Below are 107234 nucleotides of genomic sequence, written 5' to 3'. Positions count from 1 at the left end.
TGCAAAATGTGCTTTCTTCATTATGCTGGCCCCTTTGGTGTGCATTTCTTTTTTGTTAGAACAAATGAGAACAGAGGATCTTTTTCTGCTCACTGTCTCAGGACATTCATATGGATAGCAAGAGTACTGCTGTTTTCTAAAAAACATCTCTTTTCAAATGTCATGTGTTATAGTTCCCCTTTAAGAGATTGTATAGAGCAGATAATTGTACAAAACCCTGGTACTTATACTTCATAAAAGCTAACAAGCATTTATGCATATGCAAGTTAAAAAGTAGTGGGTTGAGATGGTTTTACAAATATACATGATTGAATGTCATCCCCATTAGCAACCAAACTGCCTTCTCCTTTATTGAAATGTCTTTATTTTCATAAATATGATCTGGGTATTTGAAGAGCATCTTGTGTTAAGTGAGAGTGTGAATCGTGTGTGTGTGGCTAATAGGAAGTCATATTTACTCAAGGCTTGCATCGGGAGCTACTTTGGGGAAAAGTGCTGGATTTCTGAAATTCCGTCTTTTTGTTGTCTCTTCTGGTTACTGTTTTTCTTTGTATCTGCCCTTTCTGATACCAGCTTTGCAGCACTGATGATTAAGCCATGAAATGGAGAAAACGTTATCACATACACAGGAGCCAGCTAGGCAGCCTTTACACCAGTGCAAGCTGCCGAGAAAGCAGACCAGAAGGCACCACTTCCTACACACTGTTGTAGCCACAAATCTGAAACGTGGGATAGTACTGCCAACAGCCCCACAACACTGCCACAGCATGCAGGGAAAGGGCCAGAACAGCCACTGTGGACAGCTGGAACACCCTCTAACACAAGAACACCACAACCTTGGCAGGTTTGTTCCCCTCTGTGAGCAAAAAGCCTGCAGGACCCAGGGAGGAAGCTCGACCCTGGCCCAAGTACTCACAGTGAGGAGTTTGCTGTAGACAACAGCCAGCTCTTCCCCCTTTCAGCCCTGAGGGACTCCTTCCACACCTTCTCTCCTTCAACCACAGCACCTCCTACCATGCAGATTCAATGCCTTTGTACCCCCCACCAGTCTCACCTTGCAGGCCTTCCTTTGTATTGCTTTGCTCAAAGCGAGCGACTTACCAAGATTCAGGCATCCCAGGGGAGCTGAGAGGAGATTGCTCCTGTTTTAAAAACCACTGTGCCCACAGACACACCATGACAGAACACAAACATGGAGCAGATGAGTTGCCTTCAGTCTCACACTGCAACAGGAGAAAGAAGCAAGACAGGTAAGTTGCTCCTACTAATGTGTGTCCCTCAGCATTGGTCCTTCAAAAACTCTGCCCAGTGTGTAACCCACTACTGAGCCAGTTGAGTTTATCCTAACAGGTTGACAGCATTTCACTGAAAGTCAGCAGTTACAGGTGCTTGCTTTTACAGGAAAAACATGTTTATAGTGGTAATCCTGAGTCCCCACAGGAAGGGCTGTGGCATGAGTCTGCAGGGGCCAGCACCTGAGGGCTGCAAGGGGCCCCAGACCTGTCTCTGGTTGCAGCATGGGCAGGAGGTGGAGCTGGGCACACTACCAGCCATCTGTTCTCTGCAGCCAGCCAGTCTGCCTGAGCCAGAGCAGGGAGTGAATGTCTGCAAGAACCACCCAACTTAATGTGTTTGCTCCAGATTGCATTCAGACCTGAACACCAGTGCCAAGTCCAGGTGCCCCATGAGTGTGAAGGCCATCCAGCCGTGCTGAAGAGCAGTGCTAGACAGGCAGGCAGAGGTAAGTGACTTTCCCTGGCAATCGAGTTACTGGCATTCACTTTGTTGACAGTGGCATGGGGCCAAAATGTATATCCAGTTGTGCATTAGGAATCTCTGGTGTAAGAAGTGGCCAAGTGCCTAGCAAATTTACATTCCACTGATTTTGGAGTCTATATTTTACAGCGGGGACTGGAATTCATGTGTGAGGGATTTGCTTAAACGCCCAAGAGGAGCATTTAATTTTGAAGCCAATGCACAGAGTAATTACAGAACAAACAGCCTACATGGTGAAAGGCTGTGTATTTTAAAACAAGGTATAAAGAAACATTTGAAGTTTACAGACAAACTGGTTTAATAACTAGACACATGAGCTTATGATACAACTTACCAGAGTCTCTGTCTCTGTGTACAAACCATTTTGTGTTTATGGTGTAGGTGCTGATTATAAATTGGCATGAAACTGGTTCATATAAAATAAACATTAGAACATTCAAACTTGAATTAACTGTTAGAAAAATACTGGGGAGGAGTCCCAAAGGGACTGCACATCGTGGTGACAGGGTTATCAAACAATTAAAAAGGGAGTGAGAGAAGGCTTTCAGTTGACTGCCACCTTGGGTGGTTTTTCATGACTACCACTCATAAATGTGTTTGTGCATGTTGCCATAGTCAATGCTGGACCTGCAGCAGGGCATGTTTGTAGTCATGATAGTAATGTATTGGATGAAACAAGTGCAATTTGAAATTCAACAGCTGCAAAGAGGGGAGACTGGCTAGCTTGTTCTGCTTTAAACCATGGGGATGAGTTTGCCACCAAGAAAAAATTCAGCCTTCAGTAGGTGGCAGCTCAGCAGGCAGTGAGAGGGACAGGCCATGCTAGACCCTGATATGGCAGAGAAGTGCTGTGTCACAAGAGGGATATTCAGGAGAGAGAGGAGTCCTGCAGCTGGGTTTGGTTTTGACACCCTCCATCCAAACAAGCAGTAGCTGCCTGTGTGTGACAGAAGGCTTCCTAAGCAGAAAGTAAGCAGAGCCATTGTGGTTTTGGAATCTGACAGAAAAGAACGTAACAGCTGAGGGAAGAAAAGCAACTGCTGCAGTAAGCAGAGGCAGTTCCAGCCTCAAATAAAGACCTGGAAAGTCTGTGCAAAGTGATAAAAGATAGATAAAAAAGAATCTTTGAAGAGTTAGACATTAAATTGCGTAGACAGATCTCCAGGGTCCCAAGGCTCTCAGACCATCTCGCCAAGGGATATAGGAGAATATGATTATGGGGATTATGCATCACTGCTTTGTTTCCATACCTGTGCTTGTATTGAGGGAATTTTTGTCTGCTAGTGGGATGGTCTGTCTGTCTTGCTGCCCCCAGTCCTGAATTATTACTTCAGTGACACCAGCTTTTAGGTGAGTGGCCAGGTCATACAATTGTGAGAGAAGTGCAGATGGCAACTTATTTGAGCTAGGGGTGATTTTTTGTTATTAGTGACTTTGGAGGTGCTGAAGAGAAGGGATGCTGCAGACTGGGCCTTGGGAGATGATTCACTCCTTTTGCTGCTTTCACCACAGTGGCCATCTCTGAACCACTGGACCATCTACCACTGACCAAAGATGTGACTCATCCCCAGAGAGAATGGCAGAAGCTGCGAGTAAACCTTCCCTGTTGTGGCAGCAAACTATTTTCTCCCCAAAGGCAAAATTTGCTTCTGTGAGGAAGGTTTGTTGTTATCTTCATGCAGGTGATGCCTACTTTTCACTTTCAAGTTCTGAGTGTTAAGATTTCTAAGTAAACACCTGAGCATTGGGCACACAATGCCCGTGAGTGAATGGAGCCTGTGCAATCCAATAATTTATTAAACTTTCATCTTGTAAAGCCAGTTACAAATTAAAAAAGACAGAAGAAGGAATTCTGTAATAGAAATGAACAAAGTTACAACAAATAGTAGTGGGAGTTATGTTTCAAGTGGGTTCAAGCTGCCTGCAGCAACCCAAGAGCCAGAACACAAAGCCAGTGCAGTTAGAACAGGGATAATCAAGGCTAGTCTGATACATCAGAGATCAAGATAGTGTACAGTCCAAGACAGTGCTGCTTTTCAGGTTGCCTCTGCATTCCTGTTCTTTCACTTGTGACCTGGTCATCTCTTTATTCCTTGTGTTTATAGGATCTTTCAGTAAAGCTATTTAAGGCAAAACTCCAGTTGAAGTATGATGTACAGCAGTGGCTATCCTCTCAGGCTGTGTGGCAAGTGCATGGAGTGTTTGCACATGCTGCAGTGTAGTGGAAATGAGAGAAAAGCATGGATTATGTACAGTGTTTCTTCTTGTACTGTCAACCTCAAAACTACAGTATTCTGTGACACAGCGTTAGTGATGTGGCACAATTTGATGATGAATTGAAATGGAACCTGTTGCATACTGATCCTTGCTTTTATTTTCTATGAAATTTCTATTTCATGGCTAATAGGCTTCAGCTGCTGCTACTTCTGTAATGGAGACAGCCAATTTTAAATGTGAACAAGGCCCACATCACATACAGATCTGTAGTTTCATTAAGAAACAGGATGGGCCTTTGCATTTTGGGATCTCAGGACTGGACAAGAGTCACAGAAAATGGCTCACCACCAGGTTTGTTGTTTGCTAATGCAACTAATTTATGACGTGACTGATACTGAATATTGTTTTAGACACTGAAGTCAGGTTTCTGAGGTCAAGAGACTGAAGATGACTGTCATTTTCACGGAGAGGAAAGAAATTCTGCTTCTTCAAATTGCAGGTGGCTATAAATACCTGCAAGAAGCAGTTGTTTTGGCAAAACAGCATTGTTTTCAAGTTCTGATGAGGACAAGGGATCTAGAGGACTCTGGAAGGGAATTTGGGGTTCTGTGATGCGAGCAATTCCTGTTAGAAGTTGGAGGTGGATGACAGGTTTGGTATCTGCTTACAGTAGTACAGAGGAAGGGAAAATCTTGCCTTTAACAATTTATCCATGCACCTATTCACTCAGGAGGAAACAGATCAGTTTAAACTAAAGTTCAGGGACCCTAGTAATCCTGAAATTCCATCTGGAGAAAGAAGAATCTAAACACAAATGGGCTGGTCAACATAAACCTCCAACCTCCATCTAATACCTGGGGTTTGTGAAGAGCAGCTCTTCTGGAATTGCTCCTAAAACAATCTCACCTCCTGGGTTGTACATGGGAAAGGCAATCATTATTTTTTAGGCAATAGGTGCTGCTTGTAATGTACCCAAAATGGCACCTAATGACCTATTTCAGTGGTGCTAGTCTCAAAGATTTTCTCCTATGCTGGAGTATTTAGTAGTTTAGCTGAAAGTGCCACTTTTATAGTCATGTACCTTTGAACTTTTATTGGAAGGTAAAGAATCACCTTGGGTGGTTTTATTTGTTTCTTTGTTTAATGCTATCTCATGTAGGATTTGACCTCTCAGTTGGACCACTTGGCTTCAATTACACAAAGGCATTTTCTTTTAAGACCAGATCAGATAATTATATAGCCTGAATAAAAAAAAAATCCACAGTGACTTATATTTTAGATTTGCTTGCAAAATAAATATTCTTTTAGCAGACCATGCTATGATCACATGATCCCAGATGTTCAAAATTCAGAAGGAAGCTTAAGTCTGTCCTCTGTCGTGCAGAAATGATTCTTGCAAATTCTTCTGCCAGTATGACAGGTAATGGTGAAAGCAGCAGAGAGGACATGGAGAAGAAGGAGGATGCTTCTGACTTTGCTTTCTTTAAGGTACATTGTTCATCAAACAAGCAAGAGGAAAACAAGTTTTGGGTCATTAGTATTTAACAACAGTTGTTACTGTTAAATGTCTTTGGACAGAGGTGCAAATCCTATAGTACTGTAGGTGTCACTTCAGATTTTAAATACAGTAGTCAGTTGAATTCTTGAAAAACATCTTTGCTACACTTGTGCTGACAAGTTGCAAATACTAATCACTAAACTGCTGCCAGTTCATTCATATCACCTAGTCCAGGTGCTTGCGTGACTGTCCACGCTGGTGGCTGATTTGACACTGCAGCGTTTCTTCACAATCATGTTGATGTATGCTTTCATGATCTTTATTATCTCGCCCACCTGGAGAGAGAATACAGTAAAAGAGGATAAGCACATCAAAAACCTCAGTCTGTTGAGGCATACAGGACATTTTGGCGAAAAAGATTCCCCTTGTCCAAAGCTATGGCACAATAAATTTTGCATGCAATACTAAATGTGAACATGACAGTAAGAAAAGAAATGCTTGGCTAGTTTGTGTTCTGTTGTAGCAACACGTAAAAAGATTTTTAGCTCAAAGAAAAGCAACTTCAGTGCTACTTTTTTTTTTCTTTTTTGAGTTCGTAAATTCCCCATTCATCTACTGGAAGGGAATGAAAAAACCAGGCACACTGACAAGCACCCAAAACTGGAAATGCTCAATGCACTAGAAGACCATTCAACCTCCTTTGCTTTCTAACCAGCATAATTTTTTTCTGTTTATCCCTGTATTCAAGAAGAGGTATCATGCCCTTTAGGTTTAGGCTCCCTTCATCTTTTCCTTTGGCTGCCTAGTCCATTAGTCAAGAGTTCTTGCACAGAAACCTATCTATTCCTGGGAGCTTAACTGAAGTGGCAGTAAAACTGCACATACAGTAAATCTTGCGCTTTCTCATACCTGGGATGTTTCAAAGAACATTTCTCTCTCATCCACTGTAATTTTGAAGGTGTTAGGCTGTGGTGCTCCAAAGAAAACAATGTGCTCATACTGGAAAGTTTCTAGTGGTTTAGAATCCCCTCGTTTGTAGACAGACACATTCTCTGTGCTGACTCCAAGCCAGAGATCATTGGGGAATCCACCCTCCTTGCACTGCAGAAAGAGAAACATGACATCTTGCATAAATGAAGTGGAGGATCAAATAATTTTGAAATCAAGGAAAAGCCCTCTGTTCCTGGTTCCTGTAGGACATTTCAACTCTTCACTCAATACAAAAAATATGATGTCTGCATAAGGTATGTTGGAGCACTTCTGCTGCAAAGATTCATAAATTACATGACTACAACTAAAATACTAGTTGAGCAGTAAATAATTGTTCTCATCACATTTTGAAGTGATGCAGCAAGTCAATATTCCCCTTCTTATTTTACAGATAATATAATGAGTGCAAGCAACATCCCACGGTGATCCACCTAGGCAGGAACAAAACTGATAAAACTGTGGATTCATACTCTAGCAGTTTGAGCAAAATGCTTTAAGTGACCCAGTCTGTGCAGTTTCTGTTGTACACTGCTGCAGAACAGGACTGCACTTTTTGCTGGTAAGGATGACAGATCTTCATTTTACTTTTGCTTTCACTAGCCACTACTTTCTTAACCCCTCCCCTTCCCCAAATCCATTGTTATTCTAATGAAGCAGAAACCCATTGTCTCCCTTCACTTACCAGAATGCCCCAGCTTGCTTGCTCTGTGCTCTTTGCTCACAACTCTTGGTATGTGGTATTGCATGCTTACCCTGAGTTTGCTAAGGGAAAATGCACCCAGTTCCCAAAATTCCCTTCGCTGCTGAGCAATGTGATACACACAGCTCTATCTGTTCTCCAGACTGATGCCTTTCCTTGGCTGTAGCTACAGTTTATACATTGCTCACCTCAACATCAAAGAGTGTTGAACCGTAACCTGGCCACTCCTTTACAATGGACATGTATTTCACCATGGCCTGATGCTGAGAGAGTCCCTGCAGCTTGGTCCATTTCTGTGCTATGCTTGCCCGAGCAGCTGAAAGCTCTTCCTTCACCCACATCTCCATCATCTGCTCCTCCTCTACCTTCTGCTTCTTTACAGACCCTGTCTTGAAGCTACGTTTCAATGTCCCTTCAAGGAAGCTGGTCCGTCTCCTCTCCAGAGTATGACTGGTAGTACCACTGCTCTTTGTTGAGTGCAGTATTTTGGATTTCAGTCTGTTAACTGGGTAGATTCCATCAAGGGTCCAACTTATTTTGGAATAATCTCCATGAAGATACTGCAGCCGTAGAGCTGCTAGGCGCTGCAGAGTGTCCTCTGGTGCAGGAAAATGACCATCTATGAGGCTTTCATGAGCCTACAAACAAACAGAAAGTCCCCCAAACTCATTAGAAAGCAGAAGCACATTTATTCTCAGCTGGGTTCATGTACGGATTCCTATGGTGTCCGCCAATCCTAGCAGGAAAGACGTAATTCAGGAGGTCAGAGCAGACATTGTAATAAATAAGTTAAAGTCTGCAACTCGTTAGTGCGGGGGGGGGAACACCCCTTTCTGCAAGCCTAGACAGGACAAAGATCTCTGAAGGGCTCCTACCCCATACAGAGAGTCCTACAATAAAGATGTTTAACATCTGGAACAGATAGGAGAGACTGGAATTGAGGCAACTTGATTTTGTGCTATACCAGCTACAGCTCCTCTGTGGAGATTATATTCAACATCAGACTTAGATTAATAAATTCAAGAGTCTCAATCTCAGTTTCATTACACAAAAGCACCTCCCACCTCCTCCTCTTTCACCCAATGTCCCCCCCTTGTTTTCTTGCTTCCCATTGTCTTTTTCTGTTAAATCTATTTAAGAGGGGTTTGCAACATCCATCTAATGTCTTGATAACATTTACTCTCCTACTGCTACTTCTTTTTGTCAACTGAAGCCTTGTAGACTGAAACCCTTGTCAACAGGGAGTCTGGTACAACGGAGTTTCCACAGAGCCCTGGGATGTCTTGTTCCCAACTGTTTTCTACACATTCTGTAGTTGACAATAATTAATGTTAATTTCAAGAAGGGAACCACTGTCTGTGTGATGAATATGACATCCATTTGACTATCGGTGAGTTTCAGTCTTCATGATTCTGACATTAACACATCTTTAATAATTTCACCAGCTCTAATTTTATGAGGCAAGGTCAGTGTTCATTAGAAGTCATACAGATGAGACAAATCACACAGCTGGGTGCTCCAGTCAGTTTAGTTTTATATCCCTAACTGCAAGGCTCTTCCATAACAGTGTGAGTGTGATCTCTGATCCAAGCAACAAGATTTGCTGTGGAGTACAGTAACTTAAAAACCAAAAGACTACTCTAAAGATAAACACTGTCAATTACATTCTCTTTTCCTTTGTCTGTAGTACTTTTCTACTGCCTGTTAATCAAAAGAAATTGCCAAAAAGAAAGGTTTCATAGTTAATTCTGGTAACATCCCAAGATGTGCTGCTCTTGTAAGCTGATTTGCAGATAGTTATATTTTCCAGTTTACATTTATGTTCTGTGTAGCAAGCAGCTTTTAATGATTCTTCTGGAATCATTATCCAAATTCCTATGTGTTTTAAAATTAAAGTATAAAAACATTTCATTATCATTGGTCTTGCGGTTTTGTTGAAGCCTTTGCTAATATTTCTTGCTTTTGTTCTAATACTTCTCTTTCCTAGAGAACTCTGCAATGCATCTGCTAAGGTAGAGTCCAGGCAAAAATCCAAAATACTGATTCTTCTGTTCCAAACAACATTCCCACTTCTAATGAAAAGTAGGCCCGTTTTCTGTATACTGCTGTGCTTCTGCCACCCTGGAAACCAAATAATTCTCCTAAAGTGAGCTTACCTGCTCAAACATGAAGGCAAATTCCACCCCATCTTTGGGAACATTCTCAATATCTAAGAAGCAATAAAGCTTAAAATACAGTTGCCACTGTCCCTCCTCTTCTTCTTCAGAGCCAGCAAGTCTGTAGTGTATGAAAGAAAATGAGAAGGGAAAAAGAAGAATAAAAGGAATAATAAAACAGGAAGGGAGAAGCACCACGATACTGGGGTGTCCACAGTGCAACTCACAATCTGAAGGCAACTTTGGATTCTGAAATCCAGAATTACATCCAACTAAGAGTTAAAGGTTTTATGAAACATTCTTCTACCTCTCAAACTTGGCCAAGATATCAGCCACAATCACCCGACTTTCCACAGCATGATCAACCTGCTGATTATGTTCAAAGAGTGCAAACATATTTCGGCTGTCCTCCATTGCTAAACCTCGGATCAGCTTTTCAACCACCTGAAAAATAGGAGAGAGACAGATCACACAGTAGGGTATTACGCACACTTTCACAAGGAAGAATCAGTAGCTGTTCAGGACAGTCATTATTTCACACATCTCCATCGCATTTCTCCCTTAATTACGTCATTTTCAGATTAAAGAATACTAAACCTGAAAGGTCATTCCCTGTAAGGAAGTCATTACTTATATTTGATCATCCTTACTTTTCTTCTCTCAGCCTTTTCAATCTCCCCTTTTAAAAAATTTACCGTTTTTAAGAAGGGGGAATTAGAACTCTGCATTAGTATAGGCACATAGTGGATTCAGATGTCATGATGACATTCTGAGCTCCTCTAATAATAATTCCACTTTTTCCTGTTTAGCCCTTATGTTGTCACAGACATGACTACTGCAACTTGGAATCTAGCTACTGACTTGCCAATGCGTAAGTCACTGGTAGAATATCCCTTTCAGAAGGTTTCCATTAGGAGTGGGAATTTCTACTTGTCCAGAAAACTGAGCTGAGCAAGTCTTCAGAATTAATACCTTTCCAATGGGCAGAACACCACAAGCGTTTAGATTTTGCAATGCAATTGTCAGAGGGTATTTTACAACCTGAGTACTGACATTGTAGAATAACCTGAACTTTCCTCAGAGATACAAGAAAAAAGTTATAATTAAAAAATAAAAAGAGAAACTGGAGATGAATGGGAAAAAAGTGTCTCTGCAACTGACCCACCGTCCAGACACAGATGTGCTCACATCTGGTTAATGCTACTAATGCATTACCTCTCCAGCGCTGGTGTGGGAGTTGATGGTTATTTTACAGGAGCCGCCGCCATGACAGTACACTGTTGTGGTCATTTCTTCACGGGCGAGAAGAGCCTGTATTTCCTCCTGGGAGGGCACAAACTCCCTTGTTTTTGTTCTCTTCAGGGAGTCACTTATGAATTGTGCATACCTGTCTATTTCTGAGTCTGGAAAGAGGTCTTTCACCCTAATTGTAAAGAGAAGCAAAAAAACCCCATTACACAGTGAACCACACATTACCGTAAAACTTGTAAGAGTTCGGTAGAGATATTGATGTCAAGTGCAACCACAGGAAATACAAGCTTAATTCCTAAACCATGCAACCTGCTTTTACTATTCATTTCAAAGTCACGTCGGTGACATTGCTCAGCAATGTGTGAAATAAACAGTTCAAATTTTCAGGAGTTTAGTACCAGCTGAAGACAGTAGAATTGACTATCTCAATTTACAAAACTGAGAATAAAACCTATGACATCAAATGTAAACTTTTTTCATTTATTCTTAATGCTGTTTTGATGGCTGTGTTTGAGCCACTTTTACAGTATGTTTGAAAACCAAGAAGATAGAAAGTAGATGCTTCTCTTCCCACCAAGGCCAACAGGTCTAATTATAACATTAATTGCAATTCCAGTGATAAAACCATGAAATGGCCACATTTCAGCATTTCTTAGACCCAGGTCCTGGATGTAGCTATTTGGTGTACTGACACAAATTTCATCTCACTCTTTCCTAATCTGGAAGGAATTAAATATATTTTATTGATCTTTCTCATTGTTAAGAATGGAGTGAGGCTACATGGCTGCAGCTCAGCCCCAATGCAGACTGCTTTGTAAAGCTACATTAGATGCTGAAGATGAATTGGGAAGAAACAGAAATTATTTAGTTCATGAAAATAGGAGGCTAAAGCAGATTAAAAGTAAAAATTGTAAGCATTGTGTGCTTAGTTAAAGAAACATTGAAAAATAATAAACTGGATTACAGTGTATCTCCTACTACACAGTACATATTTTGCTTGTGCCAGCTGCAAGGTAGTACATATTTCAATGAATATGTAAGTTCAGTCCTCACCTTTCCTGCAGGTTGGTAATGTTTATATGTACATTAGTAAGCAGTAAATCACTAGCTGTAAATCCACTGTAACACAGTCTCATGGTATTCTGTTTAGGTAACTTACACTCCACATCCTTTTGACACAACAGATGGATGGCAAGTGGGGAATTTGAATACACAGAACAACTGGTAGCAAGAACGATGCACAGAGGTAGGAGGCTGGAACACCATAGGAAGATGTTTGCACAGGAGGAGGGCGAGATCAGTTACCACAACAGGGAGTGGAAGATAAGCAGAGTAAAAGGAAATAGGCTGCAAATAAAAGGAACATTTACCTTCTAAGGTGGAACTTGAGGTAGCGCAGGATCCCTCTGCTAGGCAGGAAAGTGCAGCTCATACAGGACATCAGCTGCCAGTGGTGCAGATTCCCAGTACTGTTGGGATGCGGCATGTGGTTAGTCTGCTTGATGAGCTGACAGTACACTTCATCACGAAGAGGCTTTAAATCATGGCAGGTCTGCAGGATGCCTTGGATAATGGGTATGGGGTCAGACACTGTCTCGATTTCCTGAAGGGAGTTAAAGATCTTCACTGCTTCATCCTGTAAGCTGCTGTAACCCTTTTCTTGTTGCACTGGGAAATAATCACAAAAGTGACAAGAAATGAACATCATCCTCATTTTCTGCTGGCCCAGCAACACTACAAGGAATTGTACTAATCTGTACAGCAATCTGAGCTCATACCTTGAAGTTCAATTTATACTCAAAGTTCATTAATGCTTTCCCTATAAAAGTTCAAATGCAGTTTTATTTAGTATTTGCCATCATCTGACTTGACACCACTGCAAATCCATTTTTGGATACACTGTGCAGAAAAGCAGAGTCATGTTCTTAAGGCAGATGAGCACTGAAAACTAGTTTAGGCTTCAGTGTCTGCAACTGAGGTGCCCCCTACCTCTGTGCATACTGAAGCCTAGCTTGTATACTTTCAAAATTCTATGTTGTGCCTGTATTAGCTTTGACCCCTGAGCCAACACAGAACCTTCACAAATGAATGTACAACAGATGCAACTTTAGCCTATTGTTTAGATTCAAAATGCTTAGACCAAAATTGATTAAGTTTTTTAAGTACCTAAATGCGTGCTTTGAATTGCTTAGACATATGTGATACCATCCTGCTGTGTAGGCTTGCAATCTGCTTTGCACATCTCTAGGGCTTTAGGTCCTTCTTAATCCCCTGTACAGCCAGTGCTTTCCCATTGCCCATGCATGAACTGTACAATACAAATACACAGGCCTTTGCAGTAAATTATACAGTGTAAGTCTTGCTTTGTAATTTTACTGTATGTCAGAATTTATTTTTTCTGGACTTTTAATCTGCCACATCATTGGATCCTTGTATTATGACAGATAGCAAGTAGCTAGTACCCTTTCACTTTCTCCATGACAACCTTCCATCCCTAAAAACTTTTTTTTGAGGTTGAACAATCCTGCTGTATTTGGTAGAGCTAAACTAAACTAAACTAAACTAAACTGTAGGTAAGTCCTACAAAGCTTTTGATCATCTTTGTGTAAGTCTTTACTCATCTTTGAAAATATGTAGAAGGCAAAACTGCATCCTGTACTCAAGATGCAGGTGCAAGATACAACAGTACAGCTGCACAAAGACATTTTTTTTCCTTTTCTAAGCTTTCAAAACCTTTCATTAGCTGTTTTGTTTCTGTACTCACCACAGGAGTTGCATTTTCATAAAACTTTGTAAATTTGTGCTCACTTTCCTAAGCAGAGCTAGATCACTACCTATGTGGCAGACTGCTTTTCCCATATACATTGCTTTGCATATCCAACTTGAAATTAATTTCTTAAAAGAATTTCTGACTCAGTCACTCCACATTAGCAATTCGTTTATAGCTCTTCAGCACCAGCTTTCAGTTTTAGTACATCAAACAGCGGAATCATCAGCAAATCACTTTGGTTTTCTGGTGGCCTGTCACACAGTCCAGCACTTTCATGTTCCTGACATATTTGAAGAAAGCTTCTGTAGGAATACTATCCCACTGTCATTTACGTGATGTCATTTGTTGTAGTATTTCCACTGGAGTCACCTACAACTCAGTTTCACCTAAAGAATGACAAGCTGCACATCCCCCACATGGATGATAAACTAGCTGCCCCCATTCAATGTAAGATTCAGTGTCCCCATGGTAAGAGGCAGTGAACACAGACCACATTCCGGAGAAGAAAGGGAGAGAGAAAGGGACTCCTACCTCTCTGAACCCTCTGGGTTACACTGCCTTACATAGATCTCACCTGCCCAGAGAGAGCTTACAGACCATTATGTGGTGTTCAGGCCCTCAAAATGTGAGCGGATTCTGTCACTTGAGTAAAATACTTACAGTTGACACTAACATCTCCATAAGGTAATGGGAGCAATGGAGAATGCAAGGGGTGCTGAGTATATCGCAAAATTGGGTTCCTCCTATACGTCTGTTCCACTACTTCAAGGTTTGTGCTGTTTTCCTGAAAATAAAAAAAAAAGAGAAAAAATAATTATCCTCAAACAGGGACAGTCCTTTGCAGGGTGTCCTTATACAGTTAGATTCAAGCTCAACCACCTTTGTCTAAATTTCTGAAGGTCCATAGAGGGACTATGTCACCAAAGCATAGTTCACATCTAAAAATTACTCTGTACATTATTTCTGAACGTTAAACACAAAATAGCCATGCTGCAACACACCACATGTTACCAAGCACAGAATCTCGCCTTCAAACATGGTTTGTGACTGATACCTAACGCAGGTAATGTAACAGGCATGTATGGCATGATTCCTCCCTCATATATCCTTCAAGCTTTTAACAGTAAATAGTCAATGGACTTTCTGACCATGGATCCACCATGTTCAATATGTACTACGTTCTCCTGAATTTGTCTGGTTGTACCACATGTGTTTACAGAAAGAACAACCAAAATACAGCACATGGGGTTCAAAATCTGGGCCTGTTGCTACCACATATGCTGGTATCACATTACTCCACATTTTGTTCTATATTCCTTCCCTAAGAACATTTAATGTTCAATTTGTCCTTGAACCCTGAGCTGATGTTTTCCAAGATTCTCTAAAGTCACTCCCACCTCATTCTTCCTGCATACACACTACCTAGTTCCACCTAATTTAGAACTCATCACAGACACATTTCTTCTGAAATATGCTTTAGTGTATCTTCTAATATGATTCCAGGTTTAATTTACTGAAGTTTTTAGAAAGTTTCTTGTAAAAATTACTCCTGCTACAGTGGTGCAATTTCTGGTATTGTGAAGGGTATCTTCTTTCCACCCTTTACTCTGTTCTTTAACCACACAAGCCTAAGGTATGAAGAGAACTTTGGGGTACATCAAAGTCAGATAGCTGGTAGGAGAAGACTTTCATAGCTATGTCTGGAGGGTGCTTAGGAGAGGAAAGGATGAAGCAGGGATTTACAAATACTTGATGGTGTAAACCTGCATGCAATTTGTAATTGCATAGTTATAACCTAGACTTACGCAGACCAGTTAACATGCTAATTCAAAATAAAAGTCACATAATATTTGATTTTTTTTTGTTGCACAGTCATTTTATTTTTCTTTATTCTTTATTTTCCTCAAGACAGCAACCCCATTTTATCCACACTCTCTGCAATGGTCAGGTAAGGCCAGTGGTTTTCTGGCTGCTCCCAGCTCACCTGGGAATTAGCAGGATGCTACCTACCCTGATGTCATGAATGAGTTGCTGTGTAGGTGTTTCTATGGGAACTTTGCTGTCAATAACACCTTGAATGGCAGAGGCCCAGCGCATAGCTTCATTCAGCAGCTTTGTGTACAGTCTGTAGGAGTGCTTTCGCCCATGGACAATGATGTTCCAATAACCTGTGGAGAAACAAAGAAGCTGGAAGGTGAAGCCTGCTTCCATATTATGTTGTTGACTAGAGGTTAGAAAATGTGACGTCCACCTACAAGAAGGGCCAGAAGGAGAATCTGGGGAAATACAGGTCTGTCAGTCTGACCTTGATAGCAGGGAAGGTTACGGAGCAGATCGTCTTGAGTGTAAAAGAAGGGCAACGAAACCAGTGAAAGGTCTGGAGTACAAGTCCTGTGAGGAGTGGCTGAGGAAGCTGGGGGTGTTTTAGCCTATAGAAATGAAAGCTTGGGGGGACCTTATCACTCTCTACAACTGCCTGAAAGGAGGTTGTAGCCAGGTGTGGGTCTATCCCTTCTCCCAAGTAAAAACTGATAGGCCAAGATGAAATGGCCTCAAGCAGTGCCAGGGGAGGTTTAAGTTGAATATTAGGAAAAACCTCTTCATGGATAAGGGCTATCAAGCATTGGAACAGGCTGTCCAGGAAAAGTGGTTGAATCACTATTCCTGGAGGAATTTAAAAATTGTGTAGATATGGCACTTAGTGACATGGCTTTGTGGTGGACTTGACAATGTTAATTAATGGTTACACCTGATGATTAACTTAGAAATCATTTCCGCTTTTAATGATTTTGTAGTTCTTTTTTTGTCTATAGCTCGTGGCTGAGGAAAACCTTTGCTGGTCTGATAGCAACATATGTCGTGTCTGGTTAAAACTGACTAGGCAGACATGAACATCCCCATTCCCAAAACCTATTTATCAGTAGAAAAGTACAAATCCAGATTTTGGTACAAGGACAGCTTTCCAAGATACAAGTATCTTGCAGTGTAACACAACTACTTGCCTGCCAACCAGGCAGCTCATTTTCACAGACAGCATTTGAGCTACACTGTGCTGTTAATCAATCAGAAAATGACCACTCTACACACAGCACCCAGTCAAATTGCCAAATCAATTCTCACAATTTTTAAAAATACATGTTTGACAACATGAGAGAACATGTCAAGGTAATGTTAATTCTTTCTGCTAAAGGCAGCCCTAGACATCTGTTGAGATTAAAAGCTTGGACAATTTCCTGTGAATGAAAAGAAGAAATTTTCTCAATTTACTAAACGCTTCCAGCCCTTTTAAAGAGTCTCCCAAGGAACTCCAGTACTCAAATGTCCAGTATTTCAAGTCTTATTCTAAGGTTCAAACTCTTTGTCAGGGAGAGTCACCCTTTATGCTATAACCCATTATAAAGCAAGGAATGGAGGATCATGTCAGATCCTCGCTTCTCAGAACTGTGCCATGTTGCACAGCAAGAAAACACAGGCCTTCCTCATCTTTTGTTTCTAACAAGTTGAGTGATGCTTTAGAACATACTCACAGTGTATGGCACTGCTCCTATATAAGAGGCTAGAATTGACCCCAGATACAAATGTAGGTCATGCTACAAAGTGACAGACATTTATGGAGATGTATCAGTAACTCACTCATCTCACTCACTACAGTGTCAACTATAAGCACTCATACATGTTGCCTTATTTGGGCAACACTTAGATAAACAGTGACACTACCCAGTGAAAAACGTCAGCACTGTGTATCTCCATCAGGAAGGGGGACTTACAATCACTTGGACACTGCTCTCTGGCCCTTTGCAAATCTCTTAGAGCTTCCACAGGCAGAGGTGTTTGCAGTCAGACACAAAGCCTCAGATGACACCAAGACAGCTTTCTCAAAATGACACACCATTACAGTCCTGCACCATCTCCTCTTCAGGAGCTACATACATAGAGTCTGCTCACTGAGACTTGCTTCCTCTCACCTGTGTCTTTGAAGACCCTCTCATCAGGCTGCACTACAGAGCAGAGGCTGTTGAGCACCAGTGTGCCAAGCTTGGCAGCTGTGCGCTCAGATGACTTGTAGTAATCGAGGGCAGTGTTTGTCAGAACAAACCAGCGCTTCTTCATCTTCAGGGAGGACATCTTGTTGCTGCTCTGAACCTCCTTATGAAGCCAACCTAGCACAGAGACATAAATTTGTCAGTGGTTTCACCACTATAGCAATCCTGTCTCTTCCCCGGTGGGTCTCTAACTCTGAGATCAGAACTCCACCTCCCTGCAAAAGACTCATGCTAGGACCTACAAGCTGTGCTTTACTGGTATCCTCCACAGTTACTGAAAGAAATTAGCCCAAAATTTTCAACCAAGCAGTTCCATCCTTCAGCCCAACATATTTTTTTTACTAATGATCTGCCATCACCAGTGTGATCACCATGAGGGCATCCTCTATTTGAAATGTTTCCCTTGAAAGCACAAACACCTGAGTAAATAATTTACAATTCATTCTTTCAAAGAGATGCCAAATGCCTATCCAAACCTTGATGGAAGAGGTTTGGTGATACATGTCTTCCATTAGAAAGTTCACTACGCGCATCTCTTGCATATACATGTATCTCTTGCTCCCATGGTCAGGGCAAATTTCACTGTCATTTTAGAATCATCGCAAAATAAAGGAAAAAAGGACAAGCCCATATGTAGCAGGAAAAAATTACAGTCTCCATTGCTAAAGCTGTCAAAAAGACAATTTTCAACTCAGTGGTGTAAAAACCATTGTCTACCCACAAGGCAAAAAGCTCCGGACTGAGCCCAAAGGCTCTATGTAAAGAAAATGCAGACACACTTTTCTGAATATACGCTTTTGTGGCTACATTGCCATCACACAGACATCTTACTGTGAAGTGCAGAGCATACATCAACTTTGCAAAGGATCATTCCTTTTTTCCTCTAACTAATGAACGAGGTAAAAGGAACTGCTGCCTTGCAATTAAGTATTTTGAATTTAAGGTACTCAAACTCTTCTCTGATCTGCTTTACATCACTCAGTCTCCTTGAAATTTTTAAGCCTACGATGGAAGGCTTCAGCCACATTTTGGCGAACTTTTTCGTCCTGTCCTCTTGCCTTGCCTTGCAACTCTTAGACCTTTATTGCTTCATAGACACTTCCTGGGAGATGTAAAGCAAATTACTCATGCACTTGCTTTCCACAGACAGGATCAGGAGTGTCTTCATACATTTAAGACCGTATGATGAGCTTCAAGTATTAAGGAAATTTGCAAATATTTGAAATGAATGGGGGAATATATTGTAATATACGTGTGATCACTACATATGCTCTGCAATCTTGAATAAGCTCTTACTAAAGACATAATTTAAATCTTTTGCTCAACTTCTGAGAAGGTTTTTCACATCACTATGTCTACCATAATCAGATTAGTTAGTTTAGCTGAGGACAGCAGCAATTCCACAAAGATTTCTCTCCCTCTCTCTCTACATGACAAGTGTTAGAAGGAACAGAGCTTTCTGACAATAAAAGCCACAGTGTCGTGTTATAGTTAACATAACCCAGCTGCTCCTAAACAGCAGCCATGCTCCTTCCTATTCCCTGATGGCATTTGCTAGACATGTTGAAATAAGTCATGTTACTAATATCAGAAAATTAAACATATAAAGTACTTAATTTTTTCCAACTAACAGGAATCAGGTAAGAGCCAGGCCTAGCACACACAGGGTGTGGCAAGCAGCAGGAAATGAAGGGCAGAGAATGGCTGTTTTTGGAGATCAGATAAACCCTACATTGACTTAGCAGCAATCAAGTCACCCTTTGAGATTATAAGCAGAAGGTGAGTTTCACATTCAATTGCATGCATTTTCTTTCACCTCGTACAAGGAATTCCTGGCCATCAACCTTAGATTCGCCTTTCGGTTTCTGCAGCAGGGATATCCAGTGATGCATCTCCTCCGGTGTGTCACTGTTACAGTGAATCACTCGATTTGCTGTGATGATCACAAAAGAATTTGGTCTGAGAGAAAAAAAAGCATTAAAGTTATTCATAACCATGTAGACATCTCAACTTACAGAACACTCAAAGTCATATTTTTATCTCCCCTTAAACAATCCGGAAGACTCTCTGAATACAAATTACAGAGAAGTACAGAAATACTTCTGTGCAGTTGGTCTGCAAACTGATGAATGGAAAGACCAAGTAAATGAAATTAAGTATCTTTCAAAAACTGTTTGCATATACTAAAAAATATTAATTAGCTAATAACCAGCTGCAAAATGTTCTGGGTTCATAAGCAAAGGACTTTGATCCACCCTATGATTGTACTATGCTAGTGCTACTACCACTGGGCTGAGCTAGTACAGCCATTCTCCTCATACATATTAAAACCAGTGATGCAATAGCAAATAGAGGTCTCAATAAAGTCAGCTAAAATGGGCTTGAGATTGCTTTTAGAAAGCATGAGCTCATCCTGACAAAACAAAGGCAAAATTGTTATGTTGCTTCTAGATGACTTTGTCCTTCTCCCAGACAACTGTGCCCTGCCAAAAGAATATTCACAATTCTGTAGAAAATCAATGCTTTACAGGAAAAGTATGGCCAGTTTCAAGAGAATAGACTCAGAAAACTTTGAAGGCAAAACCAAATTTCTATGAGAAAACAGAGAAATTGAAAATTAGAATGCAAGTATGGAGCAAAAGGTAAAAGGTGCAAATCAAAAAACTGTAAGTAAATTGCATAAACCTATGAAAGACAAAACCAAGATGCATACAAATATTGGTTGAGAATAAGTCTTCTGCTCAGAATTTGTTCACCATTGACTCAAAACACTGATACTCCAGAAGAGTGTATCTCAGCACATACACAAATTTTGACTGTTCAGCTTACTATTTGTTCCTTGTTTTTACTAGTATACAAATTAATGATGAGGAGTACAAGCTGAGAACACTCTAAAATGCTTTGATCAATGAAATCTTAGTTTACTGCTGAGATTTGCATTTTCTAAACTAGCACCCTAAAGTCCTAGCAATCTGTGTGAGGGAAAAAAACAGACCACAGAGGGAAGTAACATAATAACTAACATTTTACTTCAGCACTGTAATAGGTATCTTTGCCCTGGCTGAACCTCCTAGTATGTGGGAAATAATTAAATGTTAACACAAAGTGATACAAAACGTCCGACAATCGCTTCAACGAAACTAAATGAAGGTCTTTACATTGCAAAAATTTCAAGAATAGAGATTTCTAAATTCATCCATTGTTCTTCCACAATGTTGTTTTTTCCCCTAAATTTACAAGATTAACTCAAAATTACTCTGTTGAAAAACTGGAAGTGCTGCCTTTCCTGGACATGTTTGTTCAGTGGTAATAATAGGTAAGACTCTAATTTACTGGCATTGTGATTATGCTGTTTTCGCTCCTGTGAGTTGAAGGAGAAACTCACTCGAAGACAACACATATGTGAACTTCATGCCTACAAAGTTGAAGCAAGCTAAAGATTTCAGTCATGTTTATTTGTTTGGAGAAAAAGGTGTATGAGTTTAAACAAATACAAACTACAAAGGAAACCTGCCCCTACCCGCAAAAATATGTTAGAGAGTTTCTGACTTACGAGCAGGTCAGATTGTTGTACCTACCTATCAGGGTTGTCTGAGGCACAGACAGAGTCAATAAGCCCAACATCCAGGGTCCCCTATACAGTGAAAAAGACACAGATTGCATCTTAGATTACAGACATTCTCCTTTGTGAATAGGATTGGAACTGAAAACACTCCTCTGAATTCCAGAAGCTTGAGTAGAAATTAACATATGAGAAAGGCATGAGTGAGTCATTTTTGCTCCCTTAACAGCCTAAGAAGTGCAAGGCTCCACAGGACTGGAAGAAAAACAGCTAAAAATTTCCAGAGCATATTACAAAGGTCTGAAATCACATTTACTGATATCTCCATACTGGCAAAATACATAAATACAGTGTTCTTCCCAACTGCCATCTGGAATAACTGTGACCCAGACTAGTCCCATCCAAAGGCATTTTATCTGCATGAGGCAGCCTCCTTCTTCTCCTCAAAACAAAGAGAGCTACTATTGGTGATCAAGCTGTGCCACCCACCACAACCACCATGTTCCCCTCTTTACTATCAGCTTTGATGCTTCTTTATAATAACTATCCAACTTACTTATACTGCTCATGATCTACAACACAGCATGTGATGGAAAAACACGCACAAATAGTTAAACACAGAGCTCCATGCCTACAGGCTGGTTGCACAGTAACTCACCACAGCATTCTTTGGGTTGGCCTGTTCATCCTGCATTTCCCTCAGCTGCTGTGCTGTAGCGCTGTGTACTCGACTCAGGACATTAAACCAACCACTGGCAATCAAAACAGACTCAGAGTTAAAATTTGGGTAGTGAAACCAGCTCTAGAATATGATGAAGGAACCTGGAAAGCTGCCATTGGGAAAATTTCTTCATTCACAGTTTCCTGAGTACTGTTGCCACAAAGTACCTCTTGGGCTGATCATATCAGACTATAATGTTGTCCTTTCTCCTTATTTATCCATGAAAATTCTATGCACGTTCTTCAACCCACTGACAGCTGCTCCTGCAAAATCCAGTTTTCTGCTTGTTATTCAAGAACTGGAAGTAAGCAGTGGCCTTACAGAGAGCCCATGTCAGTAGACTGAAAAGAGCATACAGCAGTGGGACTAAAAACAGTTAGTTGGGAATCTTCCTGGACTAGTCTTAGAGATGTCTGGGAGCCTTCTTAACTAGGCTCTCTCTGATCTGTTAATAAACTTCAAAGTCATATGGCTGGTAATTAATCATGCATCTGTTTATAAGTGAATTTGGAGTTAAAGTTTTTGTCTGTAAAAGGACTTCTCATTAGACATATCTGGAGGCTAATCACTGTTGCAGAACAAGTAGATTCTCATTTGCAGCTTCCAGTGAGATCAGCAAACATCTATACTTCATGAAGGATTCTTAAATCGGATGCTCTACAACATCTGCTAATCTGCCCTTTGCTAGTGCAAGTGTTGGTGCTTTCTTCTCCCTCAGAACAGAGGCTGAGAGGCCGGTGACAGAAGCCACGTTTGGTTTACACTTGTCCTAACAATTCTGCAGTGTTATCTTAGAGCATTGCAGTTGTGCAACTTTTGGGTTAAGAAGTTACCTTCAGCTATTGTCCCTTGAATTTGTCTGTTTCTTGTTCCTGTGGCTGATCTTTAGTCTATTTCTGTTAAATCGTGTCCAAACACTTTCCCCTTTCCTCTGCCTACACCAAATGAAATAACAGAACCTAAATAACTTCACAGAATCAGTAGATCAGAGAAACAGTTCCACTGTCCGGGTTGAGAGAGCAAATGGCCTGGTAAAAGTGGGAAGACATGAGCAGCTAGGGACAGTAACCTCTTAACTTGGCTTTGTATAGCCAGAACAGGTTGTTCAACCTGCCCTTAAACAACTGATTCCCACTGTCTGGACAAGTTGCCAAGAAGGAAGGACATGAGTCATTTGTTTGCTTTGCACTGGGAAGATTTTATCAGATGACACTACAGACACTGATAAGTTGCAATCTTTTCTGTGTCTCCTGGATAAAACCCAGCTGCTCTCACAATCATTTACAGACAACATGAATAGACTTTTTGTTTGATTCAAGATTCAATTTAATAAATAAATCAGCTATTAGACGCTCCAGTTTATATTAAGGTTTGTGTGTCTCCTAAAGTAACCCTTCAATTCAATATGCTCAGAACCACACGAGAAGGTAGCAGTCCTGTGACTAATAGTCTGAACCACCATCTCTATAGGAAGTCCCTGAAGTAAGTGTAGCACCTCCCAGAAAGCATGAAATGACACTCTAGAACAAACTCCCCTTTTCTCCAGCAAGAGAGAAATACTTGTTTCTCAGGCTCTCTCATGAGTGTGTGTGTGTGTGGCTCGGCTTCGCGAATGAAGATTTGGGAAGGGCTGTCCCCACATGGGGGTGCCCTTCCAGCCTATGCAGTGGATTTTAGGTGAGGTTCAGCGTGCGCAGAACTGGCCCCACCATTTAAGTCCTGAGGTTCATCTGCCACGGCCGAGCGAGCTTGAACAGTGCCAGTGAAGTCCTCAGGACTAGAACCTACAGCACCCAGTATTTCCCTGGAGGTCTCCCATCCAAGTACTAATCCGGGGCTGACCCTGCTTAGCTTCCGAGATCTGACGGGATCAGATGTCAGGGAGGCATTTAACTGCCTTCTCTCAGGAGTAGCTGGGTCAGAACTGCACTGAATGAACAAACCTAACAAAACTCCCTCTTATACCTGGCATCTTCTGGTGACTCTGCAACAATGTGATAAACTCTGTCTTCTGTCACAATGTCCAAAGCATTCTCCTTTTCATGAATGTCCACAATCTCTCTGGAACACAAGGAAGGAGAAGAGCCAAAACTGAAAACCTTTCACAGGCCTAAATTACCTCTGCTTGATTCTTTCACATGATACCCTTCACCATACAGAAGGGAAATCACTGGTTCAGGTAGCTTGAAACTCTGAGAGAAACAGAAAATTCCTCCAATACACATTGAGAAGTTTAAGAAGACTTGTACAGTTAAAAAAGCAAACCTTAAGGTGTTGCACATATTTCCTATAAGACACTAGCAGAGTAGATGGAAGAAGAGAGAACAGGGATGTTGATACAGAGGTCTATTTACAAAGTCGGGGGTGCCACTCTTTTTGGCACTTTGTAGTATAGTATAGTAGTAGTATGGCTAAACTTCACGAACAAAGATTTGGGAAGGGCTCTCCCCAGGTGGGGGTGTGCCCTTCGAGCCTGTGCAGTGGATTTTTCAGGTGAGGCACAGCGTGCGCAAAACTTGCCCCACCGTTTAAGTCCTGAGGTCCATTTGCCACGGCCAAGCGAGCTCAGGCAGTGACAGTGAAATCCTCAGGACTGTTTACAGCACCCGGTACTAACTGGGGCTGACCCTCCTGAGCATCTGAGATCTGACGGTATTGGATGGTAGAGAGGCATTTAACTGCCCAGTATGGTCTCCACTGAGACTCGAACTCATGATCTTGTGATCCAGAGTCCGGAGTGCTATTACACCACGGGACTGCCCTTTTTGGCACTTTACAGGTCTGCATAATGCTAAGAGGTCTCTCCTTTCTTACAGCATAAACCTAGGAATTAACTATGGCAGCAGAAAGAGCATTCAGGACTCGGGAAAAGGCACAGTACATGCTGCCAAATTCCAGTCCCACTGTGAGCTTCATACCACCTTTGTGAAATGCCTGGAAAAGCCAGAAAACAGATGGAGTCTGGGTAGGAGAGAATACATGGGGTATGTACTTAATTAGTCCTCTTGGTCTGACTCCCCCCATGGCTTGGAAAGAGGTCCTGCTGGATTATGAAATGCAAGACTGGGAAAAGAACTATCAAGTAATTGCAGATTCCCTTCAGAGTAAAACTAGAAGCTGTAATTCTTTTCCTTCCTTTGTTTCTGATTGTCTTAACTCTATGGGAGATACACATGCCGACGAACCGGCAGCACTGGACACTTCATTACTGATTTAGAGAGTAAGTATTAGGGATTAAAGGGATTATTTTTTCACTCACTTTGCCCTTCTGATATCAATTGTCCCCTTCAGCTTTTCTTCACTATCATTCTCAAAGTACATCAGCTTGGATTCTCGGAGCACAAACCAACGGCGTTTCCAGTTACGGCGCGAAAGTGTTGACATGCCTCCACCTTTTTTATAGAGCCAGCCTGACTTCAGTGCCTCTTGCTTGGTGCGGAACCACATGAAGGCCTCGTTCTTCAGAACACACCAGCGCCGCCTCCATGGGTTCATAAGACCTCCTGCAAAGTGGGCGAGCAAAATTTCATCAGACGTGCAACAAGGGCCATGTTTCCACCCTGATTCTGCTTCCTGGACACAACTAGTTGCCACTTCAGTTCCTTCATGAAATGAAGGAGCAAAAGAGAGAAACAAGGTTATGCTTAATTTCAGACAAACAGAACAAACTAGCGGAACAAACAAAATATATAGAAATATATGCCCGACTCTAGTGTTTCTGTACTGTATTCAGTTTTGTAGCTGAGAATGAGTCATTTAAATCCGTACCACATGGGCACAACTAGGTCTCAGTGGCAAAGATATCCCTGACACTCATCTCCCAGCTCTTCATTTTATTTGTTGTTTTAAATAAAAGAGGGGGGGGGAGGGGGAGAAGAATAAACTGAGACCTAAGAGCAAATAAAGATGATGATTCTGGAGAAACACAAGGGAAAAGCAGGTTTCCTGGATACCATTCTTCCATGGTTTTGGCAAAAGCCACTTACCTTTCATGTAGAGATAACTGTGAAAATAGGGTGGTCCTGAGCCATTGAAGATAGTGACTCGTCCATTACAAAACTCTTCATCTGTGTCAATGTAAATATCCACTTCTTCTTCACTGTCCAGAAACTAAAAGAAAAAGAATAAATATAGGCTACTTGGGTTCTCCTGGTAGCAGGAGGACTGGAGCAAATAAACAAGGTTAGAGAAGTCACATAATCAGAAACTACACATAGTCCCTTTGCAAAAAAAGCTGTAACGGTAAACTAGAGGCTTGACAGCTTACCCATTAATGCCTAAAGCAAGAGCATGGAATTTTCATACCAGAAAGGAGAGCAGTGAATGTAGCTAGAAAACTCCAGTTACTTGCAGCAGCAAAAAAGCTTGCTGTTTCAAGGCAGAGTCCACCTGGCAAAATCTAGTTTCATGGGATTCAGAGAAAATTTTTCATTTGGGAAAAGTTTTCTGATTTTTCTGGCAGAAAGGCCACAATGCCAGAAAAGACAGAACACTGATTTAACCCCAGCAAGGAAATTACTTGCTTCAGGTTGATTAGCAAAAAAAAAAAAAAAAAAAAAGTACAGTCCAGGATAACTGAACCATAAAAACATAGATCCGAATTACTGAAATAAAAGTACTGAATTTACTCATCTGTGTTCTCTGACTAGATAATGGCTGTCAGCCTAGAAAGTACTTCACACATGAAATCCTAAATTATCCTATCATTTCCTTTACCTTAAATACAACTTCCTTTGATTGGCTTTATTAATATAATTCTAATGAAGGCAGCTCCTTAGATCTTTTCCTTCCTCATATGCATGTTGCTTACTTTTATTTTCCTTTCTGTCCTCTCCCTGTGACCCCTTTATGCTCCTTTTTCCTGTCCCTGTTCCACTCATTCATGCTCTCTCCCCCTTGTCACTAAGTTTCAAACATTCATGGATTAGCAGCTACTGATGTGAGTCTACTCAGCTGCGGTTATCTCTTCCTGTGGCTCATGCTATGACAAAGTGTGGGGTCTAAGCTGAGATGCTTCAAGAGCAAGGCTAATAGCACAGCTTTACTATTCCCTCATTGTCTCTGCAGTAGGAATGAAAATGTTCAGTGGTTGTATGGTTGTATGCACTGGGACTCAGCCTGTATCAGGATAGTAATTTCCTCTAGCCTTAGAATAGCTTAACTTGTACACAGCAGCTGAAAATAAACCCTTGACTCTGAACAGAACCAGAACAAGAGAAGTTATTGTGATGGAGACAAATCAAATTCCAGTCCTTCTCATTTCCTCTTGTCATTGCCCACTGGAAGCTTAGGCCCCTTCTGTGAAATCTCTCTGAGATAGACTATATATCTAGAAGATACCAGTTGCCTGATTTTATTCTTCCTGAAGAGGGTTATGGTAACATATCGTGATGGAAACAATCTAAAACAGGTACAAGTGCTAGCTTGTGTACCAGCAGACACCAGACAGGATTACCACAACCAGACAGCATAATCACAAGCCCTCTGCCCTTCCGACTGTTTATGATTCTTCCCTTTTTTCAAGCTGTTTATTGATGTAAGAGAGAATTATATGTTAGTAACGATACCTAGAGCAAACAGGCATACAGTAAGAAGGCAAAGATGTTATAAATATCAACAAATTCACTGCAATGCCCAGAAAGGTGAAGGAGGGATTCTCACCGAGTCCAGACTGCCACGGTTGGAGTCTAGGCTGGTACCATGGGAGTGCCTCAGACCCTCCTCACCATACAGAGGCTCAGCTGAGGCATTAACTGCATCTCCATAGCCATCAAACTCCTCATGGTCGTAGTCAGACTCCACATCTGGGGGAGAAGTGTAAATTGGCTCTCCTGCCTCTTCACTGTTACTCCTCTGCATATCTGAGACAGTGCTATAGATGCTTTCTGCGGGGTCTGACAGGGCTCTCTGTTCCTTGGGGCTAGTCATCCTTTCCACAGATTGTCTGGGAGCAGGGACAACCTCTCCCACTTCCCTTTGGAGAAGTGAAAGCCTTGTGTCTGCAACTTCCTTTGAGTAGTTATTGCTGTTTCTTGTGCCATGCTGATTTGAGACCAGCAAACTGGAAGGTGGCTGTCCTTCATCATCGGCATGAAAACCCTCATCCACTTCTTCTTCAGCCAGTGGTGCCACCAGGCTGCAGTCAATGTTGAGTGTCCCTTCACTAGAAAGAGAGCGCTCTAAGTTCTGCACACTTTCATCCAGATTGCCAAAATCCAGCAGCTCCAGGAACTCCTGGGCAACCCTTGATGCCTCTTTTTCTAGTCTCTGGATCTCTTCTTCTCGCTGTCGATTTATTTCATTCCTGGTGTCTTCACAGTTGACAGACATGTGATCCTCTTTCTGTTGCTGCAACTTCTCGATCTCCTTCTCCAGTCTTAAGATCTCTTCCATCTGACGTTTCTCTTCTTCTTGCAGGGGAATATCCACCTCTTCAGGCTTTACTGTTTCCACCTTAAAGAATTAAAGAATTTATAACAGTGTTAAAGCAGTTTCTTAAACCTATATGTGTTCCTTGCCTGGACCTTTCATTCTTCCTGTTTCCTGTGCTTGCATTGTAACTTACCATCTCCAAAAAGATGACTCCAAACATCCTGCAATCATTCATGGTGTAAAAGCTAAAGGTAGAACTACTGGATCTTCAGATACCTCCTTTTTCCCAGCAGTCTACCTCCTTTCTGAATCATATGAAGAAGCTCACTGGGATCAGTGAATTTTAAGAAGAACCTCTCTGTCTGCTGCTCATGTTACAGCCCTTTGTACACTGCAATTTGGGTAAAAGCAGTTTGAAAGTCCATTCTCTCTTTTTGAATTTACTCACATATACCCACACATAGCAGAAAGTAACAATATACAAACACATATATGCATAAGCTGCTTAAGAGCTGAAGATTTCCCAGAAATTCATTAAAAAGATCTGGAAATTTCACTGCTTCCTGAGTTGGGGGTCTGACCACCAGAATCTAGGGCTGGAAGGGACATTTCCAATGAAGCAGGAATGTATCCACTCCAAAACCACTCCACCAAAACTCCACCCAGAATTCCTTGGCATTCTTTAGCATCACTGGATGAATGATGGCTTGCTGCTGAAGACTCTGTCTTATTCTACTCGCCACATTGAAGCAATAGGAAAATTCTAGCAGATACATAATAATCAGAAGACAGAATATAGTGATAACTTTCACTGATATTTAACTATAAGATAAGGCCACCACCCCCTCTATGGAGGATGTTGAAAACATATACACTTGAGAGAAAATATACACACATGACAAAAAGCAAAAATAAATTCCAAAAGGATTTTATGAACTTCCTTATAGGACTATGACAATGCAGTCAATTGGCCCCTGTTTTCTTTAGTTACCTTGTTTCTTGTTCTCTACCTGACTGTTCCTTGTGGATAATCGCATTTCTATACTCTGTCATGTCTCCTGAAAAAAGATCATCTGAAACTGGGGAACAAGTAGTTTGGGAAAAGAAGTAACAAGATACACAACTATTTTCACACACCTCAGGGTAGGTGATCTCCTCTTTGATACGTCAACAATCAAATCAATAGCAAGGGGTTTATTTTAGCTATGGCAGTGGCAAGCTGCACTCACTCTGGCTGTTATGGGCAACAATCCAGCAGAACAGACTGTGTCACAGTGTAGCGCACACAAGGTCATCTAATAAGCACAAGCAGTAGAGATAAAAACAGATGTCGCATGTTCAATATGAAAATTTTCAAATAGAAGCTATGCAAGCTGTACGCAAGTCTTGAAAAAAGCCCTACCTTGTTAACTCTATACACCTCTACTAAAGCCAAACACCTGCAAGCTTTGAGTGCCCAAGGCCCATTTTTAAAATAGTGTTGCAACAATAATAGTATCAAAGCATAGGCAATGAAGGACCCTTCACAGATACTCATAAGAACACATGTGAAAAGAATAGCTGTTAAACCTACCTGAGCCACCTGGAGTAGTGCATTCAGCTGCTCCTTTCCTCTGACAAAAAAAAAAAAAAAAAAAAGACACGACAATCAGAGACGGATTCAGTTCTCCTCTATGAGGCTTTCAGAATTACATGGACATATTATCCCTCCATGGATGAGATACCTGCTGTACTAATTTGAAAGCTTTTGCAATTTAGTAAAAATCCGGTTCTCTGTGGTTTGCATGACCTTTGTGGATGCAACGGATTTTCCCCACACACTTAACTTTCAGATCAATTAGGAAATTGGATGTGTAGGAACACTCTAGGAAGGACACTGGAAACAGTGACTGAAAGAGAAATCAGACCTATGATAAATGTAAACAGAATCTTCTGAAGTACTGTTAAGTCTCTGAATATTAAGGTTGTATGTGTGTAATTGACAGTTAGCATGAAACTGTGCTTGATTTTTAAAACATGATGGAATTATTGCAATACCAGCACTGAATCAGTGTTTTGTTTTGTTTTTACTGTATTAAAGCCCCAGCTTGCATAACTTCTCAAGGGCATGCAAAACTGTGCTTACTAGTGAAGATTGTAAGAGTCAGAGTTTGTTAGTAAACACGAGTAGAGGGGAAAAAACCTATCCCACAGTGTTGCATCTTCACCCAGATCAAAAAGGTTGTACTCCAAAGGAAAGCTAACACTATGGCTAGTTTCTCCACAGCATGTATGCTACAAGCAACTGAACCAGCAGACAGATAAATGCCTGGGTCATGCTTATGGAGCAGGAATAGGATGCGGCTGGAAGGAAGAAAGTTACCACTACAAGTGGTAACTTTCAGATCTATACTTCAACCCCAGAAAGAACAGAAGGGCAACAATATTTATTTCTCAGGCCTTGCAGCTTTTCCCAGCCAAATTCCAAATTGCAGCTGCAAGTCACAAAGGCCTTAAAGCTCACTCACTGAAAAAAATCCAGGAAATGTTTGTAAATGAAAACTGACGTGATATCCAAAAGGCTCCAACTCTACTGAAAGACCCTTAGCAGTCACCATGAGTTAAATAACTGCCTTAAATGAAAACAGAGCTTAGAAAGCAGAGCCATTTTAAAACAAATTAGGAATACCACCTACAATCTACATACTAATTCCTGCAACTGTTCTTCACATTTTTTAAACCTCTGGTATTTTCTGCTGCTTTTTAGTAATCAACAGATCTACACTCATCCTGAAAACTAGAGACCCAAAACTAGGGACAGTACTCCAACTGAAGTCTTACTAGAGCCAAGCAGAACAGAAGAATCACCTCCACATTTTACAGAAACAATTCCATTTACAGACAGCATCTGCTTTCTCCTCTCACACACCATGACACTGGTGACATATTCAACTTAGCCTCCAGACCTTCCTCCTGATGTTGAAGTAGACATTCTTCCTCCTCTTCCTATGCATTTGATTAGTCCTAACTGTAGATCTGTATATGTATTTATTGAAAGTTATTCTGTCTTCCAGAACCTTTCTTTAACTTGGCAAAATTGTTTGAATTGTAATCCTGGCTAGCTATATACCTACAGCCCCTCATCAGGTGGTTTTATCTGCAAATTTAATAAGGATAGGCTTGGTGCTGTGACTGCTTCCCTGTGGAACCTGTTTCGGTGCCCAACCACCCTCTGGGTGAAAAACTTTCACCTGATACCCAACCTAGACCTCCCTCAATTCAGCTTCATGTCATTTCCTTGAGTGATGTCACTGGTCACAAGAGAGAGGAGGTTAGTACCTTCCCCTCTGCTTTCCTTTATGAGGATGTTGAAGACCACAGTGACATCTCCCCTCAGTCTCCTCCAGGCTGAACAAACCAAGTACCCTCAGCCACTCCTCATACAGCTTACCCTCCAGACCCTTCACCATCCTTGTGGCCCTCCTACTGGATGCTCTCTAGTAGCTTAATGTCTTTTTTAGGTTGTGGTGCTAAAACTGCACAGAATATTCAAGGTGAGACCACAGTAGGAACAAGATCTACTTAGGACAATGCAGGCATCAGACCTGAGAGAGCATCTGTAGCATTTGGTATCAGCCAACCAGTCACTGATATTCTGAACTTGCACAGCTTCATGCTGCTGATGAGGATACTGTTGAAAATTGACACATTGACAAGATGGAGCCTTCAGTGTTTTTCAACAAATTTCTTGACCAAACTTCATCACTGGTATCACTGACTCCATGTCTTGTTCCATTGGATATAGCACCCTACTGTTTTCATCAGAACTGCAGCCTACCTCTTTTCCTTGCAACATGCTTCTAAACCTTCCAAGATCCAACTTTGGGACAAGTACATAACAAAAGCCTAGAAGACATGTAACCAGTTTCTTATGAAAAACAAAATATCATATGATGATTTGTTGAAAGTTGTGTAATAATCTTGCAGTTAAAGTTTTATGTTTTTTAAAACATAAGATTATCAAGAGAGACATCTAGTTTGGATAGTAGGATAGATAGGAGGTAGGTAATCATGAAGTGAACCGTAAATGATGCAGGACACGGAGGATTCTCATTAGCTGTACTGTCACGGCTCATAGATTGCCTCTTTTTGTCAAATTAGCTTTTGCTTCAACTTTCCTGATCTCTTCCATATCCCTGAGAGATAGCATGTCTTTGCTCAAGAGTGTAACTGCAGTAGCACAGGTAAGTTGCCCAGCTTGCCCTCTGATCAAGCTACACCAAAACTTATGATACTGGTACCTTCTCACACTGCTAATCCCTCCAGATTTTGGAAGACTGCATAAAACTTCCTCCACTGATGCAAAGGCAATGAGAAAATTATGCATCTCTGCCCAATCAGTGAAACTCCCTCCTTTACCTACATTTTGAAGCAAATAGAAGCAAAGATACACTAGATTTAGCTTTCCTGAAGGAAGCAGGACACTCCTTTTCCACATTGCTTTTCTATTCTATGCCGGGCACAGGCCACCACAATTCTGTTGGCTGGCACTGGGACACTGCCTCATGCAACTGTTATTCCAGTGTTACCATTGTGCCAGTGCCCCAGACTCGCTGAGACACTTCAGCAGCTTTAGTGCCAGGGAACTATGAGCACAAGATACCATCCTGTACCTTTCCTTCACCTCTTCCTCTTCCCGTTTCCTCCTACGCTCCTCCTCTTCTTGCCATTGTCGCTCCTCTTCCTCTCTTCTGATCTGTTCTTCCTCTTCTTGCCTCCTTCTCTCCTCCACTTCCTGCTTCCGCCTGAGTTCCTGCTGCAGCAGGTGCTGGTAGAGGCTGCGAGCCAGGCGGCCACGCCAGTGCTTCTGCAGGATGACTGCAGAGGCCTTCAGCCGCAGCAGGCTCTTCTTCCAGAAGTACGCTCGGTAGTTCTTTTGAATTATAACGACACTGGCAAGCACCTTCTGATACTTCTTCCTAAAAACAGAACCAGACACTCAATGCGCCACAAAGTCATACATGCTCTGCATTTCTCATGTCCTTGGTGTACTGACCACATCCACAGAAAAACTATTTGGGGAAAAATACTGTTCAGAAATGACACAATTTCTGTTCCTCTACTGCCACTGCCAGTAAATCATATTCACTCTACTGTTGTGCCTCTTACATCTACCACTGGTTTGTTTCAATGGGCACCTACTTTTGTGAAGACTTTCAGAGGATGAGGAACAGACATTTGGCACATGGAAAGGGAAGGTCCTCTGGCCCAAAGTCTCCTTGCATTGCACATACATACACTGACTGTGCAATTAGCATAATCATTCAGTGTTGATTTATTATAATAAAAATATACAAATGGCCTTACTATATGAGAACAAAGTCCCATACTGACCCATCTTTTAAGTGGACAAAATCAAATTACTCTCAGAAACGCAAAAAACAGTGCAAAAATAGATCTTAGTAACATTAATTTCATATTGTCTGGGGGAAAACATACTGACACTACAATCTTGATGGTTGAACGTAGCATTGTAACAGGTTCACATTAAAAAAATACTTCTATTGCACAACATTTTGCTTAAACAAGAATCTTAGAGTATCCTAAGTTGGAAGGAACTCAAATCAAATGGTATCAAATCAACTTTGCAGCACTCTAAAAAACATGATAGGGCCCCAAACCACAAGAATCATCATTCAATAATTCTGCAGGCTAGTAAAGTTCTAGAAAAGTAAGGTTTTGGCTCTGCATTACACACTAATTTTATCAAGGACCTGAAAAAAAGTCCCTGGTAGAAGTTTGTACATGATACACAAACTGAACAAATAGCAAAAGCATTATTAGTATACAGTAATCTGGATCAATTTGTAAGCCAGATTCAAGCAAACAAACAATCCAAAAGAGCCAACCATAAGGTCTTCAAGAATCAAAGGGCAACACACCTGATCTCAGACTATGTTGGGAAGCAGCAAGTAAAAAATGGATTTTGGGGTCCCAGATCATCAGCAGAAGGCAAACTCCCATCACAATGCTATAGAAAAAAATACTACTGGGATTCTTAAACTTGCAAATGGAAATACTGCATACAAGGGGACTACACTGTTGTTTTCATCCTTTTATTATGTGCTAGCACCCCCATTCCAAAAACAATTTTAGACGCTCAAGTCATTTCTGAAGAAGCAGGTTTCGAACCAGAAATGCATGCCTACAGAATGAGAGCACTTGCGGCATGACCTTAAGAAATGGAAAGGGCTAAAGAAAGGTTTGATCCCAGGCAGATTACCCACATTTCTGGGTGGTATTTTATTTTTCCAATAAGGGACATAACAAGAATTAACCAACTTGAAGCTGACAACTATTATGGCTGAAAATAAGCGGATTTTTTAAAAAAGTAATTTAGTATGTTTATAAACCTTAATATCTTGCTGTAGGGAAACAATCACTGACACTATTCAAATCAAACCCTTCTTCAATCCATATCACTATTTGCAAGAGGAAATTCTATGGAGCTGTTACACAGGATCTTGGGCCAGCAGGCTACAGTAATCCTGTGAGGCCTTACAGTCCTAGAAAGCACACTGGAAATAGCAGAGTATTCTCACATACCCTTCCCACGGACCTTCTGCAACACCTTGAAAAGACAACACACCTCAAAATCCCTATCCTGACAATCAAATTCCCTTTAAATGGTAACAGGGATCCATGCTGACAGCTTGCCACACCCCTGCACACCAGATATGTCAGCCCAGTCAAAAAAATCAGGAGAGGGATGCTAATAGCAGCAGTGTGCAGAGGTCATGCTCTTTTCCGTAAGTATTAAGTCAAAGGGAGGAAGCGCAGAGAAAAGAGGAAAGGGAAGAGGTGATGAGAAGTAGGAGGTTTTGGATTAATTGCTCCTGAGCTGCAGTTCTCTCATCCCTGTTCTGTCTGTCCTCCTTGTGTCCTGCACATGGGGTGTGAACAGCTGCACATGCACTCTCCGCCAAGGCCGATATAAGTGCATCAAAAAGGATACTCTGACTTTTACAAAATGCATCTGCCAGAAACTCTCTCAAGTGCAACATGTGCCAAGCCCTGCCCAGCTACAGGCCAGCTCTGCCTGGTAATCTGCCAGGCTGCAGTGCCCCCTCATTCCTCATGACCACAGCCAAGCTTGCAGATGCCCTTCAGCTGGAATTGCTGCACATAGGCTGTGAATTTCATTTCCCTTGTTCAGCCTTCCACTCACCCTCTTGCATTGGATAAAGAAATTTAACCTGCAGCCCATGGGGAGGGGTTGGGAGACATCCTGACCAAATATCCCACAAGAGAAGACAGGGTGGCTGCAAGGCTCCAACACTGTATTTGAAATTTAATTATTCTGTCAATGAGCTGTAGTTGGCAGTTACGCCTCCAAGAACTAGAGAACACAGGGCTATAGAGCAATTTGCTCTGTGTTCTTCCCCTGACAATATAGTCCTGCAGAATCCAGGGAAACAGCCAAATTCATACATGGATCCTGTATTATGTGTATTTTGGCTGGTGAAGCCATTACCTGCACCTCAGAGTTCTACAGATTAGTTACATAAAAAAGGGGTGATTTCAATTGGCTTGATATTCTTGTCTTACATTGTAGTGATCAGTCAGGGATACTAGGCAGCAGGAAATGAGAGCAAAGAAAATCTGGTACTCCAGGCTCACAGAACAAGTTTGCAAAGGGGAAGAAATTAGTAAAATCCTTCCTTCGCCAGTCTACTTTGAATGAGACCAAATGAGTTTAAATATACATACACTTGCAAAACTAACAGAAATGGTATCAAGCTTAAGGCAGCACTCACTGTCAGTCCTGACCTCCATCCAACTCTGCAGAGACTGTTCAGTACCTGCCCAAATAAACTTGTGCCTGCTGGACTTTTTTCAATACAGGTGCAGGGCAACTGGAAACTCTTCACAGAAAGAGCTAGAGAGGAGAACTGGAAAACCTTTCTTTACTCCCTGCTCTCCTCCCCTGGAAAGTCCAGTTACCTCCAGCTGCTTGTGAGGATTTTCACTCTGGCTGCAGAAGCACAGCTTGTTCTTAAAGATGAGACACAGAAAAGCAACATGTGGGATGAGGAATTCCTATCTGTGAAGGCTGAAGGACCACAAGATTTCTAACCAAGAGGAGCAGTGCTGCCCCACTGCCTTCTATCACAGCCTTGCAGGGCAGCAGCTTCCTTACCGGGAACTCAGAAATGCAGTAATCCAGTATGCCTGGAGTGATGTTTCCCAGAAAATCAATTTTCCCGTGCTAATCCCTACCCTTCTCTCCAAATGTTAGACACAAAGTAAAATAGAGCAGTGACCCTGACAGAAAGTATTTGCAATCTCATGTACAAACAATAGAGCTAGCTCACTGGTCTTCCTAAAGGGAAATAAATAAATGAATAAAAGCTCCAGAGACCAAACATGTATTGCTGATATTCCACATTGGCAAGGCAGGGTACAACCCTTGCACAAACTTCCCAATGCAAAATCAGGTGTACCTGATGTAATGGAGCTCTAAGAGTGCCTGCTGAAACAGCTCTGCTGGCCAGGATTTCATCGCTTCAAACCCTTGACTGACAGGTGTCTGGAGCAGAGACCAGGCAGGAAAGAGCATCTTACTGGGATTAAGTGTGCATGCCACAGCCATTAAGGAGTCAGCTGTTACACTGACTTCGAGGGCCAGAGGAAGGGACCGTTTGTCTGCAGTTGGTTTCCCCAAACCTTCTCTGGTCAGGTGCAAAAGGGAGCGGCAACAGATTACTGTTGCAGAGCTGGCCAAAAAACAATTCTGAACAGTTAATTAGAAGGAGGGGGAAATCACGAGGCAAACAGGCAGGGCAAGGAAAGAGGGTGAGCAAAGGCAGAGCTGCAAGTAAGGAAGAAGCGATTTTCAGGGGGAGCAGAAAACAGAGTTGACAGGCACAAGGAAACTGAGAGGACCCAAAGCGTAGGTGGGGCCCAGCCAGGAGAGCCCTGAAGGCAAGGAAAAGGTGTCATCAGAGGCAAGCAATGTGTACAGAGGAGCTTGCTGAGCAGCGTTGAGGGAGGGTGCAAGCGTGCACAGAACTGAAAAAGAGGTGCCAACGGTGCAGGAAGGTTTCAACTGAGCCAGTCCTGGCAGGGAGGGTAGATCCTGCAACTCCCCCTTGGAATACAGGAGGGGAAGACGGGATGGATGCTAGGGGACTAGAGAGCAAAGCAGGGGGTCAGGGCAACCCAGGCACGCAAGCACAGGGATGGTGGAGTAGCCCCCAGCACTGACCTTGCCATGTAGCCCAAGACGTGGGCCCGGATGACTATAGCTGCTTTCCTCAACTCCTCTTCCCGATCCTTCTCCAGCTTCTGCTCAAGAGCTTCCTTCAGGAAAACCTGACGCCACGGGGAGGAGTTTCAGTAAACACAAAGAGAGGAAAGAAGTCAGTCCTCGGGTGAGTCGGGAGGTTTCATCCCAGTGAGCGGCGCGGAGAGCGCTCCGTGCCCCGGCGGCCGCGGTGCCGCCGCCCCTGCGCCTGCCCCGGCGCTGCCCCGCGGCGCCCGCACTCGGAGCGCCGGGGAAAAGTTTTATAGCGGCAGAAACCAAACTCCGAGCCCAACCCCCGCCTGCCTCACTCTGTGGTCAAGACTTAAAAGAGAGAGAGGGAGGGAGCAGAGGAAGGAGGGAAAGAGGAGGGAGGAGGAGAGCCCGTGCCTGCGATTAACTCTTTCTCAGCTGACAGCTTTCCCTGCACAACCCGGTACCGCCCTGCAGCGGGCACTGGGACCTACTTGGGTGATTACGTATCTTGCAAAGAAACTCCTCCGCGTTTCAAGGAAAGGAAGGAAAATTTAGATTTTTAGACTCCAGGAGGCAACCCTAACATCAAGCTTCACAATGGAAGGCAGTCTGAAAGCCAAAAGCCCAGTCGAGGTGCAAAACTGTGCATACCCTCGGCCCACCTAAGCAGGAGCCCTCCATCAACCTCCAGAAACTCTGGGGTAGAGATGTTTCCGTGCTGAAGAGATTCAACAGTGCAGGATGCACTAGGGGCAACTGAGCTTTGACAGTACAAGTCTTCAAATATTACTGGCTGCATTTCAGTGTCCAGTATTTTAATTCTCAAGCATCTTCCATCACCTGTATTCAAACCTCTGCTCAGTGCTAAGTGCTTGTGAAGGATGAAGACACTAACTTAGACACAAAAGAACTGAGATACAAGCAAGATAAGACCATGCTTACAGGAATTGTACTGACCTATCTGAGCACTGTTAAATCAACTGGCCTGCATTACACTAGCACAGGGTTCAGCACAAATTCTTGAAATAAATGCATTGTTCTTTGAGATGGACTGCAGCCTGCATGGAGCTCCATGGCACTGTGGGTACACTGCTAGCAGTACCCAGTCTAGAATAAGCTGGCTAAGGTATGTCCATAGAAGCTGCAGTCATAGCAGAGACTACCATATGGCCAAGCTATGTGTGACCCGCTGCCTGGCGTTGGCTAAAACACTTCTAGGACCAGCAGCAGAATAGGCTACACTAGGAGAGTGCTGCCCCACTTGTTAAAGTACTGCCATGTACACAGACTTCTCAATCTGCAGAACCACACTAATCAGTAAAAAACTTGTTATGAATGTATTGGATCCATGTGGTTATGGTGAGAGGCCAGAGATTTGAAGTCATTTAGTCTCAGTGTTCTGCATAAACTCTTCTCCTCCCCACTTACCTCCACTTACGTCTTATGCAGAACAGCAGGTTCAAATGTGCAAATTAATGCCTTCAAATAGCAGAATTACTGTGTTAAACAGTGTAGGAAACTCGTATTGTGGGTGTGGGCAAGTATGGCAGAACTTCCAAGTGCACAGAGGAAAGGGGCATGGAAGATGCTGCTCCATCCCAGCACATCTCCAGTGAAGATGAGGGCACCTTAGCACAAGCTCTTTCATCATCACACTGTTTGTTTGCATCCACACCCTCAATTCTGCCATGCCATCAGATAAAAGCTGCCTTGCATACATTAATACCTCTTATAAACATTAATTTGACAATTGCCAGCACAACAGCTGCTCTATTCTTAATGAAAAACACAAAGATCATCCTGCCCTTCCTCCTCCGTTTCCTTTCCCAAGCTTCACAATCCTCTGCACTAATTCACAGAGTCTTTTCCTTCCTCCTTCAAACAATTGCTAAGGATATAATTATCCTTCCATTCATTTTGCAGGAAGTATTCCCCTTTCTATAAGCCTTGCTCTTTACCCACCCCTTCTACTTCTTCCTAGGTTACATCCCCAGTGGCTTGTCACACCTTTTTCAGTAGCTACTCCTGATTCCATGAGCCAAGGTTAGTTCTGGGAACCACAACCTGAGTACCCGGAGCTGCACCTGTAGCAGCAAAAGTGGCAGTAAGGCCACACAGGGGACTTCCTTTTCAGGACAATGATCTACACTCTGTGCCTCTTAGCTGGTAGCTTTACTTCACCCTTACTTGAAAGCCTCTGGAAAAATTAAGGCTCTTTTCTTCATCAACCCAAGTATTCCAAGCCTGTTACGTAGCCCCAGCTAAAGCATGAATACAGACAAAGCACTCCATAATCCAAAACCAAGATACAACAGCTCGATAGAGGAAGTAGAAAAGGTACTACCAGGAAGCACCACTGCTCTGCACAGCCTCACCTTGGCATCTGCTTTCCCAGGGACAGGCTTTCTGGAGGCACTGTCACAAAGCTGAGTTGCAGAGTGGTCTCCAAGGCAGGAATGAAATGGCTTTGCATAGGAAAGAATGCCAAGCAACATATCTGAAAAACGAAATGGCAGGGCAATGCACCTTGGGATGACAACACTCTGGAGTAGCTAGGGGCTGGCCAGCCATTGAGCATGGCAGCAAAGGTGGAACATGCCAGGACAGCCTCGGAGTGATTAATTCTTTAAATAAATAGAACTAGTACCCTCTACCAGGACACACATCTCTAATTCAAACCATGCCCAGTATAAAATAACTGGTACAACCCAACAAGATGGCTCAACTGCTTCCCAACTCCTGTCAATTTTCCTTCTCAGGCATAAACAAAGAAATAGAAAGACTGCCATTCTTAATAATTTCTTTCTTCTCACAATATTCAAACCTACAGCAACCAGTGCCCTAAGCAGAGAGACTGCTGCTTACCAACATGCCACATGCAGTTCTTCAGCCATCTTTTAGTTTACAGGGCACAAAAAATACAATAGAGTACATCCAGGGTTTTGGCAAAATACAAACATATTTTCTTTGCCACAGTTACCACCTACATATTGTTTTTTCAAAATAGTTTGTGCAGGTCAAGAAGTGAATGAAAACAGACAGATAAACTTCATGATGCACAGTGGTGACTGAAAAGAAAAGGGATCCTATTGCTGCCAAGGACTCAAAGCAGCCTGAATTTCCTGCTTGTTGTCACTCTGCTGCAGTCTCTGGACTCCAGCAATATAGTTTATTACCTTTTGTACTCTAAAAGATGAGTTTATGCATGTGAGTTTGGTCCTCACATGCGGTTCTCCTGCTGCCCTTGCTGTAGCCCAGCAATCTTCCATCTTTTGTCAGGCTAGGAAGAAAGTTCAAACTCCATGTTTACCTGCTCTAACCACTGCTTTCTAAAGCTTTCCAGACACAAGCAGCTCTGCAACACACACACTCTCCAACTCTCCACACAGGCTTTAATACTAAAACACTAGGAGACTGGCAGTCACCCAAGCAATGTGGATTATCTAGGGACAGGAATGACCTTGGAGGGACCAATAAGGAGACTTCAGATGCCCAAATGAAAGATGGGGAACACTTTAATTACAGAGCAGAAATACAGCTAAGTTACAAAACCTTCTTTCTTGAATGTCAGTGAGGCATATGGAAAACAAAACAAAAACAAACGAAAAACAAACTTCAGACTAATACATCTCCTTCCCACAACAATTGCCAGTGGTTACCTTGGTTGTCACATGTAGTTCATAGCTCAAACTACAAACTGGGCTACCACTACTCGTGTAGGAAGCGGAGAGAGATATCTTGCTCTCAAAAAAAAACCCACATAGTCTATCCACTCATTTAGAAATGATTGCTCAAAGCACCAAGAATCATTTTCTGATCTCCTGGAGAAATTATATGTGAGTGTTCACTAGAATCACTTCTGGTTTCATTGTGACCTTGGAAATATTCTAAAGTACTTTTTTGAAGGCTTAAGGGCAAAAAAATGCAAGAAGTTGCTTTGATGGACTACCATCTGCTATAGATTTGGACTGCATATCCACTATTGAGAAATGCTGTCTGCACTGGACACCATCCATCTTGGAATATTCTTTGAAGAATTTACTGGTATATGTGGAAATTTGTGATAGAGACAGTTTCACACTCTCAGATTTCTATAGCAATATACCTCACATTGCTCACATCTGTTTCTCTGTGAAAATGCAGACTATTCCAGGCAAGAGAGAAGCATTAAGCCTTCACCAAAACAGAAAAAAATCTGAATTAAGTAAATGGCCAGAAGCATTTGGATACCTTTTCATAGAAAATGTATGCTAGCATCTGGACTCACCGCACAAACCATTATCTAAACTTCCACAACAGAAAGCTGTCACACGTCTGCTGATCTACTATTCACAGTTTAGATATATACCAAGCAGCAGATTACTGCCTCAGGCAAGAATTTGGGTTAGCCAAGCAGAGTGAAATACCTGGCACAAGAGGAAAGAGTTAATGGTATACATTACAGTTACATAAAATGAGACCCATGCTTGTTCTCCTTGAATTCTTAAATTGGATCAGACACAACAAAATCAATCTGGTGTAGTCAATGAGAAGAAATTTAGACAAAATCAAAAAGGCTTCTATATCTCTAGGTATATAATACGGGAAATATTTGAGATAATACAGGTCAATGATATAGGCCAGTGTATTTAAAGGATCATGACTGCTTTGTCTTTTCTACTGCCTTGAATCTCGCCAGATGCAATTGCATCCCCTTGCAGCTGGAACAAAGCCATTCCCTCCCCCACACTGATGTAGTACCTTGGTTTTACCCAATTGCCATTCTTTCTTGCTGCTGTCATAAGTCTGAAGGAAACCTGCACATACAGCTTTGCTGTTTTCTGAAAGATTTGTCCCCTTCACAAGCATCTTGTACCTAAGAATGAAACGGCAACTCATGAGATTACATATTACAGTAACAGCACCCCTCTCTCTCTCTCCCCAGTCTTTTAACTCTAATTATCCTCCTCCCATTAGTCCTTCTTCCTTTGGGACCGCCCTTCTTCGTGTTTGCCTTCCAATTTGGAAATTTCCATCCCCCAATCTTTATCTGTTTCTACCACACTGGCAGTTATTGTTGCCATCTCAGTAAAAAAAAATACAAACTCAATAGAATTTTTCAGTAAAGAACAACTGTCGTTCTGAAACATGCTCTCATCAGACACAAGTTATTTTGTTCAGTATAGAGGTGGCATTTAATGCTCCAAGAGACAAAGGAAGCAATGTTCAGTGTTTCCTTCTAGTCTTAAACTTCAAGAAAACCTTTTCATACAGCTAATTAAAAGAAATAATTACTCTTTCCAATATTAATCATCAATTATACTGTCCATTAAAATTTACTCCAGCCACTTAAAGGTTTTAAGCGTGGTATTTTCTTTTTACGTATTATGACCAGCTGGATTTCACAATCACACTAGCAAATCTGCGGCAAAGCTACGAAGCATAATAATAATAATAAAAAAAAGAAGACCATCTGGCTATCTTTCCATTTTGACTTTTACCCTAAAGGCAAGTCTCCAGAAGAGTTTCCAGATCAGTCTGTGCTTTGGGCAATAAGGCCACGGTTAGAAGAACATCCCACAGATTATCCATACCAGAAGCAGCAGTTAAAAATGGAACAATCATATGGAATTATATACCTTGGGGCTGTTACATCTTATGTTACAATGACAGCAATTACCGTCTGAGAAAGTCCTGGAAAAAGCGCCGTACAGGGAAACCTGCTCTTCGAACTTTCACCGTCTCCAGCATCCCTGAGTACCGGAGCTGATTTAGCACCACATCTGGATTAAAGAGGTTTGGTGCCTACATAATGATACAGAATCAAAAACAAATAAGAGAGACAGAATAAGTATTGATTTTGGTATTAACGTCTTTGGTGACTTGAATAGTCACTGTTTCTCTGAGCACAGTCACAGGTTGTATATCTGTTTCTCTGTAGAAAATCAACCCTGCATATTTGGTCATGCCAGGTGCAAAGGGGGAAGTTTGGGTCAGGGGAAAGCCACCTCAAAACACTGCATGGTGCAGAATAAGGGAAGAAAGGGAGTTGGGCAGGTCCTGGAAAAGAAACAGTTTGGAGACTGCACTCACAGTCAGATCATGGTAAGAAAGCAAAGATGTAATGCATTAACACATACAGACTGCAGAACTCTGACTCAATTCTCTTTGCAGTCTCTCTCCAGTCAAACAGCAGACAAACTACAGAATTCTTCTCTGGCATAAATCCCCTAGGCAGACTGACCTCTGCCATATCATACGTGATTTCAAAACACACAAAGACAAGGATCAGTGCAGAGCTCCCCACCCAATCTAGTTAGCAGCTTATTGTCCTGCCACAGTTCACCATACAAGAAGAGCCAGCCTGTCTCTAAGCACTGTGCCTTGCTCATGAAGCATCCACCTCCTTTGCCTCAGAGCCAGGGATCTGTAGGAGGCACTTCCTACTGCACAAGCCGTGCATTTCAGAACAAATTTCTCTACAGGCACCTCAAACAGGAGTGATTGCTTCTTCTACCACAGCTCTGGGCTCTGCACAAGCCTGGTTTATCTTCCAAGTTTCATAAGCACTGAAAGAGGTGGGAATGGCTATATAATCTCATACTCAGCATGCAGTCTTTCCATTGGGTTAGCAGGATGAGGGTGTGTCTTCTATCAACTACAAACTACCTAGAATGAAAAAGGGAAGGTTGAGGCACCTGTCGGGGATTTGTGCAAGTGAGTGCTCATGAAGGCCTGTGTCTCATGAATACATTTTGCTGGGAGACAGATTTACCTTTTCTGTATTTGGTTTGATGCAGCGGATGAAGAATGGGTTGGAAGTACTAAGTGTGGCCATCAGAGAATGGAGAGAATCCTAAACAGCAACAAGACAAAACCCAAAGGATCAGTGACTACAGAAGAGGTGGGGGGCTACATTTGAAGCAATAGGGTTATCATGCAGTTCTCCCATTCCTAATGTCCTTTGACTCTGCCTATCAAAATTTCAAGAACACAGGAAATTCCTTCCTGTCCAAAACATAACCACACAGTTAGTTTGCTCCTGACACTGTTTACATGGAGCTGTATAGCTCACAAGAGTTACTTTTGCAATTCTCTCAAACTTTAAATACAGGAAAATAAAACAGTGAAATGAAAAGACGGTTTGCAGACAATCTATGCGGGTGAGAGTCATACCTGCAAGGTCCTCCTAATAAGGTTTTATTGGCATTATCACAATACCTGTAAAATATGCGGCCTAAAAAGACACATACACTTAGTTGAAACACCAAAGCAATACGAAAGATCAAAGAATCTCAGGAACTTCATTTACTTATCAAAGTACTCTTTTCCTTTGCCACCCTGCTCAGTTTTAGCATTTCACATTTTATACCAACAGAAATCCTTGGGGCAGTGGCACTGTCTTTTTTTAGCACTGCAACATTCCTGCACATTTTCAGAGCTGGACATAAAACAAGGATGAATGACTCCTCTTGGCTGCAGGCCTTGCTTTAGCCATCTGCTCCTTCCCAGAAGCCTGCTGCTCTCTTGGAAAACATCATACCCTGAACTGTGAACTGACAGTCGGTCTGCGCCTCTGGGTGCCCATCTTCAGTGTCTCTTCACTGCAACGACTGCAGACTCTTTCAAAAAGGTCATAGATGAAGTCCAGCCTAAGGGAAAAGAATTAAAGACAATGTAGGACCTGTGAGAAGATGGCTCTCATTCTCAGCTACTGCCCAGTCCCAGTGTGGAACACCTCATTTTTTATTCCTGCTGTGCCAGAGTGGCTGCAGGAGGCAGTTCAGCTGGGCACTTCAGTGAGGAAATTAGTAGTTTCCATGTGGCTGCCCAGGCACCATGGTCTGCTCTCTATGCTACACTCAGCTGCAAAGCCAGAACCCTCACCTCACGCCCTCAAGGAGGGTATTACACAAAGGAAAATCTCCATTCTACACTGGCTAGGACACCTCCCTTGAGCTATATGCCCCTAGGCAAAACTACCTTGAAGGTATGCCAGCTAGACTGGTGCTGTCATACCCTCCAGAACTAGCTCTGATGACTAGCACCCATGACATGCTCAGGAAATTGGAACCACAGCTCTTCTGTAGACAGAGTTCTAGAGCTACCCTAAGTGTAAGTCAGTTTTGGGGATGGGACAGGGGAAAAAGTAAGGGGAAAGGGGAAAAGGAAGGACCAGCATTTCCTGGAAGGATTTCTGTCATGTTATTATAACTCCTTTTAAAACTGGGACAACACGAGTCCTGATTAAATCTGTGCCTCATCTGATTTCTCCAGCTCTCCTTTCTTTTGTCAGGACACTTCAGCACAAGGCGAAGAATGATCAATAGTGATGCCTGATGCTCTGGCAAAAGCAACTGCTTTCCTTGGTCTGGTTATTACATGATCGTGTCTTAGCCAGCCCAACAGCTGTTGCCTCTGCACAAGCATACCTGCTGTCTTTCAGCATGTTTAAAATGTCATCACGAAAGGTGTCTCTGTTCTTCTCCAGAAAGCCTCTCACATCATATAGCACCTGCAACACAGACAGAGCCACTAGAACGGTGCTGTACAAATCATTAAGCACTTCTGCATTTACATGCCAATGTACAAGACCTCCAGCAGTGCTACACAGTAACACTGCAGGCATATGCCAAGATCTGAATTGTTGGGGTCAAAGAACTTGAGAGTTCTGCAGTTACCATCAAGAATGTGGCTTTTAGCCATCAATTAAAAAAAACCCAAAAACATAAAAAACTCTCAAAAACAAGAGCCAGGTGAAACAGCTGCAGAGATTTGCCTGGCAGGGGAAGGTGTGTGGGGAAATCCTCTGCAAATCGTGAGGTACTCTATTCACTTGAGGAGAGTAAGGTGAATAGAGAAAGTCATCCAGTGCCCAGCTCAGCAGATACTACTCTAGGAGGAGGCCAGCCTTCTTTAATGTGCAGGTGTCCTCCCTTGACACACTTCCATCTGCTTCATATCTCTCCACAACACAGAGCATCATTTAACCTTAAAGCCTTGGGAACCTTTTCCTGTTTTTCAATAGGTATTCAGCCTTTTCTCCTCCCCAAAAGTCAAATCTTCCTTGTGACTTTTACTTTGGGTTTTGTTTGTTTGTGAATGTCCAAAAAAGACAACATGAATAACAGAAGTAAGGAGGAGTTTATCCCCCAAACCAGAAGTTACTTGAGAAACTCAGACATCCAAGCTGGAGAATATAGTACTGCAGAATAACATGCTATTTCAAGTCCATCACACTCCTTGTGCTCTAGTATGGGGCACTAACTGTGTGGAAACACATAGGTAGGAGATATTACTGCTTTTTGGAATCTAGACTCAAGGATCTTAAGTTCAAGATATACCAAGCATCTCATAAACAAATCATGAACACCTACCTCCCCTGCATAATGTCTTATGCCAAACTGATGGTCTGTTACCCGAGGCTTCACATAGTAGGGGTTGCTCTGAAATGAAAGAAAAAGAAGTCGTCTCCTAATGCTGGTGTAAGAATAAACAGGTTCAGCCAGGAACTCTGCCATGACTATGACAAGGCTGGATGGGCAAGAACCTTAGCTCTTGCAGAGCCCGACCACATCTGCTGCAGCTCTATGCAGCTGCATTACAAATATATTACTTAAATAAGGTGGAAAAATTCAGCTCTTCAAGGCATTCCTCATGTGAGCAAGGGCTTGCAGAATCAAGGTTGGGCAGGCATGCCATGGATGAAATGTTAATTCTTGCATTTCTGACACCTGAGGAGACTGGGCTCCACACAAACTATGTGGTGCAGGACACAGGATAAGGATGCAAGGAAGATGGCAGCTTTGCAGAAAATCTACACACCTTTTCTTCATCAAAGGAAATAACATACCAATCTCCTGTCTTCCTCTAGATTTTATCTTTCTTTGCACCTCTCTTCCCAATAATCATTTTTCCTTTCTCTTACTAGCTGCTCCACTCTCTCATTTCCCCCCTCCTTTCTTTGTTCTATGAAAACTGTTTTAACTATGTAAGAACAGCCATAATGCTCAAGACCAATAGTCTATCTAGCTGAGTAATCTGCATCTAGCAGTGGCTATACAGAGTAAGAACAAAGCAAGTAAATCATACTTTCATCCTCATATTCCCTCAAACTCCAATTATTTCTAGAAGGCCTGCCTACCCCAAGTGAGGATTTTTCTTGCTTGCTCATTCCACACCTGAACCCACACAGACTTCTTGCATCCAAGTGTCCCTTCACAGGAGCTCTCAAGCAACCTCATGGAGAACTACAGCTGGTAGGATTTAAGCCTGTCTTTGATTAGCACCATTAGTCTTCTACAGGCCATGAGTGACTTTTAAACCTAGCACACACACACCCAAGTCATCTTCTCTCCACACTGCGGGGTCCCTTCAACATAGTTTTCCATAACACTGAAGCTGTCCCAGACCAGTTGTTTACCAGTTCCAATATAACCCCTTCTTGAGTGGAGGGGCTTAGTGGTGTACACGGTTCAAAGTGCAGGTGATCTATGGGTTACACAATGCCATAACAATGTTTTCTCCCTTTATTCTTTTTGTTTCCCGGGAGCTTCTACTATTTCATCTGGGGTTTTTTATTACTACTGAGAACTGTGCTGATATTTCCATGGATCTATCTATCACAGCCTCTGTCTGGGTCTTGCTCCTGAAGAGCACCAGTCAGTACAGGGCCACAGGTGAAATTGGGACTGTTTTCCTTCAGGCACACCATTTTACATTTATCTACACTGCTTTCCATTTTTATTTTACAACCCAATCAGTCTCATGAGGCCCCTCTCAGTCCAGTCTTGCCCCATGAACAGCAAAAAACTGCCACCTCAATACTCATACGAGACAGTGTCTTACATGCCTCCCTTCATTAAGGTAACTGACATTTACATTCCGTGAATTTACCCAGTAGTGAAATAAGAACTATAGCCTTATAATTTCCTACAATACTTTCTGAAAATTAAAGTAATTCTCCACCTTCTCAGACAAAACTAGTAAGAAAATTTTAAGTAACATGTTGCACAATGCTGTTCATAATTGAGATCTTTCATCTTCAAGTTCTTTTAGCAGCATTGCGTGGACGGCTTCTGACACTTACAATTTGTTAGTGCTACTGAAAATTTTTTCACTGTTTTTTTTTCCTTTTCATATTGACCTCATTTCACTGCTCTTCCTTTTCCTCCAATCAGTCATCTTTTTCCAACCATAAACTTCCCTATCTTCTATTCCAAACGTGACTGTACCTGGCTATCTTTACCAAGCCCTTTTATTTCATCCATGCATACAACACTTCTGGTTCCTTGTCCTATCTTCCCTATTACTACTCTCTCCAGTTGTATCAGAAGTCGTATTCTCTGAAATCTCAGCTTTATGCTTTTCCTCCTTAAGACTACAGCAATCCACATAAAATACAGAGAAGGGGGCTTGTTCTTTTCAGGCTTCCCATCAATGCTGGCCAGATGCATTCCAGTACTCTTCCAGCCAGCACTAGAGACTTAACTGGTACACAAAAACACTTTCACACCTTCAACAAATGCAAATGCTAGACCACTACCTAGTTCATTGTTCCTCCCTGCACTTAAACTCCTCAGCCTCTTCCATCTCTTGTAAGCTCCCTAGGGTTTCATATTAACTGCTATCCCCTCAAAGCAGACAGAGGTGACACTATGAACAGCTTAATGAAAAGGCTACTCAATGCACAGAAGTTACCAAAAATAGCAACTGAAATGTTGTGGGGCATAAAGGAATGCAAAATAATACTGGCAGTCTCATGCTGCTGTACAATAAACCACAGGTACCTTCTTACCAAGGGAACTGCACTCTGGTCTCATTATTTATCTCAGAAAAGAATAGAGAAAAAAATATGTAGACAAGTTCAGAGACAAACAGCAGAAAGAAAGAGGAGCTTTGAAATGTCTCCATTTGGAGACAAACTGAAGAGGCTGGGACACTTCAGAAAGAAAATTCAAAACAAGTGATGCATTAAAAATATTCATTAGTTTTATATTAAAGTTAACAAATACCAACAACAATTAAAAAACCAGAAAAGGTAAAGCAGGTATTCTCACATTCCTTGACCTCTAATATAAGGCAAAGCCACAGCAGGCTAAACTGAAGGCCTTGATTTAAGCCTGAAGAAAGAAAATATTTCCACCAAGTTCTGTGTAAGTAGCCAACCAAAAGTCATTGCTATCATTTCCAATTTGTAGTCATGAGTATTGCTAGCAGAGTTAGAATGCAAAGATGAAAAATGAGAAGATCTGTATCTGCACCAATTAAAAAAAATCAGATAAAGGACATAAATTTGTATGTTTTCAGGCTTGGATTAAGTCTGAATTAGAAGACTAGGAAACATATTTGCTGACAATGTTCTTATTAAAATATTAAGTTATTCCATAAGTCCATGCTACAGGGTAAAATTTGTTCTGTTTTCAGTCTATTTACTATTTAGAACAAAGTGTTGACTGTACCAAGGGATTGCTACAGTGATCTCACTGTGTCCCCAGGAAAACTTTATGACCTGCATGAAAAAGCTGTTCCACTCTTGTGTCCAGAACACAAGAAAGAGGATGAAAGAATTTAATTAATTAGGAACAATAAGAGAGCTTTCATTAAAAGTCATGAGGCAAAAGCCGTCCCGAGCCCCAGGAGATGGATTTGACACGCTCTGGAGCAGACTGCTGTGAGTCAGCTGGCAGGAGAAACCTACATACACTGTGCAGCCACATCCTGTGCCTGGGGTGCTGCCTCATGTCTTGTCACAGACCAGCAGAACCTGACCTCCATCCCAACTTACAAAGTCAAACCTCTCCTACCCATAGCCTGTGGAATGCACACTCCCTCTTCTCTATGTGCACAAGAAACCAGTCTCAGGTTGTCTCACATATTACTTTTGTTCAGTGCAGCCTTATTAAACACTCACAGGTTCAGGCCTAATACATTTTGAATTTCCTGCACAAAGCACATATTTTATATCAACAAAACCTTCACTTTAGGTTTTGAAATGCTGATGGGGCTAACATATTGATCATTTGCCTGCCAGGTTATTTTCTTACTTACCATATGCTGGCTGTGAAGTTTTTCCAGAAGGGTGTTGTCTGTGCCTTTGGGGAATCGACTCTCTTCATTCACCAAAGCCAGTAGACCTAGTTTCTATAGCCAAACAAGAGACAGGCTTTTACAGTCAGCAAAAGCTCTAACTACACAGCACAAAGCCAAGAACTGGAGATCTGAACAGACCATTGAGCAATAACCCCTGAATTATACCCACCAAAGCTCAAGTTGGAAGCAGAATTCTGGCCAGTCAATGCATTCAGCAAGCAGAACATAAGTGGAGATTATTTATAAAAAAATCACATTAACATTTTACTTAAACCATTGACACCCCTCCAAAACTTACTGTCAACAATAAGCAGAGATCTGCTTTCTTGAGCCAGGACTACGGCTAGACGAGCCCCTATCTTTTCCAGGTCACTATTGGATGAAGATCTAAGCAACCACCTGTTTTTAAAACCAGGAAGCCCCAGGGAAGGTCTCAAGACAATCAGCAGTTCTCATGGTGATCAATGGAAACTGTCACAGCCAACTGCTTACCTTCTCAATGAGGTCCAGGCACTCTGCATTATCCATCCAGTCAATGGCTTCCCAGTTTATCCCTTCCCTAACAGTCAAGAACAAACAGAACAAAGATGTGAAACGGAAGGTTCAGTGCTCTGGGGTGTAGAAGAGCAGAAGTAGCTGAGCATGGCAGCTGTGCCAGGACTCAAGATGATTTGTGGGAATTTTGCTTTGCCATGGCTGAGGAAAAAGAATAGGGGACACAATGCATTGCTAACACAAGAAGATGGAAATAGGAGACAGCCTTTCTTATCCATACCAGGAATTTAAACTGATGCTTATCTTGTAGTCACTTAGCAAATTTCACACAAATTTTAAAACTGTAGTTGCTCTTTCAGGTCTGATGACCATCAGCCCAAGCAGCAGCGATGATGGACAGTTTGCTGCACAGCTTCAAGAGTCAGCTGCTGACCCACCAATTGGGAAAGCCTGAAGCACATCTGCCAGAAGACTGAACCATAATTCACAGGTCCACCAGGAGAAGAGACAGGAGAGAGTTTTCAGGGAGAGTTTTGATGAGGATGATACAGATAAACTTTGGCTGACATGCAGGGAGCCTACAGGGTGGCCCTGCATTTTTCAGAATACGTGCTGATGTAGCTAGAGTAGTACAGTAAGTGTGCTTTGAAAATCACCCATGAAATTCTGTAAATCTGCTGAAGGTGTTTTTCCTCTCTTATCACCTTTTTACACTCCCATAATAAAGGATGTTTCTGTTTTCAGAATTCAGAAAAGCCTGGGAATAGCTCTTACTCAGGAATCCAAGGAAGACTACAAGCTATGTGTGAAGCTACTTACTGCTTACTGACATTCTGATACAGGCACCTTTCAGGTGGAGGCTAACATTTTGAAGGCAGTGAAGTAGTTGCCTACAAACCCTTCAGTCTAGGGTTCCTACTTTCAAGTTCAAAGCACTAAGATGAGATACACGGAGATACTTACTAAACCTGAAGAAGCAGAGCTTATACAGTGAAAAATGAGCTTTAAGCACATCATCCTAGAATATTTGATGTGCAGTCAAGAATAAAATCCTCTCATTCTTTCCAAAGTTCAGCCACGGAACTTAAATTTCTATGCAATCATCAGGAAAAAATCATTTGTCATGATGATACCATTCTTAACACAAGCTTCCTGCAATGGTGGAACTGGCCTGAGAAGTGAGTGCATAAATAGCCTTGCAGTTTTGTAATCTTTAGAATTTAATGAATTGCCTATTCAACTGCCTCCCTTTACAATGCTGCTCTCATTTGCCCTCACTGACCCTATTCAATTGCTTCATTCACAAACATAAAAGCTTCTGTTTCAGAGCAACAACTGAAGTATTTGTCTAGCAGCCTTCTCTAGAAGCAGAAATACTCTAGAACATCCCAGGTACTCCACCAAATACAATTCAATATGAAGCCCACAGAAGATGAGCAGCTCTGCAGAAGGCCCCAGGCTCAGGAAACAGTCTGATTTAAATCTCCTTGCTAAGGAGAAGAGCCCTTTTCACAGTATAGGAATCTGTAGGACAGAAAGAGCTGTCAGATATCTAACCATCTGTCTTCAGAGACTTTACTTTTTGCACACCAGGATTCTGCCTGCAGAAGACTACCACTACCCTAGGTAAATCATTACCCAAATCAGTGATAAGCCCAGTGACCATGTACTGTAATGACTTAAAGCCCAAGAACTTTCCATTCAGCTGAGAGACAAAAGGAAATCTGGACTTCCTGAATACTACAAGGGAGATTGCTTTTGCCTGAAGAAAAGTGACTTGTGCTGGCAAAGCATATGGACAGTGCTTCTCAAGACACGTCCACAGTCAGGGTTGCACTAAGCCCTAGCTGAGTCTCCTGCTTCAGCAGTAGGGACTGAACAGCACAGAGGAGGAATGATGTCCTTCCTTCTACTATCCATGAAAGCAATAGGGGTCCCCCTCCCTCTGTTTGTCACCTGTTGTACTCCAGCTGCTCCAAGGAGAAGATGTGCTTGTTGAAATATTCCTGGAGTTTCTCATTTGCATAGTTAATGTTAAACTGCTCAAAACGATTCACCTGCAAGAAGAAACAATGATTATAAAACTTAACATTCTTGTCTTTGAGCACTAAAAAATGTATAGCAGCTAGGGGGAAGGTGCCAGACCTAGAGTAAAGCCAGAGAACACAGTGGTACAAATGAACACAAGGAGGGATATGGGGAGGTCCATGAGAAGAACAGCTTTTGTAGCCCATGCAAGGTTAATTCAGTAAACCTACATCACAATAAAGCATGCTAAAGACAATCATGTTTCTCTTCTTGAAAGAAAGAAATATAATTCCATAAGTATTAGGTGACTGAACTTTCTCTTCTGTGAAATATCTGAGCAGTCACTATATGGCTGTTCAACATACAACTCTAATAAGTTGCAGTCAGAAGCATTTACACACAGCACTCTCCACACAATGCAAAACAGATGTAAACAAACAATATACATGTAGGTTTTGGATATTTAATTTACATACAAATAAAAAATTCAATATTGTCTATCGCCCCACATCTGCTTAGGGTCTGTGTCACAAACCAGCCTGTGTGAATACAGGTGGCAGAAATAGGCAACTAAATATATCTTGCTGCTTCCAGGAAAATGACAGTGGAGAGGTCCGAGACTGCCCAATGCTATCCTTAATAGGATACAAACCCACCAAAATTTCTTTCTATATGCACTGGCACCTTTAAAACCAACCCCACAAAAGACAAAATCCTGACCTGAAAGTTCTCGAAGCCAAAGATATCCAGGATGCCCACAGACTTGAAGTTTTCCTTGCCTTTGATCTTTGTATTAATCTTGCTAATGAGCCATGAAAAACACTGGGAATAGAGCGCCATAGAGAGGGAGTCTCTGGAGTCAGCTGCCTGTAAATATATAGAGAAAAAATGAGTCCCAAGGAGAACAGAAGGTGTAAGAGGAATTATGAATTTCTATGGGACTTCAGGTTCCTCCGCTTCTCTTCAGGTGTCTCAGCCTCTGTACTGGCTGCATATGGTGCAGTATTTATATGTATCAAGTTTTCAAATAGCCAGGACACATAGAGATAAGCCATGGTAACCTTTGGTAACTGAACTTGAGAGGCTGAAAAAAGTAGCGAAATCAGTGACATCTTTTGGAACAAGTTCTGGGGGACAGGAAAGGTGGCAAAATACCTCACAACTAAGCCCACAGCAGTCATTTGCATTACCTGAGCCAACATTTGCAGGTGACAGGCAAGGTATCTCGGCTCAGTACTCATAGCAGAATTGTCAAATGGGTGTCTGCTCAGTTTTCAAAAAACTGGGAGGGCAGGATTTAATAAAGTATTCTGTCACCAAGTTACTCTCAAAAATCCCATTTCCAAAACTTTCCTGCAAACAGCATTATCCTACTGAAATCCAGTTAGGCTAGCCAACATCCAGGACACATGCCCCAGAAAAACATGGGTTGAAAGACTTTTCTAGAGTTGACCCAACATCCCATACAGTGATCATAACCAAGTGTCATAGGTGGAAAAAATTACTCAAAATTGTGATCACTAACAAATAATTGGGTGTATATAAATGTGTGGATGAACATCCAAAATCAAACTTTCAGTATCTCAAACAAAGGCCTGCTACCTGATAGCTGTAAAAGGAATGGGCTGGTTGTAAATTTTGATAACACTTGGACCAACAGAAGTGGCACACCTCAATTCCTCCTTAATAAAGAGACACGAGACAGAACAAATTAAGAGGCTGATCATGTGCTGTCCTTCTGCACATACACTATTTAGAACAGGAAACCAGAGTTTAGGGTACTGGAAAGAAGAAGAGGCCAAAAACAAGGGTTCACAGAAAGAAGACATGATCTCAGAGAGTAGAAAAAGGGGCCAGGAGAGAAGATGACAAAGATTGTGACTGGAAGAAAGATGCTGGAAGTGGGGAAAGATCCTGAGGATTGGAGACATGGAGATAAATGTCAGGGCATGCCCAAAGACATTGGCTGGCACTTCCTGAGACTGGTAACTACAGCTACACAATATGAACTCACACAAGTTTCTGCCCGACCCTCCTGGACAAGCAGCAAACTCCCAGCCATGAAAGGAAGTTGGCATCTAGAGAACATAATGCTGCAGGGTGAATGAGCAAGTACATGAAATAATCAAGCAGGGTAAAAGCTGTGATCTTGTAATTTCATAAATAAACCACAATAACGAGATTACAGGTGCTGTTTCCTCTGTCTTGCCTGAGACACCAGGGCAATTCCTTCAATAGGCTGGACCAGCAATGACTGATCTTCTAAATGCACCCTCATTCCCTTCAGTTTTGCAACCCTAAACAACATGATCTCTTGTGTTCTGCTTTGCTAATGGCACAGGCCAACTACTTCTGAACCCTTCCAGCAAGCTCCTGAGGCCCAGCCTGCCAGATCCTCCTTTTCACCCCATCTCACTGTTTTTCTCCTCCTTTCTCTTCCTGGGTACTATCTCCTCTTCAGCAGCACAAGGTTATCACGAACCAATCTCCCCTCTCCACAATGGAGAATATTTCAAAGCATGAGCATACACACCTTTTCTGGGTATTTCTTCTCTCCATCAGATGATCTGTCTTATTAGTTGGGACTGAGAATGCCCTTAAAGCCATGCTTTTGTAGTCTCTGGCTACACAGTAAGTTAGACTCATTTTCCAGGAATAGGACCTCCCCATTCAGCTGTAAGGAAAGTCATTTTCCCTGCAATATGGCTCAAATGAGATTCTCAATGGCTCCTTTCATCCTCCCAGCTTTGCCTGCCTTTAGGGCAGTTCATCCATCCAGCCCACTGAAATGTCAAAGCTGATGGGTAGTGAGCCTGTTACATAAGAAATCCCTGGCAACTCTATTGATGCATTCCCACAATAAGTGGGAATAGGTGGGTGCAGCACATGAGGCCTTAAGCAGCAACAGGCCCAGTGTTCAGTGCAACAGGCTCACCTCATGAAGATGGCTAAATGGTAACATCCACTTGCTATCACAATTTTCTGGTGGTCTTACTACTCCACTGGGCTGCAAGCAGTAAGTGTGGAATCCAACACACACAAATGTCAACAATAGCTATATCATCAAAGACAGCTCTGTTCAGGGAGACTCTTGTAAATCCTACAACTGCATACTGTTGTTCTGGATGCCTGAATTGTCTCTGGTATTATTTTTACCCAAACTTATGCTCTGCTAGACAGATGTGGCTTATTTAGGACAGACAGCTGAGAAGAGAAGCTGTGATAATGGATACTGAGGATATCTAGCAAAGACTACAGGCTGAAAAATAATTTTCACACAATTTCACCGCAAAGAAAGGTCACAAACTATGCAAAAAAGAGCCCATTTCTTTATGGCAAAGCTTAGGTTGTAACACATTAGCAGGTGTGTTCACAGTAAGAAAAGAAGCAACTCTCTGCCATAATGAGCAATGCTGAGATTTTGGCTTGAATATAGTGCCCAGTTAAGGGCACTCCACTTCTTGAAAGATGTGGGAAAACAGACAGAAGACAAACAGATTTAGAAAATTACTTACAAGGAAGCACTGAAGGAACTGGATTGTTTAGCTTAGAAAATAGAACACCACATGAAAAACTTCACAGAAGCCAAAGCTTGTAAGGTGGACAGCTGGGATGTCAAAGGTAATCTAAATATGAGGAAAATCTTTTCAACTCCAGACTCCACTGCAGCTAAAGCAGGATACTTAAAGATGCTGTGAAATTCCTTCCATGGGAAATCTGAAGGAAAGTTAGACAGACATCCGTCAGAGAGAGTCTGGTAACTCTGGTTTCTCTGCCAATGTAGGCATTGGACTGATAACCCTCTGCAGCCTGTGCCAGCACAAGATTTCAATTACAGATGTTCATTTTGCTATAACATGATGCATCTTCCATCCTAGTAGTATTACTCCTTGTTCTCCAGTGTCTTGCATTTTATTAATGACAGAAGATTTTTTTAGAGTTACCTGTGCATTGACCTAAACACCAAGAGTGTCCTCAAGTGATCAGTAACACCACAAGAGCTACATATCATTTTATTTGGTCCTCCTTTTGTGGTTGTATGGATGTGGAAAGAAGCTACTGTGGAATAACAACCTAACATCTGCCAAGTGTTTTGTGGTAACTCTGTGCAAGCTTTTACCTTCCAGTAAATGCAGCACAACCTAGGATTTCTGCAGGGCAAAGCATGCACATATGCAATTACCACAAAAGCATCTGATGCACCTTCTGCATGACACAAGTATGAGCAGTCCCTGGTGACTGAAGGTGACTTAAAAGCATTGACAAAGTGCATTGACATTTGCAAGTGAACTCCCCTGTAACACTGAAAAAGCAGCGTCAACACTAAGAGACCTGAACTACCAATAAGGGCAAAATACCTGAGGAAACAGGAAGCCCTAAACTGGAATGATTGATTCAAGCGGGAGACAGAGGGCCTGGAAATGCAGAAGTGGCAGAAGCAGTAGTATACATTAGGACACTTACCTGCTCCACAGTGAGAGGGGAGCTGATCTCTTCCCCACGCAGAATCATGGACCTCTGCGTCAGTACTTCAGAAAGCTGAAAGGCATCTAAGCCCAGGAGGTCACTGGCAACATTCAGCACTAATAATAATAAAGGAAGACACACTATTTCTCCTGCATGGATCCCCATCACTCGTGGGGGATCTGTATTTTGCAGTTCAGTGAGGAAATCGCAGGGCCTCCTACAAGGGAAGTGACTCAACCCCAACACAAAACACACTTCCCTTTTACTTAATTCTTTTGACCATAGCCAAAGCTGTAAGCTCACAGACCCAGTCTGAGGCAGAGTCAGCACCCATTTGGGGCCACAGTCAGATACTCCTACAAGTCAGCCTTTCTGCTGACAACAGGAAGAGCAAAGCCTTGTGTAAAGCTCAGCACCAGCAAAATACTTATCTCATGAAATGATATGTTTTCCTAAAGGCACAATAGCACAGTCTGAGCATGGGATTGCTAAACTCGGATGTTAAGAAGAGAGGAAATTAACAAGACTTGAAGCACTTGAATTACGTATTTATTGCTTCTGTCTGTTTAGGGATTCACTTAACCAGACCACTCAGATTGCATAACTGCAACAGAGTGCACACTAGCAAATTTTTCAAATGAAGATGAAGGAAAATCTCTAGTAGACTACTTTTATCTCAGACTCCACCCTGTTCCTATTCCTTCCATCTCTTTCAATGCAAAAGAGAAACTATGAGGCCGCGGACTCAGTCTGAGAGTATCCAGGAGCACTAACGGATCAGAGGGCCACAGCCCAACTAATCACACTGGTGCCTGTGCAATGTTTTTGCAGGATTCGCTGTAGTCAGTGAACCTGCTGGCACAGGCACTGCATACCAGCATAACAGAGGGAAGAAGGACAATGGAGTGAGCTTTATGTTTTACATGGTCTACCAAGTTGCTACGGTCCCACTTACCTGCTTTTGTCGTAACCTGGGCCCCACCAGCTGTCATGAATTCAACATTTCCCAAATGAAGTGTGCCAGAAAGAAGTTTGAAGATATCTCTGATTTCTTCAGTGCTGAAATCCACCACCTTCATGGCAGTCTGTGTAAAACCACACAGCTAATGTTGGCTGTAGGTACAGCCAAGTACAATGTAACCACTACACTCAGACCTAGTCTATGTAAGATGTAAAACTCAGAATTACAGTCACCGTGAATCAAAGTAAAACAGGATGGCACAACACTTCTCTCAGCTATACATCTGTCAGTGATCTTTACCCTCTTCTACATTTAGTCTATTGCCATCCAGGAGGTGGGCAATTGGCCTATCCTCAAGTTGGAGTTTGCTGCTGCCACTGCCAGTCTGTCACAAGAAGAGTCGGTTTGTGACTATGCAAGGAAACCCACCCTTGAACACTGGCAGCACAGATGTTAATGGATTGCTTCCACATTCTCCCTTACTTTCCTCCCTGAAGGACGTATTCATATAACATACTTAATTTACTTTGATCCACATAACTCCCTTAATTTATTCTAGCTTAGAAGAGTAGATTTATGCAGCCAGATTTAAAACCAGGCTTTAGCATTAACTGCTAGAAGGTTAGAAACGGGTTACCAGATAATGAGGAATTACGGCACATTCCCTCTATCTCAGTGCATGCACGTGAGCCAGGGTTCTTGGGGCATAAATTGACTTTGATAAATAGGACCTAGGTTTCATGCATTCACCCTGTCAATAGGGCTCTCTGAGGTTCTAGTTCCCTTCTTTCCTCCACGCATCTCATCAGTTGAAGTATAAATGCCATGTTGTCATTGAAATCTCTGCTGTACAGGAAATGTTTTTCTTCCTTAAATCACACCTAAGCAGGAGATATTGAAATCCTAAACTGACTCCTCTGGTCTTGCCTACCTGATTTGACCTACATTATTAAAGCCCACTTATCAAATAAAACATGAATTTGCACATTCATCCTGCTAAACCCATAACCTCTGGTAAAGTTACAGATGTCTATTGAAATCTGTGTGGTATTTCAGAATATGCCATTTGCACAGGTGATACAACTTTACCGGAGTATTTCTGGAGAACAGTACCTTCAGATCAAACTATTCCGGTTCTAATTGCCAGTTTGAGGTTTCCTACATCAGGCTATCTAAGAGGGTCTGAGGAACCATTATGGGATGGGGGGGTGGGGGCTCATGCTCCCCAAAATTCTCCATCTTTCTAAATTATTATTCAAATTGACTTTTTCCCAAATTCCCATTTCTGTACACTAAACCCACTTTTTGAACCTTGTTTTTACCATAAACAGGTAGAGCTGAGTGTCAGACTTGTTGAACATCCAGTTTTGGCTTAGAGCATATATATTCTGTCTGCAGGATCTACACCATGCAGCATGTTTAGTCCATGAGATTATGCCCAAAAGTTCAGGAGGAGTTAGAAATGGACTCACCATAACCTTACTGAACATCTCTACATCATTCAAGTTCTCATCAGTCACACAACCAGACTGGTTCAAGTAGTGATAAGTCTCTGGCTCAGAGAGGGAGAGGCTCTCTGCAACAGAAGAAAGAGGCAGGAGAAAACCAACAATTTATTTAGCAACCAGCCTTTTAATTCTATGATTTAGTAACCAACCTTTTAATTCTATAATCTTGGTGCCCCAAAAAGTGTATATATTTACTACAGGGAAAGTTCATCTGAACAGATTCCATATCTCTCAAAAGCCACACCTAGACAGTGAATGCACTGGGAAGGGGGAAGAGGAGGGTATGCTGCAAAAAAGTTTGCAGAGGGTATGCAAAATTATTTTGAACAGTCAAATCCCAAGCTGCAGAGTTGCAGAAGAATATCTCAATACTGAAATGACTCAGGAAAAAAAAATTCTATCTCAAAATGTGTAGAGGAAAATAGTCTTAACTATACACATACACTAATGACTTCTCAATTAGATATCATCACTTGAGAGAGAGTTCAGAGGGTCACAGTCAGATTTCTGAAGACATCTCAGTGATGAGCAGCAGCCAGAAACTGAACATAGCTCAGTTCCTTCAGTTTTAAAAGAAATACAAAACTAAACGTAAAACCAGAATTAGGTTCCTGTATGTATCTGTAGTGCAACCACATCTTAAATACTACCTGCAGGTTTGATCCCCCCATTTTGAAAAGAACAGAAGAGAACTAAAAAAAAATCAATGAACAAAGGAGACAAGGATGATCGAGATCCAAACCCACATTACAGATGAAGAAGTGAAGCAGCCTAGGACACCAGCTTGGAGAGGAGGTGGGGAGGAATAGCAGATCTGCTGAAGAAAATAATCAGTTTTGTAAGTTTCCCCTAAGTACTTGCTGATAAAGAAAGGTGGAGGGGGTGGGGGTGAGGAGAGTTCCTTCGGGGACTTTTCTCACCCTACCAACACAAAGGTTTTGGGAGTTGAAGTGCCAGGACTGAGAACAAAGGAGTGGTTGAGGACTCCAGATTCCAACTTAATGGTGGGGCGGAGGTGAGAAAACAGACTCAATGCACCTGGGAGGGGGAGAGGCTTTTCCTGTGTGCTACCTTTACTTCATTTTTTTGGGGCAATGGCTGGGGGAGAAGCCATTGTTTGCTGAGCTGGTGAGAGCTCTGTCTTTGCCTTCCCCCCTCCACCTCTGGGCACCCTGAGCTTCAGAGAGAGAGAGAGAGAGAGAGAGAGAGAGAGAGAGAGAGAGAGAGAGAGAGAGAGAGAGAGAGAGGAGGGTCACAGCTGCTTCATGATACGCTGCAGACCTTTTTTCTGAGGACAAACTTTGACTGCAAGGAGATTTCTGGGAATTACCACCACTCCTCAACTCCCAGTGTTTTCTTCTTTGAACAAAGGACAAGGAGAGAGAGAGTCTGGGAAAAGGCTCCATCCTGCCCCACATGAGTCATACACCCTCCCATTGTCTCTGCCTCACTGGGAAAAGACTGAGAATTCACCTTGCAGCCAGCCGAGATGCAACACTGTCACTGTCCGTAAATATAATTGCACCAGGAGGAACCTACAGTTTTTGGGGGTTGCTTTTATTTCAATGCTGAGGGAGTAGTTTGCTCTGGTTTGTTTATAATTATATCCATATCTATCTATCTATGCATCTATGTATATATAGTAGTTAAGAACAGTTATCCTTCTTATATACATTCTCTAATTAAAGTATTTTTTAATTTAATAAGTGGCGATATGGTTATTGAGGAGGAATCCTCTCCTCTGGTCTTGGTAAACACTTTGTTTCCCTTAAACTAGGACAATAACCATGATCCCCACTATTTTCTTTCCTTTAGATTGATCTTGAATTGACCTATGTGGCCATTCCTGCACATACTCCCTAAAATTGAAGTCCTACTCCTTCCACTCTGTCAGGCCCAAATTTTCTACCCAATTACCCTAATATATAGAGAAGAAAAGCATAAAGAAATTCCTCAGTTCCTCAAAACCAGAGTGCAACAATAACATGTTCCTGCCTATCTGACCTCTTCAGCAAGACCAGCGGTGCTCAGGAGTGCCTGGGACAGGTACACACAAATGTTCTTAAGGAGATGCTGTACTACAAAGAAGATTTGTCCACAGTCTGCAGCTGCCACTTTGTGTGCTCTCTTTCAGACCCACCTCTCCCTTTCCCATGTACAGAGCTATTATCCCTTTGTTTAGATACTATGCATGTTTTGGTTCTAGTCCTTCCATTACATCCTGGTCTTTCTAATTCTTCTTTCTACTATTATCTATACTGAAAGTTTGTTGTAAAAGTATGTCTGTCAGTCCAACCTTTCAACTCCTGAAACAGTTCCCACCAGCAACTGTATCAAAACTCTTTATCCTTCCTCCACCTCTAGCCAGTTTCATTGCCTCATCGCTTTACACAGACTTTTCCCTCCAGCTCAAAATGCCTGAAGTGTCTTTTCTCATATAGCATTTCTGTCATCCTCAGCCTCTTTCTCTTAACTCCCTTTTCTGTTTCTCACAAAACCACCATATGGCCTTCAAGAAAAAGCTACGTACCAAGTACCTGAAATATCCATGCTCTGACTGACTTGTCCCTGCTTCACATGCTGGACTGGACAGAGGACAAAGCCATATCCCATAAAATGCAATTACCTTTCTGCTCCCCGCTCACACCAGCTAGCAGAGCATAAAAGATGTGATAATTCCTCTCTCCAGGGTTCTGGTGTACCACTCTGTTCTGAAACAAAGAATACAAGAGTAGCCAGTAGAAAGAGATTGGACTTGTCGTTTCAAAGGTAAAGAGATGATCAGGATACAGGGAAATCTCCAGGGCCAATGAGCAAGAGGGACTTCTTTCAGTTAAGTGATGGTTTTGTTTAAATAAATTCTGTATCAAGATCTTATGGCTGTGCAACTGAGCATGTACTGACTTCTCTGTACTCAAGAGCATGCACATAGACAAACTGAACCTTGACAGTTCTGGCACTGCTCCTCATCGAGTTCTTGAGTCCAAACTACACAGGGCAGAGATGCCTGCACTGTGAGTTGTACTCCATATTCCTCTCTGTGGAACTGAGTTTCCAGGTATTTATTCTCTCTCCTTTTCTCCTCAGTAAACAGCTTTTTCTTGGTGTGTCTCTCTGTAATGCACAGTTTATCAAAGTGGGAAGAAGATGCTCTGACAGATACAGAATAAACATTGTTCCTCTGTCTCTTCCTCATCTGGGACAGTTGCAGTAGTAACACTGAAGGAACTAATGTATACATGCTGTGATGGAGACAGCATCAGTCAGGAGGTGATCTGGCACTACCACATCATATTGTGGGGAGAGGGCTCACCCAGCAATCAGTAGAGGTGATACCTACCTTTTCCAGTAAATCTGAACAGCAAATTAAGGAAAAAACAATCAAGTGACATATGCACAGATTTCTTGATGATTGGCAAAGAATCTTTTAGACACATTGGGATGAACCCTGGAACAAGCAACAAATCATTAATTAACTGACACTTTGGAAAGGAGGTAAAGAGTTGTCCTAAACATCATCTCAGATCATCCTCTCTATTCATTAGGAGGTATGATGTGCCAAAGAAATATTTAAAAGGGCAGGGTCAAATAGAATACAGGCAACCTAACAAAGGATAAGCCACATTAGGAACACCTAGAAAGATTAGGGGCCACTCTAATCTGAAAGCCTGTATTGCACACAACAAGTCTGGCATCAGTTCTCTGCTTCTGCAAGAGACTGCTATCTTTAATCTACTGACAGCAGAGAGATCAGAGACTAAACAATCCAAGCCTGTTATTTACAACAGTAGTAAATTCATCTGGCTGCTACTCCAGTGGACATTGGTGTGGTTTGTAGTCATCAGTAGCTTTGAACATCAACATCAAGAAATGTAGCCAGAGCAGCTTTACCTGCCTCATGTAGACAAAAGGTATGTCAAAGCCTTTGGGAGAGTGGTACGTGGGCATACAGGGAAGAAAGTCATGATGGCACAACATGATTTGACTACATCCGGTCTTCATTGTCCTTGTTGTCACCAGAACAGGCTCCCCACAGAAGTAGTCATGGCACCAAGCCTGTCAGAGTGCAAGGAGCATCTGGACAATGCTCTTAAGGCACAAAAATTCATTTTAGGGAGTCTTGAGAAGAGCAGGGAATTGGACTCAATGATCCTTACGAGTCCCTTCCAACTTGAGATATTCTATGATTCTGTGATTAGGGTTACAAGGTCCACTGGAGCTAACAGCCCAAAACAGGGAGTCATAATTCTCTTGTGCATCCAAATATTCTGCAGAATGTATTGATTATTAGTTTGGTCTCACTTTTCTCAATCAAGAATTCATTGGCAGAGCTAACATAAGGGAATAATTTTATGGTGAACAAACATGACGCAATCAACATGAGGGATCTTCCTAGACAGGAAATTTCAGGGTTTTAAGCATCAAGTGTTGAGATTGCCAAAGTGAAAAGTCAAACTATGTCCCTCCCTAAAGCAGTACCTAGTCAAAAGGTTTCCAGGGTTAGGTGCTGCAGAGTCACAAAACAAATACTTCTTCCCTCTGTAAGTTGCAAATTTACCCACAGTTATAAACTGACATGGAGAAACTGTGTGAGGGATTTCCTGACACACACTAAGCATCTCCTTATCTTAACTCACTCCAACCGTTCCTGGTCCATTGAAGAAAAGGATACAATCAGTTACTCGGCCTCCCTGGATGTGTCCATGTTGAGAGAAGTGCAGCTGAATGAACTTGCCAAAGCGGCTGGAGTTGTTGTTATAAACTGTCTTGGCATTTCCAAAGGCCTCCAGAATGGGGCTGCAGAAACAAGGCAATGAGGATATGATTAGTGATGGGATATCATTAAAACAAGGCGTATGCCCAGTCTTTGGACATTTGCACAGCGTGCTCTGCCATGAGAGATTAATTTGTAACAGCACTAGCCTGGACAAGCTGGGAGAGCTCAAGGGCAAGAAAGGATGGCAAGAGCAATTTAACACGCTGCTAGAGAAATTTTAAACCTTTGGGATTGGAGTTAATTAAGTCAGTTCCCAGTTCATGTGGGCAGCTGGTGCTCACACTGTCAAGGGCATTCCCACCAGTGTGGCTTCAGGAAATGAAAGGTGGCAAGACCCAGGCAAGTTGTGTCTTTAACACATCAGGATCTCATGAATAGGATTGTATTTTTTTCAGGATTTTCAGAAGCATCAGACATATAGGGCAGACACTGCAGCTTTATACCACATACTTCGATATTTGTTCTACCTTTTTTATTTCTGCCTTTGAAAGACAGTATAAGCCATCTCTTAAAATTACAAACAAACATCTTCAAACTAACAAACACAGTAATAAAACAATTGATCGGGTACTGAAATTTGATACTGGAACACACAAGCCTTTGTTACCTAAATCTTGCTTAGGCTGATAGAAGCCACACAGTTTCCAAGTAGAGGGACTATACATGCACAAGAAAGCTACATTCTCAGAGAGCCACATCATCCACTCTAGGAAAAAAACAGGTCTTGAGAGTGTTTGCTAAAGCAGAGCTGTAGTTTGGGAAAACACTCAGCAGCCTTCAGAAAAATTCTGGCAGTATTTTTGTAACTTATCTCTTGAAACAATCACTTTCAAGAAACAAGCATAAAAATGAAAATTGTTTTGTTACAACACATTATAACTACAGAAATGCCAGCTAGGAAAATCTGTGTGCAAAGATCAGGAGGCTCCTTGCCCTGGAGAATTTGAACTCTAAGATCCACATCTCTGAAACAAATATGTAAATAAGGATATTGCACAGGAATATCCCACTGAGCAAACCAATGCCATGAGTCAACAAAACTAACGGTGAGAGTCAGAAAAAGGAAGGACAAGGTTATGTTATATGACCACCATAATTGCAGTGAGAGTGCAGAAACCAGCCAGCCAATCTTTATGGTTGTAGACCATGTTAAATTAGATAAGAAAAGCACAAGGAAATATCTTTACGGTTTAGTTTGGCAATGGGCTCATGCACATGACTGCTGAAGTCTTTCAGACACAGGGAAGAAAATAAGCAGGTGGGTGTCTGAGGCTGGCAGCAGTTGCAGGGCAGAGGGTGAGATGGTTCAGCCAGGTATGAGCGCAGGTGCCTAGGCCAAGCAATCTGCCCACACCAGCAGCGGATCACAACGTGGCACTTGATGCAGCAGTGAACTGTGAGGCGGAGCAGTGCATCAGGAAGGTGATGCTGGCTGCTTGGCTGGATGTGGGCAGGGTGCACTTCAGGATTCTAAATGACGGGGACCAGTTTCATGAGGACAGCAGAAACTGAAGTCTGGAATTTAGAAATTCTTCACTTTATGCAGCTTCAGTATTCAGATGCGTAGTTGAAGACAAAAAAGCAGATTTGAAGACCTAGGGGGATGAATACCAGCAAAGGTGGCTATGCCGTCAGCAGTGGCACCCAACATGGAGAAAGGAGCTTCAGAGTGAAGCAAACAAGAAAAAAAGCTGAAAGGAAAGTTAGCAGAATTTTTAATGAACTGATGGATATTCTCAAGAAGGAAAACAGACAAAATCAATAGTGCCAAAGGAGTTTGCAGAGCCTGATTTATGAGAAATACATCAAGCATGAATGTTACAACACAAGCACATGACATAAAGCTGATGGAATACTTTGTTTGCAATGCTGTCTGAAATTGAGAAAGAATCCAGCATTGTTCCTTGGTATGTGCTGAGCTGCAAGGATGAAAATCTGCCATAAGCCAACCCAAGGAGGAGCAATGGCAGAACAAGTGAAGCTGAATTCCAAACAAAAGGTAGGCTTCATAGGAGTGGCAGCAGTTTCTGGGTCTGGGCCAGGCCTTCAGCTTCTCGTCTTCAGGGAAAAGGTGACAAATCAAATTCTCTTGTACTCACATTGCAATAGCTCACACAGCACTACAGATGTATACAGAACAGGTCACAGGCTCTTACTTCAGCTCACAGCTGTGGCATCTTGCAGACTCAGGAATCACCTACCCACCATCATAAGCTCTCTGAATCACTGTCAAGTTGCCACTTAACTGCTAAGCATGCTTGAGCCTTCTAAACTGCTTGCCTTAAAGCAGATTTTGCAGATCTTGAGTCATGACTGTACTGTACTTCAGAGCTTTTTACAATTTCCCTATGTCCCTGGTAAAATCTGCACACATGCAAAGTATAAATCATCCAACAAGAGTCTCTCGAGCACCAGATCCAAGGGCAGCAGCCCTTCTGCTCAGTGCTGCTCTGCTTATAAGGATCCTAAAACCCACAATGCTCTCACAGTTGCCATACTAGACACTGCAGGTCTGCTTATTAGGCTATTTTCACCACAGTTTCTTGTAGCTTTTCTGCATTACTGTCTTCCAAGAAACATTCCATCTCTCTACTCTCTGAGACCTGAAATATGCTACTTGTATGCAAGTAACTTTCACACAGATAGTTCAAAGGATTTCAGCTAATTCCACAGTTAGATCCTCTTGCAGATGTCTGATTTAGTCCTCTAGAGGTTTCTGCAACTATCATAGGGTCCAACTGGCTCCAATCTGCAACCTTAGCCTTGATGTTACCAAACTACAGGACTCTCAGCAAGGTTCTCTAGACCCAGCCAAGACAGTCTTGTACTGAGTGATTTTGTTTAATTTAATTTATTAAATAGAACTGAGTTATTAAGGAAAAAGAGGATACAAACAATAAAACCACCACCTAAGTAAACATTCTTCCTCCCTCTTCCGCAGGCTTACCTAAAGTCAAACACCCATCCTATTGTCCTCCTTTTATTAGCCTCAGCTTTCATTTTTACCTCAGGTTACACTCAGTCCCTCAAAACTCCCCCCACAAGGCAGCATAGGAACCCGGTGTCACACACGCAGTACCGCTCCTTGCTGTCGCTCTCTGTTTTCTCATTTTCTCTGCGGCTCTTTGCCTCATACTGGTTTTCCTCAGCTGCATTTTGCTTCTTCAGGTTTTCCTGACACTTTTTTCCTTTATATTCCCCATTCCAGTGTGGGCCACCTGTCCCTCAGGGGCGTCCCTGCTCTTTCCATGGTCCCTCAGGGGTGTCAGGACCTCTTTTGACATGAAGGATTTCCCCCAAGCATGTCTGCATCCCCTCATGGCTGCTGGCTTCTCTCCCAAACACGCTTGATCCAGGTGCCATGTGCTTCTCTTACTGCCTGATGACTTGTCAAGGTTTAGGTGGGTGGTGGTTGTTCCCTGGTGACAGCTCCAGTTGAGACCAGCTGTGACCACCTGGGGCCCTTTGCAGCTTCCATGGGCATTCTCCATGAAATCACTTGCAGGGACAGCAGGAGCACTTCAAGGCAGCCCATGGAACCCCTGAGGGCAAGACATTCCAGCAGCCCAAAACACATGGAGGCCAGGGGAGAGCAGGGGCTAATGGAGGAGACCAAGAGTCAGAGCATGACAGACATTCAGCATAAGGACAGCCACAACTGAGAGCTAGAGCATAATTCTTTGGCAGCCACACACACCCCATGCTGCTGTTGGAAAGAAGCCTAATCCATCCACGGACAGTGGGAGAGCAGCCAGGTGAGGCATTCCGGAGAGACCACAACCTTCTCATTCCCCTGACATGAGACTGTTCAGCTCTGTGATCCTCACTACTCAAGTCTGGCTCCATCCATGGCCCAGTTGCCCAGAATGGCCTCCCCAGTGGCAGGACCCTCTCAAAGGTAGGCCTCCCTGCCAAAAGCAGGGTCCCCCTAAAGGCAGGGCCCCCCTAAAGGCAGGTTGACCCAGGCTAACCCATGGGTGCTCATAAGGGTGACTGTACCTGCTTTCCAGGATGGCTTCTTCCACACAAGTGCTCTTTTCAGACACAGGGGCTCCAAGGGAGGTCTGGCTCATGGCTGACAAGAATTTCAGCAGCAACTTGGTGCTCTCAGTCTTTCCAGCTCCACTTTCTCCACTGTTAAGAAAAAACATACATTTCATTCACAAATTCAGGACAGGCAGAGCTGATGACCATCCCACCCATGGCACAGAAGTGATCTCTAGGAATAAACATGTGGCATCTCTGCTGTGACAAGAAGGGATTAGGCAAAGGTAGGGAGGATAGTGTGGATATTTAGGCAGATGGCAATGCAAATGAAACAGCAGGTGCAAGGCACATAATGCAGCAAGGGAGTAGCTGGTGTTTCATTTCTAACCTTATCAGAACACACTGGCTGTCATGACGCTTCCACAAGCAGCAGTAGCACTCGTTAGCAGTGGCGAAGATATGGGGAGGCAGCTCACCCAGTCGGTGCTGTCTGTACAGGTCTATGGCATCCATACTGTATAGACCAGGGATGGGTTTGTAGGGATTTACTGATGCCAAGATGGAACCAATGTTTGTCTATGGGGAGAAAACAAAACACAGCAAGGAAATAAAGTTCCTGGAAAAAAATATCATGACAAATCCAGACCCTGAAATAACTCATGGTGAAGGGAGAAAGTCTGAACAAGGATGTTGGGCTTCAGCAGAGAGCATCCCAGTCTGGAAAAATATGTCAAATCCCAGGGAAGTGGCTGCACAACTGAGTATGGATGGAGGACTCTGAATTTTGCTGCTTTACAATATAACATTCTCATCTTGTTGTTTTTGCTAAATTAAGCTTACGTAATTTTAAAAAATAAAGCCATCTTCACACCCTGCTACCTTGCACTGTGCTTGAAGCTGAATAGCACAGGTAAGACTGAAGGAGTCTCAGGAGACACCTTCAGTGTCTCTATCCACAGTCTTAAGTAGAGGGGGCTTGGGAGGGTTCCAAAACGCACTGAACAAAGAGGTGCAACACTGATATGCACACGCATGCACATACATGTGCAAACAACCACTAAAGCATATAATTTTTATTCTGCTGAAAAATGCTGTTTGAAGCAGCCTAAATCATTTTGTAAACCAAATCAACATTGACAGCTGAAGATGATGGTCTGGATTTCAAGTAAAAACATTTCTCTATTTTCTAAACATTTTATTTTGAAAATATTTATTTTGAAAATCTCACTATTTAAAAAAAAGAGGTAGCAATGTTTAAAATAAAATACCCAGAGCCTAATATTGAATTTAAAATGTATTATTTTGTGAATTCAGAAGGAAATTAATTTTGCTTTTTGGGGCATGCTTTTTTCGGTTCAGCCAACCAGCTCAAATCCAGTTATTCTCAGAGCTGCAGTTCAGAGCAATGGTGCCACCTCTCTCCTAATGACAGCTCTGTAACATGGTCAATATCTAGCTTAAATCCTGCTGCTGGTACAGTGGACTCCCTCACAGGGATATCTTGGGACTGCTCTACTCCAGAAACACCCATTCTCAGCAGAGGTAGTAGAGGAAACGCTTAGATTGCTGCAGTAGGTGCCAAACTTTGTGGCCAGAGACAACATCTAGTATTATATCCAAATCATGAACTATGAGTCACCACATACATATAAAAGAATTTGAATGTATCCATGGGAGAAGCTGTAAATGAAAATCTTTGTGACAAGAAAAATGCATTCCGGCAAAAGAAATCTGGGGCCATAACAATGCCAAGCTCTGAAACCAGAAGCCAGACTGATAAGATGCTGCAGTCATGAAAATATTTAAAACTCATTTATTAAAGCAGCAGTCAGAGATCATCAGGGGGAAAAAATCACCTAGGACAAAATGCATTATCAGTATGAACAGGAACAAGTCCTGAGGATCCTCTGACATGGACCTTTGTGGGCAGAAATGTAATTCATTGGTGATGAAAGCAGTAAGCAAGTAGATGATCTTTGGCCAGGTAGAGAGAAAGAGGAAAGCACTGAGTGAGAAAACAGGGACTGTGGAAACAGCATTGTACAAGCAGTTGAAAAACCAACATTGTCCAAAGACTACAAGACAGAGATGTCCATCCTAACTCTTCTCCCAGACCTTCACAGCATCTTTTCCTCTCAGATGTTTCATTTTGCATTTCCCACTCCAGTTTCAGCTCTCCCAAGGAACAGAGCTCCTTTCCAGAGAACTTCTGGATAGTTCTTTCCAGAATTTCTTCCAGTTCAGCCATCTCTTTCAGAGGTGTTTCTGGGAAACTTTTGCATCTGTAGTTGCACTGTCCTCATCACCTGCATTCCCTTATAGACAATTCCGATCCACAGTTTTTAACAGCAGTAGCATTTTGCATCAACCACATACAGACCACCTACTCTATTAGCAAAGTGATTGCCTGCAAACCAGAGCAGGACATGTGACATGTCTACTTCTCAAGACAATGGATCCTACTTGGATGGTTAGGCATGACATTGCTCAGGACAGCACAATATGTGGCAGTACAGCCCCTGTCTTATTTATACATCACTCACATTATGTTAGGTCTACTTTTATTAAGGAATACAGGAATTACAAGAATGAAGGGGGAAGATGCACACCTAAAATTTGCAGGCTGTTGCGGTGCTCACACAATTTCCTTAAACAGTTGGGTACAGCTTGAATAGTATTTATCTGGAAAACAAAAGGTACTGTTGAGCTTGTACTGCTGTAATAAATTAATTATGGGTACCACACCAATCTAGATACACTGCTACCTACACTCCTTATCAGAATTGCCTTTAAGAGCTCATGGTAGAATGCCTCCAGGCATACAGCTAAGAGTTGCACTGATCCTTTTCACAGCAGCTGCCCACTTCTCATTCTCAGTTTTCCATCCTCTCACTAATTATTTTTATTATTATATACTTTATATATATATATATACTTTATATATATATATTATATATATATATATTACCCATTCCTTCAGGTGAATTTTATTTTCCAGAAAATTATATTTCTCACCAATTTCTCTTCTCTCCAATTTCTTTCCAAATATTTTCAATCCTCACTGATAGGCATAACTCCTCTCAGCACACCTTCAGCTGCAACCTTAGCCTACCATGTTCTATCTGTGGAGACCACTGGAGATGATCTTAAATGAACTGCAGCCCTGCAACATTCATGGTATTCACAGAGCACTGCAAGTCATTAGGTGGCACTACAGCTGACATTCTCAATTTCTGCTGAAATGAAATCTATGTGCAGCTGGGCTACGCTAAAACCTCATAGTGATAAGGTAAGTGTAATATTAATGTTTGCACTGTAGAAATGCAAAACAGCACCGGTATGGTTTGGTGTCCTCCAGGTCAGACATTGCTCAAACATATACCCAAATACAGTCCCACTCTGAGGTGGTGCTTACAATCCTTCACTGTGCAGTTCTTCCCAGTGCTGAACACGTTACAGATGCCAGGCCTGTTCATACATCTCCAAAAATTTCAGACCTGAGGTGCACAGCTGATGTTTGTGCACTATGCAAAGGCAAAAACAAGGTGTAAAGGTGTTAAACTTTAACACGTTTACATATGGATGGAGAAGGCACAGAACTAATGCTGAATAAGAGAAGGAATGACACATCACAGCTAGAGGAAAGACTTAAGGAGATACAGCTGCTGTGACACTGCCCTGCTGCTGGTGCTGTGGGATTGGAAAGGGAGAGAATCCTGCCTCACATTTTAAGGTGTGAGGAAGAGGAAACTGGAGGAATATACCCAAATGGGCCAAGAACTGCACAGACACATAGCATGTGTCAAACACAGGACAAAAAGAGCAGTAAGGACACAGGCTATCAAAATAGTGTGTGCACAGGGTCACAAAGCTGTGTTGATAGGCAACAGGCAAGGGGGTCTAGAGGATAAAAAACAAAAAAAGAAAAGACAATTTGCAGTCTCCTCTACATCCAGTGCAGGAGATGGTTCAGAAACAGGGTCACTTTACTGATGATTTCCTGGAATATAGGTGCATATGGTCTGGTTGCCTTGATAACAGTTGCTATGCAACATAGACAGAGATCTACATTTTTCCTGTCATAATCTGAAAAACTCTGTATGCACATAGCATGGACAAGCAAGGTAAAAGTAAAGCAGAGTAAGGCAGTCTGTAATATATCCTCCATGTCCTCTCCAAGTCTCAGCAGAGTAGTCTGCCATCCCAGCACTCCAGGGGGTGCCTTGTCCCAGGTGTGCTTTTCTTCACAGGTCCCTTTCCTGACACTTGTCTCCTTCTTGAGGGCCTGAGAGGGAAATCAGGAGATGCTTAAGAGTATTCATCTGTGCAAGGAGAGCAGAGCAATTAAAAAAAGGGACAACTGCATGTAAAAGCAGAAGAATTAGGTAACAGGCTTGCATTCCTAGCTTTTTTAGGCAGTAGCTTCAATTGTCTGGATCAGGAGTGATACTCAGCAACAACCTGTGTACACTGCACTTTTCAGCCTGCTTGGCCATATAAACTATTGAACAGCCATAATGGGTAACCTGGGGAATGTGAATGACAGCTCATCAAAACCAGATGTTCATGGAAGATACAAAGCTGTGCAATTACCACAAAGCTTAGAGGTAAAAATTCATGTTTTGGAAGTTCTTCTAGATGCAGAGGCCCCTCTGGTAGGGGCAGTACCTCACAGGGATGATGGAGCTGGCAAGGTAAAAAACCTCTTCCAATTCCTATCCACATGAAACAATACTCAAGAAACAACGCTAACATCAGTATTTCAGTGTGAAGCGGAAGGCCTAAAGCTAAACAAAACCCATTAGCCAGAAGGGATGTGGCCCAGCCTGAGTACGTACATAGATGTTACCCTGTTGGTAGCGCTGGTGCAGGTTAAGCAGGATGGCAGCTTCATGCAGATCTCCCAGCATAGACATGTCTTCTACCCCATCAATGCTGGTCTGGTGCATTGGCAAGACCTTTTCCCTCAAAAGGGAGGCCTTGGGGTACTGGAACACCTGGAAGAATGGGGAGAAGGACAAACAAGCTCATGACACCTGGGCATGTGGTCTGATCTCCTACCAGAAATGAGAAATGGAAATGAGTAAGGCCCAAATCTGCTCCCTATTTTTATAGTCATCCTTCTGTTCTTGTCCCTGTCTATCTGAACTCTCTGGCCAGAAATCATACAGCATACTCCTTTCTTGCCACAGAGTCAATCTCTCACCTTCACTACAGATGGGGGCAAATCAGTGCAAGGTTACTTGATTTTCACTGAAATCCCCTTAACAGGAACAGAGCACTAGCCTCCAGCTGCACTAGGGTGGACAGGCATTATACACCGCACTCATGACTGTGAATAACAATGGCAGCTGCTCCCAAGAGACCAGGAACAGTCTTTCATGAAATTACAGGTGGGACCATGCCTCTGACTGTAGGGAAGTAGAGGCAAAGCTTATTTATATTCCAGATTTGGCCCTGCACTCTCCATAGAAGCAGCCACAGAGCATCTGGGAGAGGTTGTCGTGTCAAGAGCAAAGAGAAGCAAAGCAGATGAGAAGCCAAATAAAGTAGTGACATCCTGCTTGTGTGCTGGCATGTATGTATATGATACAGCTATTAACTTCTATCACTGCTCTGGGAAGCACCCACTTCTCTCTCTGTGCAGTTGTACTCTTTTTGCCTCAGTTGCTGCATCCTTCTTCCTGCTAGAGCTTCCTCCTCCTCAATAACCCACTCTTCATCTATCAGGTCATCCTCTTCACCCCGTTTCAACACAGCTGAGATTATGTGACTGTTCCGCTCCGCCATAGGCACATCCCAGCACTCCTTTCCTCCTCCACAAGCACGATGCTGGCATTTCACAAAAGTTATTTCAGTTGCTTCCCACTCTTGGATTCAACCATGTGCCATCTCCCACCCTGCACCCAAAGCTGTTCAAGATGGTAAGACCCAAGACAGACAGATGGGAGACTTCATACAGGCAGCCTGGAGAAGGAAACGGGTCCACAGTAATCCTTCCAAAGAAACTTGGGCTTTTCCTTCCCTTCTGGGGCTCTGGTCTCTACCTCATTTCCATCCCTGCTTGTCAGCCCTCCTGGGTGCCAGCAAGAAACTGACTGGCTCCACAGAGAATGAACCATCATCTATAGTGTTGATCTAACTGGTTTCTCCTGTCTGCCTTATGGTGTGCTCAGGCTGCTGTGACTGCTAAGGAGAGGCCATTCCTGCAGCTGCAGGCTGCAGACAGAATGAGGTCACCCTGCCCCCTCCAACAAGCCACCCTTGCGAGTCCCTTGCTGGGAGCTCATTGCTGCAGAGCGCTGCAGGTGCTCAGCAAACACCCCTTCTGGGCTCTGAGCCAGTGCAGGGAAAGAGTAATCCAGCACAGCATCCCTTTATGAGATTGCCATGATGCCTTCACAACAAAAACAGCAGCTTTGTTCCTGGAGGGAGTTGGGGAGGCTCACTCTCTGAGGTGTGTTCATCCCAGGTCTGCCCAGTCTCACCTATGGGGCAAGGACTCGGTCTCTTCCACTGGCAGACTGCCTCCCAGACCAATTTTTTTCACCAACCAGGAGGCTGTCAAAAACACATAGCTCATGTACATGAACAGAGTAGAAAAAAGCCCATTCCAGAAGACAGGCTCTCTCTCCAGGCCTCTCTGGTAATCTCCACATCAGTTTTGCATCTGAGTATCAGAGAGGTATAACTGACAGCAGCAGGACTCCCACTCTGCAAGCATGGCCTGAAAAAAACACATCTGGTTTTTATTCATTCTTCAGAGCAGAGACCTAAGGCACTTTCATAAGAGAACTGAAGGAGCAGGAAGGGAGAATGAGACAACTAAATTCAAGAGAGAGTGCAAGCTGCAGATGCACAATATGAACTGGACTCTGTCAGGAATAAAATCCCTTCCAAAGCAAGAGGCAGCAAGCAACCCTGGCTCTCTCTTCTCTGCTGACTTGGACAAATTTTGGAAGGGGACAAGTGAAAAACAGTGTGATGTTATCTTTCCTTATATCTGCCCGGTACTTACTCATTTACCACTGCTTTGTCAGCTCTTGTGGCTATTTGGGCCAGAAGAGAAACATTAAGAAAACATTTAGAGAAAAAGCTGAGTTGCCAAGTGTTCTAAAAGATATCAGACAGCTGGCAGCACCTATGCCAAGAGGCTGCTGTGCATGAAAAGTCATGGGTCAGAGCTTGTTTCCTTGCTCGTGTTGACAGCATGGTAGAAAACGGAACCTTGAAGAGCAACAGCAGTCCTAAGTACACAAGCCAATGACTAGTAGGTGTTAGATAATTACCCATCAAACCTGTCTTGAGCCACTTGGTTGGTGTTATTCAGTTATCCCTCTCCAGAAAAAAAGTCTGGTCCAATATCCATAAACAGTTAAGCAGGAGCTCTGACAGGACTGCAACAAAGGTGTATTAGGAGCGTTGGTTCTGGTATCCTCTGGACAGAAAAACTGCAGAGGTGAAATATACTCCCTGGAGGAACAATCTGATGCCACAATGACATCCTAGCCAAGGCCAAGATGTCACCTGTTTGTCCCTGAGGCTGCAGAGGTTCACCTAATGCCCTTGCATATCACTGCACCTCTAGCAGCTCACCTTTCCTCAGGCAGAGGCTGGGACCTCCAGCCTCACTGAGGTTTGGGAGGTGATGTCTCTGTGCCTCTGGAAGGCCCTTGTGACATGTGGGAGTGTTTTCAGATCTTTCCTGGCACTAGGAAAAATTGGACTATTCATTTGCTCCCTGCCCTCCATGGTAGAGAGTAGTTTCCAAACTCTGTATCACCAACAGACTGCAGGAATCATCCACCAACCCAAGACTGTGTCAAAGTGGCTTTCTTCAAGGAGCCCAGAGGTCTGAGACACAAACAGGAGGGTGCTCCACCCTTACAGCCCCACTAAGGAAGCTTTTGTTTGCCCATTGCTCACTTCTAGACCCTACTAGCAGTGTGCCAGGAGAGCAGGTTGGAAGATCCTCTCTATCATCCTGTTTCAGGCAAGGTATGCCAGTCTGGCATTCAGCACTACTGAGCTGAATGTGATAGCTAATTTTTCCTGAAGCAAGTGAGAACTCAGACAAACTGATCTCTCAGCAAAATTGCCCCTGGAATATCCCTTTTCCAACGAGCTAATACATAAAATCAAAAGTTATAGGTGTCAATAAGCAGATCTTTATTATTCTGGGAAGGAAAACAATCAGCTTTCAGTCTAACAGGCACCTCACAACATAGTCAAAGATTTCTGCTCTCTCCCCAGTGATAAACTGATTTTGCCTCGGGTTTAGCACACAGCCAGAACAAAATTACTATGACTCTTCCCAAGCCCCTGCAATGGTCAAAAATAAAGCAAAACCTGGCCAGCAAACAAGGCAAGATGAGGACTGCCAGCCCTGCTCATCAAGCTCAGCAAGGAAGAAATGATTCCTCCTTAAACCCAATTCCATCCATTAGTGCCACCCTGAATATGTAAGAAAGGTTCCCCCCTGGCATCCAAGTTATGTTTATCCATAAAGCATTTGGCTGGTTTGTCTGGATCATGGTTTTGGATCTTGTGTTTCGTAAGCATCAGCTCTTCCTTTCCTCCCAGGAAGTCACATTTCTGATGGATTTATTGCTGGAGGTGTTTTTAAGGAAGTGAAAACAAATGACAGAAGATTTGAAACATTACTGGACTTCTTACCTCAGAGCTGCATGAGCTACAGGGATGCTGGGGCACAGCAAACAGGAGGACACTACATTTAGGAGTCCCAAAAATCAGAGGAATCAACTGGCCCATCCAACCTTAAGTAAAGATATTTTTATCTGAGTTTTCACCTGGGGTAGGACTACCAGTCCCGCCTACAGGTATGAAGCAATGAAGGTGTGAAGCAAGGGAAGCACATAGCACAGCTATTGTGGGGGGCCACTGAATAAAGAAAGCCTTTAAATGATCACCATGTGCTTTTGCTGCATAAGCCATGAAGCACATGTTCCTTCAGTGTAGTGGTTTCTAGTTTTGTCAGAGGAAAAGAAAACAACAAATCCAGTTGGTGTTTTTACACCTGTGAGCCACTCAGCATTATCCTGTGCATATCCTCTAGCATACAGGACACAGGCTGGCAGTGGATGCACCCACTCAGGTGGCTCTAGGTGGGATTTCTTGTGTCCTTTCAAAGGTGCCAGGTGGGTTTGGAGAATTTTACAAGGGAGCAGCAGCATATCAGAAGAGATAGTACTGGAAAAGTCAAAGAAATGGTCTTCATTTGTTGTCCCTGCAGAGGCTGCTGTGATCCTTTAAAATATATTAGTGACTATCTAGCACTCCCAAAACAAAGCAACTACCTAAAAAGGGATTTGAGAGATTACAGTTACCAGATGAAAAACTTGTGTTTGCTAGGTGAGTTTCCATCTGTGAGAAACAAAACAGGCTCTTTAAAAAAGAATAATTACTTGAAATCCAGCCCTTTCAAAACAAGACTGAAAAATGATAGGAGTGACTCTCGTCAAACTGGAGTCCTAAAACCCTCTTCCCCTGCACCCTCCTTTATTTGCCAGGTAAGAGGCTGAAGAAAACCTGTCCATTTTTCTGTAACAAAGCAGCAGCCTGCAGAGCCCCATTCACCAGAACAGCTGAGCAGATCTAATTGCTCACTGCTGGAGGGCACAGTCCTGCCCATTTCCCCAGCCTCCTCCCAGACCAGGCACCAGTCTGACTCACCAAGAACTTCCCTGAAGGCAGTGGATAGTTTTCCCAGGGTTAGCCACTCAAGCTGACTCATTGAGGACTTGGACGATCCCCAGAGGTCCCTTCCTACCAATATGATTCGTGAGCACTGCAGCAGATACACCAGGGAACCACAAGGAGCACAGGACTGGAAATTAGGCAGGAAAGAGGCTTGTTCCTATCACTGTCAGAGAGCTCTGCTCTCAGAACCTGGCTGTCTTGATGAACTGCCCTGTGAATCGCTGCTGTGTTTACATCACTGACCGACACAGGGAGCCACATGCCCCGACCCAAAGGGCTGATGGCAAAAGCTGCTGAAGCAGCCAGTGGTGGACACTACAGCCCTTACAGTGGCATGGCTTGCAACAAGTGCATCCTGGCAGGAAGGACTGCTTAGCTGGTGGAGCTGCCTCCCTCTCAGGAGCATTTAGCTGGTTTTGCTATGCTGTCAATGCAACTCCTTCAAAGATGGCACAAGGAAAACCAAGAAAACTGAGATGGACAGACAAATGAAGAGAACAAAAAGAATACTCTTGTCCTTTTAATCTTCATTAGACTTTTGGCATAGTTTGTAACAGAGCCTGGTCACTTTTCAGTCAGAATTGCAGCATTTCAATTGACGCATTTCAACATGATGGTCATGCAAAACCAAGAAGTCCATATTGCAACTTGGCACAGACTACAGCCTCATGCAAACTTCACTTACCGTGCCATAATCTGAGGTGAAAAGCACATTTCCATTGGCACACAAGCCAACAGTGCATGGCTGCAGCTGGTCCTGCTCCCGCAGCCATACCCTGGCACCCTGCAAAAAACCAAAAGATCTCCCATTAGAAAGAGCTGGAGCCTGTGAGATCTTCACATGGGGTACAAACACCGAAGGAAAGCTGGGGGAAGCCACATTATTCACAGGCTACTTGCAAGCTACAGCTGCTTAAAATTTTTAAGTAAGTGCTACTTACATTTTCAGAGAAACTGGTTTTGATTTTTTTAATGTAATAGGAGCAAAATAAAAGCAGTTTTACTCAGCTTCACGCAGAAACTGAAGTAAGGAAAGACCAATTTTCATACTAAAGTGTCATGGAAAGACACAAACACATGGTATAGTGGGGTTTCACTGTCTAAGTATTTTCAGACCTGGAATATCCAGTCATTAGAAGTCATGCTGTAATAATAATAAAAAATACAAATAAAGCATGTTTACAATTTCATACACCCATGCATCATTGTAAGTCAAAATACTTTCAGAAATTATCAGGGCACAGCTAAGTAGATTTCACAGAGCTTTGTTTGAAAACTCTTGCAAGACCTTCCTTTGGCAAATGACATGACTTGAATGTTTCTCTTGTGTATATATACACTGATGTATATATGATGGCCCTAATGTCTCCTGTGTATATCCACTGATGTTTATATGGCTTCACATACACTACAACATCTTAAACTGCTCAGTGTCTCTCAAGACAAGTCTGAGCAAAAGGCAGATTTCTGGTAACACATATGCAGGCACCTGCAGTACAGGTAAATGTCATAGCTTGCCTAGCAAAATAGTAGGGAAAATAAGTTTGCTAGATTGGCCTCTTCTGCCCTGCCTGCCTGTGAGATCTGGTACAAGGGAAAGAGCAGGAGCATGAAGGCAAATCAGGGTGAGCATGACCTGCAATTATGCAGAATTAGGGATAACATCACAGCATATGTCAGTTACTGCAAACCAATCTGTTCCATGTCATCCCATAGAAATCACATAAATGCTGCTTAGATAAGTAGTGAGAAAGATCTGAAGTGCTCAACTGTTGAGTAATATCCTGCCTTTCATCGATTCATAGACTTACTTTCTTCCTAATATTTTTTCTGCCCCTAACTTATTGATTTTAAAAGCTCTTCCTATCCTCTTAATCCCGTCAGCACCATTAGCTCTTTGCTTCTAGGCTTATTATGTTTGAAAAGATGGAATAATGTTTCTATATTACATTATACAGAATGTGGAATGTTAATTCTATTTTTAATGATTTGGTTTTAGTTTAGGTGGGTTTTTTTTAAAACTAGTCACTTTAAACACTTTAGTACCCTGGATTTTCTTTACTGTAGAAGATATATCCATTGGCCAACCTTCATTCCTCCCAGTAAAGGAAATAGGTTTAATGTCATTTAAAAAGGCCTACATAATTCTAGCTTTACTGTTGTGTTCTGGTCTGGAGTTTCCACAGCAAGCAGATTAATTTCCCCACATCAAGTGAGTGAAAAGCACCAGTTCATCTGATCAACATCTAAACCCCCAAGTGGAGTGCAAAGATCACCCTCATTGCCAGTGACCACTAGCAACAGAAAAAAAAAATCTTATGTTATAGATTCCAGTTTCAATATGCCAGAGAGCTGGTATAAACAATGCATTGAATATAGATTTTGAGAAACTATATAGAGGTTTTTGTGACATCCTCTTACATTTTCTGAAACTTTTGATGCTTGAGACAGTGTCCTGAGACGTTTGGGGAAGACATTGCTGTTGAGAAACCTCCCATTTCCCAAATCACATTCTGACTATTCTGCATAAACATATCAGCAGCAAAATGTATTAAAAGATCTTTTTGCTGTTTTCACCAAAGACTCCTACTAGCACCATGGTATAAAGCAAAGAGTCAGAAAACAGCAAGGTTGTGTCCAGAGTTATAAACAGCAGGATGAAAGGAAACCTTTTCTAAGACACTTAGTGTAAGCATCCCCAACAGTGCATTTCAATGCCTTCAGACACCAGTAACCCAAGATTGCATGGACGAGAGCCTCAGGCAAGTGTAATTTAATGACAAGAGAAGCCTGCACCCTCCCATGCATGCTGCACCCCTATGCCATGGCATGCACACCTCACCATTAGGAGTGCGCATGATCACAGCATCCTGCATGATCTGTCCCTGAAGACCAGAGGGGTCCAGGTTACACAGACTTTCCACTCCCTGAGCTTGGAAATTCATTTGGAGTTAGAGGCACTTAATAATCTGACACGCAAGTGACATTCCATGGGCATGGACACTGTTATTTATTAGAAATCACTTGGGGGGGAAAGAGGGGAGATGGACAATAGGATCATTTTGGTATCTTCAACATCTAGAAATAATCTGAAAGTCCATACCAATCCAGACCACTTTCCCAACAGTCCACGTGCAAAAGTATTGACAAATACTCCTAAAAGGAGACACAGTTCTTTTACACAATGCTGCACTAGCTTATGGCAGATATGTGTGAGGCTAAGGACTAGAAGGCAATATGCTGAAGATAACAGGCACTGTGGCACTTCAGCTACCCAGAACTACTTACTGCAGTTTACTTTGATGTTGTACCTGTATTTACAACAGCAATTGCCTCTGCCCAGCAGAGTAACTGCATCCAGTTATGTTGTTTCCAAAAGGAACATCATGCTGATACAGCCCAAAAAGGAACCATAGAGCAAATAATTATTGTAACTTCTGTCCAGCATAGCTCCCATTTCCTGAAAGGCCAAATTTGTTTTGGTGCATCTCCTTCCACCAGTCCTTTTTCCTAAACATGAAATTCCCCAAGGAGTCTTGACTAAATACAGAAACAGATGGCGACACCAAAGAGACCGCCCTCACTTCACTCCCCTCTACCCCAGTATCACACATCTCACTCATCAGTTGAAAGGATTAAATTGAGCAGAAAACGTCCATGAACAGCCAGTCAGAAAGGCTGAACTTCCATGGGAGAAGCAAGGACAGTAGCACAGAGCACTGCCCAGCCCTGTAGAGCAGTGACCTACTGGCTCTGGGGGGTCCCAGCTCCCACAACACCATAGAGGATGGGCAAACCCTGCTCGAGTACAAGAGTAAAAACCCTTCAGCTTTCAGTCTGGCATACAGAAGGTCACACCCTCATTCAGAGACAAAACAGTTTAATAAAATGAAGAAACACGCAATCACCAATTTGAAAAGAACACCTTAATAGACAGCATAGGAGCATTAAGCAGTGATGATTAACCACTTTCAATCAAATACAGCTGGCTGAATAGTGATCATACAGTCAACTCAAGCCCCTTATACAATGAGAATAGCTCATGCCCTCCCAATTCTTCTTTTGTTAGGAGTTCATTGTTGGTCTTGCTTTGGTTTTAAAGGCAACAAAACCAGCAGGAACTGAAAGGAAGAAAAAAGTAGTAATGTACCAGAGTTCCTATATCAAGGGTAGGTCACTCAGATGTTAAACAAACTCTGAGACCAGTATTCTCATTCCTATCCTCTGTGACAATCTGTCCATGAACTGGCCTTGCCACAAAGTGCGTAGCAAAGCACAATCCTGAAAACTGATCCCACACTGTGGGGTTATAATTTAGAAAATGAAGCTGCTTGCATACAAAGAGCAGTGTTTCATCAGTACTGCCTGTCACATCATGATGCCTTTCATTATGGACAGTAAACTCTAAAATGTCTTTTTTTCTCTGTTCACATGTGTCACTTTGGGATCCTTGAATAAGAAATAAATAACACTTACTGGTACTCAGGATATCAAGAAATCAATTGAAGTCACAGACTTATTTGGCCTTCTATGCCTTTTTTTTAGAGAGTCTGAAACCAGAAGTTCTCTCTTAAATTCACATGCCTGTATCTGCATCTCACCTGTGTTGACAGGGAAAGAATAATGGACATCTTGCATGCTGTACCCAGGGAATGGGCATGGAGGCAGACAGGTAGTGCACAACCCTTACTGCATTAAAGTAGAGTGTGTAGACACCTGCTACACCCTCCTCATCAGTTATCCAACTACTGAAGGCAGCAAGGTAAGCTCCAGATAAAAAGATACAGAACTGAGTACCTGCAGGTACCAACCCAGAAGGAGGCACATGCAGAGACTGATATGAGAAAGCCCCTAATCCACAGCTGTACCACTTTTGGTACATTAAACAAGTCTTCATATTTTGTTCTCCTTCACTGCGTATTCTGGACTACCCTTGAATCTCCATGTTCTCCCAGGATGTCCTCTCTCTTCAGGAAACGGCTTCTTCCTGTGCACAAGAAGGAATGAGTTGCCTCAGCTGAATTTGATGAGAAAGCAGTGCTACCTCTCTCCAAGCACACTCAAACATCCCATTCCTCCTTTTGCACAAACCTACACAACTCCCAAGAGTAACACGCTCAGCAGGGGCTACAACCAGGATGGCTGAATCAATTTTCCAGGGGTTATTCAGAGAGGGAAAGCATTTTTGGTTGGAAGATACCTATCAGTGTATGAAACAAGCATACAATTGTCTCCTATTTGCATTACAGGATGCTTTTAATGTTTTCTTTGTGCATTAACACGGCTGCCTCAGCCTCCAAACACAATACTTATGAGAGGGTTTTGCAGTGCTTTGATTTAGGTAACCATCCCAAATCAGCCATTCTGCAAGGAGCAAGGATGTCCCAAAAATGTACGCCCCTTCACTGAGAGTCTGAGACAAAAATCCATGAGGGTGGCAAAAGTTTTCAACTGTAAGTACTATATACATAACATACCTTTGTTCTCCTAGCACACTGAGGCTGTTCAGTGGGTAACGGGCATCCAAGCCTTGTGTTTTTTTTCCTGGGGAAAAGACTCCTTGCAGCACTGCACTAAGCCAGCTCTCTTTCCTCAGTGGGCTTTGCAGTTGTAAACCACAAGGCAGAGACAGGGCTAGAAAGGCCCTTGCAATCCAGACAAAGACGGAGTCAGGTTTCAATAAATGCACTTTTCAACAGATTGATCTGGATGATCATGAATAAGTGATAGGACAGATATAAAGAGCCTTAGCTAATGGATATAATATTGGTGGGGAAGGGGAGTCCCTGACACCCTAGACTCATATGATAAGGAATGCAACTGTGCTGTTTTTCTGATGTCAGGCTGAAACAAAGCCATAAAGTCAGTCCCTGGGTTATATCTGATCAGCAAAACCTGGACCAGCTTTTGAAAGGGAAGGACAGCCCAGGAGACCACAGGTAAGAGAGACAGAAGCAACAAGAGCTCAGTTGGCAGAAGCCAACATGGAGTAGATGGGAAGAGGGACAATACCTACAACAGCAGTAGGAGTAACAGAAACTAAAGTTTGCTTCTTGTAAGGCACAAAGATGACAAACTGCAGAGCAAAAAGGAACTGGATTGCACCTGTCCAGTCCCACTGCTCCCACACAGCAGCCCACTGACCCTAGGCAGCCTGTGCAAGCCAGCACAGCTCATAGAGCTGAGCACAAACTGCAGCCATGGGTCCTGCTTCTCCAGAGCTGCAGACTGGGCTGAGCCATGACTCATTCTAGTTTTGCCAATTAGCAGTCCCATTCCTCTCTAATTAGGGAACAAAGCCCTCAGTCTGCCAGCAGCTTTGCAGAATAGCAGTATCAGGAAAAGGTTTGTGCATTTCTAATCACCTAAGAGCAGTTTGTCACTTCTGGTCACTGATGTGTGTGCACTGCTTCCCACTCTCCTTTCGCCTCCCCCTCCCATCTGTTCTGCTCCTCTCTCCTCCTTCAGTTTGGCTGCTGCACAGCTTCTCTTCTCACTCTCCAGCACATCTCCCAGCTTCAAATATCTCCCAGGAAATGCCTGATCCTTGGAGGTAATTCTTGATCTTCTCAAAGAAGCAACTACCCACTACAGCAACCACACCAATTCCTCGCCATGGGAGTGAAGGGAGCGAATCCCCAACTGTTTCTACATACACTTCAGGGCTGCACTTTGCCAGAAGCGTGAGGTCCACAGAGAGGAGGCAGGTGTGAATCCTTCCAGACTTCACTGTATTCTCTCTCCAGGCTAAGTTTAAGATGTGCTGTCTCCTGCAATTCCACTGTGGCCAGCGGAGCCACTCCCCTTTTCAGGTGAAGGAACAGTCCTAACAAAGTTTGCAGCAATCTGAGAACTTCTCACCAGCCTCAAAATGCATACTAAATTTAGCTATATTCATATTGCCATCTCAATAAGCTCTTCCCCATCTAAAACTTGAATTAAGTTGTTCCCCAGGCACATTACTTAGGTGGATATCTACAGATGAGTATTCCCTGTCACATCACACCAACAGTGGCTTTCCCACTGTAGCCCTGAAAGAAAGGACACAACACGGCAAGTGCTAAAGCCCATCTTGGCCCTAGCAAAACTTTCACTGACCAGTCCGCAGCTTGATACTGAGCGAGTGAAAAGGTATTGCTGCCCTGCTCTCAACGTGGACATTGCTTTAGATGTCCTATCCCTCTTTCCACCAATATACAGTGATGCAGCTTGCTTGCAGTTCCCATCCTCTCTCAAATTCAGCCAATGGTTTCACAGGGGAGGCTGGGCTGATGGACAGTCAGGAAGTATTCAAGGTTCACAGACTAGACCTCAGGGCCTCAGGAAGCCACGAGGATACAGCAATCTCTCACAGAGACAGCAGCTCCAGCATCGTACCTCTGAGCAGCCACAATGCAACGCCTTTTGTAAAAATATCAGATAAGGGCCCTGAAACAGCATGTCTTCTGCAACACTTATGCATAATTTGGGACTATGTCCAATACCTTTTTGTATCTTGCCACAACCTTGATTTCAATAATTCCTTGCCTTGTGAAGTTCCACCATCTACTCCCACATCATAAACGTACGCTTTTAAACCAGTCTCATCACTGTGAAGCAGAAAATCCTTTTTTCTTGTGATCAGAGGTAGAGGAACAGAGGAGTTCAATCCACCTTCTCTGTCTCATCCATTATTTTCTGCTCTTTTGCCATGTCTCCCCCTATTTGTCATTTCACTAATAAAGTAACCTCAGCTTCTATAAACTCTTCACATGAGATATTTTCATGATGTTTGATTGTCCTCAGTATCCTTCCCTCAAACACCACACAGAAAGCAAGTGGAGTGCCTCTGAGATGGGATGCCCTGTCAGTCTATCTGAAATAAGAGAAAATGTGGGGGAAAATGGGAGAAACAGCCCATGTAAGAAAGAAATTGGGAGACAGTAAAAAAAGAAGAGTCTATGTTTCACTGTTTTCCAAAATCACTGGGTACAAAGGTGTGTGCTAGTAGTAGCATCCAATTACTGGATGTGGATGGCAGCATTGTGAGTAACAACGGAGATATGCAGATGGAAACATCCCTGGAAAGCACCCTCTTGCATCACATTGTGATGTTGACATGCTTTCCCATATATTAGTAACTAAAAAGGACATAAAACATTTTATAAATCAACAGGTCCAAGAGTTCCCAGAGATCTGTCCAATAAAGTTTCTCACCAGCTGATATTAATTTTTTATAAGTCTGGTAATGCTGAGGAAATTCCAAGGGATTGAAAGGGTCAGAGCCTAAATGGGAGTGATAGCCAGATTATCCCAAGTAACTATGGGTTGCTTAGTCTGAGAGCTCCACAGAAAATACAGAGGTTGTGCTCTCAGCTTTTTCATCTTAAGGATTCTCTGGCTTTAATTGTTCAGTGCCAGTCAACACATAGAAACAAGTGTAGTCAAAAAAACTCCTTTTTCCTCAGCATCCAAGCTTAAGAGATAAATAGGACAGTGATTGGCTCTCCTGGCATTGCTCATGTTACAAATATATTTGTAAATCTAACTGTGGAAGTAGTTATGCTAAGGTTTACGGGGTTTAACTGGGCCTGTGGTGAGGTAACTTGAAACAGTAGTGGGGGCCCAGAAACTATTGGGAACTTGCTAGGAACAGCAGGACAATAATTAAAGCGATTAGTGAAGTAAATAGAACCTGAGGAAGAAAACAAACTGTTGCTTAAAGATAAGATTAGAATCAACATATGTAAGGGGTTTGGTGATGGGGGCCTAATTAACCAGAATCCTGTGCTAGACGAGCGTGGTAGATTTTTAACCCTTGGAGACGGACATCAATTGTATACATATAACCTATGTAACTGATTTATGAACGAGACCGTGTGTCTTTGTGCACGTACAACGCTGTAGAAAAAGTATAAAAGCTGTCTTCAAGAACGGCTCATTGGAATCCTGGCTTAGGACAGTAGTCCCCAGGTTTCCCGGGCCCAGCAAATAAAGCACCGCATAAACTGATACTCTGTCGGTTTGTGTTTCTGTGAACGGGCAACAGTTTTCTGGCGCCCAACGTGGGGCTCCGAGGGTTGCTGGGGCGGTTCGCGTCCTGATCCACTCCAAGCCGGCACCGAGCAGTTTCCTCGGGGAGTCATCAGTTCGTGCCCGGCCCCGCGCCCGTCGGACAACTACATAGAGGTGAGCCCGAAGGTGCTTTATTTTGAAAGGGGGGTGGCTTTATTCTGAATGGGGGTGGTAAGATTGGTTGGTTGGTATTGGAAGCCTGGGCACCGGCCGTAAGACACGTACATAGAATTCGTGCAGGTCCGGTACTTGCCATTCGGTAGCGACTAGAATTGGCAAGTTGGGGATATAGGTTGGTGGTTAGTCGCAGCGTCGTACGTGTTTCTGTTGTCATTCGGGAGCTGTGGGATAATGTCTTCTAACGATAAGGATATTCCCGAGGATTCCCCCCTCGGGTGTTTGTTGAAGCACTGGAAAACGGGGAATTTTGAACAAACTATGAAGAAAAAGAACTTGATTGATTACTGTAATCATGTTTGGCCAGAATATGAAACGGGGGGAATGCAATGGCCGCGGAATGGTACAATGACTACGGAGATTATCGCCCCTTTGATGGGTTTCTTAAGGGAAAATGATAAATGGGATGAGATACCTTACTTAGATTTGTTTTATCATTTAAAAGGAAAAACTGAATGGTTAAAAGAATGTGGTATGCTGGTTTTGGAAACTATTAATAATGAATGTGTGGGTTGTAAAGAGCGAAAGTTGCGCTTTATTGAGCCCCCGGAGGAAGATGTGTCGCTGTTGGTCTCCCCTAGTGCACCTCCGTGTCCCTCTCTTGAAAGCCTTAAAATAGGAAAAGGAAAGACCTCTGCTCCCTCCTCTTCAGACGAAGAGTCGGAGCTAGATAATAGGGGTGATGTACAAAGAACCCCATTAACTGGACGCACACGCCGGGGAAGGCAAAAGGGGAAGGAGGGGGACGTGCGGCCTAAATTGATGGCACCTCTACGGGAGGCCGTGGGGGCAGATGGTGGAAGGGTTATAGTTAAGGTCCCGTTTTCACCTAGCGATTTGATGATTTGGAAACAGTCAGCCGGAGCTTATCGGGAGAATCCGGAGAAGGTTGCACGGGTAGTAAAAATGGTTATTAAGGCGCAAACACCAGACTGGAATGACCTCCAAGTTCTGTTAGATACTCTTATGGATTCTACTGAAAAGGAGATGGTGATGAAAGTTATGACTGACCGGGCTAGGGACATGATAAGGGCTCAGGTAACCCATAGTACGGTTAATGAGTTAGTGCCGAGGGATGACCCAGGATGGAATCCTAATACAGCCAGGGGATATGAGGCGCTTAAGGCATATCAGGAGTTGTTGGTTGAAGGAATTCGAGATGGCATTCCTAAAACAATGAATTGGTCGAAACTGTATTCGGTTCGGCAGGAGAAGGGAGAATCTCCGTCGGCATTTTTGGAGAGGTTGAAGGATACGGCTCGAAAATATACTAACTTGGATGTAGAATCAGAACCTGGTAAACTTCAGTTGGCTTTAATATTTATGGGACAGTCTCAGGAGGATATTAGGAAAAAGCTGCAAAAATTAGAAGGAGAAGAAATGCGGAACTTAGAAAAGCTGTTAGAGGTGGCATGGAAAGTATATAATAATAGGGAAAAGGAGACGACAAAGAAGCAGCAGGCAGGTATGTTGGCAGTATTGAAGCAAGCGACAGGGGGAAATACAGGAAATTTTAGGGGTCGGGGCCGGAGCCGAGGGCGAGGCGGACTTGGAAGGGGTGGCTTCGGCAATCAAGGGATGAATATGCGCGGGATGTTGGGACCTAATCAATGTGCCTTTTGTAAGGGATTTGGACATTGGAAGAACGAATGCCCGCTCAGCCAAGGAATGCAAATGGGTGGCAGTTCTTTGCCCGGGGTTAACTTGGTCAGTGCTGTGGGGAATGGAATGAATCCATTTGCGAATAATCCACAAAGTGTCGCTCAGGCACTGATGATGGGAAACACTCAAACTCAAAGCTGACTAGACCAGGATCTTAAGGTGGTCATGGAAATAGAGGGGGAGCCGGTAGAATTTAGGGTGGATACTGGGGCTAGTTATTCGGCAGTAAACGAATTACGGGGAGTTTTGAGTGAATCGAAAGTACTGGTTGTTGGGGTGTCTGGGGAAGTAGAGGAAAGGACATTCCTGCGGCCGCTTGATATTAAATTTGGGGGGAAGGAATTTGATCATCAATTTTTATATATGCCGAACAGCCCAGAGTCACTACTTGGAAGAGATTTGCTTTCGGTTTTACAAGCAAGAATAATATTTGATAAGGATAGGGTAAAATTGGAAATACCAGAAGAAAACTTAGCAAAAATGTTTATGATTAAGGAAGTAGAACCAGAGACGATACCAGAGGTGACAGAGCAGGCTGTGGCTCCGTGGGTTTGGGAGACGGGGATCCCTGGTAAATCGAAAGCGGCTGAGCCGGTAGTAGTAAAACTGAAGGAAGGAGCGCAACCGGTAAGGGTGAAACAATACCCAATAAGGCTTGAAGCAAGAAAGGGAATAGCTCCAATGACTGATCAGTTTGTGAAATTGGGAATATTAAGGGAATGTGAATCAGAATATAATACCCCTATTTTTCCAATAGTGAAGCCAAATGGAAAATACAGACTGGTGCAGGATTTAAGGGCAGTTAACGCAATCACTAAAGATATATATCCTGTGGTAGCTAATCCGTATACGCTGTTAACATCTGTCTCTGAGAAATTTCAGTGGTTTACGGTAATTGACTTGAAAGACGCCTTTTTCTGCATACCCTGGCACTTGAGAGTCAGCACATCTTTGCATTCGAATGGGAAAATCCAGACACGAGACAGAAGTGCCAACTGACTTGGACCAGACTGCCTCAAGGATTCAAATCGTCACCTACTATATTTGGTAATCAGCTAGCCAAAGAATTGGAAGAATGGAGAACTACTCAGGTAAAAGATTCACCTTTTTCATATGTAATTCTACAATACACAGACGATATATTCCTGGGAGCCACAGAACGAGAACTCTGTTGTAAACTGACTATTGATCTATTGAACATGTTGGGGCAAGCGGGATACCGAGTTTCTAGGGAAAAGGCACAGTTGGTAAAACAGAAAGTTATCTACCTGGGTTGTGAAATTTCCCAAGGGGTACTAGATTGGGAACGAACCGCATAAAAGCAATCTGTGACATTCCAGTGCCTCGTAATCACCATGAGTTAAGATCTTTCCTAGGAATGACTGGATGGTGCCGGCTGTGGATCCCTAACTATGGACTAATGGCTAAACCATTGTATGAGGCTGTAAAGAAGCAGGTGTTTACCTGGGAGCCAGCAGAAGAAAAAGCGTTTCAAAAATTGAAACAAGCCCTTAAGGAAGCGCCGGCCTTGGGACTGCCCGACCTGACCAAGGATTTTCAATTATATGTGCATGAGAAACAGCAGCTGGCGTTGGGAGTCCTCACCCAGAAACTGGGGTCGTGGAAGAGGCCGGTGGGGTATTTCTCTAAACAGCTGGACGCAGTGAGTAGTGGTTGGCCGGGGTGCTTGAGGGCGGTAGCAGCTACCGTGATACTGATACAGGAAGCTCGCAAATTGACTTTGGGAAAACATATGACAGTCTATGTGCCCCACATGGTGATTACTGTGTTGGAACAAAAGGGGGGACATTGGCTCTCCTCAAGTCGTATGCTCCAATATCAGGCCCTGCTAAGGGAGCAGGACGATATCGAATTAAAACTAACCAACCACCTTAACCCGGCAGAATTTTTGATGTCTACTCAGGAGGAAGGGAAATTGGAGCACGACTGTGTCGAAATGATTGAACAGGTTTATGCCAGTCGCAAGGACTTAAAAGATGAACCATTACCGGACCCTGACTGGGAACTATTCACAGACGGATCCAGCTTTGTGGAAAACGGCACCAGGTATGCTGGATATGCAGTGGTCACCCTGCGACAGACAGTGGAAGCAAAAGCACTACCACCGGGTACCTCAGCGCAAAAAGCTGAAATTTGGGCTTTGGTGCGAGCTCTAATTTTAAGCCAAGGGAAAAAGGTGAACATTTGGACCGATTCTAAGTATGCCTTTGGAGTAGTGCATGTGCATGGAGCCCTGTGGAAAGAGCGTGGACTGCTTAATTCACAGGGGTCTTCAATAAAACATCGGGAAGAAATCCTCCAGTTGTTGGAAGCAATTTATAAGCCTACCGCAGTAGCAATCATGCATGTTAAAGGGCATCAAAACGATTCGGGGAAAGAATTTCAAGGTAATTAACAAGCAGACCAGGTGGCACGCCAGGTTGCCCGGGAAGTATGGACTCAGATGGCGTTATTACCAACCCGGGAAAACCCCGCTGCATCTTATATGGAGACAGTGCCTCATTATTCTCCAGAGGACGAGAAACTTGCACAAATGATGTGTGCACGGAAGAATATCAAAGGATGGTATGTAACCCCTGTTGGTCAAGTGATACTGCCGGTAAAAATCATGAAGCAGGTGCTTGAAGTGGAACACAATAAGTGCCATTGGGGTGCAGAGGCGTTAGTAAAATTTTTAAGGAAAGAAATATTCTCAAACCAGATGTTAACATTAGCAAAGAGGATCAATGCCATGTGTGCGGTATGTATTAAAAACAATCCAGTGGTAAGGAAACAGGTAAAAATGGGGATAATTAAAGTGGGGCCACAGCCTGGGGATTATTGGCAGGTGGATTTTTCTGAGTTTCCTAAAGCCCAACATTTTAAACATTTGTTGGTTTATGTGTGTACCTTTTCAGGATGGCCAGAGGCTTTTCCCTGCAGAACTAATCGGGCAAAGGAGGTGGTTAAAACGTTGTTAAAGGAGATTATTCCGAGGTTTGGAGTGCCTTTAGGAATTTCATCAGATAGGGGACCCCACTTTGTGGCTGGGATTGTTCAGGATCTTTCCAGAGTTTTGGGAATTTCCTGGGATTTACATACCCCTTGGAGGCCTCAGTCTAGCGGACAGGTAGAACGGATGAATCAAACATTGAAAAATCAAATTACAAAAATTTGCCAAGAAGCAGAAATAAAATGGCCGCAGGCATTGCCTTTAGCTCTGCTAAGAATCAGAATTAAACCCAGGGAAAGGGTGGGAGTTAGCCCATATGAGATTTTGTATGGGAAACCCTATCATGCTGCTACATATCAGGGGGACCCTCATTTAACTGGGGATCAAATGTTGCTTAATTATGTTTTGGCTCTGAATAAAACTCTTACAGCAATCAGAGGGATGTTGCAGTGGAATCGGCCTTTACCCCTGGAGAATCCAGCACACGATATTCTTCCGGGTGACCAGGTGTATGTGCGAAAGTGGTCTGAGGAGCCGTTGAAGGAGAGATGGGACGGACCTCACCAAGTGATCATGACTACATATACCGCCGTCAAGGTTCAAGGGATCGACAACTGGATCCATTACACCAGGGTGAAAAAGGTTCCTCTGAAATGGACAGTAGAACCACTGTCACCCACCCGATTAATATTGCGAAGTCAGCCCTGATATTATGGTGGTGGATTGTTCCAGTGGGAGGGGTGGTAACGGTTGAAGTTCCAAGATCTTATGTAACTGTACGTGAAGGGAACGCTGTCAATCTAACTTGTTTATTTATTTGCGATCAGAGAGTTGGTTTCCGAGAAATTAAAGCTGGATGGAAGGCTTGATGGGATGGGGCCGATGACGATCAAGAATTGACTTCAAAATTGACTTGGGATGAAAGGATGCGAAGGGGCACTTCTATCATGCATATACCGAAAGCTACAAAAATGTGGACGGGACACTATACATGTACAAAAACAGTTCAAAGTAGTAGGGACCAGGGAAATGTAGAGTTACGGGTGATAGGTTCCTCTGATCAGGAACCTGTCACTGACTCCCCGAATTCAGGGGTAGGTTGGGAAAAGGAATATGGACATCGTGAAAACTTAGTGATAGGTCTAATTAGAGATTTTGGTTTGATACAAAATGTATCTCAGATTACCTCCTGTTTACCTATGCCCCGGACTGCAAGTGATCCTATTCCGTGGGGGGTAATCCCCGTAACTGTTATGCCATTATCAGGCAAGAATTTTTCATGGACATGTCATAAAGTATTTGGAAAAGTACCTCGACCAGAATCGAAAGGGGCTGATATATGTTTGACTAAACGGGTAATGACAGAAACAGAGTGCAAAAAGAAACCTACGTATTATGTATGGCAAAGGGACACAGGTAGATGTTATATCGAACCCCCTTTTGATGAACCCTGTGATCACGCCCGTACTGGGGCACCACGACAAAATATAAAATGGGGAAAACAACAATATACTATAGAATGCCGGAATGTTACTCATGATGTTGATATCTGGAAAAAATGGAAAACTACTTGGGGTTCTAGTGTCTTGGAGCATTATAGCTATATTGGCAAGGTGCAGTGGTGTATACAGTGGACAGGAACAGAAGATCAGTCACACCTAAAGGTTTTTACCACTGAAACCTCTTCCAGGTATTTTCATACGCAGCTAGAAGAATGGAATTGTACCCAAGTATTTACATGTGACACTCCGGAGGATCAGATAGGACTTGTTCCCGTAAAAATGGTATTGAAGTGGGGATGTGAGTGTAGAAGATATAAACATTATATTACTATAGAACAGGAAGAGAAGGCTGTTAATTGTAAATACTCAACTGTACATAGCCCGGGAAATTTAGTATGGGTACTAGGACACGGGCAGTGGACAACTCACTTGCCCTTAGATGGACTGATTACACAAATTACTTTAGGAATTCCTACATTATGCCCTTTTTGGAAGGAATCAAAATTAACTAAGGAAGAAAAACAACTACGAAGTAGACGAAGTGTGGATCAGGATTTGCAGGATTTAGGATTAGATAAAGAAGGTTGGCATGAACCCTCAGGGGGAGTTAAATTTGGGTGGGCTCTAGAATCTTTGTTTGCACCAGTTGCCTCCTATCGGAATAGGGAGATGTTGTTTAAATTAATGGGTCAAACTGAAAGATTGGCAGCGGTAACCAGGAAAGGATTCAAAGCTATAATTATCCAATTGCAGGCTACTTCTAGGGTGACTTTACAGAATAGAATGGCTTTGGACATGATACTTCTCAAAGAACACGGTGTTTGTGGGTATTTGCATGGTAGAAATGAGCACTGCTGTATACACATCCCTAATGTTACTCAAGATGTCGAGAATGACATTCGTCAATTGGGACAAATCGAAAATAAGGTACGTGAGGTAAAAGAAGAAGCAGAACATAACTGGATTGGACAAATCTTTAGTTCCCTAGGAATCCAGGTCTCTGGTTGGCTCTCCTCGATTATACAGTATGCAATATCAATCGTAATAATTGTTGTGGCACTTTTAATTGTTTATAGGTGTCTTTTAGGAATGATTCTAAAAGAAGGTCAGCACACACGCCAAGTGATCAAGGCTGTCACTCGGAAAGAAATGATTATACCGGGAGCTTTGAATCCTAATATGTCAGCTCCTCCGCCCTATTCGGAGGCAACTATTTGAATGATTGAGCATCCTTGCGAAAAAGAAGCTCGAAGGATGCTCAAAAGGGGGGAGTTGTTACAAATATATTTGTAAATCTAACTGTGGAAGTAGTTATGCTAAGGTTTACGGGGTTTAACTGGGCCTGTGGTGAGGTAACTTGAAACAGTAGTGGGGGCCCAGAAACTATTGGGAACTTGCTAGGAACAGCAGGACAATAATTAAAGCGATTAGTGAAGTAAATAGAACCTGAGGAAGAAAACAAACTGTTGCTTAAAGATAAGATTAGAATCAACATATGTAAGGGGTTTGGTGATGGGGGCCTAATTAACCAGAATCCTGTGCTAGACGAGCGTGGTAGATTTTTAACCCTTGGAGACGGACATCAATTGTATACATATAACCTATGTAACTGATTTATGAACGAGACCGTGTGTCTTTGTGCACGTACAACGCTGTAGAAAAAGTATAAAAGCTGTCTTCAAGAACGGCTCATTGGAATCCTGGCTTAGGACAGTAGTCCCCAGGTTTCCCGGGCCCAGCAAATAAAGCACCGCATAAACTGATACTCTGTCGGTTTGTGTTTCTGTGAACGGGCAACACTCATATAGAGGACAGTATTCTAGTAAAAGTCAGTTCTTGAGCAAACAGCAGCAAAAGGATCTCAAAACTGTTGTTATGCATGGGGGAAATCCTGACTAATTGAAGGAGTTTCTGACAAATGTCTGCAGTGACAGGGTCATTACTACTTCGTATTCTCATCAAGGACCTAAAATCAAAAGTACTGACAGGACTAGCAGATGCCAGCATCTGGTAGATAAGTAAATACCCACAAGGATGAGACCATCAGAATAGTGTGGATTCCACAGCCCACTTGTTTGAACAAAACTGGATTAAAGTACAGCCAAACAAAAAGGTCATCATCAGGAGAGAAGGAATGCAAGCAGCACTTCAAAGAGAGGAATGTCTTCTGGAAAGTCATAGCCCAAACAGGATTGTGAATTGCTGAGCAAAAAGTCCCAGGACATTTGGTTGAAACAAGAGCTGATGCATGTCTGGGATGTATAAGGAGGAGTAAGGAAGTTTACTGCTTACTTACGCTTTGAGTAAGAAAGAAGGCTTCCAGAGACAACATAAAAGGTCCGGTCATTTTTACTATTCAGAAGGATCCCTTGTAGTGCAAAAGTACTTGCGAAAATGTTAATGTCATTATGTAGATTTGCCAGGGCTAGCGCTGCCCTATCTAGCCCAGACACTGATAGCAGGGGAGCAGTGTATGGCTCAGGATGGGCTGCAAACCTCATCTCTTCAACAAACTACACCCTGCTGAGAGGACATGACTGCCAGCAGCACTGAGACCCTGGCCTGCTACCTCCTGGCTCACCTTTGCCAGCAATCCAGAGGCAACCCAGTGCCAGAGAATAATTTTTTGCAGACAAAGAAGTTATTTGAGACAAAGCACCTCTCATGAAGCAGAAGAAAAGTAGGAACCAAAGGTGGATGAATCTGCCAGACCTTTCAGAAATGAAGCAGGATTCATTTTAAAATAAGGTTGCGGAACCACTTGAAGAAACTGCAAAAAGTGGGAGATCCTCCAAAACTAAGAAGCCTTTCCAGAAAGTGTGATTCAGCCAAGTCTTCATCATTGGCTCAAGATGCAAGTAACAGTAATAAACATCACCCTGGTCCTAACCCTAATTTCCACTTTCTCATCAAATGTGCTGATCCCTCTATCTACAAGAGGCCCTGCCACTGTTTCTGTTGATGCAAAGATAATTGCATTTGTACTGACAGGACCTCAGAGTTCTCTGGACACTGTGCCAAGCACTGCATGGCAGACAGGCCCTCCATAGGTGTTTTTCCTGGGACTTGGCTCTACAGCACTGCTGAACTGTGAGCAATCTCAAACGGAAATGAGGTGGCAGAACTGCAGAGTTTAGGATAACTGGAGGATAACCAGAAAACCCACTCTTATTGATCCCATTTAAATAGGTTGCAGATTCTTTTTAAAGCAAAATGGGAAACACAAAACTGAGAAACATTTGTGATTATTATGTTAAATAAAAGTGTGAGAAGTAAAACCAGAGCAGAACAAGGTGGCTTTGGAGGCTATGATGGGGCAGTTGCAGGCTAGCCCACAGCAATGTGGCTTTTCTTCACATGCGGTCTCTCACTGAGAGCCTGCACCAGTCCACCCTCTCGCTGCTGATGGGATATGACAAGGTCACAGCTCATGCAGCCTGGCTCCAGATGAATGCCCTGAGGAGGGAGCTAGCAGGACTCCCTCTCTTTCACCAGACACTTCTTCATGTCACCTTTGTCACAAGAGCTTTCTTCCCTGCAATTTCTGCTCCAGAATATGGCAGTCGAACCCTTTTGTCCTACATCTGCTTCTTTATCACTCCCAATGGTTTGGGGGAGATGCAGCTGGGATGGATGATTCCATATGTTGGAATATCTATGCTACACCAGCCTCATGGATACCTTCAAAGACAGTTGTACTTTTTTTAGTTGAAGTATAAAGACTAATTAAACAGAGATGGGTTGCTGTTTTTTGTACTGATACAGAGCACATTACATACACAGGATGGATGAAATGGTCAGCATTTCTCTGTCTCTTCCCAATCTCTTTGTTCCTCTCTTCTAAGAGGTCACAATACTCTCAATAGACTAAGCGGAGGTTTTCAGGAAAAGTAGGCATAGCACATGTTCATGAGGGGAGGAGAGAGGCTTGGTGGGAATACTCCTTCAAAGAGCAGGCTAACTAATAAAGAAGATGATGTTCTATGTACCTTTTCTTTCCAAGATGATATTTTCCTAAGCCAGTGGTTGTGAACACATGGGCACTCAGCTCACTGTTATCTGTGAAGACAGCACATCAGTCATGGTCAGCATCATCCAAGTCAGCTGAACCATTTTCCTTTATCTCAGACCAGAGTCTCTCAATAGATTCTCCAGGACATCCAGCCATGCTCTTCTCTCACAGGAACTCCACCTTCTCCCAACTGCAGGGAGCATAGGAAAGGCAAATCAAACAGTTGAGAAACCTAATCCAGCTCGCCATGTACAAACTCTTCCCACCCAATGTAATCTGGGCTCTTTAGGGACACTGGTCTCTGAATGATGTAGACAGACACCTTCAGCCAAGAGCCCAAAGCTGGTGAGAATTTCATGTGCAACCGAAAATCAGACCAGGCCTGAACCTGCTGCACCCATGAATCAGGCAGGCTCTACACTGCAAAGATGCATGTACTGTCAAGTCCCTTCAGCTCTTCTCCTTACCTATGTATCCTGCCTGCAAAAGTTTACACACGTGAGCTTACACTGGGACTAAGGAGACATTAGACAACTGAAGGACAGAGAATAGAGTTAAGTGTCATGTGGCTTGCAAAAGGCTCTGCAGACTTGCTGATGGCTTTGTGGAGTATCCAAGCACTTCCCACTTACACCAGGTAGTCAATAGTTGGGGCAAAGTTGCCAGAGCAAATGAAACCTGGCAGAGTTGCTTGCTCTCCACCTCAGTTTGGGGCCAAGAAAGCATCTCAGATGCATGCATGGTGGCAACTCAAGTAACCTTTATACTCCTCGATGGATTAGACTCTGAGGCTCCTTCCTGGTCTGCATGTGTCCATGGGGGAGATGGATCCTCTACCTACCTCCACGGCAGATGTCCCAGGCCACAAAGAAGAGAAGGGCTGTAGTCAGGGAAGGATGGGAAGGATGGGGAACATTAAATGAAGACTATGACAGCTGTAGAGAGGACAGTTCTGACCATTACAGTCATGGAGGGCATGAGCACAGAATCCCCCTGCCTTTTTCTCTGCATGTCAGAAAGCTTAAGAACTTCAGGAGATTTATTTTACAACATAAATGAAAAGCTTTGGATTTCACCAAAAGAGCGATGAGGAAAACTGTCTTTCATGTTGCAAGAGCAATGAGGAAAATGCTTCAAATCACAGCATTTCTATGCCAGTGGCATATGAGAAGGATAACAGCATCTGTGACTCCACTGGATGCTGCTGGTCAGTGCAGGCTGACAACGGGACCGTGCTGGCTGGTCACTCCAACTGGAGTACAGAAAGACAGGATGGGAGAAGCGTCTCCTTTAACCTTGGTCATGACATTCCTGCTCCTCAGGGGAAAATTGGAGAGCGAGTCATATCCTGTGTCACCCCACATCCTGCCCACACTCCAGACTCACAGGGAAACCATCATCTGTCACCACACCATAGCTCTGGTCTTCAGGGCCCCTCCTCCCTGCCTGGGCACAGGACTTGCTGCAGCAGCCAAGAAAGGAGATGGCAGAGCACGCACACCGTCTCAGCTCCTCCACTCATATCCGTCTGGAACAAAGGCATCATCCATCACATCTCTGAGACATACTGCACAGCATACCTCAGATGGCAGGGGGACACATCTTTGTGCTGCACCACTTGCTCAGGGCAAAGACCTTCTAATCTGGCCCGCTTGGGACACTGCAGAGGAAGAGCAGTGGCAGCACACATCCTGCCAGCTCACTGTCCCTGGGGTCTGCAGGCAGATGAGGGCACAGCACATGGGAACCCTTCAGTAGTGTCAATTGGGCACAACTGATCAAAACTATTCCCCCCTTGGCAGAGCCTGAAGGGTAAGTAGGTTGGACCCACCACTAAGCCAGTTATCACAGATAAACTGCAAAGAATAGGAACACTTTTGGTCTCCAACATACTGAAGGGGGAACCAGGGGACCTGTGAAGACCCATGGCAACACCACCTAACCACAGATACTGATCACATTGCTGAGCATGGTATCTAAATGCTGCAACCACAGCATGGGACCCTGCTAAAGGAAGACCAATAGCATGCTGTGATTTAAGCTGTTCATTGTAAGAGATGACATGTCCCCTGGGACAAGATCATTTGATGCTGCTGCAAAAAGAGGTGAAGTAACTCCCTTCTACTCAGGCTTTACCTCCCACCAAAACCCTCCCATGGTGAAAGAGGAAGAGTGGCTGGGGTGCAGCAAATACCAAACATTCCCGTTCTGGGGAGCCACATTCCCTCTCTCCCACCCCCACTGCCTTCCCTGAAAAGCAGAGCTTGGTGCTTTCCCATACACACTCACTCCAGCTTTCCAGCCTTGGTTACCTTGCTTCATCAGGGCTTAAGCCTGTGATTTCCAAGAGATGTGGAACTCTTAGGGAGACTTTGGCCTCAGGACTGCCCCCTAGTCCTTCCCTGGAAATCCCTTTTTCTCCAGATAATGGCAGAATCATGCCTGGACAAATGGAGCTGGACAAAGCAGGCAGTTCTCTGATGGGTGCTACTTGTAGAGACATGCACCTCTGGGCATCCCCTTTCTAGCCTCCCATTTCCATCAGGTGCTTCAGGCTCCTCAGTGGCTACTTCTGTTGCAAGAGGCCAGGAGGTCCCCCGTGACAGAGGGGTGGGCAAAAATGCTCTGGGGAAATGGCCCTTTGGCAAACCCTGGCCTTCAGCTGATTAAACAGACAACCCAGGCTTCCAGGAGCAGCAGGTTAATCAGTTAATGGCTGAAGGATGCTGGGTGACGCGCTGTGTATGTTGCGGGGCAGCCCCAGCAGCACAATCCCAGGGCAGCCACTCCTTCTTCCTTGGGGCCCAGATCTGGGAAAACATCTGTTCTGATAAAGAAAGTGCTTCACCAGGGAGGAGGCAGACCCAAGCCCTTCAGCCCACCGACTACAGGCTGCTTCAACGGGGCTGCTAGCTCCCTGGTGCATCCCTGACTCACAAGGCCAGACACTGGGGTTAATGGCCTGGAAACCATTCTGGTGTTACAGGGGGAAAGATGTCTGTTGTCCCAAAGAGAAGGCTTTCAGATCTCAGACATAGACCTTAGGATGGCCCTGTCACACCACAGTGCCTGCTGTGCCCACTGCCAATGCCAAAGGCACCCACTGTCACACATGCGGTCAGCAAGGGCTGCCTTGGCCTTACACCCACCTGCCCCTTAGAACCAAAGGCATCACTAGGCTGGGCTGGAAACCTGTATATGCTCAGGCAAGGAAAAGAGCAAGAGAGAATTACAGGGCATGTGAGCTGTGCACAGTACCTGGCACTGCACACTCATTCACCCCATCAGCACAGTGCCCCACACGGCTGTGTGCACACTGGGGAGAGCACCGCGGCGAGATATGGACCAAAGCCCGCGTCTAACAGGTACGAACGAGTCCGGCCCGGGAGCAGCTGCTCTACCCTCCGGCGTGACGGTGACTGGGCAGGAGCACAGAGGGGCAGGAGACTCCCATCGCACGCTGCCCGGCTCCTTACCGGCCCGGTGCCCCGGCGGACAGGCGCGCTGACACACACACACACAGGCCGGAGCAGACTCCGGACCCTGAAGTTGCTCCAGAGGATTAAAGAGCCAGCTCTGGGCAGCCATGACTATCATGCGACAAACCCTCTCCTCCCGCAAGCAGCCCTCGGCCAGCATTGACGGGACCACGCATCGCTAGGGCTCCGGCTCCCGCAATCCCTTCCCCTCGCACGGACTTGCCCGGTGCCGCGGCGGGCTGGGGAGCCCTCAGGGACAAAACCTGCCGCATCCCAGCGCTCCAGAGAAAGTGCAACCAGGACTGCCTTGGCGAGGGAGCAGCGGAGGCACGGCGAGGCCCGCGGGAAGCGCTGCGTCCCACAGCCCCGGCAGCGCTCCTGGCCCGGTGCGCGGCACACCCGATGCCGGTGTCGCCCCGGGACACGACCCTGCGGGTCGATCTCCGCCCGCCCGCACCCAACTCCCAGCTCCGAACAGGGGCAAGCCCCGCCGTCGTCCCCGTGCCGCCGCTGCCCACCTGGCGCAGAGAGGCGTCCATTGGCGGTGACGCCCGCGGGGAGCGCTGCCGCCAGCTCTCAGCGCCGCATCGCTGCGGCCGGGCGGGTACGGCTCGCCGGCCCCGCGCCGCGCTGGCTCCGCCTCGCCGGCCGCGGGAGCGGCCGGGCCGCCTGCTCCGCCCCGCTCCGCCCGCCCCGGGGCTCGGGGAGAGCGGCCGCTGCGGCAGCGACGGCGCCGTGCCTGTGCCGGAGCGTTTAGGAGCGGGGTGAGGGTGGCTGGGGAGCAGCCCGCACCTCGAGAGTGAAGTGACGAGAAGGGCTTGGCGTGGGGGAGGCCCGAGCGGTCGGTGTCACCCACGGACAGGCAGCGAGGACGAGGGACCACCGCTGTACACAGCCACAGCAGTCGAGTGCGGACCTTTTTAAAGGAAACTGATGTCATCCGGAATAACAAACATTTTGGGTTTGGGGTCCCTTCGGCAGATGGTCATAGCAAGTTAACAGGACCGTTGACAGGAACCCCAGTAGAACTTCAGAATAATGTCTCTGAGATATGGAACAGCTGGCAAAGAGCAAGAGACTGGCCATAGTTTGCCTAGATCATGGTTCAAAGACAACTCGATCACAGATCGAAGTATGACCAGATCATAGTTCATAAATGCACTGTGAAGGTATTTCTTGCCATCAGAAATTATTTCTTTATTCTGAAAGAAATGGAGGGGCTGGAGGAAGGATTTTTTAAATTATTATTATTTTGGTCCATAATGTGGGGTTTTAAACTGCTTGAAACACAGAGAGGGTTCTGAGGCAGATGGCAGGATCTTGTCCAACATCCACTGGAAGACTTCAGCTACTGCCTAACCTGTGATGACTACCCCCACCATTCTTCCAGCTTCACTATTTGTACCTTTGGGTAAATTCTCCTGATACATGAGTCACTGCCAATGTGTCCTTCCATTTTGATACCCAGTCACTCAGAGCTATCCTGGGCATGACTAGCCAGCCTCTTTTGTACTTGTGCTGGATTAGTTTAATCTACACCACTTTCCCTGCCTTATGAAAACCTCATGCAAAACAGCACCAGAAGCCTAACTGCAGTCCTTATCTCACATCTAATACTTATATCGCAAGGCCAATTACCCGTGTTAGAGAAGGGGATTAGATCAATTGACAGTAATGTGTCTTCGACAGTCTTTCTTAAAGCCATGCATTTGTTGTTGGGCTGTTTCAGCCAAAGCCAGCTTTCTCCTCACAGGACAGTTCCTCTGCTATTGCTGCTTCTGCAGACAATTTGAGTTGTTCAGCCTCTTCATTCTGGCTGGTCACATGGGAGCCGTGGAGCTTCTCATAGCCACAGCAAAGTTGAGGAGCACATTTCTCCTTTCTCCTCTCTCTGCCTGCCTGTCAGCAGTCTCCACCATCAGGCATCTCCAGCACCAGATGTTCTTCCCCAGGCTTCTCTGGAAAAACTTTGCCCATGGTTCCTGTCATCCAAGGTGAAGTAAGGATCCAACCTTTCACATGGTGGGAGTTTTAGTATTAATGCTACTGGCACCTTCTAAGAGGGAAGCAGAAGGTGGCTTTGACTAAAAACAACTTGCCAAACTATTCAGGCAATGAACATTGGATTTCCCAAAGGGAGCAGCAGTGACTGATGCTGTAAGCCCTGCGCTTTTATGAGCCTACTAGAAAAGGTGGCAAGAATCTTGACAAGAAACTTATATCTGATACTTGTTTGTTTCTATTACAGGATTAAAGCACTAGTCCTCAGCCTACCTGGAAACTGCAATATATGAACTGTTTCCTAACTGGCTTTAGGTGCTGCTCCTGGGAAGGGGTGACTACAAGCAACTGCTTCTTCACAGAGCTTTGATAAGCCAGTGATTGCTGACTATCACTAGCTGGCCCAGACACTGCCATTATCACGTCTGGCACCTCAGGTCTGCCATCTCTACAGGAGTTGTTGGACACATCAGCAAGACTATGAGCACAGAGAGGTCAGTAAGTGTTGGCATAGGCCCCACTGTGCAGGACAAGCCCGGGACCCTCTCCATCCCACCAGCCTGCCCTCCTTCCCCTGCCTCAGGGCTGCCTCCTGCCCCAAGCCTGGCACAGCAGTGCTGCTTGTGTGTTTGGCAGCAATGTCAGCAACCCAGTGAACTGCCAGCCCACCTGTCAGCCCAGCTGCAGATGGGACAGGAGCCAGGGTACCATGGTTGTTTTCCTCTGTTTGCCAGCAGAGAGTTGGGCTCTGATAGAGGAGAGCCATGGCAAGCCTGTGGGTCTGGGCAATGAGCTATCCCTCCATCCATGAGAGGAGCAGTCCTCTGGTGCTGCAGGCAGCAGGGGTGGCGGCAGCAGACATTGAGTCAGCTTCCTGCTGGGCTTTCCACACTGAGGGAAGGTCAGCAGAGGACTGGCAGGAACAATCTGAGGCAGGAATTCCTCCTGGACAACAGACAATATCTTAATTTCCTCTTCTGCCACAGGTCTGGCACATGGCTGGGAGGTGGCAGGCTTGCATGCCCCTGCTGTGGGTGATGAGCATCTGCCAGACTTGCTCTCCTATCGCCTGCAAGGGAACGAGCTGTGACACCTTGGCTGCAGGTGCCACCTCCCCAGTGACTCATCAGAGGTGCACTTGTAGGGTAGGGTACTGATTTCCTCCACCATCATTCCTGGGATGATGTCATTTGTATGAGTCAGCAGCAGAGGCAGTTTACCCTGGACCCAGACAAGGGCAGAGGGAGGCACAGATGCAGGAGGAGGGTACCTGTGCTCTGCTATGTGTCGCCACCATCACAACCCTCACTGCTAGGTCCTGCTGCTTTGCTAGGGCCACCAAATCCCCCCTTGCCCAAAGCACATGACAGCTAAGAGAGTCCCCCTTCTCCAAAGGGGGAGAACTACTGAGAAGCAGACGCCAAAAATCAAGCATGATGCCTGTGGCCAGACCCTGATAGAGCACCAGATGCTGAGACACTCTTCTGACATAGACTGCATGCATGCAAAGGGAAGGGGACACAGTGTATGCACAGTAGGGTCCACACTGACCCTGCAGCTCTGGCCCTCTTCCTGTTCCAGTTTCACAATTCCTTGAAATCAGCTTATAAATCAACTCTTGAAGGGCAGTTCCTCCCTTCTCCCATTCCCACCCTGTGGGTAGCCTGGCCACTGCTCAGACTCAGACAGGGTGTGGCCAGGCCAGCTCAGGCTTGAGCTGCTCAAACTCAGTGCACAAAGCTGTGGACCTCTCCTCCAGTCCCATTCCCTGCAAGCTGATGATGGTGATGATCAAAGCCACACTGAAACTCTCTCTGCCTGGGGCTTCCCTGAGGCTCTACGACAGGAATTAGCCCAGGCTCCTTGGAGACAGGATCATGTTTGTACCAGATGTGTCCCCACTCCAGAGGAATGTGATTAAGGATGTTTGGAAAGGCTTTCACAGGATCACACCAAACACTGTGGCACCTGCTCCCCTAGAGAGTAGGAGCATGAGGAGGAGCACTTCATGCAAAGGCTGGCAGTATGGGGAATCTTTTTCTGTCCAGGACACTGCTGGCTACTGTCTCAATTCAGCCACCATCAGCAGCAAGCCCATCTCACTGCAATGTTCAGTGCTGCATCCACACAGTACAGAGCTCAAGCCAAGGGCAGCTACACCCCTGCTTAGTCTGATCACAGCGGGAAAAGCTTCTTATTCCATCCAGCATAGGAATGCCCTTCAGGGCTGCCCTTTTTCTGCAGGTCAGGAAAACAGGATGTCGTCTTCATTTTCAGTCTGAGCACACGAGCAGAGAGGTGGAGCAGATTGGTCCAGAGGGTGGATTGTGGGAACATCCACTCCACTGTGACCATGTGCTACCCTTTGGCCTCTGAAGCACCCTCCTCAGCTGCATTGCTGGGGCCCGTACTAGCTGGGACCTTCTATCAACCCCATCTGCACTTGGCTGTGCTGATGGACCAATAATCAGGCATCTCCATCTTTCTCTGCAGATAGCAGTCCTGGTCTTGTTCCCTCAGCCCAACAATTTTTTTCTTCCTTGGCACATCCCAGGGCATAAATCCAGCTCCTGGCAGTAACAAGCTGAGGTTCCCTGCCTCTGCTCTCTTTGTGCTGTTGCCAGATTGCTTGGGGCCAAAACATATCTGCTTTTACACCTCGGTCATGAGAAATGCAGTCCTGGCGGCGAGATTGCTGAATGAAGGAGCTGAGCTGCACAAGGCTATAATTACAGTAGGAGCAGGCAGGGATGAGGCCAGCTGAGCGCATCCACCTCATTTCCTCTCCTATTAAGCCTGCCTTGCTTTTGTTTGACCCAGACCAAGCCTGGCTATTAATGGCATGGTGCTGTGGAGGTCACAGATGCTGCTGCTACAAGAAGCCTTGTGGATTCTGCTTGACTGAATGTAGCAGAACTTTGCTCACAGATAACATAACTACAGGATTCATGCTGTAGAAAGTATGTCAGGCAGGTGTGGTGCAAGCGTTTCCCAGACTGGGCTGTTTTACCAGATATGGGGAGCTCACTGTCTCCAACTGCAACTAACAACTCAGGCAAGCAAGCAAGGAGGTTAAACGGTATCATATCACTATCCCTGGCTGTGGCCAAGGTCTGCTGATGAGTGCTGTTAGCCAGAGCCATGTACATTTCCTCTTCCTGCACTACTTCAGCTTGCAAAATTATTTCTATGCTGAAAGAGAAAGCTCTTCTACTCTCCTGCAGCCTGCAGCCAAACTGATGCCAATCCCTGCCCTGTTTTGTTGTACTTGTTCCTTTTAAGTCCCCAAGAGGGAACCTGAAATGCAGGCTGCTGGGCTAGCAAATCCAAGAATCAGGCAAGGCTGTGCTAACACCTCCAGGGCTGAAAAGTTAGTGCAGCCCCAGCTCAGAGCACCTATAGCTGGCCCCAGCATCTGGCCATCTGTCCTTGCTGAGGATGAGAGCCTGGCACAGCAGGAGCCAGCTGCTCCCCAGCCTCTCTCAGCCCCAGTGACATTTCTGAATTCTGCATCTTGGAAGGGGAAGACATCCTCTAGGGACACTGGGCTGATGGATGAAGGCAATCATCCAGCTGGGCTCCTGCTGCAGAGATCACAAGGTCCCTCCTTCTCTGCAAAAATCACAAAAGGATTACCCTCCCATCCTGCTCAGCAGCAAGGTCACATCTGGCAGCCCAGGAGGTAATGGAACAGCATAGCAGGAGAGATGGGAGATGTTGTTCAGCACTCAGCATTCCTTTCTCCAGCTCCTGCATGGCTCCCTCTGAGCAAGGCAGGACACCCATGGGTGCCAGCCCACCTCCCTGCTGCTCCCTGCATGCAAGAAGCACTGGCAGTCACATTTCAGAGCTCAGGCTGAGCCTTCCTCATCCCCACCTCACAGCAGCATTGCTTCTCTCTGCATGGGAGTTCATGTGAGGCATCTCTGCAGAGCAAGACATAGAGGCTTGCAACAGGTGCACCCCAGCTGAAAGTGTGCACATGGACAGGGGAACCTTGCATGGGCACAGAAGAATTGCCCCAGCACTGTCCTCATTCACCTCTGCTAGGAGTCCTTTAGGGGA

General features: G+C 43.8%; 1 protein-coding gene across 2 annotated transcripts; it reads right to left on the bottom strand.

Annotated features, from left to right (window-relative positions):
- Window positions 1–3555: 3555 nt before the first annotated feature.
- Window positions 3556–101773, bottom strand: LOC139674889 (unconventional myosin-X-like). Of its 2 annotated transcripts, XM_071561843.1 has the most exons (41): window positions 101687–101773; window positions 79015–79113; window positions 73448–73606; window positions 68998–69185; window positions 68622–68756; window positions 64518–64642; window positions 63186–63199; window positions 62472–62556; window positions 59810–59913; window positions 58332–58461; window positions 57374–57492; window positions 53630–53776; window positions 52838–52938; window positions 50879–50945; window positions 50345–50437; window positions 46672–46740; window positions 45727–45809; window positions 44838–44946; window positions 44070–44150; window positions 42975–43099; window positions 42056–42170; window positions 37304–37410; window positions 32709–33014; window positions 29630–29669; window positions 27346–28137; window positions 25671–25794; window positions 24944–25187; window positions 23650–23745; window positions 21622–21715; window positions 20980–21035; window positions 19218–19360; window positions 17324–17518; window positions 15369–15526; window positions 14019–14142; window positions 11959–12256; window positions 10553–10760; window positions 9645–9781; window positions 9338–9458; window positions 7370–7819; window positions 6401–6592; window positions 3556–5826 (listed from the first exon to the last, which is right to left on the bottom strand). In XM_071561843.1, exons 1-41 carry the CDS (start codon window positions 101705–101707, stop codon window positions 5713–5715), a joined length of 6168 nt encoding a protein of 2055 aa, XP_071417944.1. In that variant the 5' UTR covers window positions 101708–101773; the 3' UTR covers window positions 3556–5712. The 2 variants fall into 2 exon arrangements, with proteins under 2 accessions (XP_071417944.1, XP_071417943.1); XM_071561842.1 differs by lacking the exons at window positions 57374–57492; window positions 58332–58461; window positions 59810–59913; ... (6 more) ...; window positions 79015–79113; window positions 101687–101773 and adding an exon at window positions 56425–56504.
- Window positions 101774–107234: the final 5461 nt, after the last annotated feature.

Source organism: Pithys albifrons, chromosome 8 (genome assembly GCF_047495875.1).
Source record: "Pithys albifrons albifrons isolate INPA30051 chromosome 8, PitAlb_v1, whole genome shotgun sequence".
Taxonomy (NCBI): Eukaryota; Metazoa; Chordata; class Aves; order Passeriformes; family Thamnophilidae; genus Pithys; species Pithys albifrons.
This window is presented reverse-complemented; position numbering and strand designations above follow the sequence as displayed.

Excerpts from the sequence above, each read along its gene's own strand:
- LOC139674889 (XM_071561843.1), bottom strand. The coding sequence starts at position 101,707 with ATGGACGCCTCTCTGCGCCAG. Across the intron at positions 73,607-79,014 it reads TCACCTCAGATTATGGCACG|GTGTTCCAGTACCCCAAGGC; the intron begins GTAAGTGAAGTT and ends CCATTCTTCCAG. Across the intron at positions 50,438-50,878 it reads GCCTGGACCTCATTGAGAAG|AAACTAGGTCTACTGGCTTT; the intron begins GTAAGCAGTTGG and ends GTTTGGCTATAG.